At 50.4% G+C, this 141,388-nt stretch overlaps 1 protein-coding gene across 2 annotated transcripts; it reads left to right on the forward strand.

Annotated features, from left to right (window-relative positions):
- The first annotated feature begins 39,458 nt into the window (after positions 1–39,458).
- ZMAT4 (zinc finger matrin-type 4) lies at positions 39,459–108,664 on the forward strand. 2 transcript variants are annotated; one of them, XM_030034708.2, is made up of 7 exons: positions 39,459–39,584; positions 58,702–58,803; positions 73,807–73,896; positions 82,087–82,243; positions 90,776–91,003; positions 100,174–100,270; positions 108,226–108,664. In XM_030034708.2, exons 2-7 carry the CDS (start codon positions 58,702–58,704, stop codon positions 108,239–108,241), a joined length of 690 nt encoding a protein of 229 aa, XP_029890568.1. In that variant the 5' UTR covers positions 39,459–39,584; the 3' UTR covers positions 108,242–108,664. The 2 variants fall into 2 exon arrangements, with proteins under 2 accessions (XP_029890568.1, XP_029890569.1); XM_030034709.2 differs by lacking the exon at positions 73,807–73,896.
- Positions 108,665–141,388: the final 32,724 nt, after the last annotated feature.

Raw genomic sequence — 141,388 nt, forward strand, 5'->3', positions numbered from 1 at the left:
TCATCAGCTCACAGGCAGCTGATCTGGGCTCATCAGCCAGACATCCACCATTCTGTGCAAGTTTCCTATTTAATCAGCTTTTCCGCAAACAGGTAACCCGGATCCTGCAGTAATAATAGCAGAAATAACAGAAAAGGTAATAACAGAAATAACAAGCTCCTTCCTTTTGCTGGCAGATGGAGCTGCATTTACAGTGATTGCTGGTCTTTTTGGGGTGCAGTTCCTGGGGGGGGGGGGGTGCGGGGGGGATGACTCCTGAGCCCCCCATGGCTAAAGAGATGGGCCAGGCAGCGAGGGGCTGCTGTGTGAATAGGGGAGGTCTCTTCTGAAAAGTGCTCTAAAGCCAGTGAAATGCTTCCCCCCCCCCCAGTAGCACTGCAGAGAAAATGCTCCCCTGTGTTTCAGTGGCTGCTCCTGCTTTCCCACTGAATCATGTTGGATGACCCTTAAAAAGGACACGCACACATATGTAATTAAAGCCAACCTCCACCCCAAGGCCAGAGCTGTGTTTGGAAACCGTTGTTCCCTGACGCTGAGGCTTTTTTCCATTCCAGCCAAACCCTGCGTGTACTGCAGTGGCACTGCCACAGAGAAAGGCCTCCGTTAGATCAAGTGGGGGAAAAAAAAGTCTTCCAGCAGCTTTAGCAAGTGCTTTTCAAAATGTCTGTTTTGCAAGGGAACAGACACTTTTTTATTACTATTTCTTGCCCAGCTAATCCCATCTGAGCCACTGAGCGTGCTACCCGTTGGCTAAGCTGCTCCCTTTGACAGTCTGTAGGTGTCCAAGTCATGCTCGAATGCCCTTCTTGGAAGGGGAACGGGGCAAGCTGGCTGGCTCCTCTGCTTTTTGAGGCTTCTCGCCCGTGCTGCAGACCGACCCGCGTGCAGGGTCCAGGGGCTCTGCAGCACGTGGCTTCCCGAAGCAAAGCCACATCCCGGAGAGCCGCGAGGGAGGGAGCGCAGATCAACCTGTCAGGGTGGCCTGCTGCTCTGCGGAAGCCTCCCAGCCTTTGGAAAATGAGGGCTTTGTTTCAAGACCTTCCCAGCGGAGGCTGGAATCTCCTCTGGACCGGCAGCCCGCCACAAGAATGCTGTCTGCGTGGCAGCAGCGGGGTCTGCTGCGGCCCTGCCGTCGGGAGCAAGATGTGCCAGGGACCACGAGCGCCGGGGGGGGGGAGGCTTGGCCCCGTCTCCTCTCGACGCATCAGAGTGATGGATCCGTCTCCGCTCACCAGCGCGGGGGCATCGGCGCTCTGCCGCACAGTGGGCTTCGCTCACAGCCTGCCAAGATCCCGAGAGCCGCGAGCAGTCGGCAGAGAGTCCTGCTTTTTCCGCAGAAATGCGCGCAGCCTGGAAATTTGGGGCTGTCTGTAACGTTTTTCCTTTGGAGACATCCAGGAGATGTTTGCCAAGCCGTTGCTCTAGAAAGGAGGAGGAGGAAAGCAAGGACACGGCTGGAAGGAGCCATACCTGATAGCAGCCAGCGTGGGCTGGGGCTGCTTGCAGTGTTTGGGATCCAGCTCTCCACTCCCATCCTTGAGGTGCAGGGGATGGCTCGATTTGAGACCCTGTGCAGCTGCTTGGCACACATTAGACCCAATTTACAGAAGAAAGGTCTGTTGGGGGCAATCGAAGGTAGCATTTGATAATATGGTGCGTGGCGCATCACCCAGCAGCGTTTGTGGGTGTGCTCTGCCTTGATCCAGCACGTACCTCGAAAAGATGTTCTGACTTGCCTGTCCCGACTGCGTTTGTGAGATCTCGTGATTGTTTGAGGCTATCGTTCCCTGCAACGTGGGCAAAAAGCGAAGTGGCCGAGTCGTGACCTGCCTCCTAAATGATAACCTCTACCCTGACACAGTGCCGTGGCTGAGGCAGGGAATGCATCTCTGATTGTAGGCAGGCATCCCACAGCTATTCTCAGTGCCGGGCCTGACCCGAGCTTTGGAGGACTGAACTGCTGACCTTTTCTCTGGGCTGTGATCTGTACAAATCCAAGTTTATGGATTTTTATGGCCAGGATGGGCTGTTCTGAGGCTGCAGCCCACGTTCTGGGTAGGGGCGTGTGCCATACAGCAGATACTGAAAGGGCACTTTGTGCCACAGTGAGAGGTGCTTCACAAGCAGTAATAGGAAAGAGAGGTGATAAAACCAGAGGTGATTGTCTGGGTGCTTGTGTGTGTGTGTGTATGGGTCCTGTACCGCTGGCAAGTGGGTGCTCCCCATGCTGCTCCGAAGCCATCGCCAGGAACCCGAAATGCAAAGGTACTTCGGTACAGTTATTAAACTGTTCTGCTTTTTCTTTTGCTTAGTTCAGCTTGGGGCATGTTACGCTATTAGTAACCTCTGCTTTTGCAGTTCGCTACCTCAATCTAACTTTCTCCAAACTCTTGAGTTATTAATGTGGCTGAGAGATTAATTTACTAGGAGGTGTAGTGTTGTGTATAAATAAATTATAGCCCCAGAAGGATGGTGGAGAGTATTTCTGCTGTTACTTGAAAAGAAACAAAGAGATCAGGGCATTTGTCTTTGGCAGGCTAGCGAGCACGTGCAGTCTCTCATGTACAGTACTCAGAACTACATTAAACCCCACAAATAATGAACTGCAACCCCTTTAGGCAAATGCAAATGTAATGCCTTTAAATCGGTCATCCTCAGGGGCAGACGATCACACCCAGCCCAGACAGCCTCCCTAGTTATTGTACAGCAAGGGTAAATAACTGATTTGGAGAAGACTGAGCTCATTTGTGGAAGCTCCAAGGTAATTTAACATCTGGTCGTGCGCGGCCATGTGCCTTCTCGCAGGGCTGGTGCGATGGCTGTGCTGTCCTCGCCAAGCCGAAGGTTTCTCCTCCCCACTTCTCCTCCATGAAGGATGGGATTTCCTCAGCCCCCCGGAGATCCCCGTGCCATCCCAAGGATGCCACGGGAGGGTGAGCAGCTAGGATTGGGAACCGCTGACCCCACGTGTGCAGGCTGCCGGAGCCGAGCCTGGGTTTAACAACCGCGGTCCCGGGACGATGGGGACTGGTGAGGGGCTGCTGGTGACCCCGCTCTGCCGAGCTGGCACGCTGCGGCTGCAGGCAGGCCAGGATGGTGTGTTTAAGGTTGTATGTTAAATGGTCTTAATAAAATGTTAATATCAGGCTAAATGTTTATAAACAAGTCCATCCCCTTGAATTAATGCTCGCTGGAGAGCTGAGGCATAATTATGGGTGATACTACTTTAATTATTAAACATTGTGCTGCCCAGCTGAATTAGTGTAGCCCCTAACCGCCCGCTCCAGAGTGTTTACAATTTCTTCGCCATTTCATAATCTTTCCTCTCGCTCACCCTAAATGTTTATTTAATAATCCTGGAAGACCTTTTAAGCTTCCTGGGTTTAATGTTTGCTAAACACCTTGTCACTTCCACTTCTATTGATAATTCCCGGGCTGCTGCAGAATAGCCGGGCTCTGCCCGAAGGCTGTGCTGCAGGACGGGACAGCCTCCCGCCACACATCTCCGTCCCCTGGGACCCCGATCGTCCGTCGGGAACGGGACTAATGGGGAAGCTTGGACCCCCCAGACCCACCCGGGATCGGCAAACGGGAGTCGCGCTGCCGGGGTCCGGCAGGCTGAGCTCGGCGTGGAGCACAACCGCCCGTGACAAAGGTCCCGAGGGTGCACGGTGGGGCTGTGCACCCCTCGTCGGCGCTGGGCGGCTCGGGGACCCGGCCAGCGTCCCGGGTCGCTGCCACGCGGGGCGAGCGGCTGCGACGTCCTCGGCGTTGTGTTGCTTTCCCGCTTGGTTTTACACGTGCTAATATAGACGTCCGAAAGCCAATATTGCACAGACGGTGTTCGTGGAGAGCTAACGTGAGGACTTGTCAGCTGGAGAATCTCGCCTTCGTGGTGCATTACCTCAGTCTCCGAGCCCTCCTTGGACCCTGGCAGTATTGGTTTCAGCGTATTCATTTTCCTTCACAAAAGCTTTTGGTTACTTTGGGATTAGGGACTGTTTAGAGTTCATTGTTTTCCCGAGCTGCCTTGTTTTGCTGTAATGCTTAGACGCCTGGTCTGCAGGAACTTAATCTCCCTTCTCCTCCAGCAGTCCTGGTCTGTGAAAATCTGTTCTCTGCTTTAGTGCAAATTGTTGATGGGAGATAGCAGTGGGTCTTTCTGCTTCTATTTAACGTGTCAGCAGAGAAAGACATCTGCTTGCAATTACGGGCATGGCCTCGCTGAAGGATTGGCGTGGTAGATTTTATAAGATAATAGGAAATCTTTATCAATTCATAATTCCTGGTGTCATACAAAGGAACATATTTCATTTAAAATGTTCATCTTTTTTTTATTTTACAAAATTATGGGATAAACCACGAGATGGATATCAGGGGAAAATGCCTTGTGCTCTGCGAAGAGCGAGTCCTGGGTTTCCTACACAAAAGCCTCTGAGCGGGCGAGGGCCGGTCTGGGGACCAAGAGGGCTCTGAAGCTGTTCCCTCACTGCCTTCCATGATGTGCCCAGAGAGGCAAATCCTTTTGGAAATCATTTGGTGCTGGCCTTACAGCATGCTCCAAAACATGAAAATTTTCCCCAACGCGGTGCTCAAAGCATCAAAATCTCTTAGGTGGGGCGAGTGGCCGCAGCCAAGCTGCTGTGCACCAGCACCTCTCCCGAGCTGGCGGGGCAGCCCCCGCAGCACCCCGACACGTCCCTGGCAGCTGTGGGAACAGCCGTGAGACCAAAATACTCCGTTCTTGCTTTTTCCCAACCCCGGAGTAACGGGCGCCGGTTGGAAGCGACGGATGCCTGCCTGGGGCAGCTGGAGGCAGCGGTACGAGGGGCTCCCACCCTGCCTGCGCGGTGCGTGTGCCCGGGGAGGGGAGATTGGGGGACTCGAGACACGCTGGGATGGGCTTGCGGTCGCAGCACGGGCTACCCTGCAGTGCTGGAAGGGGCTTCCCCATATGCCTGGCTCATTCCATCCTTTCCGTGGCACAGAGGGAGCCGGGTGGGAGCCTCCTGCCTGGGGCGCGGGGAAGGGGCTGGTCCCCTCCCCGATCCCTCCGTCTCCCCTCGAAGGCCGCTCAGGGCAGGGCGTGCTGTCAGCGCAGCTATTCTTGGCCTTCCTCAGCTCATTTGTCAGCCCTCCGGGAGTCTTCTGTAATCTCCTCTGTGATTAAGGGTCTCGGAGCATGTTCAACATCATTGAAGAAACAAGAAAATAATAATAATAATGAGCTGTACTCAGGAATGCTCCCGAGTGGAGTCAGAATTGCATTCAATGCCTTTCGGCTAAGAAAGCTATTCATGCTTCAGCCTTAGCAGATTAACAGGGGCTGCAACCACTGGCTCTGAGAGTTTTCTGTGCTCTCTTCTAGCAGCGCCAACTCCTGTTCCCCGCTGTACACCCTCTGCTTGGATGTGGTTTTTCATCTTTGGGGAGAGGTGGAGGGGTGCGTCTGACCGCAGAGGTGGTGGGTCTTTTCTGTGAATGTGGGAGAGACAGATACCTGTTATCAAGAGGGGTCGTGAGGTTTAGGTCCTGGCAGCTGGTCTCCTTGCTGATACGGAGATGCTGTGTTCAGTGAGATAACTAACATGGGGCTGAGACCCTCCCCTGGGGCAACTTTTGTGCCCAAAGGATGAGACTCTTCAGTGGGAAACTTTGGGGCAAGTGCCAAGAGGCAAAAGTGCATGGCAGATCTAGAGCACAGAGGATGCAACCGTGCCATAGTGCGGGCACAAAGCGTGCTCTGCATGGCTGCTGCTGCCGTGCGTCTCGTTGCTGGAAACCTCTCCTTTCCTATGTCCTGGCTGGTACTAAAGCCTAGCTCTGCAATGTGTGGGCTGGCATAACAAAAGGTGTGCTGCAGCATGCAAGGATTACTTGAAGAGCTCCGAGCTAGAAGCAGCGTGTACTGTGTGCTGCTGTCAGGTTGTATTTTTCTATATCCGAAACAAAAGGTCCGGTGGAAGCCTGACTGCAGAAACCTTTGAGTGCCCTGTGCAGCCAAACAAGCTGCAGCTCCGCAGCACTGGGCAAAAGCATGGTACAGCTGGGTTTAAAAGCTTGGAAAAACTGGCTGTTCTTCCACAGGCAGTTGTTTCTTTGAGCGTGCTGCAGAGATGTTGTGCCCATCCCCTGCAGTATGCAAGCGTGTCCCTCCTGCCGTCCTGGTCCCCTGCTTTCCTGGTTGCACACCCTTGCCAGCCCTGCAGTTTTGCCCATTGGCAGCGTTTACGGCACATTCCCATCGATGGGAAGGATACTGGATGCTGTTGTCTGCAAGTGTGGACTGGAGGGAGCCAACTGTCAGGCTTGAGGGGTTCCTCGCAGTCCCTCCTCTCTCACCCTCCAACGGCAGGAGAAGCTGCTCAGCACAGCGGGGTCTGCGTGCTGCGTGGTGTCGAGAGATGCCCAGAGATAGCTTTCAGGGACCTGGGTCTGGGTGAGCTAGTGGGGGCTTGGGATTGTTCTGCCAGAGCGTCTGGTGCGCTCTGGGGATGTGAAACATATCTTGGACTCCTTGGCTAATGGCACTACCAGTGCACATGTGTGTGTGAAAGCACGCACATGCTTTTGCTAGCTCCTATCGCCTGGCCCAGGAAAACTCAGTGAAGCAGCATGCGATTCAGACAGACTTGAGAACAAAACAAAGAAAAGAGGAGGGTGGAAAATCCTGGACCGATTTCTAAAATGCCATGAATTTCTGGGTGCTGCTGAAATGGCCAAATCTTCGCTAAGGCGGGGAGAAAATATATGGCAGGGGATGCAGGCAGAGTGTGTCCCATGACAGAGGACAGCAGCCGTTCAACCCGGGGCTCCCGTCACTGGTGCACCCACAGGGCGCAGCTGCGTGTGACGGGGGGGCTGCCAGGCTCCCCAGGCTGAGGATGGGTTTGCTCCTTGCAGGGGAAGAACGGTCTGGTTTCATTTTAAGCTCCCAGATGTTGGTCATGTTACCAACATTTCTTTTTACTGAAGTAAACTCAAAACATCTATTTTTCTTTAAGTTCTCAGACATGAGACACGGGGAAGTTCATTTCTGTACAGCTCCCTACCCAAAACGCAGACCGGCCCTGGCCTGGTGGGGATGTGCCGTGGCATCCCGCTGCTGGGCAGACCGTCCGCCCCCCGGCTCATGTGCAGGCTCTGCAGGTCTGGGGGTCTCTGGGGTGCCGTGGGCATGCCGGGATGCACACAAACATCTCTGCTGGGACAGCAAGCTCTGGTGCACTGGCTGGCTCTTTCCTCTGCAGCCCATCTGTGGAGGACAGACAGACATGCCCCCAGCAGTCCCCTCTGCAGCTCTCCAAATTCCTGCGTGGCTGTGAACTAGGTTGCAAGCCTGGCCCTGCAGCTTGGAGCTTGGCTTACAAATGGGGTCCCAGCTGTATCTGGGGGTGTTCCCGCACTTCAGGGTCACCCTGTTGTCCCTGTCCTCCAGCCGCCTTCCTGGCAGCACCGGGAGCTGGGGGAGATGCTCTGTGCGGTGGGACTGCTGCGCCGTCGATGCAGTCCGCTGTCACCTGCAGCCCTGCTCCTGTGGGAACTCACCCTGGTCTCGGTTATACGGAGGGAAAACGTGCCAAGAGCTCTGGGCTTTGCATCTTTTTCCAATGCTGGGGACGTTGCTGGTCGTACGGGCGCGGGAGAGCCGTGCCAGCGAAGATTTCGGACCCCCCCACGCGCCCTGGGACTGCCTTTACCCCGGGGCTGGCAGTCGCTGCTGGGGCTGGCTGCCGCAGAGGAAAAACATCCTTCTTAATCGCCTCAGATTTGGGGGCATGAGAAGCAGCTTCTACACTGTAGCACGAGGTGTGATTTTTGCTTAACTAAGACTTCCTGAGCTCTTTGATCTTGATACCGCCAAGATCAAGATACAGCGCTGGATCACTTCAGTTTCTTGCTGCTAAGCTGAAAAGTCCCTGAAAAGCAGAGCCGGTTTAATGTTCAAAGGGACCGTGAGCAGTCTCTTGTGCCACTTAGGCCCAAGCACGCGGCTGGCACGGCTTCCTTCAGGGCACAGAGTAGCCAGGTTTGGGCAGATTTTCTTTTTTTTTTTTTTTTTTTTATCATTTAAAAGACAGGAAGACTGGAAGCAGAAGCAGACCGTTCCTTGTGTACCCCAGCCCTCGTGGCCGTGCCCCGTGCAGGAGTTGCTCCACGGGATGTAGCTGCTAGATTTGATCTGTTTGCCCCAAAAAGGCAACAAAATGGGGCTGTGTGGTCTGGGGTGCAGGGCGTCCTGAGCCCTCCGGTCAGAGCGGGGCAGGGGTGTCTGTCTGTCCGGCGGGGATGAGCGTGAGGTCTGGAGGCGATGTACCCGGGGAAGTCATGGGCTGGTGGGCTGGCTAGTGGTCTCCTGCTGATTTGGAGCATTAGATTATGCAGGATTGAGTTTGATTTCTTCCCCTCTCCTTGGATTTTTAGTAGCTGACAGTTGTTACCAGCGTGAGGTACTAACTTTTTATTTTGAATGCATGAGTTCAGGCTCGTTAATCACTTCCAAATGCCCTCGTCTAAAGGCTATATTGTTTCAGCATTCAGCCACTAATTTTTTGAAATCTCTGAAATAAGACTCTGCTCTTGAACATGTGCTGGAGAGTTGTTCCTTTCCGCTGTATTTTAAAAATATACATGTGGTTTAATTCAACAAGAGGGCTGGAGGGGACATTTTTCCACCAGTTTTTCCCCCCCTCTTTTTCTTTAGAGCTATATCTGCCAAACCACCCGGCTCTGTGCCAACAGCAGCCCCCTGGATGATCCCGAATGCATCTGGGATTTAAAAAGTGTGTTTCCGGGGAAGCCCAGCATCGCTGCTTTGCAATCCGGAGCTTGAGGTGCCCCGGCGGCTGTTCACGCTCACCCGCTGGCTAAGGACAACTGCCGCCACGTCTGGGGTGCAGGTACCAAAAAGAAACAAGGAGAAGGGTCTGCAGGCGGGGTTAGGGTTTCCAGCAGCTCGAGAGCATGTGCCACCTTGCTGGCTGAAATAGAAACAGCTGGAGCAGACCTGGAGTCTCGCATCCCTCGGTGAGGAGGGTTGTCTGTTCCTTCTGCCAGCGCTGTCGTGCAGCGAGAAAGCCGACGCAAGAAAAGACCGAACTCAAGGGTTTCGTGATGTGGGTGCAGGCTGCTGGCTTTGGAAAGGCAGCAACTGGTGCAAAACCAGAGGAGAAATGGCAGCGCCTTTCTGTGAACGCTCACAGCTCCGGCAGACACTGGAAATCCACTGATGTATCAAAGCAATGGGATATTATGATTCAAAAATGTGAAATGCAGGAAGGAGTCCTGCCAGGCCTAAAACCCTCAAGGAACTTGGTTATGTCTGGGCTCAGGGATCCCAAGGAAACATTTATTTTTGCAACGAAATTCGCTTTTATGTGCCCTAGCTTCGGTAGGACTCTTGAAAAGATCTGGGTGCTCCATAGGGTCTGGCAGAATCGGGAGTTTCTTTAAAGCCAGCCGTCATTCAGAGACCTCTGGCTCCAAGCAGAAACAGACTTTTTTTTAAATTATTACCACTTGATTTGTAAAGAAGAAAAGCAGGGGAGCGGGGGGAGACGGGGAAAAGCTGTTGGTGTAGGATCCAGTGGAAACAGCGCAGGGGAGGGAGGTGGGTGTGAGGCCGATGCTTGGGTGAGGATGGAACTGGGGTTGTGTTCTGCCTGGGCAGGCAGAGGTGGTGGCTTTGGCTGGGCAATGCCCTGGCGATGCAGCCCGAGCCCCTCCGTGGCCACGGCCCGTGGACACCTGGCCAGGGCCACCGTGGCATCTGGGCTGAGCCAGGTCTCCTGCGCCTCCGTCCGCAGCCCGAACCACAAAACCCTCTCGCCTCTGCCCGGGGAATTGCTGCTGGTGGAAACCCTCTTCTGTCTCGAGGTCTTGGAAGCTCTCGAGTGTGTCTGAGGCTGTTATGTCCTGTGGTTTCGTTGATATTATAAATAGATGTTGTAAGTGAACATGAAAGAATTTGTGCTGACCGAGGGTTGTTCTTATTGGAGGTGATAAATGAGGAGGGGCTAATTCCTGCCAGGCCCCGTCCCTTACGTCATGTTGTCCTCCGATGGCCCTTATGCCCCGCAGCGTCCTGAGCTCCCTGCAGATGCTGGGATGCTCCCTGCAGACCGGCTGCAGCCGTCGTGACGGGACCCTCTCCCTGCTCGCCTCGAGACCCCCGAGCTTTCCCCGGACACCGCCTGCAGATTTGGGTCCTGTGGGGGAACCTGCTCCCCGCTGCAGAAGAGGAGGGTGGGGAGAGGGCTGAAGGCTGTCACCCTGCCGGGTGCCACGGACAGGTCTGGACCACAGAGAGCGAGGTCTTGGGGTATGCGCAGGCTTTGAGCTTGTCCTGGCTCCCTGAGCCCCAACGAGTGCTGCCTTTGCTGGGTCTCGTCGGATGGGAATGGTGATGGGACCTGTCGGTGGAGAGTACTTGGCTCAAATGAGCAGGAGCAAGGGGTGGGAAGCAGCCGGGTGGCAGGTCCTCCTCTCAGGAGGAGGGGACGGCTCGGCAGTACCTGCATGGCACTTCTATATTAAGACAAAAATGATTTTCGAAGAGGACTTGTGGTGGAGCCTTCCTATAAGAGCTTCTGAAGTGAAACATTGCTCAGAGCTGGTGTGGTCTCTCTATCCTTTCCCCTACCTGCGGAAAGAATCTGTGGCCAAAAAACCGTGGCTGGGTGAGCCAACATGCTTCTGGGTTCCCGAATGGCCGGGCATCAGCATGGCTGCGTGGAGCGGCTCTGCTATCACTAGCCGTGAGCCCGTATCGGTGTTATCGGACCACACTGCAAGTTCTCGTGAGCCTGGGAAGGCTCCGCAGACAGAGTCCCACTGACTCTCTGTATGGGAAGAGAGCTGATGCAGGCTCTGCTCTTCACTGCCCGTCTTTGACCTTTTCAAATTGCACAGGTCGTAGACGATGTGGTAATAAGGCAGTGAGGAGACTTTCCAGCAGCAGCACTGACAACTCTCAACTGAGCTCCCAAAGGAATATGTTATTTGTGTTGTCAGAATCATAAATCCCCCAGGACTCGCATGAGAGCAGAAGCATTAGAATTCTGGGCTGTCTTGTATATAACAACTGCAGTACATTGATTTGTGATTCACTGGCCATAATTATTTCTGTTCAGCATCACTGACCTGTTCACCAAAAAAATAACTAGTGCTTTTTAAAAACAAGATACAAAGGGAGAAGGTGGAGAGCATGCATGAGTTTCAGCCAGCCAGCTAGATTCCTACAGTGCCCAAAAGCAACAAATCTAGTTGGTTCATATTGATCTCTTCATTGGTAATTTCACACAAAATTTTCTGCCATAATTGGCTGGTGACTGGTAGTTCTCCTCCTATTGTTTGCTCTAAGCAATATGTGTTTAGTGTTTTCCTTCTCCATGGTTTGATCTTGCCCAACTTTGAGCCCTAAAGTCAAGGATCACTGGCATAAATTGCTTTTACTCCTAGCAGGTTACAGTTAGAAACAGCTACTCTAGTGACAACATTTCCGACTACACACAGAGCAAACCTTTACTCATTTCTAAAATGCAATAACCCCGTGCTTCACACTTGATTTTTTTTTTCTCCATGTAAAATATCATCTGCACCACTTTCTGCTCTTATGGTGAGTGTTTCTGATGCCTGTGGGTGGTGGGAGGGAGGGTGGTGTTCCCTGTGGTTTGCCCCAGGTCCTTGCAGTAATTTCATGGTATTTTGGATGCCCCTGGGGAGCAGCAGAAGGGCGAAGGAGCTGCACGGCCCCCGCAGTGTCTGGGGATTGATGGAGCGGGACCTATTCCAGGGGAGCTGCAGGCTGGAGAAGGAAACGTTGCAGGACTGGGGAGTCAGACATGTGGCCAACAAGGCCTGGCTGGTGTGGGGACAGATGGGCAAGATTAGGCTAAGGAGTGTCGATGAGATGGTGACAAGTCAAATGTAGAGGGGACAGGGGCTGAAAGCCCTGACAAACCAAATGAGTCGCTGCAGAGCCCAGCTGGGAGGACGGATGGCATTGGGGATATGCTGAGTGCAGCCAGATCAGGGGCAGCACGTGCCTGCCCTCTCTCAATGAGTCTATTCATGCTCATTAGATGTATTTCCCAGTTTTTAATACCCTAATTCTTCATCTGCTCGGAAACTGCCTGGCCCAGGGCATCCTGCTGAATGCTGGTGCCTGGGGGGGCTCAGTGCTGGTGATGGGGCTGCTGCAGAGACACAGGACCATGAGGGATGTGGTGGGAAGCTTGGCAGGGCATCTGGGACAAAGCAAGCTGTCCTACCAGCTGCAGAAATAAGCACATCTAAGCTGAAAGCTGCCCTGACTTGTTAAATGGGGACAGTGCTGTGTTGGGATTGACAGTGCCTATCAGCAACGAATGTGTGCAATAACTGACAGGGCAGTATAAAGCACCGAGTCTCAGGCTTGCAGGGCTGGTCCTGTCCAATAGATCCGTGTCCCACCTCACGTGTAACTGTGGACCAGAATGGCACTGACTGATGGTTGAGATGCCAGCCTGCTCGGCCAGCACTTCTTTCTGCGTGGCCTCTGGCTGCGTCAGCTCTTGAATTTGGGTATTTAGTGCTGGGTGCCCAGGTACACACACAAGGAAACATCTTATTCTTCCTGAAGTACACAGGTTTTCAGTTGCGTAGGGCAAAATCTGCCGAAGAGGATGGAGTGCTTCCTCTGACTTCCTGCAGCAGGGTGGGAACATTAGGAGGAATGGAGAGGCATTAAATGGGCAATTGGGTTCCTACATGCCGATGTGAGTCTTGGGAGTAGCTGAAGCCCTGGCTTTGAGCAGGGCATACAGCTCAGCATGGCCTTGTGTAGTACAGCAATCTGAAGACCCATTACACGCCATTGCTGAGAGAGCCTGACATGCTGTTTGCATAGATCATTAAACAGCCTAAGGGCTGGGACCTAGATAGCATGTTATCATCCTGTTGGAAATGCAGTCTTTCCAAAATGCCCAGTTTATATTTTCCTGTAAATTGCCTTCTGGGCTTAAGCATCTCAGTCCCTCTGTACAGGCAAGTTTCATGCAGATTCCCACAAGCTCTCTGCCATTAGCATGGTCAGAAAGGCTTCCCTTCAGGTACCACGCGTGTCCTCGTGAGCAGCCCTTTCCCAGTCCCTCAGGAACACACATAGGTTTGTACAGGCTGGAAGGAAAGCCAGGAGGGATTCAGCCCAACCCTTCCAATTTTTTTTGTTTTCCCAGCAGACTCTCTGGCTTTGCTTGGCTTGTAGCGGATGCAAATGTCATTGTTGATCTCAACAGGAGGTTAAGCACAAAAGAACTGGTTTAACGTATTTCACTGTGACTGTCTGGGCTGGTGTGTTGCACAGACAACGTGTCGTTCCCAAGTCAGCACTTCGGCCTGCAGAGCACACCTGGCTCTCCAGGCTGCTGTCCTGGTGTCTCAGCTCAGAGGCTTACTTTGGCTGGCCCAAGGAAGAGACTTTTCAACGCCTAGGTTTTCCTTGGTAAATGCCTGAGCTATGCTTGCTTTTCTAATGCGCTGGAGGTGTTAAACCGATGTGCCAGAGCTACTAGCTGAGATGCCTGCGTGCTCTCTGCTGACGTGCCCTCCTGAAGTCAGCCCTCGAGGGAAGCTCCATTGCCAGCGGCTGTGCTCTGGGCAGAGATGTGCTGCAGGAGAAGATGCAGAGAGATGCCAGATGGCTGGATGTACCCTGGACTGGGAAGCTGGTGGCACTCTGGCAGCTTTTCCCTGGGAACGTATGTGGCCGTCCTGTTGTCACCCTGCCCAGTTTAGTCAGGAAATTCCCAGTCCCTCAGCTGTTGCACGCATCTGGTGCAGAAACTCCTCGTTTTCGCCGCTTCCTAAAGGAGGAAACTTCTCCTCCAGCAGGAGAGCTAGGAAAGCCGAACAAAGTCACTCAAAGGTTAAAAGGCAAAAGGTGAATTTAAAATATAGAGGATCCAGGATTTTAAGTCAGTTTTTTTTGAGTCCGGATGTCCTGGTTTGTGTTCCTCAAGCACCTGGATTCAACATCATGACTAAGCAGGAGCAGAGATGCTCTCACTTTCCCTAAGGTGTTTCTGGGCTCCCAGAAATGCAGTTTAATGGCTTGGGTGCCTGCTGCCTGCAGACTATGCCTGGGGTTGAAATCGTGTGCCATTTGTTTGGTTTGGTTTTTTTAACTTTGAGTTACAGGAGATTCACCCGGGCCCCCTCAAATGTAACTCAAGCAGAGGAGAGAGGAGCTTTTGAGCAGTTCTGTGCAGTTGCTCTCATTACGACCAGATTCAGGAGCCAGAATATGCAAATTCCCACTAGCTTTAACCAAAGGAACAATAAACAAGGGGATTAAGTGGTCCTGTGCGGGGACAGCGTGTCAGGCTCGGCCTTTCCTGGGCTGCTGTGTCGTTCGGGGCGGTTGGAGCGGTCTCAGCTCTGACAACAACGGCAAACTGCGGAAAAGCCGACTGTGCTTTGCTGGGGACGGTTTTTTTGGAGGGGGGGGGGGGGGGGAGCCGGGTCGGGGTTGAAGCCGCCCCCCCGCTTCCCCTCTCGGCCGCAGCAGCCGCGGGAGGCGGGTGCCATCTCACGGTGGCGGAGGGGAACGGGCCGGGGAGCGGGCGGGGGGAGCCCGGGTGCACCGAGACCCCCCTTGGGGAGCATCTCCCCGGCCTCCCCCCAACCCCGGAGGAGGCTCCGCACCCGCGGAGCAGAAGCGCGTTTGCGCCGGGGTGCAGCCGTGCTCCGGTTCCGCAGCTCCTCTTCTGTTTGTTCTCCCGAGCCCATCTCTCCGGTCCTTCCCTGCAGAAGCGGGTGGTCCTGCCTGCACCTCCTCTGCCTGCACCTCCTCTGCCTGTGTCCCCCTGCGGGGCCAGGGCTTCTCCGTCCCCTGCCGCTGGGACCGCGTTGGTTGGAAATGGTAGTTTCTCTAGGAGAGCGTCAGAATGGCTGCTCCGAGGACAAGCACAGAAAGTGCTGCCCTGAGCCCCAGCGTTGATGGTTGCTCTGGCGCTCGAGGATGGAGATGCACCTTACAGTGCATCAGGGGATGACTGCCGATGCAGTCCCCAGTGGGTCTTCCAGGGAGGATAGGGCTCGGGTGGATAGCGTTGTTCAGCAGCTGAACTTCTAAATGCCTCAGCAGCAACAATCAGGACTTTAACCATGCCATTTCAAGTCAACCGAAGGGTTAATAGGAAAATGTCCTCCATACCCATTCCTGCGAAATGACCTCTGCAGGGCCCTCCCAGAGATGCAGCTATCTTGTCTCCATGCTCTAGGAGACAGTACTTATCCTGAGCCTGACAGTTTGCCTCTGTCTCCAGACACTTCCTCGGCAGCTGGTTTTCGTTATCGTCACTATGTGGTACCTCACCTGCTCTTGCAAACTTGGCACTGTAAGCTACTGAGAGATTGAAGGACTATCGCAGGGTGTCCCCACCAGGCTGAACAGGAGGTATTGCACTGCGTGTCAGCATGGGGGGCTCTTTCTAATACAGCTCCTCTGTGCATTGCTCAGGCTTATGCCAGGTCTAGATTTGGCCCAGTGAACGGGAAACATCTGCAGGAAATGCTTTTTTTCCCCCCTCTTGCAGCACTAGAAGTGCACAGGGTTTTGCAGTTCATTTCTGTGGATTTTGGAGCTGGCTTGTGCAGCTCAGCTGGCAGGATTCTGTTTGGTCCAAAGCAAGGAGACTGGCTGATGGACGTGTACAGCTTCTTCCCTTTGCCCCGCTTTGCCGCACGGCTTTTGAGAGCTGGAGCTCAAAATAAGCTCCAGCCTGGAGGAGAGGACCCTTAACAAAGCAGCGCCAGGTGTACCAGGTCCCCTGCTCGTGGGCATTCCCCAGGACCTGCAGATCAGCCTTTTCGTGGTGCCAGAAGCCTTTCCAGTGACAGTGTGGCCACTGAAGTTGGACCCGGCCGGGGAGGTGGGAACCACAGGGCAGTGGTCAGAAGGCAAAGCCGTCCGTGGCCCGTTTTGCGGGCCTGGAGGTCGCTTGTTTCCCAGACGAGCCCATGCAAGAGATGCAGTCCAGAGCCCTGCTCCTTCCTCCCTGCCTGGATGCTGGAGCTGTGAGCTGCTGACCAGGGCATGCGACAAATCATCGCTGGATCTCTGCTGCGGAGACGCCCAAGTGCTGCACGTGCAGTGCAGAGAGAGGCACTGCTGTCTGCTAGCGCCTTTCAAAATGTGTGTTTACACCAACCTGTCAGTTAATAACAGCCTTGAAATAAAGCAAAAGCATCCCGAGGAGAGGAGGAGAAGGACCAATTCAGTGAAGTTCACATTGGTTCCACTCCCTGGAACAGAAACAAAGCCCCAAGCCACAACCAGTGCACTCGGAGCCTCTTGGTGACAGAATCCAGACCGCATTTTGTTTGGGAGCAGAAAACACACCGACAGGTTAAAACAAATATTACAAGAAGGAAACTACTTATCACAGGCTTTCAGACTCCTGAAGGTTTCTTTCCACTGCTGAGACCATCTTTCTTTCCTGGAGTCCTAGGCTGGACCAAGCACCTCTTTCCTGGAGACATTCTCCATGCACTGCAGGGTCCCCATGGGCCTAATGTTTCCAAGGTGCATGGGATCTTCCCTGCTGCAAGGATCTGGCCTCAGCAGCCCCAGCTGCATCCACTGAGCTCTGTCCCAGGGCTACTTCTCCCGTCTTCCTCACTAGCACGTCCCGCCAGTGTCACCTCTACCTGCAAAGGAAGGGTCCTTGGTGTGTCTCCAGTCAAACTTGGTTTTTTAGCTGCAGAGAGCAGCAAGTGAAGTGGCTTTCCCACCCCCATGCCCAGGGGCTGTAGCTGGAAAGGGCTCTGCTGTCCAAGTGAAAGCTGGATGCAAGCTGAGGGAAAACAGATGGTTTCAAGATCAAGTCCACCATATGAATGAGAAGCCAAGCTGCTGATGGATGGGGCAGTGTTTAGCTCAGGCATGGAGCCAAATGTAATGTTGTCCTTCCCAAACTGTAGGGTTGCTGATGACCGAGAACACAAACCCTTGTTCAGGTCCAGAAGAGCCTGGCTATAAACAGACCATGACCTAGCTGGAGCACATGCTGCGTCTTTGCATTTCGGCTCTGCTGCAGCACCGTTTCACAGCATAGACTCTTAATGTATATTTCCATTGCAGTCAAGCCGCTGTGCTGGCCCATTTGAGGGTTCTAGCTGCCCAGTTATGGCACCATGACTCTCTGTACAGGCTGCTATGCTCTGTGCCTCTGCTCCCCCCCCCCCCCCCCCAAAAAAAGGCTGGGTTATTGGCCCATGGTGACCTCTCAGTAGCAGCACTGGGTAGTCTGATGGCAGGGGAGATAGGCCCTCACTTTGTCTTCCTTTAGCCCGCGTTCCACTGCAGCCCCAGCCACCGGCAAAGCATCCTCCTTGGCGGTCGAGCCAAGAGGTGGATGGGAACAGTACTGTAGTGTCCCTGAGACTCGGGATGTGCCTCCAGCACTGGAGTTATTGACTTGGCTCCTGTGGTCAGAAGGACCAACGTGTCTCTGGAAGGAGGCCTGTCACCTCCTGGGATGGGATGCGTTCCTGCTGTTTGGTTTTGGAGGGCTGGCAAAACTTGAGCTAGGAGCTGAGCTGTGGCTTTCTGGAGGCTGCCGTGACCTTGCTGTTCAGGTGCAGCCTCCTGTATTTACAGGTGTCGGAGTTCAAAGCCTCTTGTGGACCATGCAAACCGAAGGGAGCAGAAGGGGCGGTGTGGTTTCAGAGGGCCAAGGAAAAGGCTGACTGTGTCATGTCTGTTTAAAAAGGCCGAGAAAGGTGCTCAAAGATGCAAATGCAAATAGGCACTGCGACCAGCCAGACCCTTTCGGCTCCAGGCTGCTGATCAGCAGCTGTATTGCCGTACCAAGGCCCTGGCTTCCATATACTGTGGCCTTTAGGAACAGCGAAACTGGCTCTGTTCTGATGAACACCAGACATCGCGCTTGGGATATCCCCTTCGTGCATTGCTGCAGAAAGGCAACTGTGAAGGCACAGAGACAGGAGAGTGATTCCAAGGAGAGAAGAGTAATGGTTTAATGCAACGCAGAGCCTGGCCGTTTTCCCGCTGCCCACACGCCAAAGCAATTAGTGGGCACAAGGCTGTTTTCAGCACGTCCCTGACTGTGGCAAGGCATGCGAGAGACATGCGATGTTGATTGGGAGGGAGGTGCCTGGATGGCCAGTATATCATCTCCCTTGCAAGAGCGAAGAGAATTGCAGCAGGTTGTAACGGGTCTGGCAGTTACGGCGGTGGAAGCCTTGGGGCTGAAACGGAGCTGCAGGGAAGCAGAAGTGGACTGAACCAAGGCAAGCAGAGGACAGCACACCCCGTCTGCCACGCTGCTGCGCCGGGAGCTTCCCCGGTCCCTGTTTCCAGGCCACTGGCAGAACCGGTCCCTGGTGCATCGCCCCGTCTCTGCCACGCTGCAAACGGTTTGCTCGTGAGGAGCAGGGTGGCTGTGGCGGTGCAGGGCTCTTGCCTTTCCCTCTGCGTCGGCCAGCGGCAGAGGCTGCGCCTTGCCCTGTGCCGAGAGCCCGGTGTTGGCGATGGCCGTCCCTGCTCTTTGCTAAAGAGCCTGACGTTTGAAAGAGCCCTGAGCCTGCATACCCTGGGAAAACACGACCTTCGCAAGGCCCCGGGTTGGCGGCGGGGTTGGGATTTGAAATGGGGGCAGAAATGCCATTCCACCACTGTGCGTGGCCGTCCTCTGTGGTGACAGACACTTGGATTAGGCGGCGAGGCTGCAGCGCAGAGCCAGGACTCGTGCTTGCTCAGCAGTGCGCTTCACCCCCCTGTCTCAGAAAATCTGTGAGAGGAAATTGGATTTAAAATTGTTCTGCCTGACTCCAGGGAGAAGGCCGAGGCGTGAAGGAGGACTGAGGGAGGGGTCACTCATCACCAGCTCATTAAAGGCAGAAACCCCAAACCCCGGGGAGCGCCGTGCTGCGAGACAGCCCTCTGCAACGGGTCATCTGCACAAACTCCTCTGCAGTTGTGATTTGGCAGTTGCGAACGCACATTGTGCTGTGCCCCGAAGCCATGTCCAAACCGGGACGTTTTTATTATTTTTAGCATTACTTACAAAGTATCCCCTATTTTCATCCCATAGGACCAAATCCGAGGTGGTATTTACTTTTGGCGATGTAAACGCTTTGTTTCCGTAAGGTCTCTTGATAGAGTTGTGTTGTATTTTCATTTGCATTTTTCATGTATAACTCGGTATGTGAGTCATACAGAGAAAATGAGCTTTGAGTTTGAGAGTGTGCATGGCCTGGGGGGAGGAATGTCCCTCCCCGCTATTCCTGTGCCCTGGATGGGATCTGAGCGGGACTGGCAGCTCCGAACCGGCCTGGCAGAGGGGACTGACAGGATGGCTCGGTGCAGCCTATGCCAGCGGGGCCGTATCCCGCTGCCCGCTCGGGGCGGGAGGGATGTACCAGGGAAGAGGTAGAGCATCCATCCGGCACTTTTCCCCGAGCATCCTGTGCTAGCAGCGTCAGCATCCTGCACCCACCGGCCCGCTGCCCTGGCAAGTGGTTCAGCTGAGGAGTTGCCTCTGGTAAACGATTTCCCCTTTCCGTTAGCGAGCATCGTCCCCTTGCTCTGCCCCTGTGGTGCAGCTGCTTATTTTCGGGAAGGAAGAGGCAAGGAGCGGTTTGCACCCTCCGAGCCACCCTGCATCCCTTCTCCCCACTGTCTCCATTTGCACATCAATGTGCTCTCCCTTGTGGGGTGAATTCAGAAAAGCCGCATTTGCACTTGAATATCCAAATAACATATGGGCAAGCAGTTGACGTCTCAATCCATTTCCAAGGCCCACTACTATAAGCACTTAACTTTACCCTTGCCCAGATGTGCGTGCGTTTTATGTGCTGTGCATAAAAAGGCAGAAATTGCACGGGTTGGAATGTGTTGGAATTGGCACTTTGGAAAATGCACGCTCTGCTGGAATGTGCTAACATCCAGCTTGCACAGAAGGGCAATTAACTCTATTTATGTTCATGAGACTGAATCTAAAACTGGCTTCAGAAAGCAGCTCACTCACATTAAAGGGCTTTATAATCATTATGCTAAAGTATTTCTTTTGAAAACATTTCCAGTTTCTTAAACAGTTAGGATATTTATAAAATATGGCATCAATTACTACATATTTCTTTATTCACACTGATTATACAACCTATAATTATACTTAAGCCTCTTATTTGTATATCATGGCAGCATTAAGAAAAGCTCTGTGATTTGTCTGCATGTTATTCTTCCCAAATAGCAGAGGGCTACAGTCTCTCCCCTCCTTTAGAGAATTAACGTGGTTGTGTTGCCCAAACAACAGCACACCAGGTGTCTGCTCCTCCCAGCCAGTTCCTCACAGAACATGCAGGCTGAGGCTGGGAATTTATTGTGACAGGTAACATTCAGCTTTGTGTTGTTTGGACTCCGAGTGCTGTGTTTACAGCCAGCTTCTCACAATCGTTTACTCTCAGGAAAACATTTTCCTGGATCCCTTTTGCTTGCTGTAAAACAGTCAGCGTTGGAATAATTAAACTCTCTCTCGCAGTCCGTCATCGATAAAGGTAGCACGGATTCCCGCTGCCATTAGCCGTGCTGCTGGTGCAGTGCCGGGCACCCTGCGCGCTCACCCTGGGACTCTGCCCCGTTAGCACCCGTCACGGGGATGTGAGGTGTAACTGGGATCCAGCTGCGAGGCAGGGATGGTGAAAGTGTCCTGGCTGCTGAAGTGTTGCTGCTGATAGCTTTGAACCTCCTTGTTGTAAGTGGCTGGAAGTAAAGGCCCTGCTTGAATCGGGAAAACTGACCGTACCCTTTGGAAAGCAGCGTTGGCCTGGTTTGAAATAGCTTAGCTCTTGTTAACTGCTCTTAGGGTTTCACTCAGTGTTGAAGTCTTACTGCTTGTACGTAATTCCCTCCTTGAAAACCGCTTATTATAGATGAGACAGATCCCCTTGGCTCCTTCTGAGCCCGAGCAGCCGATTGCACAAGTTCATCTCCGGCATTGCAGTCGCTTGCAGGGGCCTGGGGACAGCGCGGTTAAACCCCGGGCTGAGCCTGGGGCTGACTCGAGGGAACTCTCTGCAGTGGGAAACTTGGGAAAAACCTGTTTTCCTGCACTCTGCTCTCTGAACAGCAGTTATGTTTTCTGGCAAGCAGTTTACTGGGTCTGCTTGCAGACTGGGGTCCCAGCAGACTTTGCTTCTTGAGCCACCAAAGGTCCCCACCTTTTTGGGCAGCACAAGCAGAGCATGGAGCTGGACTCTGGAAGAGGGAAATACTCTGCACAACAAACAAGAGAGCCATAATGACTGAACTCATGGTTTCTTTTTGACAAGGTAAATGGGAGAAGAAAACGAACACCGCAAAGGAGAAGCAATTGGTTTTGGAGCATCATTTGTGACAAGGCAAATGCTCTGGACAAATTGCAGAGTGATTCTGTGCAAAGATGGGAGACAAATTGCTCTCTGAAGGACGGTCACTTTCCATGCACTAACGTCAGCAGCTACGTTACAGCCAGTATGTTTCTGCAGGAGAAAGTACTCGCTAAGCCTGTTTTCAGCTACTGAAATACAGTATCTTCAGAAAGGCCTGGAAATAGGTTTTTGGGTTGTGGAGCTGCAATGTTTGTCGTACCTTTCCACAGCCAAATAAATGCTTGGGGCTCTAAGTCTAGCATCACCCTCTCTGCAGGCAAGCAGCCAAATGCCCATCTTTCGGGGGTGGGATCCTTGCAATGAGATCTGGGTTTGGTGGGAGTCTCACAGGCTGCAAGCAAGGTCTGGGAACCCAGTGTGCGTTGGAGAGGAGGTGGCTCCTAGTTCTCATGGTGCAAGTGGGAGAAAAGTCTGCAGTGGTGAAATTATACTTGGTAGTCGTCAGAAAACATAGGTACTGTATGAGAATCTCCTGGAGCGCTGTTGGGAAATGGTGCGGTTACCAGCTCGCCATATAAAACCTTGTATGAACAAAGCGATTGAGATACGAACTAGCTAAGGGGGAAGGATGGTGCCGTGGGACTGGGCCTTGGTTATTCTAGCTTAATTTCTGATTTGTTACATGACCATGGGAAAGAGCTGCATGCTGAATGCCAAGGCTCTTTCTGTGCTGCAGTCTCCCCATGCCACAGTGGAAAGAGCCCGTTTGCCTGCATAGACTGAGACTACGAGCCCTGACAGGGACCTATTTCTGAAGCAAACCCAGGGACAGAGAGTCCCAAAGATACAGCACCAGCACTGAGCCCTGTTCCCAGGGAGGCTGGTCTGTGAAAGCCTTGCTGAAGCCAGTCACTGTTGAAGCCTAAGCCTTTACAGCTCGCACCGTGTGGTCCTTCCCAGATAGGACAGAAAGTGTGGGGCAGTGGGGAAAATACCCACTCAAGGATTGACAGCATGTGTATTAAAGGGAACTGCCTCGAAAAAGTGACAAGCTTTTTCTGAGAGGTACAAGGAAGCCGTCATGTGAGAGGAAAGTCTGCTATAATAATTATATGAACCATGCCCATAAATTACACTAATAAATCTGCAGAAGTCCCTAGCCTGTTTCTAGAACTATGGCAGCAAGTCGGTGTTCAATCAAAGGTCGAACAAAGCTCTGGCTGGAAACACTAAAAGGTGTGGCAAGACGTGGCAGATGCCGTGTTCAGTGAGTTTAGGGTATGGGATCAGGCCAGAGGTCTCTGCTGGGATGGACATTGGTGGGAATCTGTCCCTGCAGGTGCGCTGTACACTGTCATGTTGTTCTGGTTAAGCTAGTACTGTGGCGTATGAGCACATTCATGCCTTTTGAGGGATTTTACCTTCGAGCAAAGACTGTGGAAAGGAGGCAAAGAAATGTCTACTTGCCCTACTTCAGTTCTCAGCAGTTTTTCCTATGCATGTGCATGGTGCTGTAGGGGTTAAGAGAGCAGAGCACTGAAATCTCAGTGCATAAAGAAACTCCCTTGCAGTGGATGAGGCGTGTACACAGCTTTCCTTGTTACGCTTGACAGATGTGCAACAATAGACAATGAGTCAAAATGGGGAGCCAGAAAAGAGCTCAGGAAAAAGCTGCTGAGAATTACTGGCGTGGCTAGGAGAGCGAAGCCCTCCTATAACAGAGCATTGTTCTCCTGGATATAAATCTCAACTGAAATATGAACACCAGGCTTCCAAGGACTTCCCAAAGCTGGAATGTGCATCATCAATAACCAAACATACCCCGCACAGAATCCTATTTATCACCTTTATGCTGAGGCGTGAAATCCCCACCCTGCAAGGCTGGGATAACAGACTGACTTCCAACTGGTGGTAAAATCAGGGTCAAGTAACAGGAAGGGCTGGAGGAGGAGGAGGTAGTGTGCTTTTCTTGGTAGAAGCAATGGCCGGGGCGTGTGCCTGCAGCTTTCCGGCAGCTCGCAAAGGCCCTGACAAGCACAACCTACACAAAGCTGGTGCAGCGATGCTCTGAGTCAGGGCTTGGTTAAGTTCACCAGATACTGAGCGTTTTGGGACAGGATTGTCTCGTGCCTGAAAGCACAGTGCAGCATCACCTCTAAACCTTCAGTGGTGGCTCTGCTCTTTATCTTGGGTGTGAACAGGAGCTGTGCTCAACTCCATTTCTGCTAAGCCCTTCCTTCCTGTCCAGCGTGGAGCCAGTGCCTAATCTTGCTGTGAATGCATCTTCCTCGTGCCCTTTGACGTGTCTATAAAACACGCAGGGTCCCCAGGACAGGGTTATTTCTGTTCTTAGCCAAGACAATGAAACCATGCCTTGTTTACTTGGATAGCAGTGTCTGCTGAGATAAGAACAGCAGAGATAAGTACACAAGGTGCTACCCCAACACAAAGCACACCCTCCTCGCTTTAGCCGAGGAGGAATTCCCATTTTGTCCCAGTACGGTTCCTGGAACATAGGACTGGCGATGACTAAATAACAAACCAAATGAAAATGGACATTATCTTTGCTCCTTCCCTCATGCAGTAAGAAGTTATGCATTGTGCTTGTTCTCCCAGATGGCTGGTGAAAGTTTTCAGTGGATAAGCCTCGCTCTGTAGCTGTTTACAGTTGGCAGCACAGTGACCGTTCCCAGGTGGCAGTCTGGAATTCGTACTGCGTTGGCAAATTATAAGCTATTGTTTCTCTCCTTGACAGAATGGCTGTGCAAGTCCCAGCACAGCATGGGCTATGGATTTTCTTGTTCTGTTTATGACTGTAAAGTTTTGCATTGTTTCTGCTGACCTCTGTGCTCAAAATGCTTTTCCACTCTTGTGAAACTGGTGTTTGCCTTCTCAGAAAATCTGCAAGATCAGGAAGGCTGTACAATGGGAGAACTGAAACCCAGTTTCATTTTTCCACCCTGTTTTTCTTCAGTGGTCCTTCTGTTCCACTCAGTGATGAAATAGTAAGTCTGATAACGGATATATAGCAGGAGCAGACAGATCGGTCCAACTGAGAACTTGACTCCCTTCCAAAATCCCTCTAATACATTTCCCAAGCCACATCCGATCCTTGAAGTTCCTCATTCTCTCTGATTACACCTTCTCCCTTGTCCATAGCCATCCTGTCTTACCTGGGGCTTATCCTAAGCGCCCCCGTACTGCTCTTTTGGCTCCTGCTGTGCATGTTTGGTACAGGTTGAGAAACTTCTGGAAAGGAGAAGGGCATCCTCTGCTTATCCGGGCAGGCACCCAAATGCCCTTCCCCATCTGAACAAGGTCGTTGCTCCTTCAGGCAGAATAGCTTAGCTCTAGCTGGGAACCCAGAGGTCCTGCTCTTTGATAAGCAGCTCATAATACCTGAACTGTTTCCTCAAAGTCAAAGGGACTTAATGGCAGGATACTTGTATCACTTTTGTGCAAATATCAGATTACAGTCTAGAAACCAAATTGTCTGCAATTACATGACTGAATTAAAGGGAAGACAGACAGCAGCACGTAAAATATGAACGAGGTTCATTGTTTGCCTGCAGATATTAAAATTTCTTCAGTTCAGTCTCAGAAAAGCCCTGTTGTGTCTTCCAGAGCGGTACAAAATTTGATCTGCTCCTGCTTTCGGCTTTGGGATGGAGTCCAAAATTAATTCCCTGCAGATCACCTTACTTTATGAATAAGAGGAGCTCCTCCTGCAGTACCTGTGCTGAGAAAAAACAGGTGGGAACGCTGCCGGAGCTGCACGCCGGGACTGAGAGTGATCCTGGAGCTCGGAGCGTTTCTCCCAGCCCGGCAGGGTGCTGGCTGGCTGGGAGCAGGTGCTGGGTTGCGGGCGAGCTGCTAGGGGAATGGGTAGCACGCAGCTGGTAAACTGCGCTAAAGCAGAACGCCCCAAACTCTCTGGTTTACCCTTGACCCTCCAAAATGCAATTTTCCCTGTTGAAGGCCTGTAGGAGGAGGAATTCTTTAACAGCAAAAAACCGTAGGAGCGCTCCAGGCTGGTTTGCGCGCGCCGCGGGGTGGCGCGTTTGTCCCGGGAAGGCGCGTGGCGGGGGGCGGGGCCGTGGCGCGGGGGGGCGGGGCCGTGGCGGTCCGGCTCCGCCGGGATGGGGATGGGGATGGGGATGGGGATGGGGATGGGGATGGGGATGGGGATGCGGAGGGCAGGGGTGCTTCTGCGGGGAGCTGGGAGCCGTCCTCGTCCCGCTCCGGCAGAGCCCTGGGGCTGCTCAAGTCTCAGCTTGGGGCTTTTTTTAAAGGGTTTTGTGTGGTTGCTTTTAATGGCAGCTCTTGGGAGAAGCTTGGCGAGATTCGTTTGCCCCAAATAGTGCATTTCTTAGAGACTAAGTCGGAATGCTAGGAGCAGCTCTTTGCATGTCCTCAGCCCAAGTAATAATGCGTAGAATGACTTCTGCTGAGAGTGTCACGATGCTGGTGAGAAACCGCTGCTGAGTTTTGCACATCTCCTGTTTCGCAGTATCAGGTGCAGCAGTGAAGAGCTTCCATTCCGGTCCGATTAGGATGGTGCCTCTTTATGGCATAACCAATCTGGACATACAAGCTGCTTCTTTATTCATTTCACTAATGGGCTGTTAAAGCTCTTCACGCTTTAAAAAAAAAAAAAAAAAGGTAAAAGTCAATCCCCAGAAAATTCAGAAATTGATAACAGTCTATGCTGGAAGCAATGGAGATGAGAAGACTTTTGATTTATAATTTGTGCTCTAATAAACTAATTAGGAAGGAACAAAAAATAATGGAAGCTTTGCCGGTTTTATTTAACATCTAACAGTTGGTTAATTTTTGCTATGTGGCTATAAACGCTAATTGCATGGTGACTGCAGACCTTGCCATCATAACCCAGAGGGGAGGACAAGGCCTGGGTGTCCACGTGAGAAAGGAGCACGAGAGGGATGAGGACTGGTGGCATCCTCCTGGTGCTGGTGTCACTGGGCCTGGCCCAAAGAGCTGGATGCTCAACAGGGAAACCAGGTCCTTTGGGAAAAGGGGAATACTGCAGCCAGGGCCCACAGCCTGGCTAGACCCAGGAGTGATTCAAGGTAGTGACTTGGGTGTTTGCTGGGAACCGCGTGAAGGAGTTGCAATCTAGATGCCGTTTTGTGTTTCAGCCTCCCCTAAAAGTATGAGCAACGACCGGTGCCGTGAGTTTGAGTCTCTGGGTTTCTGCTCTGTGCCGTTACGAAAATGAGCTGTGATGGGAGCCCTGAGCTGGGAACGGGGCTGGCGCCCAAGTGGGTTGTGTCTGCGAACCCCCGGCCCGTCACAGCAACCTCCAAGGATGCCTTGCCAGCGCCCGGCACGGGCAGGGGACGGCCGGTGGTCCCGTGGCCACCGAGCCGGGGAGCGGGGGGGCGGTGAGCAACCTCTGCTGAGCTTGCCTGCTGAGGGGACGTCGGGATGTCACAGTCCATGCCCAAGGCCACCGCACTGCTTTGGCTGCCGTCCCACTGCAGCCGGCTTCTCTGGAAACTCCTTAAAGCCGCTCAGGATCAGGCCATCCGTCCCTGTAAAGCTTGACGTGTAGCTGGGGTAATAATGTGCCTGAGCATCCGTGCTCTTCCGACATCCCTTGGGGCAGCCACGAGCGCAGACAAGAAAAAAAGCTTGTCGTGCGGGTGTAGTACATTGGATTAAGACCCTGTGAAAAACAGAGGGCAGCCCCTGAGATGCGTTGTGATTTTGATCCTTATTTAGCTCCGTCGTTGTTTCTCCTCACCCCGTCTCTGACACAAATGTGCTCTTCATCTCCTTGGCGGAGAAGAGGCTATCATACCAAAAGTCATTAAGTTATGGGGCCTGCAGCAAGGCTTAATGACAATTTGAATTAGGAACCTGAGTTGTGGCGTGGTAACACTAGAGCGAATGCTATCATTAGGAAGGCAGCAATTTCCCTGTGACCTTTTATTTTTAAAATGTTTTAAATGGCCCGGTCTTGTCTGCAAAGCTCCCTCCCTCTGTTAGAAGTTTCTCTCTAATGTGGGTCATGCCTCTGCTGTTTGCAGGTGGCACAGTACAGAATCTGCATTTTGTTTTTTCAAAGTTAAAGTGACTTTGAAATACGATTTTGCATCTAACGCAGAACGCAATAAAAAGACTTTAAAGACCTGCTGACGCCTCATGGAAAACTGAAAAACATTCCGTTGAGAAACAATTCTGCCGGGCTGTCTTATCTGCTGTTCCCTTTGCTCATTTTTGATAGCAAGGGGCACTATAAATACACAGTTATACATAAAAATGAGAAACCCTGGCAACCAAATAGAAGGTTAGTTGTTTTCTCGTGTTCATTCACTATGGGCAGGTGGGTGAGGGGAGATGGAGTTCATCAGTTGGCATTTCATCTTTACAGCTACCGGACTGATGCTGCGGCTGTTTGTTGAGTGTTGGACTGAAAAGGAGTCATGTACCAGTGGATTATTTTTTCCTAGAGGTATTTGTTAGCCCTCTAAAAATAGCAGCAGTGGTTTCTGGGGCACTCTGACGAGGTTGGCGGCGGAACAGAAACGAAGCGATGCTTCAGAGCCGGAGGACAGGAGCTGCCATATGGCGACGGGGGCCGAGCCCCTCTCGGCGGCAGCGGGGCCGGCGGCCACGCGTCGCAGCTTCCCGGGGAAGGTGTGAGAAATGCGGCGGTGTGAGGCTGGGGGACGGCCGGCCTTGCGCTCGCTTGCCTCGAAGCCCGAGCCGGCTGCGTTGGTCCTCCCCGGGTGGCATCGCGCCGGGCTGCTCTGTCCCGGCAGCGTCACCCGGAGGGTGCTGGCAGGGCGGTCCCCCGCGGGACCCAGGCGCGGGGACTGCACGGACCCGCTTTCTCGTGCCGACATCCGAAACCCACAGCGATTCCTTTAACCCGAGCTGCGGGACCTAAGGTATCGCCTTGTCGAACTGATAGAATTTATTGCCTTAAATTAGACCCGACAAAGGGCAGGATCTCTGCTGCAAGGAGTGACTTGTTTCCAAATGACTGGGTGAAATCACTCGCCTGATCCCTTCCCTTCTGGGAGCTCTTGCAAAGCAAGGCTATTTCGGAAGCCCAACAGAGTCTAGTACACTGGATAGAAAATCCCGCTCTTGGAGCCCAGATGGCAGAGGGAAGCCGGGCTTGTCTGCCCCTGCCACATTGTTAGGGACCTGCAGATTGAAACTTTCAGTGCTGCGGTTGCTGAACGAAGTGCTCCTTAGCTGTTAAGTTTTCCAGTAATTTTCCAGGCAAATCATGCACCTGCTGTGGCCTCAGGAGAAAATGTTTTTTGCCATAGCCATCAACCGTTCAGAAAATGAAGAGTTATTTAGGCACCAAAATACTATACTCCCCTCTGAAACTGCATCTTGTTCATGCCGTCATAAAATAGGAAAACTTAAAATGCAGAAGGTGGACTGAAACTACCACCAGGTGTTGCAAGATGTGCTTTCCTATTATAAGCATTTTTTTAAGTAAGAGCCCTTCAACAGAAAATTCTTGTGTGCACTGTTAGCAAGTTATGTGGAAAAGGAATGTTTGGACAAAGGACAACCGGTTTTACAGCTTGGGTCTGCAAGGGCTGCCACAAGCTGGTGAAACGTGAGCAGCTGTGTAACAGTGCAGGGATCAGTCTTGCTGTGGCCTGGGTAGTGCAGGCATGTGAAAAATGCTTCTTTTCAGTCGGACAAAGAAAGCACTTGCCTAGTAAATAAGGCAAGCCAATTTAAAACCAAGGGTTAATTGGGAAGCTGATATGAAACACGTCGTCTTTGTACTCAGATGGGGCGGTACTTTGAGATTGTACAAATCACAGATAATGTTTACCTGGAAATGCAGCTCTGCAAGACGCCACCCAAAACTGATAGGATTCTTTTTAGTAACTTGGAGTAGATATGGTTTCCAGATGTGTCTTATTTAATGTTAAGGAATACCTTTTCTTCTCTTTGCTGCACTCGTGACTTGATATTCCTTGGAATTATGAAATAACATACGGGTATGTTCTGCACAGAGCAACCCAGCCATGTACTGGGTGAGTGGGCTCAGACATCTGCACAGTATCATTCCCCTGTCACCAACTGATGGTGGTATAATTAGAAAAGTCATTAATCCTTGCTCGGCAGTGCTAGAAACTATTTATAGCGAGGCAGACAAACAGTACCCTGCATATTGGGCTAGGGTGGGTATGGAAATTACTCCTGGTGCAATAAGTATTGTGGGGCCCAAATCGGAGAAAGTAATTTGCTTCTGGGAGGGAAACTCCCTTCTGGCCGTATGCAGAGAGATGCAAACTGTCCACTCTGACCAAGGTATCACCCTCTGGACTTGCCACAGGGGATCGCTTTGGACATCCTCCGTAGGCTGTCACCATCCTAGGCTTTGAGGTGTCCTGGGGGGAGTCCTGTCCTACCTGTGTCCACAGGCTCCCTCTGCCACTGGGACCCACCAGCAGCCAGTGCAGAGCCCAGGGCTGGAGCAGGTTTCAGTCAAGGAACAATAATGAATCGACTCAGCTCTCCTTTTCCTCAGTGTCCCGGGGAAAGGCATTGAAACCAATCAAAATGGCCCTTCTGATAAATTAGCAGTGACAAACCGTATCTGACAGCCTGTTGTTAATACTCTACACCTTGGGACTGGGCTGGCTGTTTGCTGATATGTGTTCATCTCTTGTCCACGGAGCTGGAGAGCCCCGGTCCACTGGTTTAGTGTTAGCAGCAAGCACCCTTAGCAATGCAGGAGACAAACTTGGTAAATGCTCGAGCCTGCCTGGGGAGGATAATGGAGCAAGTATTCGTGTGGCTGCTAGTAAAGCAAGCCAAATGCGCTGTGCCACAGCGACGGAGGTCCAGGCAAAGCTTGTTTTGTGTTGGGAAAACACCAATACAGATAATCCAGTGACAAAGGGACCTTTGCAGCAGTGCAGTGCATGCGAGGCTGGTGTCAGGTTTTGCACAGAAGGATCTGCGGGCAGAGCTCCGCGTTGCGATGTGCTCCCTTCCTAACCAGGTTGCCCCACCTCCCTGCTGAGCCCGCTCTGCCGATCCGTTGTGGGGTGATCCTCCAGCAGCGCTGCACCCTGTGTAGGGTAACCAGTTACAGGGTAACTGGGATCCATTTCAGCAATTAACACCCAAGCTTCCCTCTCCTGTGCAGCCCTGAGCACCCAGGTGCAACCAGAATGACAGCATGGGCGCGTTGTCTGCTGGGCTTTCTCGGGAGGAAGGCTGATGTGATGCCTGCCCAGCTGGTCTGCATCTCCCATCGCCATGGGCTGTCCTGGCCGACCACTGATAGCCACTGGCCTGATTTCCCCCAGCTCCAGCTGCTCTTTGGGCTGGCAGCGCTGCAGCAGCGGAGGGCAGGGGATAATAGAGCGGGGAGCGTAAGCTGGGAGCGCTGTCTGTGCCTGTGTCTGTGCTTGGGGCTGGTAGCTTGTGCCCAGCGTCCACCCAACCATCTCCTTATGCCTGGTCTCAGCCATCAGGGAGTTTTCAGGATGCTTTGGCAGGTAAGGGTTTGTTACTCACCTCTCCTCCCACCCAGGGACTCCTGCGACAGCCGTATCTGTTCCGTTCTGTGTGTTATCACTCCCTAACTCTAGATTAATGCTAGTGGTGTGGGCAGAGAGATTGGTCCCTGTGTCTCTAAGCCAAAGGAAAAACTGGGGCGTTAGCAATGCTTAGTGAGCTATAGACCAAGCAAGGCTGTTATTCACAAGCTTCTGAGATGCAGCTCTGCCTGTGTTAAGGTCCACGTTTTCCCTGTGCAAGAGCCAATCTTTCTGCCAGGCTTTCCACTTGAGGGGGTCCATCTCCGCGCTGTCTCCCAGCGCCTGGGCTTTGCCCTCTGTGCCAGACCTCGGCTGCCCACTCGATGGCTCCCTGCACAAGGGCAGCTTTTGTGCTAGTCTGCTGTAAGAGGGAGTGGGGAAAAACTCCCAAGTTTTCTGAAGCAGCAAAAAGAGGGTGCGATGAAGGACTGCTGGATGTTAAATTGTGCGTGAGGAACCTGCAGAACTGGTGTAGAGGTAACGATTGCTGGGAAGTGGAGTTGCGGGCAGCTGCAGGAGTGGGTGCTGGCGAGGTGCTGGGGGAGCCTGTGATGTTGTGCTGGGGTCAGCTGAGGTGGTAGTGTTCAAAGAAATACTCCTGTTGTCAAGTTAAACACTTCACTGGGTTTTGCCTAGTGAGGCACAAATTGCATGTCTGTGTGCTGGCAGTCAGGCATCAGGGTAACCACAGGGGAAATATGTTTCTGTCTGGGCTCGCTGCGTCTTCCAGGCTTTGCTGTGAGGATTTCTCAGAAGAAAGCGTAAAATTATTTTAGCCTCTGAGATTAGTGGACCGAGCCTTCCAGTCCTCAGGGACAGGACTGAAATCCCTCGCAAAGAGTCCTGGTGGGCAGCTGGCTGCGCTCTGCCTCCTCTGGGGTTCAGCTGCTGGGGCTTGCACCCGGGAGGTGGGAGAGGACCTGTTGAAATTCTGAAAACCGCTGTTTTGTAATTGCGGGAAGTCCCCAGTGCTGGCTTTGGCTGACAAAAGCAGCGCTCCGGCTCTACCCTGTGCCTATGGTTTGCCTGGATGATAAAAGGTGACCTCGGAAATTGCATTTCCAAACATCTTCCCCTATCTGTGAACGATGGCATTGTTCCCAGTGTTTCAGGCTGGGGCTGCCTGGGGCTCTTTGTTTAAGCTCCCTGGGTGCTGCAATTCTTATGCACAGAGCTAAAGATGCTCTGCCAGAGTCTGAGATCCTGGAAGGCGGCTACAGTTCAGCCTTTTGTTATCCTGAGGATTAAAAACTGCAGTTGAGGATGAGCTAACGAAATCAAAGTAACCTATCTAGGGACATCCCACAGGCGTGTTTAACAGTGTGATGGAGCCAGGGTCAGCCACTAGTTCAGGTTGTTTCAAACAGCACAAGCTGGCAGAAGGGCCCACAAACCTCAGTGAAGAAGCAGGTAGTACTTTAAACACACTTAGCAAACCTGGTTTTTCAAAAAAACCTGCTGCTGCCTGCTCCAATTCATGCTGAATGTCAGGGAAGGAGAAGTCTAAAGGGCATCATGCCTCGGAAGAGAATCTGAGCTGTTACCATCTCAAAGGAACAGGGACTGCCCAGGTCCAAGAAGGAGGCTTGCTTGCTGCTGCTCTTGGTGCACAGAGGGTGGGCTCCTCGCTGTGCCCGAGGCAGCCGGGTGAGACCTCAGGCTCTGCCAGGAGAAAGCTGGGGAGAGCCTGCACGCAGGGCTGAGCGGAGCGAGCCTTGTGTGGGGCAAGCGTAAAGCATCTGGTCAAGGCGCAGAGCCCGAGTGTGCCCGTCTTGGAGCCTGAGCCTCTTACTTTCACGCCAAATAGCATTTCTCCCAGGGCAGATCCTCTGCTGCTGAAAGAGGTGGACAATAGGGGCAGCACAATTAGGGTAATGTTTAGCCCTGCTTTAGCTTTGCACCTTGGCCTTGCTAAAAGAACGGCCTTATGCTGCGTGCACGTGGCCACAGGGTTTGTGAACTCCGATACGAAGCTTTGCTCAAGCCTCTGTCTTCTTTCTCCAGATATGCTGAGCAGCTGCCGCTCCCCGAGCCGGTGCTGCTTTGTGCTCTGCATCAATCTGCAATCTCTGCTTTAATCGGAAACGGGAATTAGATTTGGGAGAGGAGTGGCAGCAGAGCTGGAGGCTGCTCTGGCAAGTGCAGCAGCTTTCACCTGCCTGCAGTCTCCTGTGCCGGTGGCACGGCAGAGGGGGGGGGGGGTGCCGGCAGTTTAGTTTGTCCCACGTCTCATTGGAAATGAGGTCCCAGTTCAGGCAGTTTGCTGCAAGGATGTCTCATAAACAATGCGCAGGTGACTGTGCCTTAGCCTACGGTTTCCTCTCCTCTTCACTCCCCCATGCCTGCCAGCTCAGAAAATAGAACGTGGATAGCACAGTATAGCCCAAGGGAGGGAAGGGAAATAGCAAACGCCGAGAGGAACGGCAGATATTGCTGCATTGCACAGTAGAGCATCATCTATCCTCTCTCCAGAATTCACTCTGAATCCACAGGCTGACGTCCGATTAGTGGTGTTTCGGGGGAAGGCCTGGAACGATGCCCTTTGCTGTCCCCTGGACAGCGTGGCATTCGCCATGTGTCAATTGTTTTACTGGAATGAGATGGGATGTAGATTTATAAAATGCAAAATGCAGCTACTTCCAGCAGTCCCCCCTCTGTCTGACAAGGTGACCTACACCTAGCTAGTCCTGGTTATGATGAGCTTGGGCGGATTTTGCAGTGTCCTTTGACATGCTCTGATGTGCAGGCACTGAGCTGTGAATGCACACGGGAGCTGGGCCTGCCCGTGCCTTGTGAAAAACCCAAGTACTGATTTTACTTTGCTTATTTCCCTTCCACCCAGTGCCTTTGCCATGCCCCTTGACCTGTGCAGTGGCTGCTAATTAAGAGAATGGTCTTGAGGACAGCAGGTTTCTTTTTTTCCTCCCTTGGGGAAAGGGGGGCAAACTGAGCTTTTACACCAAGGGCAGATCAATAGTCTTGCAGGGCCTGGTTCTCATTTCTCCTCTGGCCACACCGTGCCACAAGTTACACTTCCACGCTTGCCATAGTGCTAATGCGTGGTCTTAGAACAAAAGAGAACCAAAGCAATGGTGTGTTCTCCCGGGCAGCAAAGCAACGTGGAGCTGTGCTTACAACTGTGACAAAAATCTTGTTTATTTCTGGAGATTTTTATAATTATTCACTGAGCTATGTAGTGCCTCAGGAACTGGATGTCACAGCAAAGCGGTAGATTAGTAGCAGACGGTCGGACCTGGGGTTTCATTGGGGAAAATCCGGTTTCCATTTTTGGCAGTCACAAGTCTAGCAGCAGCGCTGGAAGCAGAGCATCCCGGGTCCCAGCCCGCCAGCTACTTGTGCTCGTGTTGGTGCAGAAGGCACCCTGCCTTGTGGCACTGGGCTTTGGGGGTCACCCTCCCGCCCGCGGACTGCCCCTCGTCCCCCGGCTGCATGAGTGAGATCTGCTTGGAGGTGTTTGGAAGAGCAAGGAGCTCGTCTTCTCTGGTGAGAAGGAAGGTGAAGGGTGCTGGGTTTATTCAGACACCTCGAGGCTGTACCTCTCCCTTCTCTGGGGTTTTTGTGTTTGCGTCGTCCGTCTCTTTAGCCTGTGTCAGCACTGCAAAGTTTGCTGCAGGACTCCAGGTAATTACACCAGTCTGGAAGCATGAAATGCCGTGTAAATGCCAAGTGTTCATTAAGCGTGCTTTAGACTGGACCAGCATGACCACATTTGACATGCCTAAGCAAGTGAGAACATTCAAGGGTCGAGTGACTGGTCCTTGTATCTTGAGTGCACTGATACGGAGAGGAATCCACCTGGAAAGAGGCGTTCCTGCTGCCAGCCCAGAGGCAAACGCAAAGATGCAAGCTCAAAGCCTCTGGGTACCAGGGCAGGTATATTTAATTGTCCTTGCTGCTGTCCTTGCACAGCAGGGCCCTGATTCAGTGGGCATGGCAGTCTGCTGCCCTGGGGCTGGGGGGTCCCGTGCAGCTGGACCCATGCGGTGCTGCAGCTGCGTACTGCACGAGGGCTGGTCCTTTAGCACCGCCGCAGGGAGCTTGGCCCCCTGTGCACCCTGATGTTTACGCCAATTAATTGCTGACCAGATAGCAGTTCTGTTATTTAACTGCTGGTTGAAAAATATTTGCCTGAACAGCCCTGTGGGGTGATGGTTACTGTAGCATGTGCTTGCTACGGACAGGGCTTAGCTCGGCCTTTGGGAGGAAGCGGGGCTGGTGGAATAGCCAAATTAATCAATGTGACTGCCCACCAGAGTCAAATTAGAGAGAAATGAATTTTTTCTTTCTGGAAGGGAAAAAATGTAGTGTTCCCATAAAAATACAAGGAATCTAAAATATTTCATAGCCGTAATGTGTGCGAGAGGAAGGGTAAGCTTCCTCTGGGCGAGGAGGTTGGCTGGGAAATTCAATTATTCACTCGGCTGCAGGGCTGTCGGTGTCTGCCTGCAAGCAAGGGAAGGTATGTGCCTCCCTCTCGAGGCAGAGAGTAACTGATGCCCTTTGCAGGTTGGGATTTTTAGCGGGGACTGTGCATGCTCCGGTCCCTCCGGCAGCAAGGACGTGCGGGGATGAGGTATGAGAGCAGAGGTCTCCCAGACAGTGCCCACCGGCAGAAACGGACTGGACCTGGCTTGACCGGGCTACTCCGAGGGGAAAAAAATGCCCTGGCTGGCTCATGCAATGCTGCGTGCATCAGGCTCAGGGTATGTAAACAGCCACTGGGGGCTCGCAGCCTGTGCAGGATCAGGCCGTGCACGCTGGCGAGCGGTCTCCCTGTGTAGGTGGCACATGAACATCTCGAGAACCCGGCCGAGATGTCAGTCAGACTGTTTCCTTCCCAGCCGGCAGCAGCGTGGCGAGTTCACTCATCTGTCTTGATCTCCTGCTTCCCAGAGGCACGGTACGAGGCAGCACAGCCTGTCCAGAGCCTTTCCCGGGAGGAAACGGCTCTAGTTTGAGCTCTGCTTTGTTCTGTGGCTGCGGTAACCTCTCCTTCTTTGGAGAATAAGATGTTAAAGAGCTTTTGAAAATGATCAAACCCTTCAGCTTCACTACTGTGATTAATCAATCACAGCTGCTGCTTTACAGCTCCTTGTTTTGATGTGTTTCAGGTTGTTCCAAAGTTAGCCCAGCGCAGGGCCAGTAAACACATTCCTGAGCCCTGGCAGGGTGCTGGGATGGAGCAAAAGCTGAATTTTCCAGTGCTGCACTTTGTTCAAAGCCAAGGCCGCTCAAGTCTATCGGAGAGAGCCATGGGGCGAGCCTTTTTCTTTGGCACAAAGGAGGGCAGTAACGAATTACTCATTCTCGCCGTTATTTTCTGCCAAAGAGAGTTTTGATCGGAGGTGTTTTGTCTAAGGAGCCTTGTGTGGGCCCCCCAGGCTGTGCCATGCTGGCACCGTGGGGACGCTGCCAGGCTCTCGGGGAGACCTCGGGAAGCGTTTTGGGGCTTTGCAGCCCCAGGGAGAGGAAAGGTTCCTGGTCCCTGCGTGGTAAGAGCAGCCTCCGTGCGGCAGGCATGTTTTCTCCCGGCCGGTGGGGAGCCGTACAGCCTGCTCGGGGTTTGGTTATCTCCCTTCATTTCTCTGCCAAGAGTGCAGAGCTCGGTCTCTGGACTGGCCTGGGGTTTCCCCAGTTGCCTGGGTTTGGGGTGATGGGGTGTGCTGGCCCCGCAGCCGTATCAGCAAGGCAGCTGAATGCCCCCGAAGCTGCTGCTGGATGCTGGCACAGAGCTTTTTCCAGCAATGGTGCGGTGTGTGAAAACCCTCGTATCCCTTTCTGGTGGCTGGGGAGCAGGCAGCGTCCCGAAATGCTCACTGGGTCAAGGAGCCACAGGCGAATGTGAAGAAAGGTGGCTAGTGCTCTGCGATGGACGGGGTGAGTGTGCTAGATGGTGAGAGTGTGCACCTTGAAAAATTTTAAAGGATTTATTCATTTGTAAGTTATTTCCAACATTTCTTGTGCTGATGCTGCCATTACGAGGGAGCATGGGATGCTCCTGGGAAATATATAATCCTAAAAAAAAAGTGAGGAAGAGATTTAAGAAATATCTCTTCCCTGGATGGCAGCTGCATCATTGCAAATATTGTCTGATCTGCCCTTCTCAGCACTGAAGTATCTGAGGCTCCAGGTGGCAGCTCTAAGGAGTTTGTGTCAATTTTGGAGGCTTAGATGCATGGCTTAAATGCTCCTTAGCAGTTGTTTTTTTTACAGCTACAGACCCAAGCAGGAACATGAAGCATCACAGCTCAGATAGTTTGTAAAACTGCTGTCAAGAAGATTAAGCTGGAAATGGAAAAATTGCTGGTGAAGTCTTTTCTTTTCTTTCTAACGTTTTTGTGATAGAGGCTGATTTAAAGTCCATTTCACCACCTAGGTGAGGCTCCAGATACCCGATAGCAAAAGTGCAGCAGTGTGGCTCAGCCAGCTACTTTGCACAAACAAAATCCCTGAGACTGCAAGGTATATTTAACAGACGCAAATCCAACTAAATAGACTCACTTCTTAAAGGTACTCCAGGCACACCCCCTTAGCGACCATCAGCCGTAGCTAATCTGTAAGTGCCTGGAGACCTCTTGCCCAGGGTACCAGTCAGATTTTGCTATTACTCTGTTATGTATGCAACATATGCTTTCCAATAAGGCGCATCGCTTAAGATACAGCATTTTTATCGGGCTCTGGCAAAGTGATACCTAGACAGCAGAGCTCTTTCGTGAGAGAAGCGGGAGGCCTGTAATCGCTTTGATCGGCCAAATGTTCAGAAGGGGAATGAAGCGTGCTTGGTTTACCTGGCTTTGGAAGTGAAGACATAAAGGAGCCTTTCCACATCTCGGCGTGCAAGACGAGTATCCCCCAGTTCCTCCAGGGTGCAAGCCCCTATTGCCTTGAGCTGCAAAGACCTTTGAGACATCTCCCCTCCCCTGCAGACACCCAGCACCCTCATCCCTGCTGAGAGACATTATGGGAACAGAGGGAGGTGAAGCAGACCCAGATTAACTGCTTTTCTCGTTGTTTGCGTATGCATCGCAGGTTGGAAATGTCACCCCACAAGGCTTGGAGCGCAACCTCCCTCTGCTCCATCGTGTCCCCATTTCTTAACTAACCTGCAAGGAGTAAGGCTCATGGGCTGGCAGCTGAGGTGCCTGCCAGTTCAGCAAAGCTGGGACAGAAACCCTCCACGGTGCCAAGCTGGTCCTCGCCCTCCTTACTTCGTTATAAGCAGAAAGGAGGGTAGTGAGATGACATTGCCTCTGAAGTTTTGCGTCAGCAGAGGGGAACTGTATGGGATTGTGCTTGTCTACACCCTGGTTTTCAGACCTTTCAGTCTGAACTCTGAAGTGGCTTTGCCTGGAGGATACAATAAGGAAAGTCAACTTTCTTTCTAGATTCAGCTCTTACTGGATTTCAGACTGGGGAGATTGGTTTGGTTTAAGCCTGGCTGTGTATTACAGACTCCTGGGCATGTGTGCGTGGTGCTGTATTAGGGATTGTCTTCTCATCGCGTGTGGCTTGCAGGGGTCTGCATCCCCCTGATTGCTCCTTTCCCTGTTTATTGCCTTGCCCTCCTCTGCTCTGCCCCTGGCCTTGGGTGCTTGTTCCAACCTGAAAGGGGGTTGTAGCGAGGTGGGTGCTGGCCTCTTCTGTCAGGTGGCTGGAGATAGGACAAGAGGAAACGGCCTCAAGTTGCAGCAGGGGAGGTTTAGGTTGGATGTTGGGAAAAATTTCTTTACTGAAAGGGTTGTCAGGCATTGGAACAGGCTGCCCAGGGAAGTGGTTGAGTCGCCGTCCCTGGAGGTATTCAAAAAGCGCATAGACAAGGCACTTCAGAACATGGTTTAGTGGGCACGGTTGACGGTTGGACTCGATCTTGAAGCTCTTTTCCAACCTAAATGATTCTGTGATTCTATGGTTGACTTCTGTGTCCCATCAGTCCTGCCCAAGGGAGGCTGTGACTATCCTTTGGCTGAAGATGAACCCGTCCCATTCCCTTTGGTATCTGCTCTCCTCTGGCCACTGCTTTGAGAAAGCTGTCCCTGCCCTTCATCCCCATGGGGGGGCTTGCCTCCCACCGTCCCTCGGCGCGGCACGTGGCGGGCGCCTGCAGCGCGAGGCGTGCTCGCTCCCTAAACCCAAAGGTATTAAAATAAGCGCGTCACCTGCAAAAGTATGAATCGGGAAATAAACACGTTTCCCCTGGAGCCTGCGATACCCTTGGCAGCCTCTGCCCTGCAAACCAGATTTACCCATCCGTGTATTTTCACACCGTTTCAGGTGCTCTGCTTTAGGCTCTGCATCGGCCAGCTCTGCCTTTCCCTGACCTGCCGAGCCTGCCCAAAGCCCAGGGCCTTTCTCCGGCCGTGGGAATCGGTCCTGGAGAAGCTCTTGCCGATACGATAGTAGGAGCTGGATGCGGAGGGAGGTTGCTGGAGCCGGTGCAGCCTTGCAGAGCGCGGCGGAGCCAATCGTTGCTGCTAGGGGTGGAGCTGGAGCTCCAGCGGAGCATCGCCCAGCGCCTTCCCAGCACAGTTGGCCTGGGCTGCTGGAAGAGCTGCGTGGGGAGAGGAGAACCCTGCTCGCAGCTCCGGCGTGCGCCTGCTCCGGCAGCATCGCTGGAGCAGCTCCGGCACGAAGGTACCAACGCATCCCCGGCAGGGCTTGTCGCTTGTTGCTTGAATCTGTTGATTAGAGTTGGAGGAAAGTTTATCGGGAAATGGGGAGCTGTTAAGGATAGCGTTTGCGGGGGGGGGGAGCAGCGGGAGGGGGAATCCGTGCCGCTCGCTGGGATCGGCTGCCGGAGAGGGTTTGAGGGCCGCTGTGGAGGGGGAGCCCGTGATGGGGGGTCCAGCCCGCGGCGGGGGGGGCTGGTGCCTGTGCCGGCCGCGTTTCTGTCCCCCCCCCCCCCGCCACGACCCGTGGCAGGCGCTGGGCGAGGGGGTCCGGCCCCGCGTTATAAGGGGTCTTTTCCCAGCCGGTCGGTGGGAACTCAGGGTGCTCTTCCAGAACGCAGGCACCCCCACAGCCCAGTGTGGGGCTGGTGGGGGGCGGTCCTAGGGCTGCGGGGTGCGAGCATGGGTGTCCGCAGATGCGGGAAAACGGCCCTATTCTCTCTGTTGCTTGGGAAGTTTGGAGAACTTCCCAAGTGGGCACCGCTTAGAGAGGAAAAGCAGGTTTCCAGGGAGGCAGCTGAGCGCAGGGGGCTGGGGGCTGCCGTCCCCGGGGACAGCCCTGACCCCCCTGCCCGCAGCACGGGTGGGAAGTCGGCCGCCAGCCTGTGCGGCCGCACGGTGCCGGCGAAGGGGGGATCGGGCCGTGCATCTCCGTGGGGCTGGCTGGCCCCACGTGTTGCGCCGGAGCTGTCCGTGGGTCCGAGAGCCCAAGCAAAAGCTGTCCCTTATGCAGCATGAGCGAGGTGACTGCTGGTTTGGGCTGCGTGAAAGATCTCCAGTAACCGGCCCTCGAGCCGTCTGAATTGCTGGCGATCTGTATCCGTTGATTAGTGATACCAGACCTGGGCAGTGCCCCCTCGGTTCCTGATGTTAAACATGCTCCGACGGCTGCCCAAAGGACAGCCACGCTCTCCTTTTGCCCTCCTCTGATGTTGAAGTGACCTTAGCGTGCAGCACTGGGTGAAGAAAAAGGTTTGCAAAGCCTTGAGGAGACGGTTAAAAATCGCCGGTTTACATTTTCTGCATGAGATTGTGCCGTTGGCTCTCGCATGAGCACGTGCAATCCATCTGCAAAACACAAACAACTGGCTCTGAAATGTAAGAGGTGAGCCCAGGGGAGCAGGGCGATGCTGCTGGAGAGGGGCAGCTTGGAAGGGGGGGATGCAGGGCAGAGGAGTTTCAGCTTTGGGGCTCTCGTCATTCCACAGGAAAGGGACAGTGACCTGGAGCATCCCCTGCCACTTCTCCTTGCACTCTGCTGTGAGGTGGGGAATGGGAGGGTCTTGATAAACAATTTTGTAAGAGGTATTTTGATAAAGGTTCCAGACGGTGACTCATCTACTGTAGGAAGGGACAGGAGGGAGGGGCAGTACAGGAGCTCTCTAGAGTGAAAACGGGTCTTTCCCCCCAATTTTATCAGAAGCAGGAGGGCAGGAATCCTTTATTACTCCCAGAGCAGAGTAGACCTGTCGATTATAAACCTCCTAATCCCAGTGCTCCTGCACCTGCTCTGGCACCTCCTGAATCGCTTTCCCTGGGGAGGATCCTGCCTTCTGGCTGCATCCTGGGGGGGGGACTGTTCCAAAATTTGGCTTGATTTCCACCTCTCCCAATTGATTTTATCTGTTCATTCTTAGTCACTTCTGAGTCACTCCAAATAATTAATCCTTGTCCGTACATAGCGGTTTGCACCCCACTTCTGTGTGTACCTGGCTGACTTGAGTGGGCACGTTTCAGAAGTCACTTCACTTGGCTCTGAGTTGCACTGTCTTAACTTTCCTCCCGCATCCAGCCTTCCTCCCTCAGGCTTTTCTGCCCTGCTCTGCCCTCTCCTGTGCTGAAAAGCCCAGAGGAAATTGAGTGCTGCTGCGTTTCCACTTTCCCAGGTGTGCTGTAGAGCATATACTACACCCCTGGCAGGCCTCCCTAGCTGTTCACAGCATTGCTGACTAGCCCTTCTTGAAAATGTGTTGTCTAGGTATGGTGACGTTTTGCTGGTATTTGCCTGGTTCTGGTTTATTTGCTGCTTCCAGTTTGGAAAGGAATTGGTGCAGCCGGTTGATCCGTGCTGACTTAGCACCTTGTTCCCAGTGAGCAGCCCAGCTTTCTCTCTCTGGGGGATTTATGGCTCGGTGTATGGCACTGCACCACCTGAGTCCCCCTCTTCATGCCCAGAGATTTACCTGGGAATGCTGATGGCCAGCTCTGGTCCAGCTATGGATTTATCATCCCTCCCTGCAGGGGTTTTGCTGTTGGGAGGAGGAAAAAATCCCCAAGGCCACCAGCAAACAGCCCTCACCCCCCCCATCAGTGATCAAATGTAGACAATAACATTGGGGATTTTTTGAGAGTTATTCCTTTGCAAGAAGCAACTTTTGACCAAAAGTTGGCATCTTTTTCAGATCCCTGGGTCTTTAATCAGCCCCTTTTTCACTGCAAGGTGTTCTTAAGAGTCGGGAGGGCTCCCAGAAGACCCTCGGAAATCGCTGCAAGGTCTGAGATGGCCAGGCAAGGTCAGGGCTCCTGGGGCTGCTCCTGGCTGCTCCTTGCACTGGGTGGCCCGGGCACTGTCAGATCTGGGTGTCTCGCTTTATCTGGGTTAAGCTCCCAAGGAAAGAGGTGCGACTTGAGATCCAGAACTGGTTTGAGAGATCAGAACTGGGCCAATTTCTAGGCCAAAATGGGGCTACTGGTGTTCCCAAGGGTGGATTTGGGTACAGAAACAGATGAAGGTCAAGGCTCCCACCTCTCTCCATTACACAGCTGAACACATAGGGGGTCATCTCCCTGACAGCTGCCGGGCAGGTAGCAGGACATATGGAAGCTTTATTATTCCTTACAAAGTGTGAAAAACACCCCTCGCTGACGAGTACTGGAGTTGCATAGTGCAGACGGGGCTGCCCCCAGGAATAGCAGCAGCTTCAGGAGATGAGGAGGAAGGCTTTCCTCCACGCCATGCCATCCTCTCCTCTGCAGAGAGCATTTACTGTGTTTGCATCCCCTGAAGGAAGGTTTAAGGGAGCCAGGCTTTGCTCTGTCGGTTTTGCAGCTGTGACCTTCAGGCAGCTTGTGGATGAGAGAGGAGAGGCACTGGCTTAATGGGATGGTGCATCTTTGCCCCTTTGTTTCAGCTCTGCGATTTCTTGGGCGCTTTGTTGGCACCGCACTCAATGTCCCCTGCCCTCCAGGGAAGGACGTGCCAAACGCTCCTTTCCAGACTTGCTGGGGCGGCGGAGAGGCGAGCCCAGGCAGTGCGCAGGTCGTGGGGCACCCGGACCACCCTGGGCTGCTGAAGGCTCCTTGTGCCCTGCCCAGGACGCAGCAGAGACCGATGCCCAAAGGGCATTCTGCTCCGTTCTGCAGCGTACTTGAGCATTTTGGTTAAGTGGGTGCTTATCTATAGGCATATATGCGTGGGTAAGTTTAAAAAGTCAAGAGGAATTAAATATGTATTTTTCTGGGCTGTGGCTTTTGTGGGAGCTGTGTATAGGAAAACAAAGTGTTTTCCAGGGTCGCTCATGCTCCGCTGTCTGCTCCTGCCGGCTCAGCCTGGCTCTTGCACAAGAGCATTTGGGTCTTTGCATTTCTGGTCACCTTGCAACAGACAGAGGCGACGATTTCTGTTCTCCCTGCATTTGCACCTTGTTCTGCTGACAGCTGCATTTCTCCTCAGCTCAGAGGTGTGAACGCTTCTACCTGCCACCACCTTCTGCTCCTGCAGAGCAGGAGATGGCATTTTGCAGGGGACTGTGGGGGGAGCCATGCCATTCGCTTCTTCATTTATTAATTAGAAAGAAAGAAAGTTGCAGAGAGATCAGATTTTTGAGAAAGACCAAGAGTTCCGAAATGCTCCCAGAGGATAGATCCCTAATTGCTCTCTAATTGCATTAGAGTTTAATTTGTTGTTGTTTTTACTGTAATGTTCCCATTTTTCTCGACAGTTTGCTTTGTTCCATTAACTAGAAATGGCTGGAGATGAATATTCTCAATATTAAAACTTGCCTGTTGTGCAATGCTTGACAGGTTTTAGGCCTTTAACGTGCTGGCAGGAGATGCTGGTGGCTTAGCCTGCGTTGGCTGTCAGGCTCCCTGCGCGGGGGAATTCACGCGTGTGGCGCAGCATTTGCCCCGTGACGGCGTTTTGCCCGTATGTGCAAGGTTTGGTCCTGGGAGTTTTTGCAAGATGCTGCAAATCTGGTGATACCAAGTCAAGGGTCCAGCCTGTAAGGTGCTAACCGCAGGGACCCGCGCAGGCGGTCACTGGCCGTGCACCATTGCCGGGCACCCGGGAGGATGGGACGGCTTGTGGGATGCTGCCCCCGTGCCGGGCAGATGTGCTTGAGCGGAGGACGGGGATGAGGCAGGGGGGAGAGGGCTCGCACCGGCTGCGAGGGGCTTGCTCTCGAGCTGGGCATCGCTTTCGGAGGGAGGCGGTGGGAGAGCACCCCGTCCCACCTCGGGGTGTGCGTTGGCTCCAGCCCCGTGTCCCCTCGGCACCTGTGGGATGAGAGGGAGATCGGAAGGCGAGTAGGGGTTGCTGTCCTCCTTCCAGCGTGTGACAAAAAGCTGAGCCGAGCTCGTCCCGGAGTGGCTCGCGAGCAGCAGCACTTCAAAGGGCTCGTTTAATCCATTTCTCCAGAGCACAGAGGGGGAGCAGGTTTGGAAATGCAACCAGGAAGCTTCAAAAATGGCTTTCGGGAGCTTCATTTGGAAAGCAACAGGGAAGAAGAGTATCGCTCCTCTTAATTCCAAAGCAGAAATATATTTATTTTGCCTTGTTAAAGGGGATATGGGGTAGAAGATGTAGTTAAGCTCGGACCTGCTTCTTGCCAGTTCACGTTTGTTGGTGAAACAAATCCACAAGGTGGGAGAGTATAAATAAACCTTTCCGGTAGGTCAACCTCTGCACTTGAGGTGTCACCTGTCTCCCCCTCTGATCTACTTGCTTATATATCATATACATGTTACTTGCTGGGGTATCGCACAGGGTACCCGAACAAGGCCCTGACTGCCCATGAGCTGGGTGTGATGGAGCTGCGCACGTGCCTCTCAAAAAGCCGTATCGACGCTAGGAGACGCGGGGAAGTGTGCTGTGACCTTAAAACTGCTCCTAAATTTGATCCAGCCGCTTAAAAACAGTGGGTGGACTTGGTGGCAAAGTGAGACATTGGTATTTAAAGCTGTCTTGAAGGATACAGCCACAGACATGACACCCAGCAGCTAACTGCAAACGAGGCACATACTGGTTTCAAAATTACATAAAGAAAAAGGGAAAAGCTCTGAGCGCTGGATCTGCAGCACCCAGAGTGGCTTGTTGGAAACCTCAGGAACAGGGTGGAATCGAACACCCGCTGCTTTTGAAGCCTTAAATTAATTGGTTAAACTCCCTGTTGTATGGGATGCCGTGCAAGCTCCTCTATTATTTGAAATATAATAAGCACACGTGAGCTGATGGCATTAGCGAGAAAGGCAGAAACTTGCGTGGTCTCTGTGCACAGCTAAGGTGTTCAGGCTGGCACGGCGCGGGTGCAGCGCGGCCACCCCCAGCCCCGGGCTTCGATCCAGATCGCGGCGTGGAGGTGCTGCCCATCTCGCCCGTGCCTTGAAAGGCTCTGGGGCCCGTGGACGCGCCCACGCGCTCTTGGTGAGCAAGCGGGAGAATGGAACGATTAGCAGGATTTTACCTTCCCACCATGCCAAAAAAAAAAAAAAAAAAAAAAAAAGTCGAAATGTTCGTGTGTGCATGCACGTGCCCCCGGCGTGTCGGGTGGCTGAGCTGGCTCTGCAGTTGGGTCTCACCACAGCGGAGTGGCCGCGGATCCGGCATGGTTCTCTGCAGCCCCGGCTCCTGCCACGGCCACGCTGGGAATCACGGCAGGCTACGCGCGGTGCTCACGAGTGGCGCTTGTGTCCCCGCAGTCAGAGCCAGGCTGAACGCCGGGAGCGTTTTCGCCTGCTCTCAGCCATAACCGTGCATCGCAGGACGCTGGTGTCTTCCACATCCACGCTTACCGCCTCTTGGAGCTTTACAGAGTCCTGGCTTCAGCGACGGCATGTGGCAGAGAGAGAGAGAGTTTAGCCTGACTTGAACTAAAAGCTAATTAATTTTGTGCTTTCCATCCTACAATGTCACTGGTGAAAGCATCGAGATGATAACTGTGGATCCAACTGCTCATTTGAAAATATTGAGCGATGATACAAGTTTATGACAATATTACTTCCTGCCACCAGAGATGCTTCACGATACTACTAATTGTAGCAATAATTAATCCGTCTAATTTTCAAGCACGCGGCTGTAGTTCACAGGAGCCTGGCAGGGATGGGAGCCACGCAGAGTGCGGGGACCTGTTATTTTCTCTCTTTAATTGTCAGACGTTTTTACTGCAATTTCAGCTTGCCGTGCTGAGGTGAAGAGGCGCCGGGCTGTGCCCCCCCCGCCATCTGCGGTGCTGCCCTCGCCTGCTCCTGGGGGCCCTGGCTCCTCCCGGCGCAGACTGGGGGTTCACGGGGGATCCCCCACGTGTGGGGACGGGGCGTCAAGACAGAGGGACGCGAGGAGCTGATTTGTAGCGTGCGGCTCCAACACCGGGCAAGAAATGACATTGCAAAGCAGGATGGAGCCGAGTTTTCAGTGCTGTCTACAGTTATCTTCGCTAATTTGTATTTATGGAACTCTTCAGGAGTTTCACAGTCTCCTTCTGCAATGCAGGCTGGTTTGTATTTCAGGCTTTTTCAAATTACCAAGCTCTGTTATGGTTGCAGAGCGAGCTCTGTCGCTGTTTGTGCTGAGGAGGTCGTGGGGCTGTTTCGTATCATCTCTGCCAGTTGATGCAGATCATGGTGAACCCCATTACATTCAGTCTTTTCAGGAATAAGTCCTGTTTTAATGAGCATTTCATTCTCATCTGGCTCTGATCGTACCAGGTGATGCTTTACTTTGGCAATTTGGTGTTACCTGGTGGATGCTTTCCTGTTTCTCAAAATCCTCTACTGCCAGGTCTAGACCTCTTTGCTTCTAGTGGGTGGTATAGCTGAGATGTCTCTTCGGTCTGCTTTTTTGGAGAAGTCTGCGCCTTTTCAGAAGTTTTGGATCTGTGTGCGCGTGATGCAAAGGTATTTTCCTGCCCCTACCCAAAACACAGGGATTTTTTTGGTTTTGCAGAACAGACGAAAAGCATTTTTCAGCCTCGTTTCCTCTCTAGCCAGAAGGGAAGGCTGGTGGCCAGGACTGAAGGATAACTTACAAGCCCCACTTTGAAAACCGATGTTGTATGAAACATGTTAACTTGTTTTAATGCCTTTCTATTGCTTCTCGGTACCACAGGGGTTGCCTAATAAATACTGTAGGAATAGGAGTCCCCGGACTATGCAGAGAGAGGGAGACCTTTCCAAGCCCTTTTCCAAGCCCAAGAGTCAGAGCCGGTCTCTGAAAGGAGCAGCCGGTGCCCAGCCTGGACCGTGCCCGACTCCAGCCCTTCTGCAATGGCAGTCTAATTTCTCACTGACAAAAATAGACTAGTTTGCGTTTCTGGAGACCTTTTCACACGCGAAGCTGGAGCACTACAATGGGCATTGATGAACCATTTCTCATTGCTCATCTGTTGGTAAGGGACAGAATAGTGTTGTGTTTGGTTTTGGTTTTTTTTTTTCCAGAGGGGAAAATGAAGCATAAATTATCCAAGTGGCTTGCTGAAATGCTCCTAAATACAAGACAGGTATGACATAAAAGTCCAGCATGTTTCTGCTCCATGTGGATAAGCATGGGAGATGCTCCTGCTTCTTAGAAGAGAATGAATGCAAACAAAAGAAGGGTTGTGTTTTTTCTTTTTTAAATCGATGATGGGCAAAGAAAAGGCTGTAGGAGGGATGTAAATGTTTTATGTTTTACTTAAGACAAAGCTCCTTGTTGTTTGCTGTTGCACACAAAACTAATTGACAGATTACACGATAATATGAAGAAATTTAACGAAATCTGCTGATACCCTTTAAAGGATGTGGAATTTGGATGTGCAATTAAATTAGGCCAGGGGTTTAGCTGCTCCATGCTAACTAGGGGACTTAGACACAAAGCATTTGCATTCCTGGTGTCTTGTTTCTAAATCATTTCATTGACTACAAAAAGCTCTGCTATAGCAGGGGAGCTGTAGCTGAAGGGAACAGAGTCCATCAATCATTACAAGTAAGGAGGGTTCCTGGCCAACGCTGCTTGGCTGCCTCAGGGAGACCTGGACTCCTATAAATCCTCACCGGGTGGCACTCGGTGAGGCAGCTCCAGCTGGCAAATATCGGGAGCTCGGGTGGCGGTGAGGATAACCGGCAGCATCTCTGCTTCTGCTGTCGCTAACTTCGTTAACCTTTGCTGGGCAGGGAGCTTTTAGTGCTGTCAGCAAGCAAGCAGTGACGTTAAACTGGTTTGGGGTTAGTGCTGTTGAGGCTGCACCTGGTTTTGGTAAGAGGTGCTTTAGCTTAGCCACCTAGGCCAGCATACAGGCTTTTATCAAGGAATCCAGTATTAAAATAATCTCCCATCAGCGATGGACAGATCTGTTCTCTGAAGACTTCTTCTAAGCTCGTTGCCACCTTACATGGCTTTGCCTCTTGGGTTTCTGAGCTGAAGCTGATGGGGAATGACAAGCCCTGATTATGCAAAGTACCAGAGGCTACGAGCTGCAGGCACGGGATTCAGCTTGACTCGCTTCCTCCTGTTTTGTACGTTATTAGGGAGCCACAGGAAAAAAGTAGGTCCTGCTTATCCAAAAATAAATGTGGCGTCCTGATTGTAATTGCGGAGAAAGGCTGGGCGGGAGCCGCTCGCCGCCTTCTCCCCCCGCGTCGGCTCCTGCTGCGGCTCAGCCCTGGCACCGACCCGCAGGGCAGGGACCGGAGCAGGGCAGCAGCAACCCCCCGACTTTCGGGGTGCCCGCAGCCTGGCAGCGTGGACCGGGCTCCGGGGAGCCTTGGAGACTATTTATGCCTCTTTTTGTGAGAAACCACCGTTTCCATAGCAACCCATGAGCATCACATGGTAACCCTGGCTCCGCAGCATGGGAGCCTGCAAGGCGCCTCGCTGTACCCCGTCCTCCCGGCCCCGCGACGCCCCGACGCTTGCCGGGGTCCCTGGGGGGGGATGCGGGTCTCCGGAGGGGTGCGGGGTCTTTGGGGAACGTGGGTCCCTGGAGCTTGTGGCTGGGGACATGGCGAGAGCTGCCAAAAATGCGTCCCTGGGGGGTAGGGGTGGGAAGAAGTGCGGAGGGGGGAGCAGTGGGAGGATTTAAAAGGGGAGGCGACAGGAGGGAAAGGATGGGTGCCAAGGCTTCGTGCCAGGCTGTGTCAGACCAGGCTTCTTCCCCAGGTTGGGCTTGGCCGGGGTTTAGTGGAGGGGAATCTGATTCTGCAGGGAGGTGCCAGCGGCAGAGACATCCCAGGCCAGGGTACCTGGTTCTTGCCTGTTCCAGCTCTCCGCATCTCGGTACAAGCGAGTCCCCTCTGCCATCGGACTTCATCAACCCCTCCATCTCAGAGTGCAGCCTCTGCCGAAGCCTGCATGGGTCTGTTTTAGCCCCTTCTTTTAGGAGGTTTCTGGGCTGTCCCTGCTGCTAAGGGGCCAAGCCGTGCCACCCAGCCGCGCTGGAGCGAGTGCCGGAGCCCCGTCCTTGAAGCGTGCAGGATGCAGAATTGATGCCCTGAGGCACGAAATGTGATTGCTCTTCGTTCAGTTCCTACAAACTTTATTAAAGCAGTCACAATATATCAATTTCCTTTTTAAAATATATTTTTACTCAAGTCAGCACATGTTTGCAATTAAATCCTGCTGCACGATGTAGTGTGAATAATTAGGAAAATGCATGTGTATAACCGGATACGTGAATTTGTAGGGAAGGGATGCTGCCACTCTCAAAATTGCAGTGTAGCTCCCTTTAAACTTGGCAGCATCCTTCCTTCATCACCCCTGAGGCAATTTGTGGCAGGGAGGGCTTGTTCTCTGCTGCACAAACAGGTCTTTCCTTTGCTCTCTAAATCTACGCGCCTGTAATTTCCTCGGCTCTGCCCTTTGTTCCAATCTCAGACAGGCAGTAGGTCAAAAAGGCACCAGCTGGATTTTACTGCCATGCATAAGCTCGCGTCTCTGGCGTTTGCTCTTGTGCCAAGCGGGTGCCGTGCTGCGTGGCGCGGTGCTGGTCAAGGGATGCAGAGCACCGCGCGCACCTGGAGCCTTGGCCTTGCTGCTTTTCTGTCTGGAAGGCGTCATCTGCCCCTCGTGGCTTCTCTCTGGCCAGAAAGCACTGTTTTTCCTAACACGTTGATCATTTTTTTTTTTTTTTTATTTCTTCCTTGGTTTTGCTATTTATAAACGGTACCTCGGTGATGCCTGTGAGGAGGTGGGAACATCTGGCAGCTCCCCTCCCGCCCTGCTCATGAGTCTCTGTGGAATTCAGCAAGACATCCCTGGTGAGATCCTGCTCCTGTGGCTGAATCCCACGCAGAGGAGCGTGCAACCGGTCCCTCTTTCCCTGCGCCCGCTCTCGGGGTCCCACGGGCCGTTTCTCGCCCCTTGCGTGGAGCAGGGCAGCGCTCTCCCAGCGCACTCTCCCCTCCACGGCGTGAGAGCTGCGAGGCTCCTTTCAAAAGCATCGTCTCCGTCCGTTGAGAGGACACTGTTGCTGTCTGAGCGTCCCTTTCTTAGTCCTGTTAAGTAGCGCGAAGTTGGGCGTTTGGGATGCTCGGGTTGAGGCTCGCCTGCACTGAGGCTCCGTCTCCTCCGTGTTGCTCTCTGCAGCCTCTCCTCTGTGTTTTGACACATGCAGCAGACACGTGCAGGATCTCTCCTGCTCCCCAGCTCATGCCATACACAATCTTGTTCTGATTTTCAAGGCTCCAATAAAGCGTGTCAAAATGCATCAAAGGCTGAATGCAGTACTGAAGCAAATTGACTCTGGGGAGGATTTCAGGAAGGGAGGGAGTAGGGAGATGGCAGATAAACCCCAAACCAAAGGAGGATTGCAGGCAAGGTGAAGCGTGGCAGAGGCGGCAGATGTGCAGCACAGCTGGAGGGATGTGGAGCATCTCTTGGTTTGGCAGGAGAACAGGAAAAACTGAAAATAGCACACGCATCTTCTGAAGGTGTGGCTCGTAGCGAGCTTTTCATGGGTAGGGACACTGCCAGCATCACCTCTGGGATGCAGGATCATCTGGGCTCCGTTACGTCGCTCACTGGCGAGGGCCCTGTCCCACCTCTGCAGAGGGAGAGCAAGCAAATTCAGGTGCTGGTACCGGCGGAGACCCCAGATCCTGCGGCTGTGAATTCGGCCCCTTGCACCAGGCTCAGGGTGGGCTGCGCAGGGTGCAGTTGTCACTGTGGGACGGGGCGTCCCATCCTGGCTGCTCCTTGATGTTCTTCCCTGGGGAAAGCTGGCAGTCCGGTGCTGCTCTGATGAGCGGCTCTTTTTTCTTGGTAGCCGGCGGTGCTCTCCGTGCTGGGAGCCTGTTGTGGTCTCCAGCGCCCGGAGCACTCCTTTCTGAAGGCGAGAAAAGCAGAAGGAGAATTGCGCTCGTGGAACAGGCTCAACCATCCATCATGCTGATAGTGCTAGGAAATAAGGCACTTCAAAAGGCAGTATTTTGCATTTCTTCAGATGCTTTGTTGTAAGTGCAGTGACAGAGTTGCTGAAAGCACATTAATTATTAGTAAAGACTTTTTTTTTTTATTGCAAGACAAATTAAACAACAGAAGAAAACAGGAAGTGTTACACGAGATGTTAATCCATGGGAGAGTGACAGCAGCAAAAGCCGCAAATAATTCATAACATGAAAATCAGGACATTTAATTTTTGGCTTCTTATTTGCATTTGGCATTCATGCACATGCTCAGTTGCCACTTCTCTAGTGCTCCAATACGGAGGTTTCGGAAGCTGTTAATTCTGGGAAAGGTGATTAAGGCCCTTGAGAGTAAATTGGATAAGGGACCACAATTTTTTTCTTTCCCCTTAACTGGAAGAAACCGAGCTGCTGAAGTCAGTGCTTTATCATAATAGCGCTCCTTGTCCTTGATTGTACAATAGGAAAAATGAACCTGTGCAGAAATTCCTGGTGCATCACAACAAGGAGGTGATCCGAACGAGCACCTCGGTGGCAAGGTGATCGAACACCTCCGCGGGGCAGCCCTGGCACAGGGCGAAGCACGCTGGCGTGTGCCCAACACCACGGGTGGGCCAGGCTGCGGGGCTGATGCGCCCCAAGGTCTCAGATATGCTGGTGCAGAGGCAGTTTTTCTTGTATCGGCTGACGATTCTGGGTCCGTGCACACGTGGGAGTGCGTTTGCCCCAGCATCATTGCAGGCAGGGAAGTGGGTCTGAGCTGTGTCGGGGAGAGCAGCCCTGCACACAGGATAGCTTGGGGGATGCTCTCCTAAACCTGGTAGCGGTGTTTGGGGTAGGCTGGCATGGAAATTTGGCACTGAGAAGCAGTGATTTTAAAAAAATTTAAAAGAAGTTCAATCAGAAAGGCAGGAACGTAGCTGGAAGCAACCAGCGGGAGGCATGGCCAGCGGGGACGGTGGGAAGGAGTTTCCTTCCCGCAGGTGCCGGTGCTTTCGGCGGAGCGCGGCGAGGCAGTGCCCGAAGCTGGGCAGACGGGCTCAGCTCTCCCGCTCGCCTTTGGACGTGTTGCACAGGTCGTTGCCGCCTTCTGCTCCGAGTCCTCTGGGTCTGCGGGGCCTCGGCTGGGTGAGGAAGAGGTTGGGTGTGCGGCTCTGCGGTCGCAGCAGCTGAGTCAGCAACTTCTGGGATGTCTGCCTGTAACTTTTATACTTGTACCTGAGGCATGTGTTGTAAAGTTTAGACAGCGGTTACCCGGGGACTTAGCTCTGGTCTCAGATTTAGATCCTTCATTTGCCGTCTCCATTTAACACGTCCCCTCCTGAGCTGTTGCTCTAAGTGCCGTGGGATCTGCCGGCGCGGGTGCTTGCAAGTAGCGCAGGAGGAGCGTTTGGAAAAGCTGCAAGCCGTCTGCTTCTGACAACAGGCTGGTTAGGCGAGGGATGGTTCTGCGTTTTCAAACTCCCTACCCTGAAATGACACGAAGTTGTCTGCAGCTTCTCAGGGTTTTCATGGTTTTCTGCTTATTGTTGAAATACAGAAATAATTGACAGTGAACAATACCAAGGTTAGTCTGTGAAGTGATATAAAAGGCAGAACTTGGAATTGGAAAAACTCTGTCTTGTTCACGTTTGTCATGTACTCTGGAACTCTTGCTACCAGTTGTGAATTTCCCGTTATTAAAAGAACTTCTTTTCCTATTCACTGAGCTCATTGCTCAAAAAAAGGGGTCGATGAACTTGATAACAGGGGGTATACAACAATAAAAATAGAAGCGGCTTGCTGAGGGAAGATTGCCGGAAAGCAGATTACAACAGTATTTATCAGAAACATGATGGGAAGTATTTGCTAGCAGTGACTGCAGACTGTGCTTCTGCTCCTGCCTCGTGAGTGAGGACCCCAAGGGCTGTCGCAACGGCAAAGGGCTGCTGCAACTCGCACCCGTCCAGCTGGTGTTCTAGCCCTGAGGTCCTGTAGAAGTTTTACTGTCCTGGCTGGGTCTGGATTGGAAAAGCATTTATTGCAGGTGCACTTCCACCTCTCTTCTTTGTGACAGGTATACGTTCAGCATGTGTCCGTGTCCGGTGGGATTCAGCTGGTGCAAAGCATATCCTTAAAAAGGAATTTGGCTTTGAATATGTCTCTGATGTTAATATGTGCGTTGCTGTCCTCTAGAATTTAATGCAACTTAGTTAGCATCTTTCTAGCAGTTGCCAAAAACTGGAGTCAGCCCCATCAAATTGATTTTCATTAAGCTGTTATAGTCACTGAAACTGCTGAGAAGAATCGTAGCCATATGGCACAAGGTATTTAAAATGAAGTCTCTTATGACACAGTTTGCCATTCCTGGAGATGCTGAGCTGATATGTGCAGAGGTTAGTGATCTCAAGCGGGGAGGGGGACCTCGACATTTGAATGCCAGCACAAGAGGCAATAATAAACCCCACTGAAAGGAGACAAAGGGATCGGTGTTTGTGGTGGAGGCCCCACCGTTCGTGCCCCACCTGAGGAGGAGAAGACCAAGAGTTTTGATATTTAGACCCTGATGTGCAGACCAAGTGCTTCTGCTCAGCGGAACGGTCTCAGTTCTGCTGCTAAGGCTGCCAGTCACACATTAATTCTTCAACTCTCAGCAAGAAAAGCCTCTGAGAGCGTGCAGGGAACATGTCCCTCCTTGCTCAGCATCTGCAGTTCTTCTCGGGCGTCCTGGAAGCGCGCGGTACTTTACAGTGGTGGACACGCTGAAGGCTGATGGCTGGCCGTGGAGAAAATCCCTCCTTTCCACTCTGCTTTTTGACAAAGACGAGCTGCGTAGTGAGGATCAGCCAAAGGCTAGTCAGTTCTAGGAGCTGTTTAGGCACTTGTAGGCAGGGAGAGTCGGAGTAGAATTAAGTGATTAGAAATATATAAATAGGAATTGCTTATGAACTCCCTTTATGATACTTGCAGGCAGAAGAAGTTAATAAATCACTGCTAGGATTGACCCACAAAGCGATACTGCAGAATGTATCTGAGACAAGACAAAATGGGGGGGAAAAAGGGAGCTTTTCTGGAGCGGGAGTAAAGCACTGTTTTTAGGTCAGGTACCCACACAACAAAGCTGTTTTCCTTTTCCCAGGGCTTCATGGCTGGAGCCTGCCTCTTGCTGCAGAGGGGAGCCCTTGCAGTTATGCACAGATGCCATCAGCCGGCCACCTGCGGTTGCCTCGCTGCGGTTACAGCATCTCTGTACCAGTCCCTTTGTAGAAAGCAGACAGGTCCCTCGTTTGGTTTGTGCATCGTTAACAGGGTCTCCGCATAGATCACCAGGGAAATACCAGCCCTGCACCTTTCCTGTGGTCTGCGTGCAAGACCAGCCGGTGGCACCGTGGGGACCGTGGCAGTGAGAGAGCCTGCTTTTAAAACACATGGCGTGGAGATGCGTGTGCATGCATTCATTTCACTGCATATTACCTTGACATCCTTTTGATGTACTGCTCTAGCGTGTTATCTTAGAAAGGAAAATAGAAGAGTAGAGAAAAAAAACCTGTTTTAAGAAAAGCAAAGGAACCAGCTAACCGCCACCAAACATAAAAGTTCTATTCAGAGCCAGCAGGTTGCACCAGCTGAGTTTAAGGTGTCTGTCCTCAGGGAGGGACTCTGGGCAGTAAGCCTGTATGGGGGCTCTCCAGCAACAGAGAGACAATTCGGAGGCTACTGAGGAGGGGAATAGACTTTTGCTCTTCTCTTGCATTTATTTGGGACAGGTAAAAGTCTGTTTTCTCAAGTCAATAGCTGGTACTTGAGTTTAAACTTGTTCTCAGGCTGTCTAGGTTTTAGTGGCAGCTTTGCAAGGGTGCGTTGTATAAATGGGTGCTGGTAGTGGATTGCTCGTGTGGAAATCTTCCTTGCTAAGGTGAATCTATTATTTTTGTCAAACCCTTTGTAATAAATTTTGCCCAAAGCAGTTATTGTTACCAGAGCTTTCTAATTATTTTAAGTAGCCAAGCTTACATATGCTTGAATCCTCTCTACTGTTTAGCCTAATATATTCATGCAAAAGCATGAAGGAGGCTTTGCTTCCATTTATTCTCCTGTTCCGCCTAATCCCCATCCCTCACTCCTCTGCCTTGCTGTCCTTTTCATCACTATTAAAAAGCAATGCATGCAAAACCAAGCAGTGAAACCCTCTGCCAGGATCCTAAGTATGAGGAGGACACTCAGTTACATTTCTGCTCCCTGAAAAGGGGACTCTGCCGTCCCGCGAGCTTTAGCAATCCTGGGCTTGCTGCTCTTCCTGGGAGCACAGAGAGCTTTCGGGGAACCGTGATCTCCTGCAGCATCACCGCTCACTTGCGCATCCAGTGCTTGAACCCAAAGAAAAAGACCTGGTCCCCAAACAGCACCGGGGGGGAGCAGGGTCGCCCCGTCCTTCTGCCAGCGGTTGAAGGAGAGCGTGACGACCCAGAGACGGCAGTGGGACCCGACAAGGTGCTTGAGGAGGTCCAAGCGACCTGGTGCCTGGCTGTCCCGCTGCGGAGAGCGGGGCGAAGGCAGCCCAGAGCTGCTCCTTGCCGAGATGCTCGGGTGACGGCCGAGCAGCGTGGTCCCGCCGGCAGGGAGGGTTGCATCTAGTTCTGGGAGCGGGGCAGGAGGATGGGAGCGAAGCAGTTGTTGCCCCAAGTCACGGCTACGGGTTTTGCTCTGCCGGTAAGGGAAGGGACGTGGCGAGAGACGCTCTTCTTTCGGGAGATGCGCTGGGGGCACCGGGCACACGCGGCTGAAGGCTGGTCCGGTGGGAAAGGTGTGGATCGGGTCAGACGGTGCGTGGTGGTAGGAAAAGGCAGTTGCAGTAAAAAAGAGCCTGAGCTGAAGCGAGCGAGGGACCGAGTCAGCCCTCGGTGGGACCCCGCGGGTGCTGGCATTTCGACGAGTGCAGCTTGTGCTCCCGAGTCAAAGCAGAGTCGTTGCCAGATGCCAGCACTGGCTGAGAGCTGCCAAGTGACCTTAGCCAAGGGCCCGGGGCAGCAGCGGGGCTTGGGTGCTGCTGCCAAAGGGGACGAGCTGTGTTGTGGTGGGAATTTACTGTTCGTTAAAACTCTGCTTTCCGTGGCCTCGTACAGCAGGGTGGGACCGGCCGGTACTCGAGTCACCTGCAGGGACGGCGCACTGGGGACGCTCCTGTCGCGCGTAGTCTGTAACTGTGCTCTCGATGCATTCATTACTTGCGGGTCTGCCATTCCAGAGGGACTTTATTAGGTAACTTGAATAGTTATACATGAATCATGCTGCGTAACATTCACATTGTCAGCATAATAACTGTATTGACCTGTTGTGATGCATTACATCCTTGTGTAGTAACAATGGCATATAAAACCTAACAGGCAATATTGAGGCTAACAAATCCTATACCTGTATCAGAAGTTACTGCTTAGAGAAAAGACGTTAAATCCTGTTCCTGGATAAGCCTGTTTAGCCCCTGCTGCTATAGAGGGGGGACAGACAACTCCATTTGTATGCACATATGTTAGAGGCAGAATAGACTTGGGATCTGTTATCAGAGCATGAAGGGCTAAGCTAATACTGAGCAGCTTTTGATTTACTCTGATTTTTGCAATGAGAGTTTATACTGTGGGCATGGCAAACTGCATGCAAATAAGGCAATATTACCTGCCTCTGTCTTGGTTGCTGGATTGAGGTTTAATGAGATTCTTTGGTTTGCTTTGTGTCAATCTGCTATATTTAAGTGAGATTTCTTCCCCCCGCTTTATTTTGCCTTTGATGCAATTTTGCAACGCTTCTTGTACTCCTAAAAGGGTCTTTTGGTGTCTTTGAAAGTTTCTTAATGCAGCATTCTCTAGACAGAGTAAATGAAGATTAGACCTAGGCAGATAGCAAGAGAAAACAAGCAAGTGTCTGCAGAATCAGAGAGCAAGGGCACCAGGAGAGGAGCTCTGAGATTTGTGTCTTTTGTCTGGTAGACCATGAATACCCGAATAAACCTTTTCCTGGAGCTGGGGGCGAGTTGGTCTCTCCAGGCTGGGAGCGTCTGGTGTCGACTCAGCTGCTCGTTTTCATAAAACGTGCAGGGATCTTAATGCTTGTGAGACTGCAATACGTTTGGGGGTTCGGTGCAACCACCTCGAGTGCAGCAGCTCTTGCTGCGGGCTGGCAGGCAGACGTGCACAGAAAGCCTCATTCCCCGAGCCCAAAGGATCCAGCACTGTCGGCCCAGGACGGCGTCTGGGGGGGTCTGAGACGTCCCCAGCCCCGAGGCGGAGCGAGTGCTGCCCCGAGCTCCGCTGCGCAGCCCAGCAATGACAGGTCTTTCTGCACCCGATTGTTTTTGTCCTAATGAGATCTCATAACTTTTTCATTTCCATGTTGTTTTTCTTCCTAATCAGTGGAATAAACTCTATAAAAACTGTATTATCAGTCTTCATTATGCCCAGGTTTGTTATAATTGTGAATTAATAGACTTTATCGTGGCATTAGTCAGAAGGAACTGGCCTTTATTTTCCCTCTTGAATCGTACTGGGGTTTTTTTTTGTTTTTAACTATCCTGTCTATGAAGCTACTTCTGGTGTTTTCTGGCTCTGCCTGGGTTCAGTCTTTTGAAAGCTTCAACCTTCCTGATATGCACCTTGGTTATCAATTCAGAGTTGGATACCTGCAATTGCTTGCATAACGAGGAAGGTGTGAACAGAGAACTAAAGTATTCCTGTGAACCAGATCACTCGGCGAGCTGTTTTTGTAAGTGCAAGTGTCCTTGTTGGAAGGTGTGGGGAACGCACGAATATTTAAACAGCTGCTTGAGAACAGCACAGCCCAGTAAATCACTCAAGCAATTTCCTTCCATGTCTAAATTGAGAAATATAGCAGAGCACCCTTCCAGCTTAAAACCGCCTTACTGCAGGTTGTAATGATGTTTGTGTTTTATAGAAAACTCTTTATCGGCTCTTCCATATTGTATAACAAATGGTTAAGCGTGTTTCGAGCCATGAGTGATATATGCTACAGCTGGTTATGTACATGGTATTTCTAGATATGAAAGGTAATGGAGAAGAACAGCCGTTTACAGCTGTAGCTCACACGTGAAATACAAGTGCAGAGCAGCACGGGAATCCGTGCCGTGTCTGCGGCCGAGGGTGTTCAGCGGGTCGGGTGCTCTTTGGGTGCAGGTGGGGACGCGGGGCCAGGGGAAACACCGCTGGTCTCCAGCAGTGCCTGGGGGCTGCTGTGGGGCGAGGACCGAATGCTCGGCACGGGCTGGTTGTGTGTAAACCCGGGGACTCCGAATCGTAGATGTTGGCGTTGCGGTGGGGACCGTCTGTGTTTCGCGTTCGCACCCGTGTAAAGTTGGTTTCGTTCCCTCGCGGCGACGAGAACCGCTCGACTCAAGCGTTGCTTTGCCCGTGTCTCTGTAGGGACCCTCATCAAACATGCCCTGTCCTGCCTGCCTTTTGTAACTGATTCTGCTTGTTGTCTCTTCTCTCTGTCGTGAACAGATGAAATCGTCCGACATCGACCAGGAATTATTCACTGAAAGTTACTGCAAAGTGTGCAGCGCTCAGCTAATATCTGAGTCCCAGCGCGTGGCCCATTACGAGGTAGGATGCTCTTTGGTAACTCGGCTCTGTCAGTTTGTAACTCCTCTGTCGCTGCCTTTTCAGCTGCGTATTTTACAGGGCGGCATCAGCCGCTGCATTCCCAGGGAGCAGCAACACCAGCATTTAATGTTCCTCCCTGAAAACTCAAGATTCGAAAGGCTATCTTTACTGGTGGCGTCTTATTCTGTAAATGATGTCATTGCAACGTTGTCTGCTGCATGTCTGTTTTTTTCTTCTGTCTAAATTTGCAAAGTCAGGCTGCAATTTGAACAGGACCGAAAGCTAGTTTTCAAAGAAATATAGTTAGCGAGGAGATCAATTAACAGTTCAGCAAAACGAACTCAAGTTTTAATATTAAAACTGCTGCACTATGGTTTCCTGAGTAGGAATCACTGACTGTGCAGAGAATAGATTAGTATTTGTGAATGTATTTAAGCACTTAAGAGGTAGGCAAGCAATAAACAATTAGAACGGATATATTATTAGAGACATGTTAGAACAGCAATTAACAGCACTGCATATCTTCAAAACAAAATTAAATAAATTCTTATTAAACAAGGGAGGAAATTACTGAGGGATACGCTGCTGTGAAATTCTTCGAGAAAGGAAACCCACTGCCTCTCCGTGTCTCGGCACCTGCTCCCCGGGGTGTGGGAAACGTGCACCGAGCAGTTCTGCAGCGGCGCGGCGTAAATCCTCGTCGCGGTGAGGGGCTGCCTCGGCGTTAACCCAACAGGAAAACAGCAATTTTCTCATTCGTGTCCCGATGAAGAGGAGGGCGCAGGGTCACTTTGCGTGATGGTTGTGCACAAGGGGTTGGAGTGCAGTCAGGCACCCTTTGCATGGTATTAGCTGTGTAGGGAGCAGAGGACCGTCCTCCCCCAGCGATGCCTGGCTGTGCGGTCAGTGCCGTGCGGAGCAAGGACTTGTGATACGGTCCAGCCTCTCCTGGAGGACTCCAGGAGAAGCGGCGATGCTTGTGGAGAGGCTGGCGATGAGGGACTTCTGCACTCACGGGGGCTGTGTGGCTTAGCTGCCTTTTCCACCTGCTTTTGGATACGCAGAGACTATCGGTGTCTGTAGTGTTTCAAGAAAATCAGAATCTGTGCTAAGAGGCCTGGAAGATGAGGTTTTCCCCAACTTTTGCTCTGATTCGAGTGTTTATTGATGTGCAATGGGTATACGGGGGAGACGTTTGTCTCAGCGTGGCTAGCGGAGACATGCAAGAAGCTTAATTAACGTACGGTATCCAAGGATGCTGTGCGACATTAGTAAACAATGTGAACAATAACGCACGTTTACTTGTAAGGCACCTTACGTGTCTGTTTTGGTGAATTTCTTAAGACACCTCCTGTAAACGCTCCCCTGGCTGCCCTCGGTGTGCAGCACAGATCCCTGGCAGCCGCTGTGAAGTCTCAGGCTGCAGTTTTAGGGACACCTTCCAGATCTTGATAATGGGCAATGCGGATGCCAAATCTTGTCTACAGGAGGCAGAAGCATTGCCGCAGAAACAGGAGTAGCGACTGGTGAGCGACGGGGTGCTCAGCCAATCTCTTTTCTCCCGCGCCTGTAATTGTAGGTATGAGCTGAATCATTAATTCACAGCAGATGTTTTTGAAATGTGGAAACAACACGGTTTTCTGTTGTGTATTTCTAGCGTGAGGTGGTGTGCTCATTTGTCATCCCCTGTGAAATCCCAGCAGACGCTGTAGACATTCGGCACAATAATGTTATTACCTAACCTTGCCCGCTGGGTTGCATAACGCGAAGCAAAGAGATGGAGAGAGCGAACCGGGCAGGGGGGGCTGGTCCGGCCCCGGCCGGGGGTCTCCTCTGGTGGTCCCGCAGGCTGAAGGTGCCTCTGTGCCGCGCTTGGCCGTGTCCCCGCAGCAGCCTCTGCTCTCGTCGGGGGGGCTCGGCGCTTTGGACCGTCTGTCCCGGTCACCGCTCTGGAGCGTGCCGCACGTTCTCCTCGTTCCCCGGTCCCGAGAAACCCGCGGACGCGGTGAGAGGGCTGAAGATCTGCCCCGAGGTTTTACGGGGAAGGTGGTGCTGGGTGACAGGCAGGAGCCCTCGCTGGGCGCAGAAGAGCCGTGCCCTCGACGTTTTCCTCTGCGCGGCCGATGCGCGAAGCCTTCGGGCTGCCGGCAGCTCGGTGCAGCATCGAGTCTTGCGGGGGAGGTTCCCGAGTCCGTGTGCTTTGACTGCAAATGTGGACGGAAAACAGCTCCGCAGCGCTGCTGGCTCCTTCCCGATGCGAGCTGGATGGGGTTTCGAGAGACCTGAGCAAATAATTTGTAGTGAGTCACTTGTTAGGAGAACTTGGCCTCTTTTTCTAGTCAGACGCTGGCCAAGCAGTATGCGATTTCCCCACGTACGTTAATCATGGAAAATTATCGGAGAATAATTTCTGCAAACAATTCTTGCTCTGATGCTGTTTCATTAGGAGTTTGGTCTGAGCATCTGCCCTGCAAATGGAGAGGGCTGTTCTTTCTGCCAGGCACCTGCTTCGAAGGTGTTTCTCTTCCCTGGAGAGATGAGCAGATCAAGTCTATGGTCAGAATGTTCACTTTTATAACATCAGGATTTGCAACACACTGTTCTTGTACAAAACTGTGGTGTTGAATGTACCTGAGCTCCATCCTGCCCGAGACTGCCAGCCCTTGCTGCAAGCCAATTAGTTAATAGCAGGAATGTAAAATTCACTGTTTCTTCCTGATTAAAAAAGTAGCTGGTCACAACTCTCACACCTTTTTTTTTTTTTTTTTTTTTTCTTCTTCTTTCTTTTAAAAAGCACTCTCTGGTCAAAACTGATTCTTTTCATAGGGAAAAATACCAACTTCAGAAGTCTAAATTTTATGCAAACAAATTTTCTTTTAATCTTCTGAAGTTGCTTTGTTTCAGCTTTTTGATTGAAAAAAAATACCGTCAATATCAAAGCACACAATAAAACCACAACATAACTGAGCTTTTTGCACAGAGCAAAACTTTTCATTTTGAATTGACTTGAACTTTATGGGGAAAAGCGAAACACTGCAAAATAGAAATTCCATACTGGTACGGTACATGCAGCTTAATCAAAACAGTTCAGCGTTTCCACCCCGCTCAGCGTGCTTGCTGGTGTCGGGAGAGCCGCCTGGGGAAGCTTCTCGCACGGCCTGGATCCCGCCGTGCTCCCGAGCGTTCGTTTCCTTTGGTTTTCTGAAGGAGGCACCAGCCGATGGGGAGCGTGGGCACTGGTGCGCCTCGGTGCTGGCGCAGCCCTGGGAGCTGCTGGGGCTTTGGGGCTCCGTCCGCGCCGAGAGGCAGAGCAAAGGGGTGTGCGAAGCAAGCTGAGCGGTGCGCTGGGCGCTCAGAGCTGGTGAGGGTACCTGCAGAAGAACATACTGGAAACCAGCAATCGCAAGCTCCCGGACCGTGCTGGTACTGCATCTTCCTCCGTGGCGTGGTTTGTTTTGGTCAGCGGTGCCCTTACTCTTACCGAGCTGGAGCTTAGAGAGAAAGGGAATTTATCTGCTGCCTCTCTAGTGCTGCCGAATAAGATCCGCAGCCTTTGTGCCAGGCACTAAAATCTTGGCTCCTTTGTGCATGCAAAATAAGACATTTCTCTGTAAGAAAATAGAGGGAAACAGCGTATGAAAGGGGGATGTTTTTATCTTGCCAAACAGGAATAGTCGGTTCCAATCGCTGTCTTGTCTCCTTCTCCAAATCATCAACCGGTAACTCTTCTTTTCTTCTGCGCTACTTTGCCAGGAATAAAAAATAATTTGATGTCAGTCGCACAATATTAAGTGGTATTATTTCCAAGGGCAAGTGTAGAGGAAAAATGACAAAAGAATCAGAGTGTTTGCAGCACATTTTTGCTTCCAACTTGACGTACAGCAAAATACTGCCCTTATTTTATGTGCTTTGTGCAACTGTGTCTCTGGCTTTGTCTGATATGTCTGCTGTGCCTTTGCTCTCCTTTCCAGCCCCGTGAAACTGCCAGGTACTGCTCTTCTACCCGGGATTCACCTTAGGGTAGAGCTGATCTGAGTAGCTGGCCTTGGGATATTGACTCATAATGAAGTTGCAGGTGCCCAAATGAGAAAATGCCTTAACAAGCTCTCTGCATACTGTGATGCTGAGTATCACAGGAGGTTGCTTTAAAGATATCGGTTAGCTTCCACGCAGCGGTAAGTAAGAGATGAGACCGATCTTACCGGTTGTTGTCAATGCCTGAAAGATTATGCATTTGAATATTTTAATTCTTAAAGCAAATGAATGTCTTAATTTGTCCCCTGAAGTATCAGAAAACTCCCTTCCCATTTCTGCTACTGGAATAAAGCGTCCAAACACGGATGTCTGATAAAATCCCCGCTAGGTAATAGCTTGCTGTGCTGCTGTGATGTGCCAAGCATTTCTCATGTGCATTGGCTCTCCCTTTCCCCCCACGGAAGGAACAAAGAAGAAACGGGATGACTGATTAGATAAAGAATCACAAAAAAGGGCAGAGTGATGCAGTACGCTCCAGGCGATCGCTGGCTGCATCAGGCAGGTGGTGGCCAAACGTGCGGTGCTGTCTGGTGGAGGGAGGGTATTTCAAGCCTCCTCTCTTGCTCGTTTGCCCGCTGTCAGGTGTGGGGGGACAACCGGCAGACCCCTTCCAGACGGGACGCTTGATCTGCACCGGCTTGGGACCAGCCTCTTCCCGATGCTCTTTAATTGTCGGTGGCATCGGCCGGCTCCTGCGGCGTCCGTGGAGCGGGGGGATGCCCGGGTTGTGCCACGGCGGCTCCTTCCTTCCTCGGCCACCTCCTCCTGGCACCGTGCGGAGGGTCGGCTGCGTAGCGAAGGGCACGTCTGCCGGCACCCTCCTCCCGCAGCATCTTCGGTGCCGGCCGCGGAGACGGGGAGCGTCTCGCAGCCATCGACCTTTTTGCTCTGCTTCGGTGGCACAGACTGTGTGTCTTTCAAGCACAACTTTGAAACGAAGGGATTGATTTTGTTGTTGTTGTTGTTGTTGTTTTTAAATGACATCTGTGGGTGGGAGAACCAGAAGGCAGCTACCCAGCGTCTGCACCTTCGCGCAGAACCCTGTTTGAGGAGTTGGGAGAGTCTGTCAAAAGGCTGAGATTCAGAGCACCCTGCAGCTCTGTCTTGCATCAGGCTCCTGTAACTTTTATCAACAAAGCATCGCTATTCAAATGCCATTCACCCCTCAAAGGTATTGCAAAGAAATAACCGAGGCTGCTGCCCTGCGATCAGGAGCTCTTGCGGTTGTGTGGCTGCTTTACCAGCTGCTTAATATGCTCAGCAACGGCTGCTGCCCTCTGCACAGGGAAGAGGGTAGGAGGAATCGGAGAGGGTCAGAGGGCACCAGTGATTTGGGAAGTGGCTGGTGCCACAGAGCTTGCTAAACAGGAGGAGAAGAAAAATAAAATGTACTTGCCGCAATGCGATTGAAAGTCTGTGCCCCAGAGATGAGTTCTTCCTTTTCTGTATTTCTGCATCTTGCCTCCCTCTGGAGTGGGAAGCCTCTTTGCTGCTGGATACTCTCTAGATCACCCATAATTTAATGCTTCCTTCCAGCTCTGTCTTTGAGAGGGGACGTATCAATCATTTTGGTGAGCTGCTCCGTAAATTTAAAAAGCTAAGCTTTCTTAGTTAGCTCCGAGTCCTCATCTCTATATAGAAGTGTTCACAGCCATTAGGAAGATGTTACCATTTATTTTCAAGTTTCTCCTTGAAAATCCTGCAGGAAAATTACCAAATATGCAAAGTTGCTCTCAGATTCCACCCTGAGCTGCATATTCATCACCACATTTGCTCCTCAAGCTGCTATAACACTTTTCTCCATTGTAATCTTTATTGCTTCAGGTGTTCAGATGGTGCTTTGCTTTTTCATTTAAAATTAAGAAATACGCTGGGTCTGTGGGAAGAGAAGCCCAGGAAGGTGTCGTGTGAATGTTGGCTCATGTCGTGAGATGAAGGAATGATGCTTAAATGCTTGCAGTGAAGCCTGAATGGCAGGGGGAGGGCAGAGGCAAAGTGTATTAAAATTCAAATGCAGAGGAAACTGGGGAGAACAAATAAAGTGCCGTGCCCTTTGGCTCATCTCCGGAGCCGAGTGCTCTTTGGAATTTCAGACACCATCTCCCGAGCGAAGCGGGCGAGCTGTATCGACAGCCTCATCAATACTCCTTGTCTGCGCGGGGCTGGAGTGGTGCTCGGGTTAATCTGCTTCCAGTTGGGCCATCCTTCTCTGGGAAACTGCATAAAATGATGGCTTGTCTGAAGGAATAATAAACATTGTTTACTATTGGCACATTAGCGCCTTAAGGATCAAGATGTGTGTGCTCAGAAAGGCAATCCTGTGTCTGAAATATTAATGCAGTGGAAGAGCACATACTCTATTTAACAAAATAAATGCTGCGCTAGAACACAAGGAGCTGGAATGTTCTGTGTCTGCTGTTAGCTCCCCACATGAGATGCTGCAGGCATTTCCAGGACGGAGGAATGGAAAGGACGTGCTTCAGCTGGAAATAAAGACTACACAGGGCTCTCGTGTGTCAGGGAGTCTGCTGATGTTAGTTGTGTATTATTGAAGGGAATGCAACGTTTGCTAGCAATGCTGTCTCTCGTATCTTCGGCCACTGCTGCTGCTTACTTGCCAAGTGGCAGTAACCTGTAAATACTTCAGAGGATGAAGGAGGAGGGGATGTCCTACCTGTTGTTCCTATGTCCCTCCCCACAACTGCTGAGAATCTGCTCTGCCGTGGTCCACGCGTGCTGTATGGTTTTTAGTGGCTGCTCAAACATTACTGTTATTCTGCAGGTTGTGCTGGTGTTTGGTAGGAGAACCTTGGCTTGAGGAGAAGAAAAATCGGGCTAAAGAACTCTTTTTTGTGGTTCAGTCGCAAAGATGATGAAGGTACTGTTCTGTTTTTTGTATGTGCACACATAGACCTTCTGCAGTTTGCCTTGGTACCCAGTTATGTCATGTTAACAGCAGCAATTAAAATACGTTGAGGTAAATGCGGCCACACATTGTATAGGAAAGAGATACACGGATGTCAGTGTTTTACAGCGAGGTGCTCATGCTGCCTCTTCCCTTTTCTGCCTACAGTAAGTATAGACTCACCAGGGCAGCATTAGCTGCTGGATCGCAGTGTGCTTCAGGAAACCGATGTAGATTAAATGGTACTTTACAAGGCTCCGTGTTACTACTCTGTTGTCAACGTTAATGGCTAAACATTATTTTTAATGCACTCCTAGTGTCAAAATCTATCGCTAAATAGCAGCAACAGCAGAGCAGATAAAGCCCTATCATACAGCTCCCTTCCAAGGTACCTCTGTGCAGAGTCCCATTTAGGCTAAAAATAGCTGAAGTTCAAAAAGGTACTTTCACAGCAGTAGTAAAATGCACTGGGGATGAGACCCTGGGGTTGAGACCCTGGGGTTAGCATTAATGGGGAGGCAAAAGGGATGTCACATTAAGCCTACGTGGAACGAAACGTTGCTCTGTTACCCAAGACAGACCTGCCCTGGCCAAGGTGTCCCCAGGAGAAGTCCCTGCAGCTCTCGTTTTCCTGTGGCAGCCCCTTTCTGCTCCCGATGCACAGGAGGGCACCTCTTCGTTCCAGGTATTCACTCTTGCTTTTCTTTAATATTTTAAACTCACAATCCTTGTTAGGATTTGGGTTTCAGGTGTTTGAAAGCAGAGTCTTTAGTTATCGTCGTGTGTTGTGACAAAACCCGCCCACGCTCTGCGCCGGGGCTGAGCGGGCTCTCAGAAGTGACTGGCACTGATGCACTTTAAAAGTGATTTGTTTCAGACTCGTAAAGATAGAATGGGAACAACAGCAGCGCTGCTGGTGCGTGCTGTTCTGCAGAGCCGGTGCTGGGTGCTTGTGTGCGGAGGAGATGTTATGTTTGTGTTAACTCTTCTGTTTCCCACTCGATACCAGGATGGTAGTTCTGTACCAGCAGTGAAGTTCATCCACACCTCGAGCATCGGTACCCAACAGCAGAGCGGCCCGAGCTGAGAAACCTGAGCTGCAGCTGCTTGACATCAGTTGGCTACGGGCAAACAGCAAGGTTTAGCTTGCCTTGCGAAGCACATTTTGGAGGTTCCCACCCCGCTCGCTCCATCCCCTGCATCCCCTTTCCCTTGGCATGTTCATGGGGAGGTGCGCTGCCTTGAAAAAAAACCCTAAACACCAATGGAGAAGTAAATTCATGGTTGCCTTAGTCTAAGTGTAAGATCCACCTGCAGAAGAAATGTGAGGAGGCGAGATGAGAAGGGACTTCCAGCGCTTTTGGGGAGGAACAGAAGCCTGCGGGCGATCCCGGGATGATCCCGGGTGCTGGGAGGCAGGTCCGTGGGGTACCAGCCTGCGAGCCGGGTGCTGAGCCCTGCTGCTTGTGCTACGCTGCTCTGGCAACAGGCTGTAAAGAGAGTTTTATTTTCCTCCTGGCAGGGTACACAGCAATGTTTAGGACAAGAGATACTTTGACTACAATCAAAATCAATATAGGAAGCGGTAAAGTTAAAGATCTTAGCTGGAACGGTGATTCCTAAGACAGAAAATTCCTGCCTTGCTGTTCTGGAGGTCTGCAGGTATCTGTCACACCAGGAGTCGCAGAGCCGAGCCTGGATCCATCTGGATCGGCAGTTGTGAGGGAGCAGGGCTGGGTCCCGGGGTGGTACTCCGGCCGTGGGAGATGATCTGAGGAGGTACCCGTGGTACCCATCCACGCAGGGTACCGGTGCCATCCACCTGGTTTATCTGTGCGATGGGGACTGCACCAAGGGGGAAAAAAACCAAAGGCAGCATTTTGTCTTCCCTTGAACAAGCGCGGTTTAGAAACCCTTCTCTCGAGGGCCTCCTGGGCTGGCTGCCTGAGCCCTCTCCAGCTCTTTGCAGCTTTAGTATTTCAAGCGCAGCAGGAGGGAGGTGGACGGGAAAGGGTGTTTGTGAACTCTCACGGAGGAAACGCATTTCATGCGGCCACGGGAGCTCTGAGCTCACGCCACACAGAAGGATTTAGCGGGTGAGACTTTTCTCTTATGAAGGTGACTGAAGTAACAACATAATATATTATATAATTATAACTAAAGTTGTCAGGCTTGGACTGGATGCTTTGACCCCATCCGATTGCAGAGCAGGAGATGCGGCAGGCCCTCAGCAGGTCGCTGCTGTTTGTTTTACTTGGAGCTTCTGACGTCTTGTTTTTGCATTTTTAAAATTGCAGTGCTCAAGATTTGGGAGAAGCTGCTGGGGCCTGTGAAATGCTCCTGTGAGGCTGTCGGTGACCCCGGTGAGGGGATCCGCGCTCAGAGTCGGCTTAGGGAGCAGGGAGAAACGCTCACAAATTTAGAGAAAATGAAGTGAGCTAGTGGTTGCTTGGCTGAATAGATCACCAGTAATTGCCTTGGCATGTAAGCAAATCAATGTCCAAACCAGTAACATGTCTACCTGTTGCTTTGAAGAAGCCGGTTTCATGGGGATGAAAATTCAGCTGTGTGCAGTTGGGAATTACGGGCACGTATCTGTGTGCCCGGAAAGTCACGAGCATGAGTAGACGCTTTTTAAAAAATTAACTCACAGACGAAAAAGGGGAAGTGAATAGAAATGACCATAAATTATAAATGAGGCTTTGCAAAAATTACAAAGGGAGAAAAAGGACATTGGCACCCAGCAGCGTCTGGAATAACAGACGGGAGTTTGTCTCTGCGGCAAACAACGGGGATCTCGACAATAGTGTTTGCTGGTCGTGTGGGTAGAAGAGGCAAAAAAGGGAAGGCGTTTGCTGAAAATACTTCTGTCCTCTATTTTAAAAAAAAGCAGAGGATGTTGTTATATCACAGAATGAGGAATAAATTGGTCCTGTTCCAGCAGAAATTTGGAACTTTGTTAGGCAGCGATTATGAAATCTAGAATGTTGGTTTTTGAGTCAGCAGGTCCGGTAATTTGCAAGCAAGTGCTTGAAAAGAGCTGGCCACGCGCTCTGCGTCGTCACCCCTGATCCTCCATGGGACTTGGAAAGTGGAGGAAATTTCCAGGAGGAAGGCGAGTGTGGAGCCAGGCACGGCAGCACCGGGGGACCGGCATAGGGAGCGGAGCCCTCCCAGCTTGGCATGGCTCCTGAGCAAAGCAGGCTCTGGAAAGGGACTCGAGTACGCAGCTTCACGAGGACAATGTAATTGGTATTCTGCATGAGGTTTAGAGAACTGGGTCTAGCCAAAATAACTTTATCTCTTTTGATGAGATTACAAGTAGGGCCAATACAGATAATAAAGTTGGTGTAATCATATGACTGCATGTTTCATGGCAATTTAATTAAGAAACTGCCAGCATACAAAAAAATCAACACAGTACGCGCTAAAAGGATTAAAATCCAACCAACAGGCTTCTGAAAAAGAATTTATTACAAACTAAGAGAAGCCACAGCCATTCAGGCTGCCATGACAGTTCCTTTCTTCGTCTCCCACCCGCGTGTCGCTGCCTGTGCTCGGCGCGGGCGCGTGTCCCCCGGTGCGGTGGGTCTCTGGTCTTTGGCTGGAGAACGGGGCACAGAGGAAGGAGAGCAAGAGAGGAAAGGCAGACCGACCGAAAACATGGTGCTGCCAGCAGAGGAGTGAACAAGCAGATGATAAAGGGAGCTATGGGGAATAAAGAAATTAGATCAGATGCAAGCGCAGCGTGAGGAAAGCGGCAGAAACGGTTGATTTGAACCTGGCGAGGGGGTTGGGGGTACGGGAAGAAATCCCTCGCAAGATGGTGAAATGTTTTAGACTGTCAGGTCAGCTTAAATCAGCGGTGCAAAGTGGGAGCGGATCCCAGGGCCGGTGCAGGCTGCAGAGCTCCGGCTGACGGGAGGGCTGCCCGCGTCCCCCGGGCGGACTGCGGGGTACGGAGGGATCTCTGAGGGTCTGTGCAGCCCAGCAAACCCCGGGCTAAAGCCTCCACTGGGGACTTGTGACCTTGTAGAGGGAGACGTGCCTCAGTCCTCCCCCGGGACGTTGCCGCCGTTGGTAAATTTACGGAGAAGCTGTGAAGTTATGACGGCAGCGAGCAAACCCTCCACAGGTCAGGGTGAGCGGGGCTGCTGCGTCTGAAACCAGCTCGTCCGTGGCTCCCAGGGTCCTGCCAGCTGCCGCTGCTCCCACAGAGACATAATTGTCTCCTCTCGCCACGCTGCTGCTCGCTCTGGGCAGAAGTGTGTTGCAAAACTCGATTTATGCAAAATCAAATTGCGTTTCATAGCACAATTTAGCTCTGCTTTGCCCTTTTGTGTTTTAGGGTTGAATTGCCGGGACTCTGCTGCCTCTGCCACAATAGTCTGTATTAAAATAGGTTTGATGTAGACAGAAATGATCCATTTATTTCTTTTTATTGATGAGCCTTCTTACAATAGCACGTAAGAGAAGTCTCAGTTGCTATGTGAAAACAGGCTCTTTCTAAGCTTTCCCCTCCTCCCTGCATAGGGATGGTTGTTTTTAAAGCATACAGTATTAAGTTAGAATTCTTGCCTTCTAAAGGAGTTGTTTCCAGACACTAGAGACAGAGAATTCGAGTGAAAATGCCTTTGGCCTAACACTCTGTAGAGCTACGAAACAAATATTCACAGGCACAGAAATACTCTCCTAGCGCACCCCAAGCTAAAATTGTGGTGGCTGTTGATGAACAGGCAGGTATCTCCAAAGGCAGTGTTCTTGTTCCAGACCGTGGATTGACAGACGTGTCAAGGTTTTGTCTTTTCTAAGGCTTGTACATGTGGTGAAATGGATCAGAATGGGAGCTGGATGCCCGCTGCTCCCCCTTTATCCCGGTTTCCCGACTCCTGTACGTGGTTCTTCCTTTGGCCCTCTTGCCCGGTGTAGCTGTAATAACTCGGATGACGGTTGCTAGCGGATGCTCGGCTGGCCAAGCCAGCCCCCGCTGCGAGGACAACTCGCACGGACCCGCTCTGCCTGGGCTGGGCGGCCGGTTGGGAAGCAGCGATGCTCGAGCCGGACTCGCTGCCGTGTCCCCGCTGCTTTCGGGTGTCCTCCCGCTGCCGTGTCCTCCAGAGCTCCTTCGGACACGTGGGACCTCTGAACGGGACGGCAGAGCCTGGCCGGAGCTCAGGAGCGCGGCGGGTCCCTCCGGCGTGGCGGGGGGCTGTGCCACCCCCTCCCTGGCACTTGCCCTTCTCGCGCCTCAGAGCTGCAGATTTTCAAGTTGCTTTGTGGAGGGGAAAAGATAACCCGCAGGGCTGTTTGCGAGCGGCACGCTAAGAATAATCGCTTTGCTCTTGCCGTGGTGTTAGGATGATAAATACACATGTAAATGTAGAAAACACCAGAGATAAAATGGGTGACAAATGGGCTGTGCTACCTCCGCTCCCTGAGAGGGAATGAGATGCTCGCTACGTACTTGCAAAGGCCAGGGATGATTTTAAGCTCCGCTTTTATAACCGTAGGATAATAAGGCTGCATAAGGAGCCATGTAGTTTTAAATTATGCCAAACATAAGTTATTTCCTTACCTTAGGATTCATAAATCCAAACAAATGCATAAATAAAGGTGAGAGGTGTTTTACAGAAGGCTGAAACTTCGCTGCCTTTTAATGCTGACATTTGGACATCATTTACGACGCAGCTGAGTGCCACAGAAAAGAACACTAAAAATGATTACTGTTAAAATCTTGCCTTTTCATCTTACAAAAAACCAACAAAAAAACCCACAAACTTTTTAACCTCTAAATTCGGCAGGCTATGGTTCTGCGCGAGTAGGCATCCTGAAGTGCTGGATTAACTCACCCGAGGGAAGAGCCTCGTGACTGTGGGAAGGATGATTTGAGGCTGGCTGGCTGCTCCGAGGGGTGTAAGCGTTCAGTAAAGGAATTCAGCTGAAAAGCTCTGGCCGCATCGCCTTTACGGTGTGTTTGACTCTCCTCCACCCGTAGGTGCGAGGGACCGCGGTGGCTTGTCCTGTCCCCTGCCCTGTGCGAAGGGGCCAAGCCGTCGCCTGCCTCCCGGCGTTCTGCCCGGCGTGCAAACCTCCACGAGGTGAAACAGGCCGAGCATCCCTTCAGGCAGAAAGCAGGAGCGCCGCCAAACTCTGAGACTGACTTCGCCTATCTGTCCTTTGCATTTCGAACATTTATTTTGTCATTTCTTAATTACGTCATCGCTGTCTGGACTGCTGATCACTGATAGCTGAAGCTTTTGGGGTTTCCTGTGCTTAGCTCTGACTACAGCAGGTCCCATTTTCTAAATGCATGCAGGAAGACGAGTTAGGGAAAGATATTTGACATTATTTATCTTGACTGATTTGCTTCATTAAAAAAAATTATTGCATAGTCACATTTATGCATACAAATATAGTTCTCTGCAAATTTAGCTCCAAGTTCACACCACAGGAAAAGGAATGTTCCAGAACATGCTAATGATAATTTAATATTTTAAAATTGCAAATCTGTGATCTGAAATTATAATATTATGGTGCGTTGCTCTGTGAGGCAACCAGAAATGGAGATTCAGAGAAAACATTTGCATAATAATAGCTGCCGTGCATGTCGGGGCTCTGGATGCAGGTATTTAGTAGTTGCAGGCTTTCCCCCCCCCCCTTACATCTACTGGAAGACAAGAGCTGGCTGTAAGTTAGTGTTCTGAAGGTTTACGCCTGTGCTCCTGCTGGAGAAGCTTTTAAATCTTCCTTTATGTTTTGCACATCACAAGGATTGCTTTGTCTGTTGATGCTGGCGTGACCAGGACATCTCTAGTCTCTCCGTATCCTCACCTGCTGGTATCCTGCCCGAAGGCAGTGTGAAACCTGCCCTCCCCGCCTGGTGTGTCCCTCGGGGGAAGAGTCTCCTCCAGGCATCCCTCAGCTCTTCCCGATACCTCTACAAAAATACAGGTCCCCTGAAAACTTTCCTGCGGTATAAATAACGTTTGGCTGGGTGCCTTTCTCAGGAGAAAGTACAAGAAGTACCTGGTCGGCTTTGCTGCGGGAAGCCAGCCCTCTGGCTGAACGGAGGCTGCTTACTGGAATTCGGTACGAAGGTTTTGGGACCGGTGACCACGGCTGATGCTGGAAAGCGCAGTCTGCGTCCGTCCGCTGTGGTGGTGGAGGGTGACGCTGGGCAGGGCTCGGGAAAGCAGAACTGCCTCGGAGCGGTGCCCGGGCTCTTGGGGCTGGTTTCTGCAGCAGCAAACGTCAGGTCGAGCCTGGGCTTTCCTCTCCTGGCACTGCTTAACCCGCAGCACAAACCCTCCTGTTTTCACAGCCGTCTGGAAGGTTTTACTGTTCAACTCCCCTTAGAAATGCTCAAGAGAGGAGGAGGGGCTCAGGCTCGGGGTCCATGTAGTCCTTATCCCCTCTTGGCAGGGCCAGCATCAGCTGCGTACGAGGAAAACATTAGATTTCATAATACACAATTATCTGATAATTTACCCGTGGGAGAAATTTCTTTCAAACCTTTGGCAGGTATCAGTGGGCGTATTTCCTAGAGAGTGAGGTTTTATGCCCCTTGTATATTTTATTCTTCTGTAAGTGTAGGAACTGTGGATTTCTGTTCCTGTGCGCATCTGATCCCTCATGATGCCAGCCTGTCTCCCCCTAAAGCTAAATAACACTGATCTTTTCAATCTCTCCTGCTACGGAAATGGCCTGATAACAAATGTTGCTCTTCTCTCGCCGCCTTTATTCCCACTGTATCTTCAAGGGGCTGCAGACAGCAGGACTTAGCAGCAAGCGGTGAGGGTGGACCATTTCTCCTGCTAATGGCAGGTGTCATAATCGTTCCACAGTTCGTTTCATCTCGGTGGAGAGCTCTGTGAAACCTCCGTGAAATGCAAATGTTCCTCACCTGGGTCTTTCCCCCTTTTCTCCTCCCATACTGGATTCATATATCAAGGGGATGTGAAATCTTGTTGCAGACTGATGTTGTGTGCACAGCAATAGAGGCTCTTGCTTTTTGTAACTTCATTTCTTGCTTTTTCTTTTCTTTTTTTTTTTTTTTTCTCCAGAGTCGGAAACATGCCAGCAAAGTTCGCCTCTATTATATGCTTCATCCCATAGATGGAGGCTGCCCAGCTAAAAAGCTCCGGTCAGAAAACGTGGGTATAATTTAAGTCCCTGTTTACTCAGCTGCCTTGTGAATCATTGACTCTCTGCTACAACGTTTTTTTCTGTTACAGCCGCAGATGATCAGGTACCCAGAGGTAACATTTAGATTAGCTGAAATGCTAAGTAACTGGAAATAATTTTCAATAAACCGTACGAGAAATATTACGTGCATCAGCAACAGTAATTGCATTTTTAGTTATTTGAATGTTCTTTCATAGGAAAAAAAATAGGCCGATAGCAAATATCCGGCATTTATTCAGTTGAAGCGCAATGGCTAGTTTTTTGCGGGTAAGCCGGGGCAAGGGCTGCCGGAGGCTTGTGCCTTCGGGCGGTTGGGATCGTAGTGAACGCTGCTCTGCGGTGGCTCTGGCGGGGGCTTTGGGGTTGCTCTGCTTGAAGCAGCACTCGGGTCGCTTCCAGACACGTTCACCCAACTTTCAGTATGCGACTTCGTTCCCAAGGGCCAGGGGCGCTGGGCAGAGGGCAGGACTTACAGCCTGGCCAGCATCTGGGGAGCGGCGCGGCGCAGCGATGCCGCGTACGGAGCTGTTTTATCGACACCCGGGGTATGGAGCTGTCGTACGGACTGTGGGAGGTCAGGGGATGCCCACGGTGTCATCGGCACGTTGTGGCTGAAAACCCCCGGAGAGCCCCCGGGATGAGCGGAGAGGTCACCGGAGAGCAGAGTCATCTCCAGAGGTGTCTTCTGACCTGATTTTTTTTCTGAGAGTTGATGAAAATGGAGTGCTGGATCCGAAAGGCTCCTCACAAAGGATTGTGGTCAGTCTGCAGTTTTAAAAAACGGCAATCGGGTTCCTCAGTTGCATTCGAATAAACAAATGAACGTGAGGGAATTGGACCAGCTTGCAGCCGTTTGTCAGGCAATAAAAGGAGACTAAATTTATAAGGGACTGATTCACAGTGAATTATTCATTCAGCTCTTTCCCATATTCTGGGGCTGGTGTGAGAGCTGTTGATGAGGTTCCCAGCAGATAGCATCCAAACTATTTCAGATCTATGGGAGTGTGGCTGTGGCTTAATGCTATCAATACTTAGTGAGGCATCTTCTAATTAAAGGGAGAAGTGTGCGAGTTTTGCCAAAGGAATCTGAAAGCTCCTTCACACAGTAATTAAAATTTTAGTGGAACTTTTATGTTGCACACAGGGTAATTGCAGATGCAATCTACCCCTTAACAACAGAATCTCACAGTATTTTTATTGAGTTATTAATTATAGAGTGTGAAAGGTACAGTGGACATGCACATATAGACTTGGAACGCGGTCGTCTAATGAGCTACATTACATCTAACAAGAAACCACATAGCTGCATGTACACCTTAGCATGAGGATATGGTGGACAGGCAGCCAAACAGACCTCAAATAAGTCAAAGCTGAACTACTTGCCGTTTCTTTTGTGAAAAGCAACAGTGAGAAGTAATGTAATTCTGTGTTTGCTGATGCTTGGTTGTGCCAAGGGCAGCCCTTAGTGGGGGATGAATTAACAAGTCCTTAGGCACTAGGTGAATGACAGGCTGTGCAAGACCTAAATTTGAAAATTATTTATGTTATAAAAATAAAGCAGGGAAAATCTGCCAAAATTTACAGCTCAAAGTAGGCCTGTTGCTGATCAGATATGATCCAAGCCTTTGCATTTAAAGCGAACAGAAATATTTAGGACATCTCTAATGCTGCATGATTACATCATTGCCACGTACGGAGTGCAGCTGCATTGCCCGATTCAGGTATCCAGCAGTGTTAGTCAAGCCGTGACACACCGACTTTATCGAGTATTAGAAACAATCCGTGAAAACCAATTAAATTTCTGTGTAGAAGCATCTGCAACTAAAAAGGGAGTATTAGCCTTTTTTTCATCAAAACCTGCACTGTTACATGACTGTATGCCATTTGATTTGTGTCCTTTTGACCAGAAAACTAAACACCTTGTCTTTCTTCCAACTGGCAGTAGGAAGGAGAAGCTGCTGCAGCTGTAGATACTCAATGCAATAGGCTTAGAAACAGCATTTGCTACCTGACCTTTCGGTGAGACGAAGGGTAGTGTTTGCTGTTGTTTGAGGACTATAAAAATACTCTGCATTCCCAAAACACCCATTATCCTTTCATAGTAAGAAGTAGGAGGCTTATACGATTAGTCTTGCACTGGATAACGACTCAGTTGTTGGGCTGCTCATTATTGTTTTAATTTTTTGTGGGGGAGGGGAAAAACCTCATGTCTTTGGTGTACTGAGGGACTGTTGACCTTTCATTTTAAATTTCCGCTTAACATTTCAGCTGAAAGTAATCTGAGAAGGTTGCAGCCTGTGTCAGGGCCCCGCTGAAATTCAGAGTCACATCCTCAAGTCCTAGATTGGTGAAGCAGTTTTAATCAGCCTTTTCTCACTACCTTTAAAAAATAGGACCCCTATTTATGATCAAGACAAACATGATGAAAATTTCTAATGTGCTGTGAAACACATTTTTCTGAGATGGGAGAAAAGCCTTTAAATTCTTTCTAGTCCTATTCATACTAGAAGATAGTAAATTGCTTTAACCAGCATCACCTTCCTTAAAAAAGAAAGGGGTCATAACAGCAAGGATAAATTGTTTGAGGGAAGATAGCAGGAGATTAGATTTTGTTGCTGAGGGTAATGCGTGTCCTGCAGGGCGGCGCTGGAGGTGGTTAAGCCAAGAGCTGTGCCTCTCTGACGCACAAACGGTGCCGGCGGCTGCCTTGGGAGGCTCGGCTTCAGTTCCCGATCAGCAAGGAAACCACAGTTTTTATAGCTTCCGATGCAAATTTTACTGCATGCTATAATCTAAATCTTCAGCGATTACACTGAAACTAAGATGAAATGTCTGGTTTTAGGGCCAACGTTCTTACTGTGTGTTTTGTACCCGATCAGAGGTTTTCAACCAAAAGGTCAGGTATTGGTTTCAATGAAAGAAATTAGTGATGGAAGACTTGAATTTACTCTCCGGCAGAAGGCTGGGACTGGCCGAGAGCTGCTGTTGCTGTGACGGGCTCTCTGCCCTGGCTGGGATGCCCCATCCCGGCCGTGGGGCAGAGCCCGCTGGCGGCTCCGTGGCGTGCCCCACGTGTGTTCTGCGTGCCGGTCCTCCCCTCTTCTCCCGGGCTTTGTTCTGCACGGGTTTGAATGCCCACTGAGCCACAGCTGGGCGGTGGAAGCCGGGGTCTCCGGCTGAGGAGTCAGCCCCGTTCTCGACAAGCTGCCAGAGCGGGGACCGTGGGACGCGGGCTTACCGCGCATCCAACACACCCCTTGCTAAACTTAGGGCTGCCTTTTCTTTGGAGAACGTATACGTCCTAAGATGCTCCGAGACTCAAGGAGCGTTTCAGATTTAGAGAGCTGCAAACTGGTACTTGCTCTTTGCTCGTACCACAAGAACAGGCTCCAAAATGGAAGTGGTCTAAATTTTATACAGAGCGTTACAGAAAATAGCTCTTTAGCAACAACACCTTCATGCATAGAAAATTAACTCAAATTTAAAAGATAATTTGCAGTGCCTTGAGTGCTATGGTTTATATTGCTATATTTCAAGGGTTTGTATAATCTTTTCTTCTTAGTAAAACCTAGGAAATGAAGACAGCAGATTGTATCTGTGGAATAAAAATCCTTCCTTTTCCCGAGTATTGCTTAAGGAACATCCAGCAAAGGACTACAACTGCCTGGTCCTGTGTGAGGATTATGCCTTTTAGCAGCTTGTTAACAGGCATCTGAATAACCGAAGTTAATTCTGCTGGATGTACAAGACTTGCTTTGAAGTTTATAATATTACAAAAAGAAGGCCTATAAATTAGGCTGGCTCGGCACCGCTACGGAGTGGGGGGAAGATGAGTGATGTCAGCATTGGGAAACGGACGCTTTATCTCCGAGCCCGTGGCGTGTTTCGTTGTGCTTCAGTTTATGCGAGGCCATTCGCCCCTGTCAGTGCTGCATCCCTGCAAAGGTTAGCGAGAACGGATTGCCTGGAGAAGATCACAAAAACAAATGGTAGAAATATTCTTTGCGCATTGGCTGGCTTTATGCAGCACGGGGTTAGAGAGTTGCTTGTGTGGGTTTTATGGAAACTAAATTGAGATGTTAGTGCCTATTTACTGCTGCTGCTTTAGACTGAGCTGGGCGCGGGAGCAAGGGAAGAGGCGAGGAGAGATGGATGTGTGCACGCGTGGGTGCAGAGCATCCCCGGAGAGCGGGTGTCTGCCCCGAGTGGGCTGCAGCTTGGCCGAGCCCTGTGCCCCGGCTCAGGCTGGGCTCACCTGGCAGCGCTCGCCCGGGCATCCTGATCGACAAGCGATGTTATTTTACCACCTGGCTGCACAATCCTGTCAACACGGTGTCATTCAACGGGTGACAAAAGACACCCGGCTCGGATTCCCCCCAGCCCATCTGGTTACAGGTAAAACAGCCGCTGACAAATGAGAAGGCATAATTACCCTTCAGGGCTGGATCCAGCCTTGAGCGCCGGGGCGGCTCTGTGCAGGGAGGTTGGGTGCTGGAGAAGGGAAGGGAAACAATTCTGCTGACGAATGCTGCAGACTTGGGTAAATGCTTAATAACACTTGAGCCCAAACATCTCCTCCATCCTGCATTGAGGAACAGCATGTAGTGTATGAAAAATGGCTGGCTGTTAGAAAGCGCAGGTCTGCTGCGTTTTGTGCAGATGCTGGGACTCTCAGACTGACAAAGAAATTGGGGACACCCCTCTCCTGCAGGCGAGCGCCAGTCTGGTGGCCAAATCCCCATCCAGGCGCTCGCCCAGAGACTTGGGTGAACTCGGATAAGCTGCGCAGTGAACTGTGGGTCGGTGTAAATGGGACCTTGGGCTCTAAATGAGGTGTCTGAGGGGGTCTAAATTTTTTATGTTTTTTTCTTTTCTTAACTGCAGTCTATCTGTGGAAGTAGATTGTAAAGGAAAAAATGTCACTGAAGAGCCAACCAGGCAGAAGAGACCCTGGTGCATAAACACCGAAGTGTATCAGCTTTTCAGACGAGCTCTGTTGGAGGCTCTTTATATGTTACCACCACTGATGATCAATAGAGTCTGGGAATTTTTTACTCTGCTCTTAACTTTCAAGTGATTTCCCTTTGAAGACATAAAATATCTTGAGAGAAACCTATTTAAAAGAAGTGCAAATTACACTCAGAACAGTACTTACCACCTCTTGAGATTTCTCCCTAAGGTTTAAGTTGATTTGTAGTTAACAACAACAACAAAGTGATGAAAATCGGTCCTTTTTCTAATTGTGCTTATCTGGGGGGAGAAAGTGACCTTAAATAGCGGGTTGGGTGTCGACTGTGTGGTGGGTTCGCTCTCCCAAGTATTGCAGAGCCCTTCTCTTGCCCCACAGCTGCCCGGAGGGTGGGGGGCATCTCCAGGGCTTTGCCGTGCTGGTGTACCCGGTGCTCCGAGGGCACCGCGTCGCCGCGGGGTCGGGTGCTGCCGGAGGAGCCTGCCGTGTGCTGGAAGCGTCTGGCTGGTGGCTGCGGCCGCGTCAGCCCGGGCTGGGGCCGGGCTTCGGTGGGAGGACGGCAGGGATGGGTGCTGGTGCTGGAGCTGTTTCACCCGTTTGTTGAGCTGGGGAAGTTGAAGAGCTGGGCCCTTCGTTCTGTGCCCGAGTACGAGCATGACAATTGCAAAAGGGAACTGGCTTTTGGATGCCATCTGACTTTCCCTTGGCCCCCGCTGTCCCTTGAGCAGTGCCATCGTTTCCAGCTGGGCAACGTGCTTTGTGTGCCCAGGGGCGCAGTCCCACAGGGGCAGCCGGGACGAGCCCGGTCGTGTGCCCCCGTGGGTGCCCGAATCTTTGCACGGGGATGAACCGCAGAGTGCATTTACAGCTTGGTGTGAAATGAAGGTTGCAGTGTCTAAAGCAGGCTATTTTCTGGTTTGACTGTATACCAGCAGTTGAAATGCTTTTTTTTTAAAAAAAAAAAAAAAAAAAAAAAGAGCGCACGACTCTCCAGATGGCTTGTCGCTGGAGGGAGTTTTGCTGTCACACCGGGGCCAGATCTGACCATCTTGTCCAGGGAATGAGCCGGGATGCTAACTACCTGCACGCAGCAGGTCATTTCCCGGCTTTGGAAAGGTCTTCCTCTGCACAGAGGAGTATTTTTTCAAAAGAGATCATTTATAAATTGCGTTCAGTGGCCAACACAACATACTGAGATCTTTGGAAAAGCGAGACCGCTTATATATGGCCCTAAATGTGATTCTCATTTCCTTTGCGGAATGGATTGAATAATTAATTGTGACTAATGGTGCAAACGTGCTTTTTCCCCTGCTTGTTCGTTGTTTGTACCCTTGTATCTGTGGAAGCTATTTGTTCGTAAACACTTGCTGGCAGCAGCAGTTATGTTTTGCTGACAGACGTTCAGCCCAGGGGCTGTTTGTGAGCTCTTCTCCCAAGCCTTCCCTGGCTGCTCAGCTCCTCCCGGCCGGGCAGGGATGTCTCCGTGCCTCCGCTCAGCCTCCACCATCCCCAGCGCAGCGGCCGAACCCCCCGTCGGAGCGGGGAGAAATCCCAGCAGACGTGTCTGTGCCTGGGGAGCGGTGATGCCCCCGGCCCGGGTACCGGGATGCACTGGGGGGTAATACTGGGATGCTCGGTGTCCCCTCGGGGCAACGGGCACCTGGGTGAGACACGGGGCAGTGCCGGGAGCTGCCGCAGGATCCGGGATGTACGGCGGCACAGGCGGCGACACGGCTCCTGCCGCAGTGGGATCAAGGCAGCCTGGAGCTACCACCGCTCCTCCTCACCGGGTTTGCTTCGAGTAGAAGGTCTAAGCTCAGCCACATAGCTGGGCAGAGGCATGCTGGTTTTTATTCTTACAAGAACAACCGTAATGAAGGTCGGAGACAATATTCTTATTAAATCAGGGTTTACTTGTAAAAATAAAGGTGCGGCCATTAGTGACTGTGAAGGATGGCCCCTACTTGTATCGCCGCAGCCTTGAGAGCCTCTTGCTGGTACTGAAACACTGAATGGTGATGTTCATAACTTCTTAAAATTTCCAGTCACCTCTTAGCTGACACCTCTGACACCTAGGAGCTTGCAAGGGGGTATCCCCTTTGCGCCGGGGTCTTTCGTTGCGCAGATCCTCAAACAGGGCTACAGGCTGCAGCCCTGAGTTTGCTTTAGGCAACATCAGTTTCTGGGATGTGTTTTTTACTGTTGGGTGCAAAGCGTCTTGGACTTTTATGATTGCCTTTTCTCATCTGGCAGAGAGCTCAAAATCCATCTCTAGGAAAGGAGCAGGACGCCAATGTGGTTTTTAGGTGTTTTGTTCTTTTTTCCTTTTGTGCAAACCCTACAGCAAGCGGTTTTTCCTGTCTGTAGTACGTGCCATGAGGCTGCTCTTGCCTTCAGGTTTATTTTGTTAGTAGCTGGTAGTAAATTATTGTGAGGTATGAGCCTGGTTCTTCTGCAAGGGGCAGCAGATGGGCAGCCCAGTACGGCCAGGCACCTCGTGGAGCTCCTGCCCGGTGTAGCAGACACTTGGGGTGCAGCCAGGGCTCCCTGCCCCTCCGGCTGATCTCAGTCTCGGTTTCTGCATGAGGAGGGCGATAAGGGGGTCTCCCCCCAGGGCTCAAGAACAGCAGAGCAAAGGCAGAGGAGCAGGAGGCATCCGGGGCTGGTGCGCGATCCTGTTTGGGGGACCTGCACGAGTCCCGCTGGTTTATTTGCTTCTCCCACTTGGTGAGAGGGATGCGCACCCGAGTCCCGTCCCCCCCGGCTGCTTTGGGGTCTCTTACAGAAGTGTGGCAGGAGGAAGCGCAAGTGTCTGATGGCAGGGAAAGCACCAGATTTGTATGGCTCCCTCAGCCAGAGAATAGGAATAAAGACTAAAGGAAGGCAGGCTGGTGGACGTGATGGGTGAACCTCACGGCTGTGGGGAACACGAAGCAACTGGATGGGCTCCCAGCGTGCGAACGGGAGCGGAGGTGCTGGGGTGTCGGGACCGCCCGGGGGTCAGAGGCATCCGCAGGTTGAGCAGGGCTGGGACCAGGCAGGAGCGAGTCTGGGGGAGACAAGGAAGGGAAACCCCTTGGAAACCATGGCCTTGGCATAACAACCTGGATTCCTCTCTCTTCTTTCTCCCTGACCGTGCTTGGTGGGCTTATACACCTCTTTTTTTGTCTGTGTTTTTGTCTCCACCCAGGGCAGTGATGGTGACTCAGTGGATAAGAACAAATGCTGCACACTATGTAACATGTCCTTTACCTCAGCAGTGGTGGCCGAATCGCATTACCAAGGGAAAATCCATGCCAAAAGGTTAAAACTGTTGCTAGGTGAACAACCAGCATTAAAGGCCACAGGTAGGTCCAGAGGCAGCGAGCCGGAGCAGGAGGGTCCGGCGCGGGGCGGAGCGGGCTCGCTGTGCCGAGGCGGCACGGCCGAGGCGCCGGCTCGGTGCCTGCGCGGCAAAAAATGGATAGCTGAGTGATGGAGGCCGGCAGAAGCAGCTATTCATTTGTGTTGCTGTCATAACAACCTTTAAAAATTGCTGATGCTCATTATTGCCTGCTTTGTTCACATAGATTAGTGGTTTATCAGCCAGGACTGGCCTTTGTACGAGAGTCCTATCTCTGGCTCCATGCTTCTGAAATGTTTTGCTCCGTGGAAGGCAATATCTCCTCTGGGCACGAACAGCCAAGCCTCGCTTTAATTATCAGAAGTTATTCGACAGCTTAGCTAATATGTTTAATAAACCTTTCGTGTTACTGTACAGAACAGAATATCATTTGCTTTTACCTTAGAGGAAAATCTGGTCTTTAAAAACTGTTGGATCGATTGTCTTTTGATTTTTGCCCAGATGGGGATTCATGCTTTCCTCCACAGTGATTCCAATAATGCAAGCTTATTAACTTTCACATTTAAAAAGTCAAACATTGCAATCGGATAATTTAACCATCTTATTGTTTGCTTAACCATAAAGTCCCTGCAAACCGCTATTATACTGTGAAACAAAACTTCCTCTGTGGTTGTCAGGCCAGAGGATACTCGAACAAAGTATTCTTCATGCTAACCAGGCAAGATAACTGGGCTGTGGTCCTGCGGACAGATGTATTTCAGTATTGCTACCAGTGGCCCTTCCTTCGGAACAGAATATAAATTTGGCTGTGCATTTTACATCCTGCCTAACACGATGTGCATAAATCCTAGGTATGATTAAATAAGGGGGGGTTGGCTCTGTGTGTGTTTTTGTTGCTTTTTCAACTTTACAGACTGTAGATGTTGGTGCATAGAATATCATTTGTCCTTTACCAGGATTGGCTTGGGAAACATTATCTGCTTTGCCTGAGGGAACATGGGGAATCGCTTTAGATGGTGGCTTACTTGTTTTAACTAACAAGTGTGCTCTCAGAAGGCTCGTTAAGTGAAGGTGCAGCAGAGTTCACGAGTCGCTGAGGTGCATCTGAAAACTGCCCGGTGCTTTGGGTACCAGGTGTGAATCCCGCAGGAGGCGAGGGTACAGGGGGGCAGAGGGTGCTGGCAGCTCCTGACCATCCCCGCAGCGAGCTGGGAGGATGGATCTAACATAAACTAACTTGATAATTTGCAGCTGACTCACTTTAGGACTCCTCAGGCCGTTCTCTGCAGCTGGCAAATAATTACAAGGGCACCGAGAGAAGTAGCGTACTCGTTTATGGTATTTAATTGTCCAGTGCTTGTATTAGTGCTCAGAACCCCGTCCCTTGTGTGCAGCCTTCCAGCAGTTTCTCCTCTGGCACTAAAGGACCTGCCACAAAACCCCGTATTTCTGGTTAAATCCCGGCGAGTTTCTGAGGGTCGCAGGGGTGCTGGATTTCAGGGAATAGCGCATGGACCCATTCCCACGTAAGTCGATGATTCAGATTCACCCACCAGCAGGGAAAGAGTTTCTGATTCCACCTCCAGGACCATCATTGCGGGTAAGACCCCGTGGGTCTGGTGCTCCTTGGGCAGGTCCGAGGGAGCAGCCGGGATCCCAGGGTCTGCCTGCGGAGCTGGAGCCCTGCGAAGGCAGACGGACAAACTGTGGGCAGTGGTTCTCGACCGATGGCAGGAGAGAATTGATCTTGGCGCGGCAGGTGCCGGTGGAGATCTCGGTCTCTGGTGAACCAACGTTTCTGTTGGAAATGGAATTGGAGACGCACGTGGACTGGCAATAGGTAGACGAGAACCAGATGAGAACCCTCTCCTTTGTTAGAGACCTCTCTGAAGCGGTGCCGAGGCTGACTTACCATGGGATCTGTGCAAGACCGTGCAGCGACCAGCCCTGCCGCGCTGCCCGCGCGTACAGAGGCTGTAGGGCCCTGACAAGGCAGGGCTTCCCAAGAGCTGCAACTTTGCATCGTGTTCTCGTCTAATTTTTTAATCATCTGGATCAGCCTCGCAAAGGCTCTAAGTGAGCTGCGCCGCATGCTCCGAGAGTAATGGGCTCTTCAGCTGTCATAATCACTAGGAAAGAGTAACTCAAGGACTCACCAGCTCTTCCAGACACTTGATCTGGAAGATGAAGCTGAGCTGCAGGAATACATTAATAAGCACCTCCTTGCTCTCCAGTAGTTGTCAGAAATGTGCCCTTTGGACGCAGCATTTTTCTGGGCTTCCTACACAGTCGCTCAGCATTTTTTCCACTGGATATTTGTCCCAGTCCTTCACGGCTGGCACCGGGGGGCATTTAGTCTCTCGGACAGAGCTTCAGAGACTCCTGAGCACAGGAGTCCTGGGAGCTGACCACGCACAGCCCTGAGCGTGCTGGGTGCTCCTGGGGAGGAGGAGGAGGGTCCTCGGGGACCTTCACACGAAGCCTCGGGGGCTTCACACGTGTCTGTGACAACAGCGTGGCCCGGCTGCGGGGCTGCAGGTGGCTGTGCCGGGTTTGAGCAGGAGCTGTGCTGTTTTCAGTAGGAGAATTTATTATCGAGCCATTTTTCTTCCCCAGCTCCACGGAAAGGCACTCCAGAGGCTCTTGTGCATCGTCCTTAAAGCCCCGATTGCCAGAAGGTCTGTCAGCGTTTCAGCGTCAGCTTTGAGACCCCGGCGATGGAGGTTGGAAGTGCTGGTGGTGGAGCTGTTCTTTGCTCCGGCGCTCTGGAATTAAAGGGCTGTTGGGCACGTTCAGTCCCGGAGCCCCCTCTGACACTGCGGGAGCTGCGGGACAGGGACGTGGCGCGTTCCACATCACCTTGTGCTGGGATGAGTCGTGGTTTGTTTTCCCTTTGATTTTCATAAGGGAGATAATTAACATTTAATATAAGATTTATCTGCTCGGAAGTAAGCTGCTAACTTGCAGCAGTTAAGAGGTATTGATAATCACCAGCGTGTCACTGCTGATGTTCCGGAGACCTGGAAGTTGAGCCCAATGACCGAGGAGCTGGTGCTGGCGATTTGGGAGGCACGAGCTCATGCTTGCAGTCTAAAGGGTCCGCATTTTTAAAAGAGATCAAGCTGCTGTTCTGATCATAACACGGTAATCCTTCAGATGGTTAAATGGATTGAATGTTTTATTTGCCGTTTCCTTAAGCTCTTAAGAGGAAAGTATTTTTTAACTTTCATGTGTGATCAAAAAAAGTGAGAAAGACTCTATACAAATATTTGAACCCTCATAATCTTTTAATTAAAAAAAAAAAGCTTAAAATGTTTTCAGAGTTCCCCAAGTGCTCTTATTATGGCTGAGATTAAACAGGGTTAATCTGAAAAGGTATTTTAGTGGCAATAGGCAAGTAAAAATAGGTAATAACCTCCAGATTTCAATGTCTCATTTCCAGCCTTGCACAAAAATTCATTCTGCTGCCCTAAATTTTTGTGAAATTCTGTGTTGACCATTTGCTTAATTAGGGCGTCTGTGTGTAAAGGGAGGAAAGAATTTGTGAAATTCTTTGCACAACTGTCTTCACAGGAGTCATTTCATTCACACAGACGTACAGTTGCCTCTGTGGAGCGTAGCATCTCTTTAAATTGCACAGTAACAAAATGAATTTAGGGGACAAAATGAAGACTAATGAACGCAGTCGAAACTGCAGGGGAAATTTAAGGAGAATTCTTGAGCTGTTGGAAGAGCAGCGTTTTCCAGTAAAGGTAAAAAAAAAAAAAAAAGGCATCGAAAAATACGTAATACTCTCAGCAAAGGTGAAAAATTTGAAAAATGCCTGCAACGGGAATTCTGATCCTGGCCATGGTTCCTGGAGGCAGCGGCTCTGAACACGCTGTGCTGCAGGGCTGCCGTGGGACCTGGAGCCACTGACGGTCGCCAGAAATTCCCTGAGGCTTCCCCTCTGCAGAGCAGCTCCTCTCCAAATGCAGCGCCCTGTGGCTTCATCCTGGACTCGCATCCGTTTCCAGCCAGAAAGCGGCAGAGGGAAGGATTTCTGCAGATATGTCCTCTGGTGCTGACATCCAACGTGTGTCTGAGTGCTGAGCGTTCTTCCCTGCAAGCAGCGTAGTGCCAGAGCGCTGCTTAATATTGTACCTGAGAGCAGCTCAGGGGCTTCCCAATGAGTTGCACGCCGCAAGGTGAAATGTTTATCTCAACTCTGCTGAATTGGTAAAGAACAGACTTCCCTCTTGTCGCCGTGGAGGTTACATCAATCCTAAGCTCTGAGGAACCTGTGCTCTGTGTAGTATATAAAGCGGTGCAAGACACGAGCGTACATCCTACTCTGTGCCCTGACAGTTCTGTTCCCCCCCATTCCTACCAGATAATTCAGATGCGCTTTCTGATCACCTTAAGCTGCAGCACCCCGTCACCTGCCTTCGGGAGGGCTCAGATCTGCTTTACAGCTGCCTGTGGACACATCTGCTTCCGAACAGACCGCCGCTTGATATTCTGGGTTCTCTGTCTCGCCAATCTTGTAGAAAGTGACATCTATTCTCAGTCCCCTTATGGAGTTACACCTTCCCTTTCCATTGTATCATCTTAATGAAATACAGATCTCTCATCTCTCTGCTGGTGCTTTCAGGAGAGGGAGAAGTGTCTTAACAGTCGGGTTTTTCACGATCGGAGAGCAATGTCTCATCACTACAGTGAAGTATTTGTGATCTTTTCTCTTGCTCCTTCCGTACAAGGTTGTAGCCCTCAGAGGCTTTATGTCACCGCTATTGCCGATGAATTTCTCTAGTCATTTCCAACATCTTCTGTCAGCTTGCATCCAGTCATCAGCATGAGTTCTAAACCAAAGAATTGTGGGGGGAAATAGCTGCTGCCTTCATTGATCAAAGCGTGGGTACCTGCAGGCATCGTTTCAGGAAGGTGGAAATTGGCCCCTGAGCACCGGCAGTGCCGCGGTGCCGACGTGAGTCATGGCGTCGGGAGGTGCTGGGGCTGGTGTGCGCCGGCTGCTGCCGGGGAGATGCCAGCACCAGCATCCCCTGCGCTCGGGGTGAGGAATAAAGGCGTGATTCTGTCGGCAGCAAAAGTTACCTTGGCTTTTTTACCTCCTCGTTCTCTAGTTCCTAGCGTGGGGTTTGCGTTTCAGATGTGCCGAAGGGGACAGAGCAAATGGCTTTCAGGTTTGGGTGCCAGGATCTGTCCGGCGGCAGCTGGAGTCTACCTCGGCCCCAGATTTGTCTTCTGAAGAAAACGGAATTTCTCTAGTGCCCTGCTGTTGTGGCTCAGTTACTTAAGCATTCTCATGCTCGGTTCCTGGAGAGTGGCAATGATAAGAAGTTGGGTGCCCTTTAAATACAGCTATGAATAAAAAGCTTTGCATGCAAGAAATAAGTCAAACATTAGTTCATTGCCAGAGTGTTAAAGTGTTTCTAACTTTATATTTTGCTTCTTGCAGCAAAGTAAGACTTTCTCACTTCCCTCCCACAGCAAAAGGGAACGTAAGGCAGACTGTCATGAGCTATTTAGCATTTTGAAATACTTGAAATAGTCAAACTAGCAGCTTTTATGTTTGTGTTTTAGATGGAGAAACATTTTTAACATTTGACGTTTTGTGAGTGTTTATTATTAATTTTCATGTCGCTGCTCAGGAAAAGATGATATTTTCTGTTCTGTAGTAGTTATGTAGCGCATATCAAAATGATAAATCCACATTTGTGCAGAAGTCAACCTTCATCTATTTCTCTTAAGGAGGATTTGGAAGACACAGGATGTTTTCATTAACTGCCAGGCTGGGTTCAGCACACCTTAGGACTGGTGGTAGTTGTAAACGGAACCTGAGGAACGTGGCTTTACAAGAAAATATTTTGTATTGTGAACGCTGAGAGGAAATCCCTGCCACGCGGGAGCACCCGTGCGATGCCGCCCGGGGGTCTCCGCTGTGGGGGCTGCAGCCCACGGGGTCGAGGGGAGCCAGGCATGGTGGTGGGCTCGGAGCAGGGCTGGGGTGAGTGGGGGGCACAATCCCCCGAAGCAGGAGCGCTGCTCCCGCTGACAGCCTCCCTCCTGCGCTGCATTTGGGTGAGCACAAGCCCCCAGCCTCATCGAGAGGGGTTCGGACGTGCAGGCACGGGTCCGCCGGGCCGGCTGATGGCTGAGCAGCAGAGAATGCTTCAGTCGTATTTCTTTAGCGAGCAGGAGATATAACTCCTGCAGACACCACCAGCTCTGTGAACTTCAGCCTCCCTGGTTCCCCTCTGGCGGCAGCTAACATATAAACAAAGAGAAAGCTGACCAAAAGATCTGATAGATTTAACTTTATAGCCTGGGGCCTGCGGAGCAGCAAGTCGAATATATCACAGAGCTCCTGGACTGCAGTAATAACTGCTTGTTTATAATGGTCCAGATGCCCCAACATCTCCGGGGCTGTGCGCGGTCCCCGCACAGGGCAGCTCTTGGCATCGCTCCCTCCTGCACGGAGGCTTTTTGGGCAGTGCCTGCGGGCGGTCGCAAAGATACGCGAGCAATCGGCTCGCTACTCCTGCTTTTCACGAGTCAAGCGTATGCAAAGCCTTGCGCGATCTTAGTTTGGGCAGGCAATATCGCTCTTTCCTAAATTTCTTTTTCGACACTGTGCATTGGCCCCCGGCTCTGCTCTTTGGTGTACTTGCACCGTTATTTATGTCGCGTGCACCTCGGGGGGGCTGGGGGTGCGTCTTTTGTGCTGGAACCGTAGGTGTTAGAAAAGATGTTGGGTTTAGGAGCAAAATACAGCTGGGTCCTTCCTGAGCCCTGCCTGCTGCCCGCCAGCTCTGTCGGGAGCGGTTTTTCAGGACGCGGCAGAGCCGACGACCACCTCGGCAGAGCCGGGACGTGTCGGAGCGCAGTCCCGGCCCCAGCGCGCTGCAAGGGGCAGCGGGGCCGACAGCAAAGGAAAACGGTTTTCTTTGTTGGCGTTGTGCTTGGTTTCTAACTAGGCTAGTTAAATGGAGGGCGGGCAGAGATTAGGCAGTGGAATCCTCTGGTGGGGTGAAATGAATCCAAATGAGCGGGCGGGCGGTTCGCGAGACAGCTGAACGAGGAGAAGAAATATCTTCTGCAGGAGCCAGTTGTGTAATCACTTTATTAACTAATCCCCGAAAGAGCCCGTGCTGTGCAGAGCGCTGGCGGCAGCAGCAGAAGCCAGGAAACTCTCCTCCAGGTGTTTCTCCAGAGGCAGCCTGGCGAGGAGGAGGATGGTGCCTCAGCCAACCGTCCAGCCCGGGAAACTCTGATACCTTGGCAGTTGTCATCAAAAACAATAGAAGCTTATAAACCCCTGGAAATTGATAAGGTTGTAAGTAATGTTATATGTAGGATACAATTTCCTCAAGGAAAGTTAATAGATGTCCCTTCCCGAGTAGGTCAGCAGAAGATTTACAACAATGTTAACTTCCTTGAGCCGTGGGGTCAATCACAGTGGGCTTCAGTCGTAATTATACATCTAAATATATCCCTGTTTTGCTCGCTGCTGCCATTCCCGGTATCAGACACCGAGGTGGGTTCGTCACCTGCCAACCCGTGCTCTCATCAGGGCTCAGCTGCAATAGCACGGAGCCTCTTGATCAAAGGAGAGCGATCGAGCTCCTCTTCACCACCTTAAAATTTGCCTATTCTTGTATCACGGAGAAAGTGGTTTGTTAATTATTTAGATAGCAGACATTTCATCTGGAAAAGGAAAACCACATAAAAGGGAATTTTTGAATGAGGTGTGATAATTAAGTGCTAGTCATTGTATATTTTTGTATCCCAGTGCTATCTGAACTTTATTTTACTTTAAACTGTTTTTCCAAGGCTTTGTGACTTCTATCGTACAAAGTAGGAAAACTCTGGCAAACAAGGTGCAGCTCCATTGTGTAAAGACTTAATCGCCCATTTTTCTCTGAAATTATTTGGGGATTGTGTTTGTGTTCCCACACGGCCTCTTGGCGAATCTGAAGGGAAATGGGATTAAATTAAGGTTGTGGGTTGCCGGTCCCTGTCAATGTGAAGATACTTGAATGAGGGGACTGACTATTGAATATTTTTTTCATCTGTCACAATTTAGAATTAGTGCAACTTTCCCTATTCTTTCTGAGACCAAATAAAGTGAAAAATAAGAATCCTGAGATAACGATAAATCTGTCTGTCTTGAGAAGTAGATGGCTTTGCATGTTTTGTTTATTCTCCACTGGCAATTTTTCCTGGAGGTAGCCATTTAAGCAGGGTAGGTTTAGCAGGTTTAGTCACAACAGTGATAAGACGTGTAACCGCAATGAGAGCATCCTCCTTTCCCAGCTAGTGAAATGCAGATGGTTGAGGAGCAGTCCCTCTCATGCCGCTTTTTTAATGAGAAATGGTAGATTTCCGAGCCGTACCATCCAAAATATCCAGTGGGACCCTGTAACTGCTGCTAATTATTCCCCGTGTCTAATGTGGGATCTGCCTCAGGGTCTGCTGTTACTCAGACAGCACCAGTAGCCTGGAAGAGCTCATGCCTGAACGTTTCCTTTTACAGAAACCACCCTGAGCTCCCTAAAGCAGCCGCACACGGAGAGTCCCCCGGTGGTACCGTCGCCGCATCAGCGGAGAGACTCGGACAGGTACTGCCAGCTCTGCGCAGCCTGGTTCAACAACCCCATGATGGCACAGCAGCACTACGATGGCAAAAAGCACAAGAAGAACGCGGCCAGGGCCGACCTCCTGGAGCAGCTGGGGAAGACCCTGGACCTGGGAGAGCTGAGAGGTGAGAGCGCCGGTACGCGGAGAGCGAGGACCTGCTCCCCGTGGGATCTGGGGACCGCCGCGGTGCTGCCCTTGCCCACCGCAGGCACTGTTCCTCTGGTCAAGTGGTGCAGGGGAGACCGTGGTGCTCTTACTGCTTTACGAGGTTCCCGCTACCGTTAAAAAAAAAAAAAAAAAAAATCCCCTCCTCTAAGATGACGGTCTGCAGTTTTAGCAGCATCCTTTACAAGTTGTTTCCTAGGTATTTCTTTTGCCTCTTCCCAAAATAGTCCCTTCCATTAGCACACACTTCTGTCCTCCAGCAAACGCGGCCTATCCCTGTTTGCTGAGAGAGGAGAACGCGTTAAAGCGCTCGGCCCCGCAGGGAAATGGGGATGGGGACATTTGTTGCTGGAGGCAGAGCGCTCCCTACATCTCCCTGATGGAGAGCCGGGCATTAGCTGTCTTCTGTGATTTAATTAGTGCTCGTAAAACACTGCAACGGCCCTGGGTCAGCAGCAGAAAAGGGAAACCGAGCATTTGCCATGGGTATGTTAAACACAAGTTTTCCGTGTTCCCGCTGAAGGGAGAGCAGCCATCCATCCATCCATCTGTCTGTCCGTCCGTCCATCCCGGCCCCGCCGGGACGTCGAGCCGCGTGCCTTCCCGGCTCTGTGGGCGCTGGCACCCATGGGGTCCCTGCGGGGGCTGTGCCCCGGGATCACCTGGATTTGGGCTTTGCATCCCTCCTGGAGGGAGCCCACCTCATGCGGAGCCCCTCCGCGGCTGCCGGAGCCCCCGAGCATCCCCGGTCCCTCCGGGTCGCGGCTGCCGCCTGGCACCGATGAAGGACCAGCTCCGTCACGCCGTGCCTGTCGATGGAGATGTGCTAATTTATACCGGCTGAGGATGGGGCTAAGACTGAATTCTGAACAAAGCGCCTCTTGAATATAGAGGGGTAATTGCAGGAGGAGAGGTACGAGCCTCCTGTTGAAATTTTTCTCTGTGGTCTTGATTATAATCCTCTGTGCACACAATGTATTTGACTGAAGCAGGCTGAGGAAAAAGTGCAGGTTTGATTTTCAAAACCATGCGGGAGAGGAAGTCTGGTTTGCCAGCAAGACATTGCATTAACATTTTAAAATACCTTTTTTTTAAAACTCTTTGCTAAATGAAATAATTTTCCTTTAAATACTAATGACTATGCAGTATATTGTGCATTTCTTGTTCTCAAATAAACCTTGTAATGGTTATCCAGATCCTTCGTGTGCTACCTAGTGTGACTCACAATGCCATAAATGATTCATGTGGCTGAGTCACTGCCCGCTGTTGAAAATATGCAGGGAAATAAAACCTGGGACAATAACATGGAAGTGCTTAGTACTTTGAACTGTGCCAAGCTCAGGAGTGGCTGAGGATGTCATTAACTGTAAATAAATCAATTGTGAAGTGTTTTATTCATTTAGCTGGTGCCTGGGAGAGTTGAAATTGGAGGGCTTTACGTACTCATCGGCCCGTGTTGGTTTTTAACTTTATGGTGGTTCTGTGCGTGGTTGAGATTTGCAGCTGAATCTAGTGTGGTCCTGCCAGCGGCCACCGATCGCAGGAGAGGGGGGCTGCAGAGCTGCGCCGTGGCTGTACGTACACATCCCCAGGTACAGCGGGAAGCCGGCTTCGGTCCTCTGGCTGGACACTTCCAGGCTGTTGTTTTGGAGTTTGCAGTTCACGGGTGTCCAGTGTTTTCTAAGGCTGACAAGCTGCACAGCCAGACTCGGTGAGCCAAGGAAGATGTCCTTGAGCCTGCTGATGGTGTCCTGCAAAGCTTGCCTCTGCTGCTGGAATAGCAGTATGGCTGGGTAATCCTCTTTTTCACAGGTTTTTTTAACTAGGGGCTGTGATACGCTCTCCTGTACGTGTTTAGCTGTGAGGCTAGAGCAGATCTCTGCAACAGCCAACGTGGAAGAAGATCTGCCTTCTGTCCGAGAAAATAGCCTTACCTTGGCAGGTAAAATCATATCTGACTTCAAGAGAATTGATAACAGTGGCAGTTCAGAGATAGCCAGTGGCGGTCTGTCCCAGGTTGTCAGCGAAATCTTGTCTGACCATTGCTTTCGATGTCCGGCGCGTTTGGTGTTCGGCAGTACGTGGTAGGGGTTACAGCCGTGTGGTCTCCCTGCTCTGCGCTTGTTTTGCTACCTCGGCATTCGCTAGAACGCAAACTCATTTCCTTTCCACGGTATCCCCAGTGGCTTCTCCCATCACAACTTAAATATTAATTCTATTTTGACTGCTGTGGGAGATGAGCATTTGATGCATTGTGTGAGCCTGGAACAAGCAGTGTGAGTTGAAGTACAACATTTCAGCAGCCTTTGATGTTTTGATAATGACTATAATAAAATATTTATTGATAAATATGAATGTCTATTTGGAGAAATAAGAATAGAGATATATTTTTGGACAACTGATATTTATAGGAAACAAAAGCATTGATTCTTCTCGCCAAGTGCTCATCCTGCAATTTCGAAGTCTTATTTTCTTCTCAGAAATGAGAAAGAGGCGAAAAAAGAAAAGAAAAAAGAAACCTCGCTAACAGCACCATTTCTGCAGTCTGTTTTGAGTTAAAGCCGCAATACGTGCGAGTGCACGGTCACGCAGCGCACACGCTTTGCCCGAGTGGATGGTGCTTTCCGGGTGATGGGCAGTGCACGCTGCTGCTCCGGTCAATCCGAGGAGCTTCGTGTGGCTTTCCAGCCTCGCCAGCAGAGCCGGTCCAGGACCCCCTGCTCCCAGGGCTGGCCTGGAAACCCCTCTGCTCTTCCTCGTTAGGAAAGCACGCGGACATCCGCTGAAAGACGAAGAAATCGAGAGTTTTCTTCCTGCAGAGCTGCCTCCTCTGGCTGCCGCTGCGCCCCAGCCTGATCCTGGAGTGGATCATAAAAAGACAAAAAGCGGTGGGTATGGTAACGAGCCCTGAATTCTGGGCTCTTCCCCCGACAGCTTGCGCCTGTTCAGCAACACTGAGCAGAAGCTGCTCCGTCGGAGGCACCGGCGCGGCTCCGTCTGGCAGCTCTCGCCTTCCCACAGCCTGCGCCAGGCAGAAAGAGAAGGGCGGTTTTGCTCCATCGGGTCACATTTCACCAGTTCTGCTTCACGTCTGGCATTATCCGTCGCTGAGCTCTCTTTCGTTCCTCCTCTGATGCAGGTGGGCTCTGCAGGGGCAGAGGCTTCGCAGCAGAGACTGGTAGATGTCATTCGTGGGGAATTTAATTAATAACGGACCCTGCTTATTGCTGGTGCTGAGCCAAAACCCCACAGCAAAACGCGCTTTCTCTGCAGGCTGGTACAGTGTTTGAAAGTCTGGGCTTCGTTACACGGATTCAGTGTGCCCTTGGCCTTTCCCTTCCCTATATGTAAACCTTTGAATGAACAAATGAGCAGAAGACTTAATGTACAGACAAACCCTCCGTCATCTCATCAGCGTTTACAATCTGAGCTTCAGCACCTTATCGCGTGAAAACAAATGACTTGCCAAGGCACCTTGGGCTCTTTTGATGCGTGCCAGTAAAACTTGAATTTTACGTAGCGATGGCGACAGATTCCGGGCCAGCCTTGTGTACCTGGAGTGGATTAGATGGGATCCTCTAAACTGCAGGAACGTGGGTCTTCTTCCTGGGGCACCTGGTCCCTGGTGAACAAGAAAAGCACCAGGCCCTGGTGCAGAAAATGGTGCCTCTCAAGGGGATTACACTGTGAATCCCTAAAATAAAATACAACAGCCTCTGCAGTAAAGCAGGATCGGGATGGCTGCACGGGGATGTTGTCACCTGAAGCCTTTGTATTTTCAGGTAAATTGTCATAGTTGCAGATGCTATCTTGCAAAATCAGGCAAAGAGCTGATTTTCATTTTCCTTCTCAGCTCATAATTTCTTTGTATGCCTTATAAATACTTTTCATTCTGTGCTGTCACTTTTGGTTAGTAAAAAGCAATTTAACACGTACTCCCCTGGAATGTGTTTTAATGCATTTTATGCGTAAGGGCATTAATGACTTTACTTGTTAATATTTTATTTAATGGATATAGGGGCACATTCAGTTTTACATGAATGCATGTCGTGATGCAGGGGAGGGAATGCTGATGTGTCATGAGGATGCCCAAGTAGATGTGAACACAGAGAGAGCACAGGCTGCTCCGGTTGGGACCACCTTCCTATTGCAGACTGCCTGCTGCGCTAATACTCAACTCCAACACGCTTTGGTTGGGTGCATTTGATGAAACCACAGTTTTAGCCAAGTTGGCAGCTTTGGTGAGCTCCAGTGAGATCAAACACTGTTAATTTTGATATTCTGGAGGTCACTGGTGCCTGTGGTTTCATCCTGCAGTTCATCTGAGGCTGATTTCCTTTCTCCGTGTCTTGTTTCGGTGGAGTTAATGTCACGCTCAAGACTTTTCCTGTACCAGTCCATTTCGGGATGCTGGATTTCAGCTGAGAGGTCCTGCCGCAGGAACAACGATCCCGGGCGCAGGGGTGCGAGGCAAGCGGGAGCGCGGCTGCGCCAGGACAGCGCGGTGTTGGGGAGCGCGGTCCGGCTTCTGGCATCTTCCCAACCGGCTGGTCCAGCCCCGGCAACGTTTCCATCCAGCTAAAGACGTAGCCGTGTGCGCTAGCAGCCCTGTTAGTCCGCTGAGCACGAGCGAGTTCACAGGATCGGCCCGTTCCGTGGCCCCGTTTTCCAGCCGGTGGGAAGAGCTGCTGCAGCGGAGCGGTGCCAAGTCCCCCCAGCGCTGGACGTGGGGAGGGGGGGCAGGATTCCCCCTTGTTCATCATCGTGAGCAGCCTTGACATGCTGGTGGAAAAAAATCAGTGTCCCCAGTTAGGAACTGTAATCGCTGATGGCATTTCCACCTACACAAGTAATTAAGATTCAATAAGGCTGCTGTTAATGTATGCTGTTAAATTAGCTGCTCAGCATTAGAACCTTATTACCTTAATTTAAAGTATTACCGGTTTCTTATTTCCCCCGGTCCTGATCTCTGCCATGCAGCAATCACGGCATGGTCCGAGGGCTCAGTCTGCAGCAAGGTGCTAACGCACCGTCCGTGTCAGCCATGCGATACCTTTTCCATCCTTTCCCCTGTGTTGTGGCACGAATGTATGTGGTTTCTGATGCCTGTTGGCTTAATAAAGGAAACGGGAGCTATGGACAGAGGGTTTGACTATGACACCATTGCTGCTGCATCAAGAATAAATTCAGTAAGGAGAGCATCCATAAGCATATTTGCTATTTGATTTTTGTTCCGTGCCACATCACGACACGTAAAAATATAGGTGACTATTTAAATGCTTCTGCTTTATCACTTGCTTGGTGTTTTCAAGTACTCACCTGAATGTTTTTGAAATATTTTTTAAAGAAGATGTTTAACTTCATGTTGGGCCAAATTTCTAGGTGAGAGATGTATGAGATGTTTGAGAAAAGTGGGACTGTTAGTATAGCTAGTGGGGTTTTTTTGAACTTCAAACAAGTGATTTTTTGGGAGTCTGTAGGTACAGCTGGGGAATGGTTAAGTGTGTATATAGCCTATGTAGTTAATTATGGTAAGCATAAACTGATCAGATTTGAGAATGCCATACATTACTTGTTCTAAATGAATTGTTTTAGCAATCTCTGCAAAGAAATAATACTGTAGAAAGTCAAAAGAGACTATTACATGGTACATTAAAACTGTTCCTAAAGAGCGCAGCAGCCTGTGCTAAGAATCCCACAACTCGGTATTTTTAAGCGCAGCCCTTCAATTAAGCTTGAAACGGTCTGTTCAGATCTTCATGGAAGTGAATCAGTGCAAAGCAGAAACACGACCGCAGAGACTCTAAAATTTGCAATTCTCTTTTTTTCTAGGAGGACAGGACAGAAATTACTTTAGCATCAATGGTTTACTGAAATGCCGATGTACGTGTAATGTCAGTGATGCTAATGCAGTCTGTGATGCCAAGGGAATTATTAGGATGTTAAAATACAAAAGAGAGGAGGAGAGAAGAAACCACTCTCTGACACTCAGCATAGTAAGGGAGACAACAGATTCAGGGTCTGGAAACACTTAGATCTGCGTTTATATGCTTAATTCATGTCAGGCTTTGCCCTACATAGCAGGAGTAAGAGCCCTCAGATTGCTCGCTCTCTCAGGGATGTCCAGAAGGGAAACAGGCATTTAATGTACGTTCAGCCGCACTCTGTTCCCTTCTGCAATATCTGGTTTTGTTGTTGCCGTAGCTCCTAAAAGAGGCTTCTCATTTCTTCCACAAAAAAATAGATTTCGAACGCAGCTAGTGGTCCTTCTCTTGGCCCAGGTCACTTCCTTATGGATGGAGAAAGAAATTTAAAAAAAAAAGAGAGAGAGAGAAAGAAACAAATTAAATCTGCTTTTGCAGCTTTTGCAGGTGTGGAGGAACTTCCCCAGCAGCATCGTGTTCTTCTGTGATTGCAAAAGTCATTGAGGAATGTTCTGGGTGAAAACCTGTCTAGAAGGCAAAATAGAACATTAGTGTGTAAATAATTACTTGATCTATAATGTGCTAGGCAGGCTAATACCCTCTCCAGTGGGAAAGAGGAGTGCATCCAGGGCACTAAGAATAAATGCTTCAGAAATGGACCAAACTTTGCATTTTTCCAGGAAATCTAAACTGCCACGAATCAAAAATAATATCAGCCATTTTCAGCAGCCACTGGGCAGCACAGTCTCTTGGGAAAAGGCCTTTTCTCCTTCACCTCTAATTCTGATTGCTGCCTGTCTGCTGGGTTCCTATTTTTAGATTTTCAGCTTTTCAGAGGTGACAAAGTCTTGATTTCCTTGTCCTGCTGAGAACTGAAAATACTCTCAGCCTTAAGTCATTAAATTATAATTCTGAGATGCAAGCTGTTAAATGAGGAAGAAATAATTTTCCTATTTAGTACAATAAATAGACTTGAGAACAGCGGGTTTTGTGTCTCTCTGGGTATCTCAGGTGACTGTTTTTCTCAGGCCACTCTGTACAGAGGTTGCATCTGTAACCCTGGAATTCTTCCTTAATCCTGACCTTCTTCCCCCTTCCCTGAGACCCACCCAGGACAATTCACTTTATTAAAAGCTCTGAAATAATATGGAGTGGAAAGGATGGTACAGGAAGAAAAGCCGTAATAACTGTCCCAGTCTGAGTATCAATCTCCAGTAAAAAACTGAACTTTGGTAGCAACGTAAAAGCTATTATAATGTTTAAATGAGTAATTTTTATTGTATCCATAAATCATCTCCTGTCTCTTGCTTTTTTTAACCTTATGTGACAATTAGTTGAGCACGGTTTGGAGATATTTCTGTGTTGCATCCAGAGAAAAGTGGCTCTTCTCTTATTATCATGCTCTTGTCAGCAGTGCCTGCCATTATAATCCTGCTAAGTCTCCTGTTCGTGTTCTGTGCATGCACACTCTTCAGGTGAATAAATGTCTTGTCTGCAGTGGATGTCTCAGAGGTGTGAAGTTTGAGCTTAGCTGAATAAGCAAAACACAGGCTGATATCGTTGGGTTTAGTTCTTCAGCTCCGATGTTTTCCAGTGAATGTGCCGAGAGACTGTTTCTGTGACTTTGCTTATAAATCGCTTTGCAGCTTCTGTTTGAGATATGCATGAATCTGCTTAATTGCCTGGGTTTTTTCTTCCCTGCAATCTGTGCCCAGTGGCAGAGCGGTGAATTAGGAGAGCAATGCTGTTTAAACCCAGGCTCCTCGGGGGGTGTGGGGGGTCTTTTCCGTGGGTCCGGTGGCCCCTTCCGAGGGTACAGCTTTTGCCCTTCCATGACCCAGGGAGCAGGAGGGGCTGCAGTCCCCATTTCTGTTGCTCTGGGGGCGTTTGCGTGTTTGGTTCAGTGCTGCGGATACCATTTGTCTCCTTTTTGCCTGCATATAACCTGTGTGCTTCTCTGGAGCTCGGCACGGTCTCCTGCCCTGCCTGCTGCTGCCTTAACTTGCTCAGCCAACTGCACTGCTGCACTTAGATCATGTTCTCTGCAATTTACATCGCAATAAAATAAAATGCAGTATATTTACTTAGAAAATCACTTGTAACTGTGGCAATCAAACAAACAATGAAATGGAAAGTAGCAGAGGCAGCTAAGAGATTTGTTAGAAGGTAAAACAACCCCAAACAAAACAAAACCAACCCCCCAGAGCCCCCACAAAACAAAACCAACAAATTTCATAAAGTTTCTACTGTGAACCCACTGAGATGTTATTTCGAGTTCAGTGGTACTCAGTTGGCCAGCAGCAAAAGCAACAGCTTTATAAATAGTTGTTTGTTATTGTATCTGTGAAGGGCTAAAATTAGCAAAGCAAGGGCTGCTTTGCGGTCAGGGGCTGTAGACGGGTATCGCAGCCAAGAGTAAATCCGTCAGGCAAATGAGCTCCTGGCTTCCAGCTTTTGGATAGCCACCTGGTACCCACGCCAGGCTTCCAGCTCTTACCTTCAGACAAAGGCTGCCGGCTCACTGGCTCTGGGACATCAGCGGCTGTGGTCGGCAAACACGGCCATTCACTTCGATGGATAAATCAGAGAGGATCCCTTTGGGGGAAAATCAAGTTCCTAAGTGATCTGGCTCCTAAATACACTAATGAGGGATTGCCCTGAATTGTGATCGCTACCAAAAAACCGGAGGAATAAATGGGGCCTCGTGTGCTCATTAGTCTGAGTGTAATGATGCTTCGTGAGAAAGTCACAAGAGAGGGATGCCGGCGCCGACGAACTGTGGGGACCGCGGTCTCCAGGAGGGATTTGCCTTTGAACCCTGCTTTGTTCTGCTCGGTCTGTGCCTCTTAAAAATATTTCTTCAGGCTCCGCTAATGCTTGGATACCTTGGCCTGGAAAAGTAAATAGATGGGTTACTGTAAAGAGAAATGTCTGGGAAACTGGAAATGAAATTTGAGATCTGAGGACCTTTTAATTAATGAGAAGTTTGCTGGGGGCAAGGGCTAATGCTTTTTTTTTGCTTTTTTCCCCCCTTTCTTCAGCCATTTTCACTCATTTGTACTTTCCAGCTGCCATTTTGATTCTGAATAGTCTCTAGCCCAGGCATGCGGATGTTTTTCCTCCCGGTGCAGCCCTGAGCTTGCCCTCAGCCTACACCAAAATGCACAGCCAGTGCGCAATTAATGACTCTGGGTTTTCTTCGCAGGCCTGAAGCGCAGCTACACGTGCAACATCTGCAACGTCACCCTGAATTCGATAGAGCAGTACCACGCGCACCTGAAGGGCTCCAAACATCAGACCAAGTGGGTATCTTCGTGCTTTTCCCGGTGGCCTCCTGTCTGTCTGTGTCTGCCTAATGAATATATATAAAATAATGCTTTACGCTCCGATAACCCTCTCAGCTGAGGAGCTCTGGGTGTTTTGCAAACACAGATACGGGAGGCACCTCCAGCCTGAGAAACGCAGGGCTGAGCCCAGATGGGATTCCCGGAGTCCCACCGAAGCGGAGAGTGCCGTTTGCTCTTAATTTCCTGCCAGTCACAGCATGCCCCAGTGAAACCTGCTGTCAGCTCCTCGTGCTTTCCACGCAGCCTGCTGTGTTTTGCTGCTGGAGGTTTGTCCTGGTTTCCTGGGTTTCTGCCTGCAGACTCTGGGATAGTCCTGCAGGCTCGGCTGGGGCCGGGGAGTCGTGAGCCTGCAGATGTCCCGGGGACGGGGGCTCCTGCCTGGAGAGGTGTGTTAAGGGGATGTCCTGCTTTCCTGAACACCTTCCTTCTCTCCTGCAGATCTCTCCTCTAGCCCCCCTTCTCAGGAAAACCCCCCACATGGCTATCGTTCTGCACGTCCTCGGGAACGCCCCTTGTCCTCAGCTTGTCCTTCAGAGCTTATGGGGTTTTGGGCAGGAGCGCTCCTTACTTCTGCTTGCGACAACCCCGGGTGCATTTACAGCACAGAGTACCTTATAGCTTTGCACATCTCTTCCCCCGTGTCCTGTCCTATAGGTTTGTTGTCCCTTCCCACTGAAACGTGTCAGAGGATGCTGGGGAACCCAAATATCTGCCCATCCTCTCCTCAAACTGAGCAGTGCCTGCTGGTCTGGGATGGGTGAAGAAGAAACGGGCAGCAGTGACCCAAGACGTTAACGATGTCTGGTCCTGATGCCACGAGCCTTCGTGCTTAGTGATACCAAGTTTGCAGCATCCTTCATGTGTTAAACCTCAGAGGAGACACGGGGAGTGTAATGGGATTAGGTGTTTCCAAGTGAAAATGTTTATGCTGTGATTTAGAGCAGTTATGTATTACCCAACTTTGAGACTTGGAGGGAGTCTGCTCTGTCAATTAGTAGAAATTATTAAAATGAAGTGATAAAGATACATGGTACCAGAGAGTAGATTAATGAAATAATCTCTCTTAATACACTTACATGTGAGCTTTGGGAACCGTTTCAGGCTGAAGCACCGAGGACTGCCCAGATTAGAAGAGGGATATAAAAGGTGTCATTACTTACTGAAATACTTCAGGTAGCTTTACGGGCAGTCTGAAAGATGAGGCAGGATGATCAGAACCAGCAATAAGTACTAATGTCTAATTTTGCGTAAGGAGGATAAATGCAGACCTTCCCCAGCTGATGTTAGACCTTCAAAGATTCCTGGTATTATTAACATTAGTTCTATCCTATTTATCACGGAGCATTTGACTGTCTTCCAAATGCTCCCATTCCTGGACCTCAGCGTGGAGTCATATTCAGGATCTCAATTAGCGGAAGGAACTGATGGTATCAGACTTTCTGATGAGGTGGTGTTCTCCCTCGCCCTCTTTGCAAAGGATGGGTGAAGTGGAAGCAGAGGCAGTTGTTGAGTGGCCGCGGTGATCGAGCACACCTCCCGGTCTAGATGGTTTGTGGAGAAGAGGGCTGGGGTCAGGCAAGCGAGACGTGGTTTTAGGCTGTGCCACAAGCAATCTGGGACCTTCAGTAAGTCCTTTACTGCCTCCATCTCCCTTTCTTTTTTAGCACGTCTAACTGACGGCGCGTCCCTGCTCCTCCAGGTTACGTGCGCAGTGTGCGGGACAGTGCAGGCGGGATTGGTGTCCGTACCCAGTGCAACAAATTCCCACTGCTGGAAAATAGAGCTGACAGCTCTTCCCGTCGGAAACCTGGAATGAGAGCAGCTGTGATGTGCTGCCTGGGCACAGAGCTGTAATTTATCCTTCCCCTGCCAGTCCTTCTGAGTTTGTATTATTATTGCTGTTGTTGCTGCTGGTATTATTGCAAAGGATAAAGGAGTTCATTTCAAATCAGAGCAGCCTCATGGATGGGAAATAGAGATATGCAGAAAAGATGCGCTACTTCTTTTTGGTGTCGAGAGGGTGCCTCACATCCTCTGTTTTATACCCACGCCTTCTGCTTTTGTTGTTCAATCACCTGCAATTAGCAGAGTGTCATCTCCACACTTAGACAGTTCTGCAGAAAGATAATTCCTTCTGCATCTATTGCTTTCCCAAATTTTTTCTTCCAACTTACTCTGACAAAAATTGCAAAGACTCAGGATCTTTCTGCTTCATCTCTTGTTCTGTAGCTGGAGTAGGAGCCTAACAGGGAGTGCGTTCACTGCAGAGCTCGGGATTGAAGGGAGTATCTGGGTAAAGAATCAGCAGGAGTTGAGACAATAATTCACATTTGTTTATCGCTGCCCATCGGGAAGAAGACCCTCAACTCCCCGACTGAGCGTGCGTGGCAGGAGGCCAGGCTGTAGGATGGGGAAACCGGGAATCCCGTTCTGTGGCAGGAGGGATTGCTGCTGTTCAGCAGAAAAACCTCCCGCAGTTGCTCAAACTCGCAAGAGCAACTCTTGCAGAGCAGAAACGCTGGGGAACCAGGGGGGTGGTGATAAAGCAGCAGGGTACAGACAAATACTGTCCTGAACACACGGGGCGGTCGGGAAGGAGGCAGCACACGGTGCGGAGAGGGCTGCCTTTGGTTTACGGAGGCTCCCGCTGTCCCAGCCCATCTCACTGGGACGCCAGCAAGCCAAATGGCATCGCGCTATTTTAGTGTCAAGGCTTGGTGGAAGTCACAGCCATTCCCAGAGCTTTCCGGAGCTCTGAAAGCACATGAATTATTGATAGGTAGGCCCATTTCGCTTTCATCTCGGTGAGGATCAAGCCAGCCTGTGCAGGGAACACCAGAGTGGCACAGAGGCCTGCAGGACTCCCACTTTTTTTTTTTTAAGGACCTTCCTCTTCTGCAAATTAATATTCTTATCAGTCTTTCTAAATTTAGTTTCTTATCATTTATTCATAATGACTTAAATCTGGTCCCAAGAGATTTTCATGGGTATTCAGTACAAGAGGAAACAAAGTAATAAATTCAAAAGAAAGTATGCTACAAATGTAATAATGGAATGCCAATTAGAGACATTCGTCTGACCAATTTCTATGGGAAATTGCTCTGATTATTCTATTTCCTCCATCCATTGTTCATTCATACACAATTTTCTTTGAGGCTAAGTATCCGAGCACAGCAGAGATCTCTCCAGCGCCTATAGGAAAGTGCAGAAGCATGGGAGACAATAGATTGGCAGCTTGGGTTTGGGCACAACAAAAGCTCTTCCCACCCTGTAATTAGTACGTAAAGCAGATTTTACTCTCCTTGTTTAAAGCTGCTTTTGCAGCTTCATTGTCCTTTATATGGGACTGAGGGAATGAGTTACCCATATCTTTTATCCTGAATCAGTTCTTCCCCCATAGTCTAAGGGGTCTGCTAAATCTGGCTGGACCCAGAGATGCAGCCCCAAAATGAGTCAGGGGGGTCTCACGACCGTAGTTCTTCTATTTGCCACGTACGGAGAGATGACCTTGTACATGGTGTTTGTACAGAGCTGGCTGCACAGGTTGGGCACTTGTAATAATAGCAGGTAGCAAAAGAATTCAGGAAGGTAAAGTAGTTCATAGACCTCATGTTCCTGACTGCAGAAATCATCTACAGCGCAGACAAAGACAAAGAAATCTTCATTTCTAGTGCTGTAAATGAACAACACATTGTGAAAAGTTATTCTACATGGTGTCTTGACTGTTGTACGAGTGACTGAAGGTACACGTGCCCTCAGCTCAGCCCTGTTTCCAAGGCAAAGGGATGTGCAGGGCAGCAGAAACACAACAGATTTTGACAGGGCTGCACCTATGTTTTTGTAGCTTTCTACAAGCAATTACCTCTTCTGTGCAAAGAAAGTTAATTTTGAAATCCGGACCTGGTACTTCTGCCGAAGCGCAGAGCACGGCTGGGTCATGGCAGCACTTTGGGTCTCAAGTGCGGGGTGAAGCAAACGTAAATGGGCTCTGCGTTGGGGTGCCAGGTAAGGGAGCCAGCCCTCCTGCGTACCTCCTGCGTACCTTGGCGAGTATTTTGCCCACCGGTTTTTGCTGTTCTCGTTATTGTTGGTTAGTGTCAAGACTGTCCTCTTCCTTATAACTCGGTCTGAAGCCAGTGGATTGCAGTTGCCAAGGCAACAAAACATTTTATGTAGCTGTCACACTTCATATAATTAAAAAAATAGGGGCGGGGGGGAGCAGTTTGTAAAGGAAAGGGATTTTGCTCTGGGACAGGTTAGCAGGGAAGGTGATTGCAGGCTGGAAGCTGGTAGCACCCAAAAAATAGCAGGTAGGCGAGTCTTCTGAAAAGCTGCTTTAGGAGAGAAGAACTTTTATGAGGAATGAGTCAAGTTGTGGATATTTATTACAGTTCTTGAGAGCTCTCCAGAGAGCAGCACACAACTGAGCCACTGCTAGAGTTGCTTTAAATAACCCGCTATATAGCAGCCCTTGAACTACTGCTTAGCAGCCCATGTTATTTGGACCTCTATCACTTCTCAATGCGGGTGCTAATGGTGCTGGAGCTCCATTAGCAAAGCAGGAATTCAAAGCTGCGTACCCTGCAGCTGACCTGGTCTTCCTTTGGGGATGTCTGGCAGGGAGAGCTTAGCTCTTTGCTTACAGGAATTTCAGGGGCTCACCTGAATGCTTCTGATTGGATTTGTTTGACCAAAAGATGGGAAAATGGGGGGTTGGGAGGAAAGCTGAAAGTGTCTTGGCTGCTATTTTTGGTGTTGAATAAAAGATGCAGGAGGAGGTAGCTAATATTGAGCTAGTCCTTATCCCTCTGGCCAATGAATATGCAAAGCAAGTTAATGTCTACTAGCTCCCATTTTTTTCTTCAGGGTGCATGTACTTTAAGCCGTATTTTTGAAAAGAAAGGAAAAATGCATCCTTTTTTTATCCTATCATAAAGTCAGGAACTGGGGTGAGAGTCAGATACGGGAGAATATTTCTTTTAAGGCATCGCAAATCTGGCATCCAGTCTGTTTACGTCAGGGGTCAGGCAGTGTTCGTCTTAGCTCTGATGGCACTGTGCATTCACACAGAGCAGCTGAGCGAGGACTGCTTTTAAATGTGCTAGGAAAGTAGAGCTTCAGCTCGGGGCTCTGATAAGCAACGCTGGTGGCTGCATGCACACGCGCTGGCCCAGAAGAAGGTTTTGAAATGTGGCTGGACTCTGGAACATCTGCGGCGGGGAGGAGCACTAAACCTTTAATTAGGGATTTATGAACTGTGTAGAGATGATTGAGTCATTGTTTGACTTGCTTTCCAGAAATAGATGTGGTTTTTTTTAATCTCCCCTTCTCCCTTCCTCCTCCCTGCGACGAGCAGAAGAGCAGCAGAATGACCAGCAAGGTGCAAGGCAGGCGGCGGTGCCGGTGCCCGCTTCGGCTGGACCGTGGTCAGCACCAGCAGCTCCGTTTCTATGGGGACCAGTGGCAGCCGAAACACCGGCTCCCGAGGAGCCGCAGGAAGGAGGGCACATTATCTCCGAAATTTTGGGAGAGAATCACATGCCAGCCTTGCTCCTTACTGCTTGCCATAGGCTGCAAGAAACAAAACTTCCCTCTTTTCCTGGTTTGTGTAAACTGTAAAGGTGAAAAATCACTGCTAAAAGTGATTTGCAACAAACAACAGAGAATTAATGTCCCGGATAGTTGTGGAAGAAGCCAGAGGATATTCAAATTCTGGCGTCAAAGAAACGCTTGTGTGGAATATTAACTTAGGGCTTTGCAAAAAGCACTTCCCTCCTTTAATTAGCACGCACGGGCAGTGGGACTGGGCGCAGGGTGCTGTGTTCGTCACTGCATCCAGGAGAAGAGAGCTGTGTTTGGGGACGATGCATCGGAGAGCCCAGTTCCAGGTCTGAAGTAGCTCCTGAGGGGCTTGCGGATGAAAGGACCAAAGATGCTGTTGGCAGAGTACCAGAGCTCAGACCCACATTTGATGTAAGTGCCATCGCTGGGCTGGTTGCAAATATATCAAATGCTATAATAATGTGCCGGATAGCGAGAGCTGTGAGCTGTCCTCCACCGTTCTGGCTGTCAGCGACTGGAGGCTGAGATCCAGCCCTAGTAATTAAGAGTCTGACTATATTGAGTATAATGATTCCCACTTCCATAAAGAAGATTTTTATCTTCTTGCCTTTATTTTGTCTCTTTGATCAGCCAGACCTCTCTGCCACATCTAGAGCTCTCAAATGTATTGTGGGGCTTTATAACCACTCATTTACACATTCATAGATGCTAATACATGTCTAGGTTTCCCTTTCAAACTCATGCTTTCTGATTAATTTTAGGATTTTTGCAGAGAGGGGACCCAATCCTGCAGCTATCGTTAGGGTAAGATCAATTCAACCTACCAAAGGAGTGCAGTATCCAGTCAAAATGAATTCCTAGGGGTTGAGAATGGTCATTTCTAGTTTGGAAGGTGTGCTTCGAAGACCTTTCTGCACAGCCCTTCACCTAGTCATTGGGTTGCACCCTGTGAAAGCCCAGATGATTAATGGCCTGCTGAGGAGCAAATGACAGCAGGCTTGGTGCCTGTGCATTTTTTTTCCCTTTTTTTTTTTTTTTTCAGATTGAGAACACAGATGTCTAATTGGAATAGGGTATTTATTAACATAAGCCGCTTGGCTATTCAGAAATCAGAGCTAATCAAAATATTGTAAATATCATGCCTGGAGAAATGTCACCCTTCACCATGATTGCATTTCCATATTTTTTCCAATCTATTTAAGAAAGCGTAAACAAGTATTTACAGCCCGTTGGGACTGAAACGTTCCCGGTTGCGGTATCTGACGTAGCAAACGCGCACGCAGGAGGAGCGGCGAAGGCAGGACAGCGCCGGCCGGCCGTTCCCCGGCTGCTGCGGATGCGGGTCCTGGGCGTTCGCTCGCGGGGTGGGTGCTCTGCCTCTGCCGCTGTCCCTGCTCTGGGGGCTTTGGATGTTTATTACATGCTGAAGAGCAGGAGACGGAACTAGAGGAAGGCTTTGGTGGTTCCCGGACTGACTTCGTTTGTGTCAGACTTTATGCAAAATGTTATTTCTCTTTCCCCCGGGCTTTTCCAGCCCCATCCCTGGTGCTGCGAGGCTGAGCTCCCTCCTGCGCATCCTCACCCAGAATGAATGTGCTCTTTGCTATAAGATTTCCAATAAATTTCAGGAAATTATAGTAAATACTTGAGTGGTGCCGTGTACTTTACAACCAAGCCAAATGATTTTTTTCTTACCTTGACGACAGCAACTTTTGTCGGTAGATGTAACAGTTTCCACGCGCTTTCTGTAACATATAGTGGCTGATGCCTAAAATATAAAGAAGCCTTTAGACTGATAATAACTCCAGAAGATGAATAGTTATAAAAGGTAGATGGAATTGAAAGGCATTTTAATTTGTCATTATTTCAGTTCCAGAGAGCAGCTGAGTAATTACACTGCCTATGAAGAGAGAGTGTGTAATACTTTCTCTCATTATAGGATTACATTTTCTCCCTTCCCTTTTAATGTAAGTGAAAATAAAGCTATCTCTGATATCTTCTGTTTTGATCATAATTTGAAAGCCCCAGAATGGCTCGTGCAACTTTGTTTCGTGGTGTCGGGTGTACAGATTAATTATTTTAACGCAACGCATAAACAGCGGGCTGATTTCTCAGAGCGTAAACCCGAGATCGCCAACGCTTGCTGAATGAGAAATTCCTCATTGGCCAAAACCGCGTTGGGTCACGACCAAGGCAGGTTTTGCAGGGTTGGGTAGGCTCTTTGCTGGGGCTGCCTGGGCCAGGATGGGGACAGACGCGTGGGCAGACCTCGGGAGGTGCACAGAAACCAGCTCTGAAGCAGGAATGGCAGGGCGGGGAGTGACTTCTGCTTCGTGTCTGTCTTGCAGCCTGAAGAACCAGTAGTAGTTTGTCAGTCGAGACAAAGAAAACCACCAAGGCTTCTTCTGCGGAGAGGAGCTGGTCAGCGAGGAGAGGATGCTTTCTTGGACAATGATCCTGTGTGGATTCGATAATTAACATGTAACTAACCTTCGCTTTGGACAAATACATGGATTTTTTTTTTTAATTTTGTGGTGAGTTAAAATATTTCAATGGATTTTTTTACCCTTTCAAGATAATATTTATTCAGCACAGAGTCTAGAGTATGATAACTATCCTGTAAATACAGCACTTAATCATCACTCATCTTCAGAGACAGTGGAAACAAATACTTTTTCATATTTATTCTTAGATTTCTCCCAAGAGTATGAAATTATTCTATTACATTATCCATGATAGTGATGTAATCAGTCTTCAATCAGAAATAAACATACTTTCTTCACCTTCTCCAGCATGGTTTGTGTCAACACATAAAGAGCAGCAAAAAATGAATCACGGGGATTGTATGACGGATGAATTTTTTCCTTTCCTCTTTGTCTTCAGAGAAACAAATGGTTCACTGAGCAAAGAAAACTAAAACGAAAGCGTAGAATCCTTTTCCCGCCAGTAGGATTCCTACAGGCTAGACGGAAGCCGTCCGCTTTATCGACTTTGCTGATGCAAACCCAAAGCCAGACCTTGCTCTGCCCACCGGCCGTTCCTGGGAGCAGGCAGCCCTCCGGGAGAGCCGCGGGAAGGACGGTGGGACCGGACCGGCGGCAACGCCTGAACTCGCCGGGCCGTCGCGCGCGGGCAGCGCGCCGGCTGCGAGCCCGTCGCCCGCCGGGAGACGGCGGAGAGGCGGCGTGCGGAGGCTGGTTTCGGGACGCCGAGGCTGACCGTCAACGCGTCCCCCGAGCTGCCCTCGCCGTGCGGCCGGCTCTGGGCTGGAAGCCGCAGCCCCGCGGTAGGGCGTTACCGGCGCTGCCGCACCGGTGAGTTTTGCGCTGGGGCAAAAATCCTCCGTGCCCCGGCAGACCTTCCGCCCAGGCACCGGCCGGCACTGGGCGGCCTCCCCAGCCGCTCGCCTTTGGAACCCGGCGCTGCCGAGCCGCGGGTCTCCCGCCGAGCTCCGGCGTTTCCCTGCCAGGTGGGCAGAGGGTTTGGACCGAATCGCTCTCCCTGCAGCGGAAAACCCTGTAAGTTGCAGCCACGTTTGCGCTGGGAGAGCCGAAGCGTTCAGCTGGGTCAGGTCTGCAGGGAACGTTAGGAGCTGGATGGGTTGGAGACCCTCCGGGTGCTGGGTGTCTCCGGCAGCCCCTCCAGCCGGGGTCCCACCGCCCGTGCGGGACCCCCGGCCGACAGCTCCGCAGCCAGGGGCCCCGTGGCAGGGACTGCGGCTCGGGGGGGTCCTTGCTCGCAGGGAGGAAAAAATCGACCGAAAACCAGCCTTAACTGTCCAAAAGGAACGCTGTTTGTGCAGACCCCAGCCGGATCGCAGTCTGCAGCATTTTGGTGCTCGTCTATAGGGAAGGTGTTTATTCCTCACTGGCTTTGGGGGGAGTGGAAAAAAAAGTAATTCTATCCACTGGGAAGAGGGAGCTCGCAAGGATTTTAGTTTTTCTGCTGCAGTCAGCACAAAGAGACCAGGTTTCTTACCTAACCCGCTGCAATGCAAAGAGCTGCAATAAACATGATCCAGTTTCACGTAGGTACTACGAGCAATGCAAAATAAACCTCGCTGTGCCCTGTTACACAAACTCGGTGAGTGCACTTTGCATGCAGAGAACCTGTCTTGTGAATGCTGCTGGAGATTAAGCACCACCTTTTTAAAGAGCAATCTGGTTGTTTTATGTATGTGTAGTAGCACAATTCTTCTGAGACTGTGGCCATTTCCCTGCTTCTGCATCTCTGAAATAACAGGCTTTGACGTTTCCTTTTTGTGCACACTCGGCTAGAGGCTCTCTTGTGTCTTTGGAAGGGAGCAGTGATGTGTATGGATCCATCAGTTCATTTGCCAGCAATCCCAGCAAGGTGCAAATTCACTTCTCCAGCATCTCAAGGAAGAGCAGTGACCTGCTGCTACTGGCTCTGCATCGGGGAAAGTTAATTTAATCCACAGCTCACCACCGTGGCCTGCAGGTTTGTGAATTTTCTGCCAAGTTAACAAATCGTACATAGATGATTAATCTGTGTCCTCCATCCGCTTCTCTGCACCTTAATAAACCAAAGCAAAGCAAAGCAAAGCTCTGCATTTTGGTGTTGAGTAGCGCTCTGTGCTTCAGATGAGAGCTGTTTGGGCACGTCACTTGGAAAACTGCAGTTGTGATGCAAATGTCATTTATACGTTCATAGAATTATTACTATTATTGTATATTTGTGACATGGTAGCCCATAAGATATAAAGCTCTGTAGCAGAGGATGCCGTAGGCACTGCTCGGTAACCTTGATCTGTCTCACTTTGAGGGAAGCAACACCCAAAGGGTTTGTACGGCAGACCAGTCTGGAGTGGCAGATGTGCATGTGAAATGAAGGCAGCTTCACTGTAAGCCTATGCCGAACCATATTTTGGGGAAAGGCAATATTTCAAGTCATTAAGTCGCAGGCAGCACATGCTAAGAAGTAATTGTCCTGAAGCCAGTGCCGGTACCTGTAGGACTCCGTCAGTACAAGCCATTCTACTTGTAAATGAGCCCGTGGGATGAAGTGGGAGCAGGCTTTTTGTGGAGGGGACCTTGTGATGCCAGAGGAAGAAAAATAGTCTTAATCTGCTGCTGACAGGGTTCTGTTTTTCATATCTTTCCCTACTGTGGGAAGAAGTTCATCTTCTGAGGCTGGCTGGAGCGGAGCATGGGCTGCAGGCAGCTGCAGGGCGTTCCTGCTGCAGCTCCGTGACACGCGCCGCAGGGAGCAGTGCCACGGAAAGCTGCTTTGGCTTTTCTTCACGATGATAATATTGTGTAACTGGCTTCTTAATTACCATCTCATCTGGGACTCTGAAATCCCTCACTACCTCGCTGCTAGGGTCACCCTTTCAGTGAAAACAAACCTATTTTTGTCAGTGGAAATAATTCTTTTACCTTGCAAAGGCAATTAAAGCCCCAACTGAACAGATTTATTTTTAAAAGACTCTTTCCAAATCTTCAGGAGAGAAGGGAAATAATTCTCCTAAATAAGGAGGAAGATCAATAATAAACGTTGCTCCACGGAAACCCATGTTATGTTGCCTGCCAGCAGCAAAGACTAAATAGACCCCTTCTAGTCTAAGGAGAAATGAGACTCCTGGGATTTGGGTTTGGTGTTTTTTTGCCGTAACATATGAAATCTGTTGGCAAATATACTTAATAGGCTATGTTCAGTGCTTTATCTTCATTTGGCATTTAAGGGACATGCTACATCTCTATAATAGCTGGGCTAATTGACTTGACAGAACAGAGCAATCCAATTGGTCATCTTCATATTTGGTGAAATGAATATGAATATCACCATGTGCGATGACAGAGGTTACAGGCAATGTGGGGCAAAGTCCCTAACTCGTACACTTGAGCTGTGACAGGTAGGAGACAGCCACAAAACTCACATTGAATTTTAAAGTTTGCCCAGCCGTCTTTATCTGCTTTGAAAATCCTTCCTGTTGAATTTTGTTTGTGCTTAGTTTAGTTTAGTTGAAGTGGCGTAGGGAAAGAGAGAGAGAAGCACCAGACCTATTAAAAGTTAGCGCTTAATGCTTTTAAAACTCTCCCCGCTCAAGTGTGTGGTGAGCAATGGCAGTTTGTGGCCCAGGGGACACCTACAGAGCTTTGGCCACGTAACCCGTGACAGCAGCGGGCACAGACTCCGACCGGTGCTGAGGTTTGTTTCAAATAGATGTACAGGATGCTGTTACACACTTGAAAAATATTTTCTGCTTGCAAAAGGGACAAATGAAGTAAGTTACAAATGCTTCTAGCGTACAGTCTGTCTGGAAGTGATTTTTCCCTTCACCTTGCTCCCTTGTATTGCTGGGGGGAGAGTGGGAACCCACGGAGCTGATCAAAAACCTTGTCCCTTCAGTGCTCTCGCCTCTTCTTCACTCACTCCTGCCGATTTCATGTTACGTATTTAAGAAATATTTTATATGCAGGTGGGGTAACTTGTGTGCCTCTCTTTGCATACGCTCACATATGCAATACTTGCATTGTTTTATGTATACGACATTGCAGTTGTGTTCGGAGGCTCCTGCGCCTACAGCTTTCTCCTGTTCGAAAGCTCATGGCAGAGGGGAGGTGCCTGCAAAATGGAGTTATCCCCTGCACTGTGCTCCAGGTCTGTACTTTGCAGTGCACCAGCCAGCAGCATCTCATTTCCTCTGCCTTGCTAAGGGGATCTAAACAGAGAGAAGGAACTGAGTCGGAAGAGAGACCTTTGCTTTTCCACATCCCGGAGGCTGCCTGGAGCTCCGCTCATCGGGAGCATCGGCCCCGGCTGGGCTGCGGGCTGTGCTTGTGCCTTCGGTCTTGAGAAGGGAAGGGTCAGATGCAGTGCAGAATCTAATTGTTTACTCGCTGGGGACGGTAAAAGATATTGAAGAAGCTCTATATGATTAATTTGTGCTCTTGCATTAATGCCTTTCATGTGTGGAGGAGAATGGGTTGTTCACAGATGAGTAAGCATCTCCTTAGGTTTCATAGCTGTGGGGCTGTTTCATTTATTGTGGTTTGGGTAGTAACATAAGACACCAGTGTTTCTGAAGCTAAACTGCCTTTTTACAGAGAGAATGATTTACAGAAATAGGGCACATCATTCTTGCATGTGCAGCCTGACTTTTTTGAGCCTCCTTCCCCCCAAATTCTTCCTTTCTGCAGCCTGTGTGTGCCTTCCTGCAAGCTGCACCCAGGGTGCTGCAGAGGCGATTTTGTCAGGAGAGAAAAAAAAAAATAATCTTCTAACTTGTGTGCTCAAGTAATCACTACAAGCTAATTGCAGCAAATTAATTACAGCACAAACACAATTTCTTTCCCTAGGCAGGTGTGTAGACAGCTCTGATGCTGCTGCAGTGAGCTGGGTTGAACTCAGCCTCCGACACCCAGCCCGTACAAGTCTGTTTGCCCTTCTCCCCTGGCTGTCCTGCCTGGTCTGGAGTTGGTGGCTTGCTTGGTCTAAGAGAACGACCAAAGACAGAGGACATCCCCCCGCCCTGTCCTGTTTCGAACTGGAGTAACTAGAGCAGCACAATATTTGCATTTGTTGCCAATATTGTCGTGGTCCAGTCAATCAGGCTTTGGTCCCTAAATCCTTCTGATCTCTTGCTTTTCCTAAGTTCATTAGGCCTTCAAAGCAAGACATAAAAAGACAAATCTCCTAGTGGTAAGTCAGTGATCCCTGCAGAAATGCCTCCAGATTGCATGCTTTTCTCTGATGTTGAGATTGGTACACAACCCCAGGCTTAAATGCTGTGTGCAGATATATTAGACATCTTTGAAAATGGATGCAGTGCAACCATTGCATGCCCCAAGGTTACTTTAAATTGAAGGGTGAAAACATTTGCATATATTTTTTTCATTTAAAAAAACCCCAAAACGTACTCTGCATTTTTGATGCAGATCACCTATACGTTACAGAATTTTATTTTGTCTGTTCTGGCCAAATGTTTTCCCAGCTTAAAATTCCATGCAAGATATTCTGTAAAGAAAGTAAATCTCAATAATTAAGTGTCCATCTGGTTGTGTCTTGCCACACACACACTTCGAAGGAGCAGTGCTAACTGGAATACTGCTGGCACTGGGAGACAGCTGGAAATGTGATTATCAACACCAAAACTGTAATCTTTTAGACAGGTTTCATTAGGGTTTTGTAGTGCATACTAATACAGTTCTTCAGGCTCTGGCGCAAATACATTAGGTTATGTTTTGGGCGGCAAGACGCTAACTTTCTGTAGTGTCCTATGCTCAGACATAATACAGCACAAATAATGCATGTTTTTTAACTGGCTGCTTGTGCTAAGGCAATAGAGCTCTATGGCAACAGTGTGTAAAGTAACTCTATCGTGAGACATACTACTTAATACAAAGAAATTAATCATGGGAGAAGAATGCTCCTAGTATGTAAGTGGTACTTTCTTTGTTAAGTTCCTATTGCATCAACTTAATTAGCAAGTCCTGACCTTTAAAAGCACCTTCCATAATCTTCAAATTATGTATATGGAAGTCTGCATTCCTCCTTCTGGCTGTGCTAGCAGCTTTCTGCACTTGTCTGGATTCGTCCGAACTCCTCAAGCATGTGACCGTTAACTGAAAGTCCTCTCCCCCCAGTGAGAGGCCATTGGGAATCTCCAGATCTGTTGCAGATCTGCAAGATAGGGAGGACCCAATTTGGTGGTTAAACATTCGGGATCTCAAGAGAGAGAGAAAGCAAATATCTATTAACATTGCAAAGTGTTCCCTAATTAAATTACTGCACTGAGCTCAATTGCAAGACTTTAGGATAAATTTTCTAGTCTAATTTCTACTTCCACTGTCAGAATAGGGATGATGGAGCTGGTCCTGTTGACCCAGTGATGTTTATCTTCACTAAGTGTGTTCTCCTGGCTTTAAGGAGCTGGGCTGGGAGACAGCTGCAGAACTCTTCAAGCCAGAGCAATGTATTGCGCTTTTATACTGCTTTCTTACATATTACTTGTACCCTAAGTCACAGGAGATCTAAAGCAAACTCTATAAAATTCCTTCTCTATATCATATCCTCATTTTCCCAGCACCTTTGTGCATCTCGTAATCCTGCCAGTACTACTAAAAATCATCTCTGAGTGCAGCTAGCTTGTACTCTTGCCAGGACCTCATTTCATATCCTTCAACAGAGGGGTTGCAGATTGGGGTTTTGCTAAAGGCATGGGGCAGAACATGAGCAGCTGATGCTGAACAGTTATCCCGGACATCTCTCCATGATGGTCTTGTCCACTTCCCCCCCCCTTTGGCGTGGTGACCGCAGATGCCAAGCCTTAGAAGTAGCATTAATCCCATCCCATCTTTGACGGGGCTGTTTTCACACACCGTCTTGCGAAGGAGCATGTTTAATGTCATCAGTACAACGTGCCTGTGAGGGCCCTAAATGCACCAGGGTCCTCAATCACCCCAGCCAGCCTCACCTGGTCCCCCCCACGCATCCCCAGCCCATTGCTCCTGGAGCTGCATTTAAGCTCCGTCTGTCCCCCCCAGCCCTTCCTCGAGCCGAGGAGCTCCAAGAGCCCGGCTGCTCCCCGGGAAAGACGAGGAGGGAGCTGCAGGTACCCAGCTGCGCAGGAGGGACGGCATCGTCACCGGCAGAGCAGGTACCCAGGCAGGGCTGACGGCTGCAGCAGGTCCTGCCAGCAGCACCTGAGCTTAAATGCGGAGCTGAGAGGATTTTTATCAGTCTCTGTAAGAAGCCTGGACGGGAGGACTCTTATTTGCAGATACTGTCCTGGAGGTTTTGCTTATGCTGGTGCAGCAGGGATGGTAAGAGCTCGCTCGCCTCGACGGTGTAGGCTGGGTTTGCCATGCCAGTGCTTGAAAGGGAGCAGTTTAAGCAGCATCCCCTCCGTGGGCCACTGCTCGCTAATCGAGCCTTGTAGCGTGCTCTTAGGTCTTTCACAATAGCCTTTGTCTAATATGTTTTTAATCAGTGTGTGCATTTCAATTTGCATATTAATAGCAAGGAGATGTTATTATACGCTGCTGGTGATGAGATGGTTGTCAAGCCCATCTTTCCAGTCTGAGGAAAGAAAGAAACTGCATCTATTGTATAAAAAATGAAATTGCAGAAAACACATGTTTGGCATCTACCATTCTCTGCCTCTATCTTTCTTTATTGCTGTCTTTATTTTCCTCTTAATAGCTCTCGTGGATGGATTCATTAATCTTTTTTTTTTCCTTAGAACAAGGATCATTTAACAGGAGAGTAAGACAGGATTTCGTGCCTGTTGTGACAGCTCCAAGCTAGCCTAAATATCACATTTCTGCTGGGTGCTTTTGACTTGTAAAATGGCAAAAGGTTGACCCAGTCTAGGAGTCCATTTATTGCAGCTGACTCCAGCAGAAAAATTAAAATGCCAGTAATGAACTGCTCGCTCTCCAGGTTTTGGCATTTCACAGCTGCCTTAGGTGTTGGCTTCATCAGCCCGGTGCCAGTGACCGGGACAGCGGAGCCGTCTCTCACGGTCCATACGGCAGCAGCGGTGCCCGGGGGCATAGACGGGGTTGGGGGGGCAGATGGAGCACGGCACTGTGCAGCACCAAGGCGTGCAGGGAGGAGCGTGACAAGCGAGGGCTCGTGAAATGGCCCAAAACAAGCCCCGAGTACAAATTCTTTATGCTGACAGCGTTTTCTACACCTTCGCTTTGTAAGACCACAGAAGGAGCGATGCTCTTGTCCCAGGTCCTCGGGCTGAGCAAAGGGGCAATGTTTTGATGTGGGACTAGGTGATTTAGGAGCTGAGCTCCGTGGGCTTCCAACTCGCATCCCCCGCTGTCTGTGCTTAATCTGAAATCACCCCCGGCTTTTCTGCAGATCGCAGCACGAGGAGGTTGTTTATCTTGTCTTCTTTCTGCTTTTCCTCTCCCCTTCCTTGGCTGTTCCCTGCTGTTGCAGATGCACAGACTTTCAGCACAGCCGCTTCCCGGGGCTCTCCCTGCTTTCAGCTTCGGGAGGTGATTTTCTGTGCTCTGGTTTTGCGCTCCACCTTCCCTCCTCCGTGTCTCAGCGGGAAAATGGTCTGGAGGCAAAAAGCCAAGAATGAAAGGAGAGAGATGGAAAGAGAAATTAAAGAAATGGGAAATGGGGGAAAAAAAAATCCAGAAGAAAAAGCACATCCCCACCAGCCTGGCTCCACTAATTGCTGTCATAGCTCCCCACCGGAGAAGGGGCTGGAGGAGAAGCAAACCCTGTTGGCCAGCGAGGGTGGGTGCTAGGGTGGGTGCTGGGGAGGGTGCCGAGTGCTGCTGAGGAGATGGGAGCTGCTTTAAGTCAAGTTCAGGTTTAGCATCACTAAATTTTAAGCATGCTCTCCTAATCTGGGATCAAAGGACACAGACAGTAAAGGGCGTTTGGAAGGGAGAACAGGGAGATATATATTTTTTTTTCTCCACTCTCCTCTGCCAACAAAGCTGCCCTTGCTGATCCTGAGGAGGGGCAAGGGGGGAGCACCGAGTTCCTGCAGCAGGAGACAAGGTCCCCCTGCTCCTACCTCCTATTGCTCTGGAAAGAGCAGAGCAGAAGATGGGGAAAGCCACTGTCAGCTCTCTCCGGAGCATTCCCGTTTGCTGTGCAAAATGACAGCAGCGGGCGCGTGACTGGAGACCACAATAGGCACCGCTCATGTAAACGCTACATAAATATTGAGTGACAATATTTTGAAAGAGGAACCTCTCAGCGATCTGTGAGCAGGGCGGCAGCACAGAATTAGGGGGTTTCAATCACACCAGCTCCAGAAGAAAAAGAAGTGCGGCTGCTGATCTGAAAGCAGTCTGCAGCTTCTGCAGCCACCCACTGCAGACTGTGCGGGACAAAAGGAACAGTATGAGGTAGAAAAAAAGCCTGTGAGCATTTGCTATAAAGAAAGTGGCTGGAGGAATGAGACCAAGCAAAGGTGTGGGATGGATGTTTCACTCCAGAGCTTCAATCCATTTATATAATCATGCTTGTTATCATAGTAAATGTAAATAACTGAATGAGTTCAAATTTAGTATTTGACAGCACAGGCTCTTTGTGAGTACACGCTGAATTCTTGTGGAAGGCCTTTATTTCATCACGCAATCTAACAATATTTTAAACAATCCTTTAGGCATTTAGTTAGGCCCATATTTTGTGATTTTTTTTTTCACTCCTGGAAATGAGGGCTATAGTCTCCAAAGCATAAAGCCTCCTACAAGTTCATGTGTTAAGAAATTGCTTGAATCAAAAAATGTGGCAGTTTGGCAGCTTGCCTCTTGCTGCATTGCTATAGCCTGTAACAATAGCAATAACGTTATGGTGAAAATACTAAAAAGCTGTTTTGCACCTTGTCAGCCCAAAGCAACAAATATCCAGGCTAACCTTAATTTACTTTTTATAGGACGTGGCAGCCCTCAGCGGCATCCGAGACAGGCATCAGAGCCACGACCCACCTCACCCGGCTGAGGAAGCATCCTTCCGAAATTGCACCGGTGGCGGGCTCTTACCCTCGCAGGGGATCAGACCGTGCGGCCCCACGTGGCACGGTTACCGGTGGAGGTTTGCCTTGGGTCTGGGTCTGACGGGGACTTCAGTCTCCATCCGGATTCCCACTCCGCGCCTCCGCGGATGCTGGAAGCGGGACCCTCGCCACGTGAGGCAGGGGGAAAGTAGAGCAGCCCCACCGTGTCGGCCAGGGTGTTTGCAAAGCCTGCTCCAGCAGCAGCTCCTGATGCCGGAGTACACGAGACCCCGAGCTGTCTGTCTGTCCTGGCTGTGCCCTGAGCTCTGCTGGGGTCGGGGCTGCTCCCCTTGCTGGAGCAAAATGCCCATCCCAGCACCGTCTCCAGGCTCCGGGCAGGTGGGCTGTGGTGGAAAAATGCTGCTCTGTGAGGTGACATGAATGCCTCGGGGTTGGAAGGGGATTTTTCAAAGGCCTGGAGATAGCTGGTATTCAGAAATAGATCAGAAGAAGCCTTTCTATCTAGAAAGGAAGAAATAGCGAAAAGCCCGTTCAGAATAGCATCTTCTGTAAAGCCCCACTCGCGTGTACCTTTTAATGAGACTAGTGCTGGTCTTAACAGACAAATGACCTCAATTCACTCACAGCTCTGTGCTATTGATTCAATAGCTTCTCTTAATGAGGAAATTATTATCTTTGTTAGGGAATGTGGAATCTAGCAGGTGCACGGTATTAAATAATGAAAAAGCAACTTTGCTAGTGCCAGGAATATGATGGTGCAGTGCCAGGGATGAGTGGGGCCCTCAGATGGACCCTGCGAGGATGCTGCCTTTCTGTTCGGTCTTGCAGAGCACAAAGACTGAGATGCTTGTGCCACTGGGCATTTTGGTTTAGGCTGCCAGGAGTGGGGCTCTTGTAATAGGTACCGCTGTGGATTCTTCCTTGAGCCTGCCCTTGAACGTGGTGTGAGGCACAGACTGCTCAAGTTTACCCCTTCCACTGTTTCTGTACGTTTAAGCAGCGTGCACCTTTAGAGACGTCTGGCCTGAGTCCAGCTTAGATCATGCATCTTTAAATCACCAGGAGTGCTGTCTCGATTGCTTCCCCCCTGCCCATGAGTCACTTCCTAATGCAGATTTTTAGTTCATTAGCGCAGTGATGCATTAAAATCAATCTCAGTAAAAAGGCAATGCTGGTTTAAAAAAAACCCAAACAATTTCCCCCCCCCCCCCCGCCCAAATTCTCAGGTTCGTTTTTGCCTTGACTCGGGCAGAGGGAAGGGCCAATGTTCTGGAAAATTCCATCCGGATCCCAGGTGGAGCTTGGTGCAGCCGAACGGCTTCTTTACGCTGAGCCCAGGGGCTCCTGCCCGGACTGGTCATGGAGGGGAGTCCCCCTGGTAGAGTCCATTGCATTAGGCTGTAATTGCTGAAGCCGTCAGCCGGTGCTCACTGTGCAGTCCTGTATCGAGCCCTGAGGACTGTATGTGTGTTGGTGCTGCCCTGGCTTCAGGACCCATCGTCTGGAACAAGACCGAAAGGTGACCGAGTGACCGTCATGTTTTGCTTTAGCGTTGATGGAATTAGATGGAGATCTGTGGTGTGTTACTCCAGTGAGTCAAATGGGAAAAGGCAAAGTAAAAGGGAGGAGAAGTCCGCTTTCTTGGCTGGCAAGGGCTAAGGCAAAGCTACTTGTAGAGGAAACCAGAATCGCCACTGTGCTAAAACCTTACAGAGTGGAGCTAAAAGGCGAGATAATGTGCTCTTTTCTACTGATTTTACTCAGTGGGCAGTGAAGCACAGTTGATGAGCAGGGCAGTATAAATCAGCGAAGTCTCTGATAGAGCCCAGCATGCACTGATGTGACCTGGAAAGCTCCTTAAGCCAAGCTATTAAGTCATTTGCATGAGAAAAGCAGACAAGCCCTGCTTTACCAGCATGAACCAGCACTTTGGTAAAACTCATCTTTAGTTTGAATGTTGTCCTGAACGTTACATCTATGGCCACTTACCAGTAAGTGCCTACAAGCTCAGAAAACAAGAAGGTGAAATCACAGACTTTTCTGCTCTTGTGACCAAAGGCCTGTTTATCTCCTTGTCCAAATACCCTGGCTTCTGCCTTTCCCCAGCACTGCTTGGGTAGGACCCTGCTGACGTTTTCTAGGAGTGAGCTCTGCGGAGGGCCGGGCAGCCCGTGCATCCTTCCGTGCTCACCAGTGAGATGCTGCCCCAGTCCCGCCGAGCTGCCGCAAAGCCACCCCCGGTCCCCGGGACAGGGACAGGGGACTGGCCCAGAGCCCTTCCCAGCACATCCACAAGGTGCTGCAAACGCCCCGCAGGACAGTAACAGCGAGTAGTATTTTGCACTTGTATAACATTTTTCTTTTGAAGGATGCTGGTGGATGAAGGAGTCCCAGCCCAGTCTCGGCGAACAGCTGTGGCTCCCACCACAAAAACCACACTCAGCAATAACACAGGTTGCCCGGGGAGCTGGTGGGGTTTCCATCGCAGGAGATATTCTGAAGCTTGTAGCTGGCCCTGCTTGAGCAAGGGTTGGACAAGATGACTCCAGAGGTCCCTTCCAAGCTCGACCAGTCTGTGGCCTGGCAGAGCTGGGACTGGTTTGAGGAAACCCTCCTGGCTTCTGCATTGGGGTAGGGTTTCTTTTGGTTTGTTTTGGAGGACAGTACGCTAATAAAATACTGCTTGATCCAAAGATGTTGCCCACAGGACCTTTGTTATTTCACACTTGACTTGGGCTGTGGGAGCTGGCCGAGTGATTTTTGGAACCGCTTTTGGAGAAGCGCAGTGATACAATCAAACGCAACACGGTGAGCGCAGCAGAACCGAAACAATAACAGCATCAGGTGCTGAGCGTTTCTTTCCAGGACTCCTACCTAAAAGCCTTCGGAGCCTGGACCATGCGGCCACGCAAGGGCTGGTTATTGGCGGGACGGAGCCGGGTCCCGGCCGTGGGGTGGGGGACAGCCCCCGCTCCTCACCTGCCTGGCACCGATGGTGCTGCCTGCCGCCGCATCCCGGGCTCAGCCGGGCGCAGGATGGTGACAGCCAGCGGCAGGAAAGGCACCAGCTGGTGATTATTCATGCCTGTGGCACCGCGCTCGGCTTGGGAATAGGCTGCTATGCAGAAAGCCTGCTCCTCCCGCTAATTAAAAACACCGCGTGCACTTCTGCGGCAGGGATGCTTCCAAAGACCCAGCTGCCTCTTGCTAGCTCCGGGTCAGATCTGTCCGTGCTCTCCCACCAGCTCAACTGGTAACCGGCTAGAAATGAGCCTGTGACGGATGCAGAGCAAACGGCCTCCGCAGCAGAGCGCAGGAATAAACCCAGCGCAAGCCTTCCCGCGGCCAGGCGTCAGCCCGTCCCTGCGACACGGCGAGGCGGGTCGGTGCTGGCTGGCAGATACGCAGCTGCCTTTGGGACACAGGTTTCTACTTGCTGATTTCTTTCTGGCTACAATCATAGCAATAGTGATGTCTGTTAGAGTTCCTGTCGACTTTCACCCTCGTAATGGGTTCTATGTAATTTAGTATTAGTGTTGTAGTAGTGATGATCTAAGGATATAGGCTAATTAAAGTTTATAGTGAAATGTGCTGCTTTTTTATTAGAGTATCCAATATAGTTAGAAAACGGACAAGCTTTAGAGCACACAGATTCTTCTTTGGGTCTGAAATAGGAACAATAAGCTTCAAGCTAGATGCAGACTGGAAAAAATTTCGGCTTCAGTTTAACGTAATTATGGCAACAAATTAGACAGTTTGGAGGAAAAAGGTAGTAAGCACCTGTAAAATTAAGTACTATAAACCTCATGTATTATTTCAAATCTGGGAGCTTTAAATAGTGTTACAACCGTCACCTAATTTCAAAGGATTTGAAATAAATTTATTGTTTTGCATTGGACAGAAAATTGGAACTGTCACTTGACAGATGTGAATTGCACATGTTGTGGTTTGTGTTTAGGGGGTTTTGTACAATCCTCTCTGTTGCCATTCAGCGTCGTGCGTTTTGTATGTGAGAATGTCCAACCCGGTAATTTCTGTTCTGAGAACAGGGTATTTGGGTATGTACCGTTTCTAAAGTGAGCACAATCATAGACATGTATTTCAAAAGGAATGTTAAAAATAAATAATTTGAAATCTGTGCTATAAAGTTGGATTTATTTTCTTTTGAGGATTTATTTCAGTTGCATCTTTTTTCCGCCAGCCAAACAGCGTTCGCCTCGGAGATGCTCTGGGGTGGTGGGATGCCATTTGGTTCACACAGACACCTGGTAGTCACCAGCCTTTCCCTCTCCCACCCGCACCTCTCCGATGTTTCCTCTGTGCTTAAAATGGGAACTCCGCTTGTATCACCTGCATCTGCCCCAGCTCTGCAGGGAATACGTGATGGGGGAATGGAGAAAGCCCTGCCCGTGGGATTTATATCTGGCAGAAGTCCACCCCGGCACGGTCGGGTGCCATCACCGCTGGGGTCTGAGAGCGGGGAGCGGTGCCCGGGATGGGAGGAGTGGGGTGGGGGGCAGGGGGATGACCAGTGCTAACTGGGGCTGGTGTCTCCCTGGCTGGCCCAGCTGGTTTCATCCATCAGCTCCGTGTCCATTCACCAGCTGAGACCCCTTCCCTGGGCACCCTCCGTGCTCGGTTTGGTTTTGCATTCACACCCGCTCTGTGAATGCTCCTCGCCTGCTGCCAGAACAGCAAAACAAAGCCGTGCCGTTCCCTCGGAACAATGCAACGCTAGCACAGGCCAGGAGAAGAGCAATTTGGAAAAGCACATTAATCTTTCAGCCCCCGTTCACCCACTAATAAGGGACACCCAGCCTAGGCTCCAGTACAACCCGTTCCTGCCAACAGCACCTTCATTTGGACCTGCTCACGTTCAGACCTTATCACGGGGGGCCCTTTCACCGTTTTGATGAACCCAGCAGTCATTTGGAGGACGGGGAGATGAAAACCATGGCTAGATCACCCCGGGCTGCCGTACTGAGGCACCGTCGGGAGCACCGTCGGTGCCAGGAGCACGACCCCAGCACCACGCTGCTGGTTTGTGCAGCGCGACGGTCTGGCCAACTCGCTAACTGCTGCAGCATCGATCCTAGCGAGTACCTGTTGCTCCCCCAACACGTCGCGGTTTAGGGTTTGGCTTTTTTTTTTTTTTTTTTCACCCTCCAGAGAGAGCAGCAGCTCTGTGGGAACATCGGCCGCGGCAGCAGCTGAGGTCTGCGGTGGCAGGGAGCTGCTTTCGGCCACGGCTGCGGGTGCAGCCTCGGCTTCTCCGTGGGGAGCGGGAGCAGCGGCTCGTGCCAGCTGCAAGACCCTGGCGTCGGGCTGGGCAGTGCCACGGCGCTGGCAAGACCCGCCGAGGCGCAGAGCTGCGCGGGCAGCTCGGTGAGTCACCGTTTGGCGAGGGCAGAGCCCCCAGCGGCTTTCCGCTGGGAGGAGAGACGGGAAAGCAGTGCCGGGAATAACAAGTGGAGCTCAGGAAACAATCCGTCGCCCTCCCAGCGCCGAGGGCACGGTGGCAAAAGCATTGAGACGGCAACCTCTCTGCCCGGCCCTCCCTTCCCTTTATTTGCCAGCAGCCTCCGTGTATTCATGGTGAGCGATAAAGTAGTATTTTAAATTCAAAACCGATGGCTCTGACCCATTTCTCTTTGCATAGCAACACCAGGCTGTTGGTCCCAGGAGGGTCGTTTGGAAAGGCCTCAGAGAAATTTAGCAGCGTTTTCTCCTGGAAGTTGATCCACAGAACAGCTCCGGAGCCATTCCCCTGTTGGCGGGCTTCGATATATGTGTTTTAAATAGTCAGCTGCTGTGTGATTTTAATATAAAGCACAAGTATTCTATTTAATTAAACACGCAGTTTAAGAATATCTACAACTTGCAGAGGGATGCTCCGTGGCTCCTCTGCACCTTAACGGATCACCAGGGTGCCGCTCTCTCCTTCTCGCCGAGCAATAAGCAGGCAGTGACTTCGGTGCTGCTGGTCTGCGTGAGCTCGCCGGCAGCACCAGCAGCGCCTTGGGGATGGCACCGGTCCCCGGAGGTGAGTCACTCTCCCTGGCACAGCGTCCCTGGGGAGCCCAGGCACAGGCGCTGCCAGCTCGCGGGCACCCACAGGAGGTCCTGCCCGGTGGCAGATGGCCCGATGGCTTCAGGTGACCTGGGCACTGGGACGTGGTACAGCTCCCTGGGGCTGGCACTGGTGGGAATCAGCGAGCTGGTGATTTATGATAAAGGGGACCTGTCTCCAAAACCTTGTCACCTGCTGTGCACCACTTCAGCAACTCTGCTTTATTACCCAGTCAGTATCCGAATTCTTATTATAATTATTAATGAAAATATTAACGGTCTACGGAGAAACAGAATGTCAAGGGCACTTCGGCAGGAGATTACTGGGACCCAGGGAGAGGAGAGGGGAGAGGAGGTGTCTGTAGGTATGGCTATAAAGAGCAAGAGCCTGTGTAAGGTCAGGTGTGCAAAGGGAGGAAAAGCAGAGGAGTCACAGTTACGCCAGTAAATCTGAAAAAGCAATGGAGCAAAAGGGCAAGGCTTTAGAACAAAAAAAGCCTGGGGGTGGGAAGGGCTCTGCATGCTTCCAGCACAGCAGGCAAAAATGCAGGAGCTGCCAGGGGCAGCATCAGGATAGCAGCAGCCAGACAGAAAAGCAGTGCGGGGGGTATGGGGGGGGTCATCTCACACCTACCCCAGGCAGAGCAGGGACTGAGCCCTGGATTTCACTGAGAGGTAGCAGTAGCCCTGCATGTGAGGCACACCCTGCTCTGCTAGGCTTTTTCACGTCAAAACTGCTTGGATGAAATTTTTGCAAGGGTAGAAGAGGGTGGCTGCACTTAGCACGAGCCAAGGCTCCTCTGCAGCTATCAGAGCTCTTGCACCCTGGGGACTCTTGCTGGCTGCCCCGTGAACCAACTCCCCCATGCACCCAGAGGAGCTGTATGGGGGGAGAAACACCAACCAGGTCCCTGCCCTGACCGCCCCAGGGGCTGGGATCCTGCCTGTGGCCTTTCCAGCCAGCCCGGCTGTCCTGGCACCACTGGGACCATCGTTTGCAAGAAGCGGATGGCTAGATGGAAAAAAGACATGTGGGTTCAGAATCTGTTTTCCTGCAAAGTCCCCTTAAACTGTGAGGGGGGCTGGTGGGGCTGCGGGCAGCCGTCGGGCAGCGCTGCCTGCGGACGGAGAAGATGCTGACCTCCCTGAAGCAGCAGCTAGCGACCGCTGAGCCTGCGTACCGTGCACCTCGCCGTGCACCTCGTGGTGCGCCGTCTCAGATGCGCCTGCTTTCATTTTCAGTGTTTGATCACTTGCGATAGCCGCAGCTGGGACTGTGCGGTGGAAACACAATTTTCCAAGGAGTATTGTCTCATCTTCACGCTGGTTGCGCTGGTGCAAGGCAAGGTGTGATGGATCTCAGCTCCCACGTGCACCGCTTGTTCTCAGAAACAGCTTTGATACTCAGCAGCCAAAGAGCTGGTACGGAGAAGGACCCAAGACTTATTAAGTCATTTGGCCTTTTTAGAAAGATTTATTCCTGTGACAGAGTGCAGATGACGCACCTCCGTCTGTGTCACTGACGAGCCCCATACCCCGGCACAGCATTTCTGTGGGCTGGATGTGTTATTATTTCTGATGCTGTGTCAGACAGTCAGTCTGGGCCATTAAATCTCTCCTGGCTTTTCTCCCCTCAAACTTTACTTCATTTTTCTTGGCCAGGTAATTCCTCCTGCAGTTTCAATTGGACACTGCATGGTTTTTCACTTGCCGTCTTTCCTTTCTCATAGCCTCATAGAGCAGCAATGGCCACACATCAGGATCTGCTGCAAACCCCGGCAGGCAGGGTAGGTGGCTTTGTAATGACAGACACTGGAAATTCAGCATATCGCTGCTAGTGCTTTCACATATGCAACACTGATGCTGGAGGTCACGGTCCCTGAAATTTCAGCACAGAATAGCACCACGCAGGGTGACAGTGAACTTTTGCCTGATGCGCTGCATGGCTTTTTGCCTGATCTGCTGCAGAACTGTTTAACTCGTTGCTATCCTGCAGTCTTGCAGATGCACTGCTCTTGCTTCGCCTCTGCAGTGTGTACCCAGTATATCTTTGGCTACCGCAAACCCATTTGTTAATCAGTAAAGCAGAAATGGTGCTTTTATGCTTCCTAGATATTAGCTTGAGTGACTTCTGTAAAGAAAATATTGGCCATAGAATGAATCCAGAGTGCAAAATGTGCTGGTTTTCACTTGTTGTCTGTGCTAGTGTTTATCCATGCCTCAACCAAAAATAGCAGACTTTGTAGATATTTGTTATTTTCCTCTTCATCAGCTCATAACATTAGCGTTCCTGTTGTCTAGCAGAGATTGTCTGATCTGCAGAACAGTTTCTGCTACCCTTAGCAGCTGTGCTTAGTTTTCATTTTGCATGGTGATGGCTGTGTGTTGCTCACAGGCACAGCCAGGTTTCTGCTTGTTAGCAGGTCCCGAGGAGGGATTGCCCACACCTTTGAGCTCAGCTGGCCCCTGATGAGCCAGGCTTGTTACCACCAGCGCTGGGCATGCCCATAAAGCTGCTGGGCTGGTACCCAGTTCTTAAGGCTGTTTGGCAGGGGCTCTGGTTCTTGGCATGGCTGCGCGTGGGGCAGGGAGCCTGGCAGTGCTGCAGCAGGTAATGCAGAGCCGCTCGGGAGCGTGCGGGGACAGCGGTGACATGCTATGGGCACGGTCCTGGTCCTGGTGGAGCCAGCTGCTCCGGAGCATCAGGAGCTTTGACCTGGGCTTCTCTGCTGGGAGGACGCATCCAGCCCTGGGGCTGCAGGGAGCAACTGGTGCCTCTCCGGGAGGTCGCGGAGGGGGAGCAAGACCCTGCGGAGAGGAGAGCCCAGAGCCCGTGATGCGAGGAGGGGTGAAAGACCGCTTAGAGCAGCGGAGTATGGAAAGTCCTAAACTGTGGCCTTGGAGGCTCCTTCCTACCTGCAGCTCTGGGATGTAGTGCCCTGGGAAGAGTGGGTGACCAAAAAGCTCTGCCTCCAGAGCTTGCTGAGCCTGAGCAGAGCGTTCCCCCAGGGAGGAAGCAGTGGCTGGAGACCCACAGGGATGGGGACCCCCACCTGCTGGCACCCTCCATCTCACAGTTTGCCAGGAGCTCAGCTCTGGGAGGTGGTAGGGGGACCATTTCGTCCAGCCCTGAGACAGCCCCTGGCTGCTCACCCTCGTGGGCACCGGAGATGCTGCTGGGGGGACCTAGCTTCACCCCAAGCAAGACCCCAGGGCTCTGGGTGAGGATGACAGGCAAGAGGGCCCAGGTAGTTCTTGATCTGCTGGGACACAGGAGACCGCGGGATAGGAGAGGACCAAGATAGGCTATTTTCTTAAAAGCATGTTTATCGCCACTGTCAGGGTGGGCAGATGGTGCTGCAGGACCCCCATGGGGCAGTGGCCCAGGTCCAGTTCACACGCTGCATCTTCTGGGACGGATGCGCTGTCTCTGTCAACGTGGGCTGTCAAGCTGCCAGCAGCGGCCTTGGCGCTGAGCTAAACGAGCTGGCATTGCCATTTCAGGGGTTTATTAATAAGCCAGCGGTACATAACTTTGTTGCGAGACCTGCAATCATTCTGCGCTTGGTACAAGTCAAGCTGTAAATAGCTCTTCGAGTGGTGACTCCCAGGTCGGTGCATTAAATTCCAGGTGCTGCAGCCAAATGCTTTTAGGGCTGGAAGCACCGCCTGACCTGGACCTGAACAAGTGGGGCTGCGTGGTGCTGCGGCTCAGCGTGTACCTGACCGGAATACGCTGATGGAGCTGGAGACAGGATCGGATTGTTGGTGAGACGGGTGGTGAGAGGGACCAGAGACCTGCTGGGGAGAGCAGGGGTGGCAGAAGCCTGGAGGTCCTGGGCAGATGTATGGACACAAGGGCTGCGCCTGCACTTGAGCAGATGAGGCCTGGTGAGTAATTGAAACTCCTCTTTTTTTTTTTTTTGCTGTTGCTGTTTTTCTTACTATTCTAATGTCCACAGACAACTTGTGCTTGAGCCGGCTTAGTTACAATTCAGGATTTCTCAGCAACGTTCACTATTCAGTTTATTCAGGGACTTGCTGCGTAAAAGTTGCAATCATTGGTGTTAGGATTGTTAGCAGAGGGATGGAATATTTTGTATCCTTCAGAACAAGATAATTGCTCCATGGGCAGGTGCTGGGCAGGGGGTAAGGTCGCTCTGCCATGTGGGGCCAGGGTAGTGCACAGGGCATTGGGTGAGAGCAGCAGCAAGTGCCAGCCAGCCCAGGGCTGCGGTGAGCGTTGGCCACGTAAATCAGCCTCGTGGCATCCTTCTTGTCTGGTAGCTTCAGCGTACTGGTGCTGAAATAAAATCGCATGTGAATGGGGGAAGGAGGAAAGCTGGTCCTGGTTGCAGACAGGACATGGTGAGAATGGTGGCCTTGGCTCTGTAGTGTGGATGGGACACTGGGTGATGTGAAGAAAAAAAAAAAAAAACCAAAACAAAATGCCTGAAGCCCGCAGTCTGTTTGTGCTTTATTTGCTGTCTGTGGAGGTGTTGCCCTGGTACCTGGGCAGCCTTTCCTTTGTGGGTTAGTGCTTGGGGTAGATGTAAAGGCAGAGCGGAGGTCCTTTCTGTTCCTCAAGAGAGGCTTTTCTTAGTCTGCATGCTAGCTGGCTGTACCTTGTGAGAGTGCACCCGTTTATATGACCACTGTAGAGTGCCCAAGGTTTAGGCAGTGTCATTGCAAAGAATAAACCACACAGGCACGTGCTTTGCAAGCTGCGAGCCACCTCAGAAGCTTTTGCTTTAAAACTGAAAATTATTTTGCGTTTAACATTACTATAATAGTTGTGACAGTGTTTACAGTCCCAATCAGCCAAAATCTCTGCCAGAAATGTTGTAAGTGGCAGTTTTATAAAGTCAGTTTCTGCTTTCATTACAGGAGAGAGAAACACAGGGTTCACAAGGGATTGCTGCAATGGTCATGGCTGGGAGAAGAAATGCTCATTAACTTGCTTATCTCCCCTGAGTGTGCAGAACAGATTGTCTGCCAGGCACTTGTAGGCACTACTTGGCACAGGGAATTCTGCTGGGCTTGTGCTGTAAAGACACAGAATAAGCCCTTTGGAAACTCCTGTATGGAGCATTTATTAATTTGTCTGTCTTCGCCATCAGTAAATGCGCTGCGGAACCTCAGACAGGCACGGTGGCTCAGCCAGGAGAGTGCAGTTGATAGCACCATGAGTTAATTAAAGACGAATTGCAGAATGGCTAGGGAAATCCTATTGCAAGAAGAGGCAGAATACCTGATTACTTCTTGTCTCTCCCAGCTCCTGTAGGTTAGTCTGTTCTGTGGGTGGCTCCTGTGGGTGGTAACCTGTGGAGTGAGCTGGGTTGCTGGGCTTCTGCTCTTTACTTGGAGCAATGCTTGCCTGTTGCTACGCCACATTTACACACTCGAGCCTCCCAATGCTTGCAGTCACCTCTCAAGAGAGAGTGTATGAGGGCGGACTGAAGGTTGGAAAAACTTATGCCTCTCTGTAACAACTGGGAATAATGTCCATGTGGGAGAAGTGGGGTTTTAGAAATACTCCAGGATTCTGTCCCACAGTCTGAAGCAGCAACTTTGCAACAGCTTTAGCCTTGGCCAGATAAAATCAAATACCTCTTTTGATTGTAAGATGCTAGAGTTGTTAGCTGGAACTATTCATTCTGCCTTGCAGCCAGGTTCCCTAGTGTTAATTACCTCCTGCAATAAATTTAAACCAGTGGTATTTGTGTAACAAGTCAGGTGAGAGCAATGCAGCAAATTTATAAAGGTTACAGTGGCAGCCCTAAAAGGAAGCTGTGTCTGGTGGGTTCATCCAGCCTCCTCAGGCAGGCACAGGGGTGCAGCGGTGCTGTGCGGTGCTCTGGACACGGCTGTCCTGCGCGTAGGCTTGCGGCAAGGTCGCGGTGCAGACCTGCGGGGCAGCCCCGTGCTACCTGCTGTGTGGGCACGATCCGAAAGGCTGGGGTTCACAGGGCTGCAGGGTCATCAAATCCATGTCCCTTAATGAGTGTTGGCTGAAATGGCCTTAAATTTGTAATGACAGAAACTACACAACCTCTCCAGAGAGTGTTACAGGGCTGCTTTGTTCTTTCCCTTAAAATGCTGTTTTCCCTAAGTCTAACCTGTGCTGCCTTTGCAAATTGAATCTATACTCTCTCCAAGATGCACATGGGGGGGGGGGGGGGGGTGTGGATGTATTTTTTGCTTCATCCTTTTATGTATTTGAGGATTTAGCATGTCTCCTCTGTCTTCCCTTCTCCAGACTGAATGTTCCCATTCAGTACAAGACAATCAGTGCAATCAGATGGGTGCAGATCTAAGGTATGCGACACTGTCAGTTTGAATGTATTACTCTGCTCCCTGGGTGACATGATGGGCTGAAAAGGTCCAATGCTGCACCCCTCTGCAATGTGTCCACCTGTGCATTTTGCAGGAAAATTAAGTATCTTAAATGGCAAACCTGCATGGTGCAAATAACCTCCTTGCAGCTAGTTTTCTGTTTGTCTCCTTCTGGCCTCTCCTCTGCAATTAGAAGTGCTTTGCTGAGATGTCTTTAATGTTTGCTAAACTATCTCATTTGTTTTCCTTCTGAAATGGATCTGTTTGCCAACACACACTGCTTGTTGCTCCACAGTAGCAGGGCCTCTTGCTTTTGGCATGTTTTTTTCAATTATGTTTGTTTTTTTACAGAAGTGGATTTCTAGCAATACTTTCCACATATGGATAGCGCCTCCAATGCTGTATGAACTCAGAATATGTATTTGATTAGATGCACGAACTCGAAGCTGCTGGTTGCTTTTTCATTTGAGGTGGGCTGGGGTGGGAGAAAGTGACATTAATGCTTACTGGTTTCTAGGCACCAAAGTTTGCAAATCTGCTGTCTAAAACTTGTCCACACAGCAAAATGAGTTTCTGCAGCCTGGTTTGGTCTGTGCCCCTGCAATCCATTATAACTAATGCTCCCTGTCCCCCCTTAACTTCCAAATGTATTTATCCTGCTGTGCAGAAAGCTGCTGCCTTTTGTTTTACTCTTACCAAGTCTGGTGCCTCCTTTACAGACAAGTGGTCTGAAACTAAGCCCATATGGGTGCTGGCAGTGCAGCTGCCCCCGCCGGGCAGGGAGTCGGGAGAAAAGGAAAAAAGTACGTATTTAACAAATGCTCTATGTCACAAGCAGAAAAGGAGTTAGTTTGTCTTAAGAAGCTCCCTGTGGCTTAAGCACATATTAATGGCAGCAAAAAAAACCCCAACCAGTCCCGAGATCTCTGTTACCGGAGTGCAAATCCAAGTGATGCTTCTTGGGGCTGCCCGTGCCGCAGTGTCTGCTGTGTCCCCAAGTTCCCAGCTGCCCAGGGAGTGGAGCTGACCCCCCCAGTATGGTCCACCATGAGACCCTCAGACCCACCAGCTCCAGGGCTGTGCCGGTGCCATGCACGGTCCCCGGCAGGGAAATAGCTGCCGAATGCAGACAGCCCCATTTGGAGAAGGAGCAAAGGACAAACGCTGAGTTTGAGGAAAAGAGAGGGAGGTTATTGCATTAGGGAGATGTAATAAAATGGGGAAGCAGTGAGAGAAGGGGAGAGGCAGTGCGGAAAGCTAAGGGCAATAAACCACTGCTGGTGAAATGTAATAATAATGCTTTGCAGTTATCTGGTGTCTTTCACCTCAGGCTCTCAGAGCTCCTTAGAAATATTAGCTAATTAAACCTCCTGTGTTAATTAACCACACTTTGCTAGATGAGAACCCAGTTTGGAGAGCAGCTGTCTGTTCTCCAGACACTGCCGATGGCCTCATCATCACGCTTTCTTGCGGTGAGGAAGACCCGGATGGGAGGATGTGGCCGTGTCCCGGTGTGGTGGTGCCTCCCGTTCCTGCCTCGTCAGTACCAGGGCAGAGGTGCTGGGATGGGTGGCTGGGGCTTGATTGCCTGGTCAGCCTTTTTCTGTGTGGATGGAGCAGATCCCAAACTGCCCTTCTGCGATTCCTGGGTTCCTCCTGTTTGGTCCCTTAGCAGCTTTGTTAATGCAGGAAAAACATGAAAAATAGGAGAAGGACCTGTTCAGCTTGTGCTTGTTGACAGCAGTGTAAACCGAAAGTGGAGCAGATCCCTGAAGGCTGGGAATGAGCTGGGATAACGTCAGGCCCGGGGCTGCGGTGATGAGCTGCAGAGCTGTTGGTGCAGCACCGGCAGTGGGAAACCTCGAGGACAAATCGAGGACAACACAAGGAAGCAGCTGTTTGAGGAATGCCAGCTCTGCCTCCAACAGGCTCCCTGTGCCTTAGTGCTCCCCACAGTGCTTATTCCTGGAGGTTTGGGATCTCTGAGCCTTCCCTTTGCTGTCGAGACCTTCTCCCGGAGAAGCTACAGGGTCCCTGTGCGGCTCAGCCCAGCTGGAGCATGGGAAAAGCCCTGCAGTCGGATGGAGGCATCCCTCCAGGCGATCACTTTATAAGTGTGGAGAAGTCCCAAGTTAAGGCTTTAAAGATATTTAGTGAGAGCAAAATTGAATATGAGCGAGGGACCAGAGAGGGTGATTAGAAGGTCATTTATATGAGATTTTTCTTAGTCTGTGCACAGTGACTTATTTCTCTCCACAAGGTCTAGGTTTGGGATGACATATTCATATAGCAAGAATGGGTGTCTTCCCTCCTGGTTTTCTTATGAAAATATCTTTTATTCATAGCTCTGCAAGAAAGCATGATATAATTTATCTGAAGGTACAATCAGAATTTTTTTAAATATTCCAGAGCTGTAGCAAGCAGGCACTGCGGTGGTCAATACTCAGGGCCACGAGCCTCCAAGATTTTGGGTCACAATCATTTCTCAAGTATGAGGCGAGAGCTGTAGTCCTGAGTCAGGAGTGCCCAGACATGCTGGGACAGCTCACGGCTGTCACTCAGGGCACCCCAACCAGGCTAGAAAGTGTCCTCCTGCCCTGGGCTTCCTGATGGAGAGGTGGTGGGATTTCACCAAATGCCTGTTCATACTCTGCCAGGAGCTGTTGGCTTGCAAAGGTGTCCAGGATGGGGGCAAAGCAAATGAAGGCAATGTGTTTCTAGGCTTGGTCAGCTGGTTCTCCTTTCCACTTTGCTCTAGCAGTCGGTGACTGAGGCAGCGGGTGCAAGAACAGGGTGAGGTGCGTGTTTAATGGAAGGAGATGAATTATGGTGCTGTTGTCCATCTATGAGCCACTGTGGAGCCTCTCTCTGAGGATGTCAGTGGTCGGGGAGCATCTCCGTGTTGGCTGGGGAGCCAGGGAAAGAGCAGCTGGTGGAGATGGGGGATGGAAAAAGGGCCCTTTACTTGGGAGGTGCACGCAGCAGCAGCAGTAATACATGGGAAAACCAAACACTAATCAGAAATCAATCTCTTGCCAAGCAAGGCGGTAGGAAGTAACTAGAGACAACCTGGAGTAAGTATTTGGTGTTTTACACAAAGCTCTGTAGGTTTCTTTTTCTACTGTAGAAATTTGAGGCAAGAATGAGAGTCAAAGATCCCTTGGGAAATAGCAGAAGGTTATTTATTCACAGTTGGTATTTATTCACTATCTGTCATGAAGGTGTCCATTTCCATAGCCTGGAAATATACTCCTTTCTCTTGACCACTGATGAACTCTGGTAGGTACCTATCGCTGCCTACACAGCCAGGATGCATGGTGCTGCAATATGTGTTCTTACAACAGCTGGTAAGAGCTGCTTGCCATGCTGCTAGAAGCTGCAAAACCTCTTGGCAGGCATGAGTTTGCTCAGCCCTCGGAAGGAGCACCGCTGCTCCTGCTCGGTGCCCTCGGCAGAGCCTTCCTCACACCTCCTCTTTCTGGAGATGAGGGAGAGTGCTGGGCAAATGTCTCCTTGCTGTCCCCGACCCCCCTGCTGTGGCGTGGAGCCCCCAGTGCCTGAATCGGAGCCCAGCTCTCCCCCAAGGGCCAGGGCTGAGCAGCAGCCAGGCAGAGCAGTTCCCAGTAGCTTCCCTTGTTCAGTGTCAGTGAAGTCAGGGAGCAGAATTCCAGGGAAAGTACCCTAAAATCATTAATTTGAGTTCTTCCCAGCACAGGGTTTTCCCCATTGCATCTCAATTTCAGGTAAAACAGTGTGATCCCCGAGCTAGGCAATAATCTGCCGTTTTCGTTTTGCCTTCAGTGATGGCATGACCTCATTTTGAAAGGTCTGAATAACTCATGTTTGGCCCCTGGATACAACACAGAATGATACTCCTTCCCTCTTTATTATATCTTTGGTGATAATTATTCTTCCTCTCCAAACACAGCATTTTTCTCTTTATGAGAATTTGTTCTCATTCTCATCTCCATTCTGCAAGTGCTGGTTTCTGTTTTATTTTTAATTGAAAGGCTGGAGGGCAAATGCAATTAAACTGTGGTGTGTGAACTATAACTTGTAATAAGTTTAAAAAAAAAAAAAATCACCTTGCCATTCACAAATGACTTGCTTCTAATCTGGGGTCCATCATAAGTCCAAGTTTCAGTTCTCATGATCAGACCAAATAAGACCAAATCACAGAGGACTGGGGGCGAGGGACAAATAGATTGAATATATTTGTGTTATGGAAGGGAAACAAAAGCTGTGCTGTGCAGAGGTACAGCTCTGATCTGCGGTTTGTGGCGGTGGTACGATGCTCCCAGGACAGACTCCTGCAGAAGCATCCCCGTGGGACCCCAGGATCGGTCCCTGCCCAGCCTGCGCTCTGCAGGACAGAGAGGTGCTGTGATTGCGGGCTGGGGACAGGTCCTGCCTGCCCCTGCCCTCGCCCTGGCTCCGGCCAGCGATCTGCTCAGCTGCTTGGGGCAGAGAGAGGAGTTCTGGACTCAGCTGAGGGCTGAAATGCGGTAATAAGGCAGCTGCTTCCTCACTCCTCCTGGTTTCATGGGATGTTTTGACAGGGGAGCCCAGCCATGCGTGAGCATGGAGCTGCTCCCTCTTGCATCTGGCACCAAGGGTTATAAAGATAAAGGTGGTGTCGCCACCTCTGCTTAAGGGCTTGTTCTCTGTGCTCTTGGCTAAATGCATTGACTAATAAGTGTTTTAGAAGTTACTCTTTAGAGTAACTTGCGTTGTTTTCAAAATAGTAAAAGGATTTCAATTAAAGCTGAGAGACCTTGGAGATTGCCCTCCTCTGGGCCAGCACTGGCAGCTTCCATATTAGTTGTCAAATCGTTATAATTACAGATTTGGAGGGTATTTAACTGCTCTGTTACTGGTAAGCCCCAGCTGCAGGGACCAAGACCCTTCCACTGATACTGTCCCCTATCCTGGTGACCCTGGGGAGAAATTGCTCCTGACAGGCAGCGAGAAGCCTCTTGAAGTAATGCGTTGCATGCAAAAAGTGATGGCAATGCTCTGATTCGAGACAGTCTGTTTAGTCACTGTTTGTGCTGCCTTGCACTAGAGGGAGGCCCGTTGCTCCTCGGAGGGAGCCACATGCCACCTTAAATATCCGTGTTGGCCACAGGCGAGTGCCTCTTGGAATAAACCTCTCCAAGGCTGCCTGTCCTCTCCCATGCAGACTGCGCGTGGAGGGGGAGGATAGAGTGACCTGCTGTTATTGCTAATAGATAGGATCAATAATATGAAACGTATCATCCTTCTTCATTTTCTCATCATGTTGAAATCAATACCCTGCCTTGCGCAGAGGCCACTGCTGAAGGCCGAGCTCATTCGTTATTGCGCACCTCCTCCTGGATTTACACCAAATGTTACATTTCTCTCATAAAAAATGGGCCACATGTCAGCGTTGCTGATAGCATCTTGGGCTTTGTAACCTCGGAGCAACTGCACCCAAATTATTCTATAAGAGCGTCTGCATGCATTAGTGATTTATCTGACAAATCATGCACTCTCCCGTGATGACTCAGTCTGGTTGTTTGTCACTGCAGAAAGTGAGAAAAGTGTGGCTGCTTCACTGAAATCGTGCATTTCCATGAAAAAAGTGTGAAAGGGGGAGACACATTTAAATAATAGTTATTGAGGAATAAAAGTTCAGTAAGTGCTGGAAAAAGCATATCCATTTAAGTTATTGCATCAAACCCTTGCTCAGCAGAATATATGAGATCTAGTGGGAAAGTTTCTTGTGGGAGTCAGGACTATGTGGGTCTGCCAGGGACTGAAATGAGACCCAGCTTGCTTAGCATCTTTTTGGCATACAGAGGCTCAGCAGTAGGGTGCAAGCCCTGAAAACTGGTAACATCTGGGCACAATACAGAATGGAAAATATAAATCAGCTGTGCCCTTTCCGTAGTGCCCTCTAGCCTTGTGTGAACACTCTCCTGGTGTCCTTGCTGCTGCCTGAGCCCTCATCACCTTCTGTTTAACTGAATTTAGCCCCTTTATAGGTTACTAATGGGAAAAGAGTATTTGTTAAAGTCAATATACTTTAAAGCAGGAAAACAAATTTGTCCATTGTCCTCTTAAATTAAGAGGATGAAAACTGCTTGTCACTTGGCTGGATTGTTATGGGACTTTGACACTGGAGGTTTCAGCTCTTTTATTAGCAGCAACTTTTTCACTGCTTTTAATTACTCTTCAGATGCAATGCATCTGCAGGAACAGACCCCTGCATTCCTGTCTGTCTCCCCATCACTCTCTCATCTGCTTGCAAATGAGTTTATTCCCTGGAGAGATGTCTTCTGGGCTATGGATGAGGCACAAAACAGGGAGACAAAGAAATGTCTTGTCCATCACTTGTCTTTCCTGCTCATGTTTTGTGTGGAAGGAGGCCAGGACGTGCATTTCCAATGAGCACATCCCAGGCCCGATCTCAGCAGGGTTTGCTCCTGGTGGTTCCCAGAGCCTCCTGCATGTAGAGGTGCAGTGCTGGCTGCTCAAATGCTGATAGGTTTAGACAAAGTTAATTACCAATTCTATAAAATTGGCCACATCAAAGGTTTAAGAATTGTACTTATTTGATAAGGAGTCACTTGTAATACCTTGTTACTTTCCCAGTTCTAATTACGCTTATCGGTCCCTGCTGATAATTAGCACTGCGTGCAAGGCGAGTACTGGTGTGGTGCCCAGGGAGCAGATGGAAATCTCTCACTATTAAGGCTGGAGAGACGCTCCAGAGACGGCATGGTGACAGCCAGGTGATGGTACAGTCACGTGCTGGGGATGCTTTCCAGGCTGTCCCCAGCACGGGCTCGGAGGATGCTTTCTGGGATGGGTCACACTTCTACCCGAAGCCCCGCGGCAGCGCAGAGGAGCAGCCTCACCAACGGGCTGCATCTGCTCTGTGTCCGAGATCCTTGGCAGGCAGACGCGGAGCGAGCTGCCCGTCGGCCCGGGCTGCCTCGTTAATTGTGCAGAAGGAGCAGCCGTCCAAGGACTCGTTACTGCTCGAAGCTAAATGTCAGTCCCTTGCATTAACACAGCCTTTTCCCAATTCCATTAAGTTATGAAAAGGTTTAAGGGCAACTTTCAAGAGCTTTTATAGCCGTAAGAACTTGATACTGTTCAAGCCATCATCCAGTGTAACTGCTTCTAAGGGTGTCCGGGGTGGTCCCTCATCTGCCCCCCCTTTCTCCTGGGGAAACGCTCAAGAAGGTATCTCTATGTATAGGTATAGAAGATCTGTACTACAGCAGACAATGCTGCTTTGCTGCAGTCTGCAGAAGAGTGCTGCAGGTGAAAGGCAAAATTGCAGGAAGTTAATAAACTGCACCATTTACCAACCTATTAAACAGGTTTTTAAAGCATGACTTGGCTACCCAACCAGCAGAAAACAAGGTACAAGGAAATAGAGCCTGAAACAACTGCTCTACTGCCATTCTAGGTGCATCTCTTAAAAAGTTGAGGTGCTGTTAATTGCCAGTGTATGGTTTTATCTTCCTGGAATAGACTTCTTTTTGCAAGTTTTTCTAATGTTTATTAGATGTCCTTTTTTACTTAAAGTTCGCAGCATTTAAAGGATAATAAAGGATAAGTTTCAGTAGATTAAAAATAACACAAAATGCCACCTGTCTCCAGGCTGGGGGAAAGACTTCAGTTAGTAGGAAAATTTCCTGGTCCATCCTGCTGATGCCAGACTCTCCTCCTGCTGTAGTTCATGCAATTTCATTTTTTTAAATCAATGGCTTATTGAAATTAAAATATCGTGTTGTCACTATCAGTTAAGTGGCTCACCTTTCAGAATTCTAGTTCTACATGGGGCAAACACAGAAATAAATTCCAAATAATAGGTGTATGAAAAAGATACCTTCACAACCATATACTGAAATCCTTCCAAGAAAACTGTTTTAGAGCTAAAAACTTTAGAAAGTTATCTAGGAAAACCAGACCGGCTTCCCAGGAGAGTTTACATTTTTGTGTGGTAAATGATGTTATCATCTCAAAAGAGATACATTTAAAGTTGGAAGTAAACTTTCTTCTGTGGTAGTTTCTTTAAGATCTGAAAGAAAACCTTAAAGGTCTATGTGGAGACCTACGCTTAGCCTGCAAAGTAGTGATATAAAAGATACATCTTCATTTAACAGGCAGCACAGTTCCTCCTATCATTCCTAATAAATGACTTCTCATTGTGGGCTACCAGTCTGTTGTTCACCATCAGGAAAAAACATATATATATTCATAGCATTTATTGTGCTGTCCTATATATATATTCACAGCATTTATTGTGCTGTCTTCCTAAACACACAAAAGGGGTTGTTAAAAGTAAATGCTTCCAGCATTGTGCTCTACAACATCGTTCCATTACCTACAAAGCATGTGGTTTTACCAGCAGGGTTTGTATCTGTTTTAAGTAGGAAAGTATTACAAAAAGATCTTAAACAAAAAAGCCGGTCAGAGGCAAAGAAATCTTTGGAGTATTATCCTATTATGTCTAATACCAGAAAGATCAAAATTTCCCGGCTAGGAGTACAATGATCTGTTGTAACTCGTGTTTTCTCTTGCAAGTGCGTGGCAGTTGCACGATAGCGAGGCGGGGGAGCAGCCGGCTCCCAGCCTGGGTCAGCTCCCCTCCGGTGGGTGCTGAGGGCTGCAGGAGGGTGCTGGTAGGGGCTGGCTGTTCGTGGGGCTTGACGAGCAAAAAGCAGGTTCTGCAGAAGTGAATGCCAAGTGTTGGAATCCCGCGGGTATTCCAGGGGTGCCTGGCAGCACGGGGGATTAGTCATTTTTAATTGTGAATTGGTATCCCTACTACTTCATTATTTATATGCAATTGATGGGGTTTAATGCTGCAAAATTACTCCAAGTATACCAGCACCTGTGCTTTGTTTGCTGTGAAATACTGCTTTACATTTCTGGATGGCACCTACTTATTCAAGTTTGTATTCAACAAATGCCTGACACATACGTGAAGGGAAACAAAACATTAGTAACACTCTCTGTTTTGTCCTTAGAGAAATGAATTATGTGAATACTTACTGTTAACAAACTACAGGAAAATGATAGGTGTGTGAGCCAGGGAGAAGCAGATTATACAGGCAGAACTGTGTTCACTTGCATTCATTAAATGTCTCCAGCATCGTTGTCACAGGGCTTGACCGGAATATGAATTGATGAATGAGCCACTGCTCTAAATTCAGTTTTAAACCGTACCGTGTACCATACCTTAGGACTGTTTTTGGATGGGTGGGTGCTTGCTCCAGCCGGGGCACGGTGCGTGCAGCTGCCTCGGAGCAACCCCGATGGCTGCACAGCCTGGGCGCTCCTGCCCTCGCATACGTACTCAACTGTTCACAGCGCAAACCTAAAAACAAATACCTGCCAGTGGCAGAAAGGATGAAGAACTTCTCTTGGGTCTCCAGAATTTGGCTGGAGAAATCCCCTACGTGTCCCGGTCGCTCCGCAGCCGCTGCACTGAGCAGCCTCCCGAGCACTCGAGTTGTGCTCTCTGAATACCCCGAGTACCCCAGGTTTTACGCTAATCACAACAAACAGGAGTAGTCTGTGAGATGGACCATCCATCCCGCTGCCGATGGCTCCTGAGAATATGCTCATTTGTCACTTAATATCTGTGAATGCTAAGGCACCCTAATCAGCCAGGTTCCTGCTTCTGTCATAGCAGTTGAGTTCAGCACAGAGGCAAAGATAAAGTGTTGGTCTACGAGCTGCGTCTCAAGAGAACTGTTGTAGTAAATTCAGTTATATTTTCTTGTCCAGATTAAATGCAAATAACCTTCCTAGTGCTGCAGATCTTGATTATAAACTTCTCTTGCAACCCCTTTTGGCTGAACTGTTTTTTACTGTCCCAAGATCGGGAATTTACCACTTGCTTTTTCAAGCCTCTTGCTGCTGTGTTTACATAAGTAATTTCACCCTTACAGGGCTAAGTACTAGATGTCAGAGATAACAGATTTTGATTATCACTACCAACGATTTTAACAGCCTCAGCTTATGTTATATGCAGCTCTGCAGCTAGAGATATAATAGGAAAAGGAACCTGTTGAGACCCAAGTGATTTTCATATGGACTACTGGGTTAAGTCCCTCTTTGCTTCTGCCAGGACATGGCATCGTGCTGCAGAAGTAGTGAGAGCGTGCGAACGTCAGGTCTTTGGCTTCCTCGATAACGGAGCGCTACGTGCACTCGTAGTGCAGTCGCCGTGTCCCTCGTTCTGGAGACCCCTGCTTAGCGATGTGCCCAGGGAGAGGGTTAATTAGCAAAGTGACGGGCACAGAATGACAAATGGGATGGGGAAAAAGGAGATCCCTTTCCAGGCTCAGTCTCTCAGCAGAGCCTTGTTGGACAAGGCCGGTTTGATCGCTGCTGTCCCGCCCCGATTTTGGTCTGGGTTTGCTGCAGGCAGTGGATGTGCCTTTTGCTGGCGTTGTGCCGCTGGTGCACGGCGAGGTTGCTGGCGTCGCTGCTGCGGGTAGCGTGCTGACTATCAGTCGTCTTTTTCACTGCCAGATTTTTAGCCCAGCCATCCCTGCCACGGTGACTGTTCTGGAAACCGCTTGTTGATGAGCACGCAGCAAAGGCTAGCTGCCACCAGAAAGCGTTGCATCCCAGATAATTGCATGGATTTT

This window comes from Aquila chrysaetos, chromosome 13 (assembly GCF_900496995.4).
Source record: "Aquila chrysaetos chrysaetos chromosome 13, bAquChr1.4, whole genome shotgun sequence".
NCBI lineage: Eukaryota > Metazoa > Chordata > Aves > Accipitriformes > Accipitridae > Aquila > Aquila chrysaetos.

Excerpts from the sequence above, each read along its gene's own strand:
- ZMAT4 (XM_030034708.2), top strand. The coding sequence starts at position 58,702 with ATGAAATCGTCCGACATCGACCAGGAATTATTCACTGAAAGTTACTGC. Across the intron at positions 82,244-90,775 it reads ACCAGCATTAAAGGCCACAG|AAACCACCCTGAGCTCCCTA; the intron begins GTAGGTCCAGAG and ends TTCCTTTTACAG. Across the intron at positions 91,004-100,173 it reads GGACCTGGGAGAGCTGAGAG|GCCTGAAGCGCAGCTACACG; the intron begins GTGAGAGCGCCG and ends TTTTCTTCGCAG.